Below are 144,179 nucleotides of genomic sequence, written 5' to 3'. Positions count from 1 at the left end.
TGTGAAGTGTAATAGGAATGCTCGAGCTTCTTGATGCGTTGAAGGAGATTCCTAGCGTGTGCACGTGCAACACGGCGTTGTTTGGCAACAAACCCAATAATAAAATCTCTTGCCGATGCTTTATAGGCATCCCATATAGTTGAACATGGTAAACAATCAGAATGGTTTAGGTCAAAATACTCATTAGAGAAGTTAGTGAAAGAGGCCACAAAATCTGGGTTTGTGAGAAGAGTGTTGTTAAAGCGCCAGCATTTGGGAGCAGAAGGCGCAGGTAAAATCTCGATAGCCAGCAAAACAGGAGCGTGATCGGAAATCAGTATAGGGCCAATTTCAGCGAAAGTAAGCGTTTGAGATATGTTGTGCGATACAAAAATATAATCAAGTCTAGACTGGGTGTGATGGGTAGGAGAATAGAAAGTGAATTCTTTAGTAGTGGGGTTACATAAGCGCCAGGCATCCAGAAGTTTGGGCTGAGAGAGTGTGGACAAAAGTTTTATGAGGTTTATTAGGGACAAAGGGAAATTGAGAGTTCCTATCGATAAATGGATCGAAAACCTGGTTACAATCACCAGCCAGTACAAAGTTATCATCCATGGAGTGCGTGATTTGTTTGGCTAGCATAGACCAAAAAGAGGGGTCACCACATGTGGGGGCATAAACGTTAAAAAGAGAAACTAGAACATCTTTTAAAAGCAATTTAACATTGAGCCATCTACCATCCTTATCAGATTCTTGCGACAAAAGTGAAATTGGAAGCGTTTTCCGACAAAGTATCATTACTCCATTTCGATTGCCATCCCCAGGAGAAAAAAATACCTCTCCAACCCAACCTTTTTTCAATTTTAAGGACTCGCTATCTATTAAATGAGTTTCTTGCAAAAATGCCAGATCAACATTTAATTTGGCTAAGTGAGTGAGTACCCTTTGTCTTTGTATAGGGGAGTGCAGACCCCTAACGTTCCATGAAACAGTTTTCAATGACATAAGCAATCAATAACAAAATGCAATAATATTCTAAGACTTAAGTCTGATTCGTTATAATAACACCACGGAATATTAAAACAGAATAAAGACAATGAGAAAAAAATATTCAGCTTGAAAAATAGAAAAACATGCATTGGAAACAACAATAACCATGAAACTGAAGCATGCAAAAAAGAAAATGGAAAAAGAAAGTTGATAACGAAAAATCAAGGAGACCAGGAGTAGGAGAAATAAAGGAAGGAAGTAGCTGAGAGCACATCGCATTCACGAGGAAGAAGCTGAAAAAATCTGTAAAAGACACCAAGAATAAAGAATAAAAGAAGATGTAAGGTAAAACAAAAAACCAAAAACGAAACAAGTGACTTCCCTACAATAAGGAAAAACAAGGATGGGGGAAGGTGGAGCCACACGGGGCAACAGACGATACATCCAACGAGGACCAGGCCGGATAGCATAGAGGGCACGTCGACCATAGATGTGACTGTAAAAATAGAAACAATACAATAACAGGATTATCTCTAATCTAAGTACCAAGGGCGAACAAGAATAAAAAAAAGAAAAAATTACTAAACCATTAATAACAACTCTTATGCATAAATGAAAAACGAGAAGTTAATGCATAAAGACAAATAATAACAGCAAATACAATCTAAATAGGAAAATGACGGATTGAATGAGATATTAGAAAGAGTCAAGATCCATGCAAAGAGGATGGCCCCGCAGAGTCCATAAGATCCGTCTTATGGGCGTTGATGAAGCTCTGCATGCGAATTGGATCTTCATATGAAGTAGTCTTATTATTATAAGTTACTTTAAACAAACAAGGGTGGAACAAGCCGAATCGAGCACCAATAGATCAAAGAGCAGGCCTCATATCTAAGAAAGCTTTACGGCGCGCCGCAGTAGCTCTGGAGTAATCCTGCGCAAAAAATAGTGTGGCGCCAGACCAGGATATCTTTTGAAGAGACTTGGCTGCAGACAAAACCCTAAGCAAGTCTGTGTATTCCAGGAAATACAGAATGACTCCTCTCGGTCTCTGTGGAGAAGACGAGGTAGCTGTGATCCGCCCCAGTCTATGAGCCCATTGTATATTCAGGACCGTGTCTTCTGGAAGATGGAGTATCTTAGGAAGAAAGGACTTAAAGAAGGCGATTGGATCAGAACCTCAAGTCCTTCCGCCAAATTGTAAATACGAAGATTGTTTCGTCTGTTTCGATTTTCTAAGTCCTCGGTCTGTTTTTGCAGGGCAGATACTTGAGATTGTAAAGAGGAGACATGCTTAGTAGTATCCTGGAAAGAAGAAACATTTTGTTCCATGGTTGTGAGTCTGACATCCAGCTGCGACCAGTTATCAAACAGGATTTGTAATTTAGTGTTAGTCTCCTCAAAAAATGGTCTAAGCGCTCTTATTTCCTGTAGGAGTAGTTCCATGGAGACTGGAGAAGATGGTTTAGGAGGGGTAGGCGGATCTTTTTTGAGACGCTTTACATTCGTCTTCCCAGGTGGCGCCTGCGTAGGCTCCATTTTTGTGTCGTCCTGCTCCGCTTCAGGAGTCTCCAGATTATGCAGCCTAGAAAATTCCGAAAAGACCCGAGAGTTTTTGATGAAGACTCGCTTAGGTTTCGAGCCAACAAAGGAAGCACTGTTTGTTCGCCTCATTAAATTGTAAATAAGTGTAACCCGAGGATAAGGGCCAGCTTCAAACGTGAATAACCAGGTCGTTCAGCATTCTGAAAAAAGCACCTGAAAAGCTCCAAGACAAGAACCGCTCCACACACAGGACCGAATCGAGGATTCAAAGACACAGCCACTTGAACAAAATGAGTTCTGTGAAACCACGCAGAATGGCAAAACAAAGTTGGTGCTCCATTTAGTATTGCCAGAAAGTAATTACCAGAACATGAAGTGGTAATTTCGCAGCAACTCTGCCATTGAAGGAAGGTGAGATGAAACTGGGGCTCAGCTTCTCTGGATATATAAAAAAAAAAAAACACTGAGAGTCTCAGTATATATTGAGCAGACAGCTGGTGCTTGGTAGCAGTCTCAGACTACGTCTGAGAAGATTGGCATATTCTCAAGATGGTGACCTTACATATGCTTCGTTAGCATTAAATCATTTTCCCGCTTGAAACGCATTTTTTAATAAAAAAAAAAGAAAAAATAACAGGAGGACATGAAGCGAAGCTTTAAATACACACGCGAGGGCGTGTTAGCAGTAGGAGCAAGCGTTAGAGTCCTCTCGTCAACCGCATGCTCATACGAGCTATACGCGGTAAAAGTCCAGGTTGTAAAATAGCGGCAGTGCAGTGACGCTTCGCGTCATTACCTGCGCTTAGCGGATGAAGGGCGCTGTACAGGGTCACGGAGATGCCTCCATTGCCTCCCGAAGCAGTTCGCACAATCACCCTCCGAAAATATGCAGTGCCGAAGGTCAGCAAGACGTGCGGCCTCCGCCTCAAGCCGGGAGCCTCACAGATGCGCCGCCATTGCCGTTGGGCGCAAAGCCACGCCCCCAAGGAGGGCCTTTCAGTTACAGAATAGCACTGAAGACCTACATGGTCCTTGGGCCCTTTGCCCCCAATGAAAGCCCAGAACCACTGCCACCTGCCTACAAATACTGCTCAAAGTGAGTACTGTCTTGCAGACAGAAGTGGATTTGCTCAGATGATATGCTGAGGAGAGAATCTCCAACACAACTACATGAAGTCCTGGGGTGCCCCAACATGCTTGTGGGGGCCTTCTGCTCGATACAGGAGATACGACTCAGGAACACAAGGGATACAGGTGCCTGGATGCCATGCTAACTGAGGAGTAGTGAACTGTCAACTGTAAACTGCAAAATGGGAGTAGGTGTCATGCCTACTATCAACCAGCAGGCTTACCTTCTCATCTGGGGGTCTGAATGAATGTACCCTCTACTGTGGCCCCCATCCTTACTTTGATCTTAACCAAATAATGCAAGTTCTTTTTGACTGTAGCTGCCACCTGTAACTTCCATTGATGCCGTAACTGCAGTTCTCAAACACTTGGCTATTCGTGCTGCTGGCATCTGGGGTGAGTGGCTCAGATTTCAGGCGCGTCAGCCTTGATTCACTGCACTCCAGACATGAGGGAAACCAAATTAGCAAAACCTCATCCCTTCCAACCAAGCATCGACCAAATTACAACAATGCCCAGGGTGGCAGGGGATGACACCTTGGAGAAAACTAACTTAATGGGGGAGATTTAGACTAGATTCTTCAAGAGAGCCACGTCTCACAAGGCTCAGTGGAGTCAAAGATAGGAGAGGTGAGAGTAGATATCGCCCTCCTTCACCAAGATTTATGAAATACTACCAGCCAGGCAGAGGGTCATCTCCCACTGGTCAAAGATAAGGTCACAAGTCTCAAAACCACTGCTGCCTGCCTTCTCTCTCGTACCAATGAACTTCACCACAGGGCTGAAGATGCAGCTAATCGGTCCAGACAAAATAACTTGCATTTGGTGGGCTTCCCGGATGATGCAGAACAAAACTGACCAGCCAAATTTCTGGAAGAATGTCTCAAAACATGGATGCCACCAGATAAGCTCTCACCCTTGTTCACAGTGGAACACGACCATAGAACTCTCACTCCTAAACCCCATCCTGGCGTAGTGCACAGGCCTATGATTGCACAATTCTTTACCTTCAAGGACAGGGATTCCATCCTGCAGAAGACTCGGTCACACCTAGATCTTCAATACCTGAATTCTCAAATCTTGATCTTCCTGGACTATAAAAAAGCTATGGGCTCTGCAGCTCTCCTATGCACTCTTATTCCCTGTGTGCCTCAAAGTGATATTTGAAAGCAAGACTCATTTTTTTTTACACCAATGAAGCCGCATGGTCATGCCTCAAGAAGATAACCTGATGCAGCATCTGACCGTGGCATCCCTTGCCTCCACTGGTCACGCCTCTGGAGCTGCCTCAGCCAGGAGTGCCCACCAGCGTCAGATCAGGACAAGAACCCACAGTAGGAGATGCAATATGAGGATTGTATCTCTCTGGCAGCTCGGGCTCCTCTGTGCAAGCTGTCCAGGGAGACTCTGCTCGCCCCGCCAGCGGTGGAGCACCAAGCTACAGGCCCAAGTAACGATGAGAGATTGAGCTGAACACCTTCTCTTATATGAATGTCTGGGGATGGGACTTGATGCTACAAATACCTGCCATATGAATACATGATGGCAAAGACCCAAACCAAAGTTTTAGCAGGTAGACAGATGGCAGATGTTGATTTCTATCAATCCGAGTATTTGGAGGGGTCCATCACTACTTGTCTACTGTCTTGTAGTTTGGGGTGGCAGATGCTCCTAGAGGGAATGTTTGGGGTGGGGGTTTGTTGAGGGGTAACGGGGAGGCATCCAAGTTTTAAGGCGGCCTTATGCTCGTTTGTGATTGCTTGTTTATTTTTTCCTTCTAGGTTGTCACGGAGTCTCAAAACCAATGCGACCTTTATGGCCACATTACACCACATCACACACATGCCACTTTCAGCACCTCACCCTATCTGTAGTCAGAATATGTCTCCGGTTTTGGCATTGCCCCATTTAATGTATTATCTTGGAATGTAAATGATCTTTTGGACTGGATCAAATGTGCAGCGCTACTGTGATATGCCCTGGCTTTTCTCCCTTCAATCTTGCTGCTTCAGGAGACACATCTGATTGTCTTTAATTGTCCGGTCCTGATGCGATATGGTTTTGACATGGTCTACCACGCAAGATATGCCTGAAGGTCTTGTGTTGTAGCAATTCTATTATGACGATCCTTACCTTTAGTGGAGACTCAAACTTCAGCAGGTTCACAGGTCTGTTATATGGCTATCACAGGAATAATAGGGGCTAGCCCTATAAATATCCTACGCAGTTACTTGCCCCCTATAGCGCGTGAAGCCTTCATCGCCATGCTTCTCCAACTTATATCACAAATCCCGCAGCGCTTTGCTAATATAGGAGGTAATTTCAATGTGGTCATGGATCCAATATGGGATTCTATGAGCCCCCTCTCCAATTCCAGGAAGCAAAGTGTCACCTATCTGCAAAGATGGGCTTCCACTTTCAGTTTTAGTGACGTAGGGAGAACCTGGAATCCTAGAGCGAAACAATACACACACTTCTACTGCACATCGTACCCACTCATGCATTGATTTGCTATTTCTACCATCCACAGACAGCCTCTCTGTCTCACAGGTGCAGATGCTAGCAAGGGGCATGTCTGACCATGCCCTCTACTCTTGCACATTGGCATACCAAATGCCACCTGGAGCCCAATGTGGAGACTCAATGCTTGGTATCTCCAAGTTGCACAATAAAATCTAGAGGTTAAGTAGAGAATTGTGTCTTACTTCCACACAAACATAGGATCCATAACATCCTCAAGCACTCTTTGGGCAGCATGCAAGGCCACCATATGAGGACATGCTAGGGCCCTCATCCGGGAAAAGAAAAATTTCAGCTCGACTGAATCACCCAACATGAGGCTCGGGATTTGTGACTGGTGCAGCTCTCTGGGTCTGACCCCAGAGTTGTCCCCAGAGAGTTAACCATGCTCCACAATGAGATCAGGGCCACTCCCTTGATAAGTCAAGGCAACTTTGGCAGGCCTCCACCACCAGAATATATGGATGGGGCAAGAAAAATAGGAAATAATGGATGCCCAAGGCATTATACACAGTTCCACCATAGCTATTAGTCAGACTTTTGATGACCATTAATATACTCCCTTTAAGGTGGTTCCCTGGATGAACAACTCTCACCCCTCCTTAATGAAATACCACTGCCCTGCCTCTCTAGCACCATTAGTCATGCCCTGATGTGCCACTCACTCTCGAAGAGATTGGAGACGCAATCTCGGAGCTGGCCTCTGGGAAGACACCAGTGCCTGATGAGTACCCACCGGAGTTCTACTCCAAATACAAAGATCTCATGGACCCCACCTTTTGGCGCTATATCAATAGGCTAGTCGAAGGGGCTTCCTGCTCCAAGAGCTTGACCAAGCTACAATTGTGGTCATACCACAGAATCACCTGCACCCCTCTCCTGTTTGTATTATAGTCCTATATCTCTTATCAATGGAGAGGTAAAGATATCGACGACCGTATTGGCCATTCGCAGGCGTTCAGTCGTTTGCTCCTTAATTCATCCTGACCAGTGTGTCTTTATGCCCACCAGACGCACAAGGCAGTGTTTGAGATGGCTCCACATGGCATTAGCCCACCAACATGAATTACCAACTCCTTTAGCATTGCCATTAATCGATTTCAAATAAGCTTTCAACACTGTAGATTGGTCCTACCTGAAAAGGTCTTGATTGTTATTCGGACCCTGATTTGGTAAACTGGTGCATTTCCTCTATTCCAACCCAATGGCCCGAGTGCAAATTAATGGGATGATATCAGATAAGCTTCGGATTGGTTGAGGAACCAGGCAGGGGTGTCCCTTTTCCCCCCTACTATCTGCATTAGCGATTGCACCCTTGGCCTGTCTTATACGATGGGACGCACAGGTTACTCATTGGTTTTGGGATTCAGGACATGAAGACTGTATTCCGCTATACGCTGATGATGTGCTGTTACATCTTTCAAATCCACTTGATAGCGGATCCCGCTATTAGTGGATTTGTTTTCAGAAGCGTTGGGCTTGACAATTAACCCAAATAAATCGATTCCAGTCCCTCTCTCACCCTCTAGGGACTGCATTGTCTGGCAGACAAACATTCCTATATGTATGTTAAGTTTCCACTACTTATGTATCCATGTGGCATTGAACCCAGCTCTGACTTGGTCCTTCAACATCACTCCCCTCACTAACAAGATAATTGCAGACATCAAAAAAATGGCAAACCTTACCTTTGAATGTTATGGGGCGGATAGCACCCTACAAGATATGACCCAGATCTTTATATCTTTTTCAAAACTTCCACCACTTCATATCTCTGCAGTGATTTCGGGAGATGGACGCACAGACAACTTCCTTTCTTTGGCTTGGTTCTCAGCTTTTCTTGCCCTCTTGAAGTGGCAACGTGCTTCCTATGATGGAGGGCTTGGTATGTCTAAACTGTATTTATACTATGTGGCGTTGCACCTCCTGATTGTTAACGACTGACTGAATGGAGGATGGCCTGATCCCACTTATAGACATGAGCTCGTAACAATGGGATTGCCCTGAATCCTAGCTTGGCTTTATAGATGCACGGTCCCCTGAGCACTTCCTCAAGTGACTCGACAGGTCTTCACAGGTTGGAGGGCAGCCCTGCGACATACAGGATGGTGGAACACGATTGCTCAACAGACCTCTTTGTGGCACTGTGGACAGCTGAAGGATGTGGTGGTCCTTGAGGGATTTGTGCATTGGGGCACCATTAGTATAATTCTAATGGGTGATGTCTAGTCAGGAACAAACATGGTCTCCTTTCAGGAGTTACAGCAGACATATATGTTATCCAAGACCTAATTCTACAAATTCTTACAGCTACATCATGCCCTCCAGATTCAGGTTCTCACTGGCACAACTGTCCCTGAGTTTAATCCCATTGAGAACAAACTGATGATGGGAGCCCTGGTGAGGGGGGCATCTCCAGGATATACCACTCTCTAATCAATAATACTCCTGAGACACTTCATCACTTCAAATCCATTGGGAGTCCTGGTTAGGGCCTCTGTATGACAAAGACTGGCGAGATGCCTTGATGGCCCAAAAGTCCTCGCAATCTCCTTCAAACTTCCATTGACCCAAATATATTAATTACACTGTACATATCTCACCCCCGAAAGAATGTCCCGAGCAGGGCTAAGACCCAGTTCTGAATGTAATCGCTGCTGGCACTCCCGAGCAGACTCCGATCACATCGGATGGACCTGACCTCCTATACTAATACCTATTATTAAAGAGGGCCCACTAAGCACAGAGTAAGATGGACCTTCACATGTACCCTTGCAGGGCTAGAAACTAATACTCACCACAAAGTGATTTAAGAGACACAGAGGGAGAGATAGCCCAAAATACAAAGTATTTTTAACATTAAACTTACATTTCCCGAGAATCTACAAAAGGATAGAGGCAGATGTAAGTGGATTTAAAAATGTGATTGTGGAGAAATCTGTAATAGTACATCCAAGGTTAGAGGTGGGAAATTGATATCACCACAGCAAAAAGTTATTTTCCTGCAGAGAAAATAAAAAGAAGAAACAAAATTGTGGGTTTGCCCAGGGGCTTCCATTGCTCATGCACTTAAATCTACCCTATGTATATTTCACACAGGTAGCATAAGCATTCATGGACGATATCACATGCAATTCCCAGTATTGCTCCTGGAAACTTGCAACTGGGAATATTTGTGACTTCCCAAAAGTAGCAAATCTGTACCCGTAACTAGGAGTATCGAATGGGTGCAATTTTTCTAGGTTTTTTTTGTAACTAGGCCCTCACGTGTTGAAGTTGTATTTAATTTTTCCATTGCTATTTAAACTAAAATACAAATCTTATTACCTCAGTCCCCTATTGTCATTCATATTCTATGTTGGCGAGAGTTGACAATTCGCTGGTACATTGCCACTGGAAAATTAAACCTTACTTCTATGTCTGCACCAATTTTTCCAGATTCGCCCACCACAAGTTGATTAATCAGTGTGCAATGTGCTAGTGACATCGTATAGTGGAAGTGAAGTGTTCTGGTTATGATGGTAGACTCTCCAGGTTTGGAGACTGATATTCGAATTTTCTCTAATTTGGTTATTAGATTTTCTACCCTGAGCATCCGGCATGATTCAGTTTGTACTCATAATCACTGCTCAAACTTTACTAATTCATAAATTAGGCCACTTACTTCTGCTCACTTGTTCGTACAATGACTCTTATATTCATTCTAATTGTACAAATATGTGTGCAGATAGGAGAGACAAAATCTATCTTACTCTTTGATTACTGTGACCGTTAACAGGAAAGAAACCACCAGGACATTCAAAGCAACTTTGCCAATCCACAAATACAGTAAATATTCAGGTATTCTTGTTGTGGTCCCAACCTATTTTGGGGCTAGTCTCAACATCATAAAATCTTTAATAAACATCTATTTTGGATAACTGGAAAAAACACATAAAATGTATGTACTATGAGAAGAAGAAGGAGGTGCTTTTTACATGAAATTGTTGAGCTATGTACAGGAAGAATGAGATTTACTGTTTCCATTGATTTCAGGAAAAAGTATTCAGCGTGGGGAGAACCTAGTTTTTAGGAGTAAAAGTAACAAGAAATCCAAAATCGAAATCTTGTAAGAATGTAGAATAAAATAAAACATGATTAGGTCTTCAAAGAATCGCGTTGTCCCTCGTGAGTATTTTATGTGTTGCCGTTTAGAGAACCATTGCGGCGTGTTGTGACCTCCTTTTGCTATTGAACACTACATTGCACACAGTAATTAAACCTTAGGGGGTTGTCGGTTTCAGACTCAAGAAAGTTAAAACTGAGGGCTCGCCTCCCCTCTAGAATCCCACCATTTGCCGTGGGAATTTTTTTTAGCTACACTCGGCTTCACACGTAAACAAGCCTGAAAACTCGCAGACGGGAATTGAATTAGCTCTTCGGTGTAATGAATCAGCTTGTCCAATTAGTCGACGATAAAATTGTAGTATACAAAAAACGCAATAGGGCTTAAAACATGTAGACTTACTTTGATAAATTGTAAGCCTGTCCGGCAGTTTAGATAGTTTCGTCATAAACTACAGGAAACGAGGGGTTTTCCTTTGAACATGCAGGTGATGGAATGTTAGTTCTACAAGCCAGGCACGGAAACCACATTAGGCAAAGCAGTATCACATTTCTTCACTGAACATAACTCTTGGACATGCCTGGAGCTACTGACTGAGTTCTTCCTCACACGTGGGAGACAGCGTAGAAGGAAGCAGGATGCTCGCTCCATTGAGCGAGTGAATGTAAGCTACCTCCTCAACTAAGAATCCTTCATAATAAAAAATAAAATAAGGCAAAAAGGGCACATACGTTAGTGGGCTATGATCGCTGTCTTTGCTCCCTTCCAAAAACGTTTTCAAATGTTTGGCAAGTTAGTTAAATATCTGAACAAACCAGTACTAATGATTCTTCCTTAAAGGTGCACTGTTCAAGAAGAGGTGCAAACTTTTTTGCTGGCGTTTAAAACATTTAACATGTTGACAAGGTAAGTGCTTGACTATTGTGTTTTATTGCAGCAACAGCTTCCTTTAAAATGTCAGTAAAGACAAGCGTTAAAACAACTGCGTTTTGTTGATTGTATACCGTCCTACCCCAGCCCGGGGTACAAGCAAATGATCACGCCACACATGGAGTTGTATTACACGTCTTTATTCCTCAGTGTGTAACCATTACCTGAACATTCTACATCACGAATTCCATCATCAACACTCACGCAATTACTTCACTGTTCTCCGGAGTTCGTCAGGAACCAAAAGTGTCCTGTCCATCTCTAACTCACAAGATACTACGGGGCATATTCTCAAGGAGCTATCGCCGAGTTAATGGCACATTAGCGCAGCCAAAGTCGCGTAAAATACATCGCCATATTCACAAGCTGGTGCTAACAGCCGATATCACCAGTTTTCCGGCGATTGCATCCTCAAAAAACATCGCCACAGATGACCCCGACAACTATCGCTAATGAGATGCAGAGTAGGCGTTCCCGAGCAAAAATCCGCGACAACACCACTCCACAACATCCTCAACGACCAGCCACATTGGTGATAAGATCGCAAAACATGCGATAAGGCGCGTTAGCACCAGGAAACTAGCACCTGCTCAGACCTGGAGCAAAGTCGGACCACAGCCTGCACCACAAAAGCGAGCCCAGCCCAGAGCCACACCTGAAGAACAACTGATTCCATGGAGCCACAGAACATGTGTGCTGCACACCCAAGAGGGCCACACCACCCACCACCCACCGCCACCACCCCCAGGAGGCCAACCCCCTAAAGTTCCCTCCCACGGACCACCACAGAGGCAGCGCAGACAAAGACAGCGGACCCCCAGGAAACGCACCAACCTCACAGACCCAACACCTGACAATGTCATTGCCCACTACAGGCCCAAAAGGACAACCATCCTATGCATCCTGACCATCATCGCCCAACAGGCTGACAGACCCCACACAGCGGACAACCAACATCCCACCCCACACAAAGCTGCTGGCTGTTCTGCACCTGTTGGTCTCTGGCAACCCCCAACCAACTCCCGTCAGAGTCGGAGGAGTCTCACAGCCAGCCACATCCAAGTCCCTCACACCTGTCCTGGATGCCATCATCAGCCTGGTTCCCCAGTCCCTATACGTCCAACACAATGCGCATGATCTGCTGGAGACCAAGCAAGGACCATACGCCATAGCTGGATGCACGCACATGTTGGGGGCAAGCCACAGCACAGATGTCCTACCTGTGCCCCCTGGTGACTCAGCACACAATCACCGCAACAGAAAGCATACGTTCCACATCAATGTGCAGGCAACATCCAAACACTGTGGAATCTCCACCAACGTCGTCGCCAACTACCCAGCCACTGTGCATGATTCCTTCATCCTCCGACGGGCCATCATCAACCAGTATTCCCAGGATGGTACCAAGGGAAATGCACTGCCCCTTGGCAAGTTCCAAATGAGCACCCCACACACCTCAACTCCGCAACCATGCAACTCACAACTCTGGCAAAGCACACGTCACAAAATCACAAACAACATGCAAAACAACATGTCCACCCTCCAGACACGACAGAACAACTTCCAATGGTAACCTGGGCAAGCCGTGAACATGAGCCATCAATGGCATGGCACCTCAGCCACACAATAGCTGAATGTGGGGAGAGGTGGGAACCAGGCATGTGTGAAGGAGGCAGGAGAACCATGTTTGGGAAAGCACACAATGCCGAAAGTGGCAGGGATGTGCTGGACAGACCGCAGTATGCAGAACACACCCACGTCCATGGCGACATATACCGCTGGTGTATGGAGTGCAGTGGTTGGAACCATGTCACCCCAGCCAGTGTGGGAGTCCGCAGGAATGTTGCCTGTTACGCCCCCCGTAAGTGTGAGCGGAGTGGGATGGCCCGGCGTACACCAGGCCAGCGTAGGGGTGTGAATAAAAAGTACGTAGCCCTGGGTGTGGTCCTCTTCTGGAATGCCCAACGTCTCTACCAGGGCGATTCCTCTCACCCCGCCATGAGGCCGACGCTATCCTCGTGAGTGGAGTTGCCTGCGGTCCTGTGCGCCTGCCGTACCCTGGCCTGCTGTGTCGCGAACCCTTCAGGCCCGCCCCAGCACAGCCAGGCCACTCTGATCAACTGCCGACACTGGCGTGTGTCAAGGAGGGTCCATCACGTGCCGGCGCAAGCTCCAACGACACAGGCACGCTTGACTCATTTTTCATTTACGTACTCTTCTGCTGCCTCTGGCCTTCACTACTGTCAAGTAGGTCATACATTTGGAACTGAGTCTTGATTACACGATGGCAGAGTACATATGTTAATTGCAGAGTTAACATCTGTGTACTCCATTCAAAGTGGTGCCACCAACTCTGTGCATGGCATCCCTACGACACCTGTCTTTTGTCCCCTGCTGACTTTCGGCCTACACTACGGACAAGTAGGTCAGACATTTGGAACTCAGTCTTGATCATGCAATCGCAGAGTACAAACTTTATGGCTGATTTTATCTCACTGCACTCCCTTCGATTAGGTGGCAGCAACCATGTGCATAGCATCCCAACAACACGTGGCTGTGGGCCCACGCGGACTACTGATCCCGGCCTACGCTGTGCTCCAGTAGGTCACAGAATTGGAACAGAATATCGATTATTCAAAGGCAGAGTATGAATCATTGCATGCAAGGAGTGGTGTAAGAGGAAGACGCGGTTCAGTCAGGAGGAAAAAAAGGATCAACGTGACGGAGGTGATCGAACACTACCGACAACTGCCCTGGTGTCACTAACTGTGCATCGCAAGACAACGACACGTGACTGTGGGCCCTTGATGACCGCTGTCTCCGGCCTACACTGCGGTCAAGTAAGTCACACACAATTTTGAATTCAGCCTTGATTTATTTATGGCAGACTTGATGTCATTGTACCGCCTCAATGCAGACTGCATCCCCTTTCAGTCCCAGTGCCACTAACTCTGTTCTCCGAGACCCATGGCCACTTTCTGGTTGGACTTTGGTGGCGACTGAGTCCTAGGACTTGGGGTTGTCGTCGCCATCATGTTGGTGATACTGACATTGTGGCGAAAACAATGCCGTAGCATTACACTCCTCCATTTGCTGCTACCGGACAGCTTCCACCATCTGCATCATGCCCTGGAATACACCTTCCACTGTCTCCTGCAACCCTACACCACATACTCCTTGGACATTGATGTGGACCCGCTCAGCTTGCATGGCCCATCTGACTGCACCGCAAGTCACTGTCCCATGGTGGTGTGTCTGTGCCGGCTGCTGTGCATCCGGGGCCACTAACTCTGTGCAGCTAAAGTCAGGGACCCTGTCTGAATGAATATTGGATAACCTCTGTGATGGTGGTCTAGGGGTCATAGACGCCATGTGCATGTGGCCCTGTGCTCTCCGCTGCCTCAGGCCTCAACTGCGGCCCACCAGGGCTCACACATCAAATTGAGTCCAGACCGGCCCTGATGTCGCATCACCGCAGGAGGCACATGCCACCACCGGCAAGACCAACTCCAACCGCCAACGTCGAAACAGTTGTACTGGGAGACAGAAGGAGTTGCTCCCACCTGTCGTGGATGCCATCTTCTGCCTGATCCCCTGCTCAGCACTCCAGGTGCCACAGACTAAGTGCACCATGAATCATCGTCCATTACTGTTTTGGTTCTGTGCTGTGGAGAGTTCATGCAGCAAAGTCACCTCAGGCATTGTGGAATACCTGGGACGATGATGAGGATGATGATGCAGGTGCGACACCCCCCCACTGCAGCTGCATCCGGAATGCTTCGAAGGGACACAATCCTAGACATTTTCTTCACATGAGCGTGCTCAGCTCTGGTGCCCCAAACTCAGCGCACTGCAACTCACGGACACTTCTGTTTGATCATTGTGTGACCTCTGGACTTGCTCCGGCTCCCTCCATGTTGCTCAGCAGTTGGCTCTGTTCTGCATGTGTTTTCTGTTTCGATTGCACTGGTGTCCACTGTTAAAGTTGTTACCAGCACCAAACACTCCGTGTGGGCTGGCTTATACTCACCCCACACACATCCAGCACAGGCATCACTGTACATGTGGCACTGCCAATAAAGGGGCCGGACGCACGTGCCTGTAGCCAGTTCAGCATATTATCCGCGTGTGTCCCTGTGGTCTTGTTTTATGCATGAGGGCCCTGGGCCCTGCGACATTACATTCTGCTGTGTACAGTGGACGCGGACATGTCACCGCAGGCAGCAGGTTGGAGCTTGGACATGTCGCTTTGTCGTCACCCACTCAATTCTTAAAGGAAGTGGACTGGGCCATCATATGCAGGGCCAATGTGGGTGTGTGACTGATATGTGCATGCCCTGGGCATGGTTCTTTACTGGGAATGTGCATCTGCCTCTATGGCAGCGTGAGTCTCTTTTGTGGGGTGTAGGTCCCTGAAGGGTAATGGACACCCACGTATGTGTTCTAGTTCTACTTCCATGGGTTCAGACTACACCCGCACCTGTTCGGCCACCTCCTTTTGGTGTTGTGACACCTGGCATTGGGGTGCCATGTGTGGGTAGATGAGGTGTTGTGAGCCAGCCGTGGTTGCGAGTGCTTCATGCTGTGTGGTATGTGCAGGGGCTTGGTTCTCCTCTATGTAGCTTTTCTGCCCTGGTCCTGGTTGTGGGTTGCGTGGGATGTCCATGGGCTGTTGTTGGGCATCAGTGTCGCAGTAGTGGTGGTCGTCTCTGGCATCACTGATGGGTTGTCTGGTCGGACCTGCTGGAGGTGTTGTTTGTCCCTCTGCAATGTGTAGGGGAGATGCATGTTGACATTGTGTTTACATTTCTGTTTGCGCATTGTCCTTGTAGACATGCAGACTGTGTGACAATGTACATTGTGACTGTTTGGGAGGTGCTGGCAATTTGAGTTGGGACAGTGGACATTTGGCCTACATGACTCATGTCAGGTTGTACCTGTACATATGCATCTCATGGTTCCCTGCTCTGTCCAATGTGATTGGCCTGTTTCTGCGCATCGGCGGACCCAGTTGTGTCCCCTGTTCTGCAGTGTCAGTGTTGCACTTTGTGTCACACTGTCATGGGATGTGCTGTGATTGCTATGTGTGTGTGCTGCAGTGTGCCACGGGGATGGGGGACATGATCCTGGGTAATTGTGTGTGTGCAGTGTGCTACACATCGTTGTGCATGTTTGCCATTGTGCCCATCTCCCCCATCCCCCAGTCCCTGTTGGATCCTCACCGTGTTGTTGTTGTGTCTGGTCCTATCGAGCTGTGTCCGTACTCCCACCTCCTTGCACCATAACCGGACTGATGACTGGCCTCCATTTCCTCCAGATCCTCCTGTGGTGCAGGTCTCCCACCTCCTGTCGCCGTTGCTGCCTTCCTGCTGGCAACGGCTTTGGGCCTGGTTTGGGTTTTCACGTAATGCCAGCACCTCTTGTCTTCCTCCATTGGCCTCCTCATCACTCCTGCTGCATTCAAGGTGGTCTGATTGTGGGTCAGTTGCTGGTAGTGTTCTGTGTCCTCCGTGACACTGGTCTTGTTTTGCGGACTGCACCCCGTCTTCCTCTCCCTCTTCTCCTTGGCCTTCCCCGACCCCGTTGTTCCTTGCTGGTGGTCTGTGGGGCTCGTGGGTTTAGCGTTGGCCTCTGAGCTCGTCAGGGTGCATCCATATTGCTTCGCACTTTGAATTGTTTCTGGTATGCTGTTTTTGTTCCGCTTTTATGATGCATTTTCCCGCCAGACACGTGGGATTTGCAGGTCTGCCGCTGGTTTTCGCTGCTTTTTGTATCGCGCTTGGCCTCATCGCAGCTTTTTTTGCATTCGTGTTTCGCATTTTTGTGGCGTGTCATTGTTTTTAACGCGGCCATTTGACACGTTATCTGGTGACTATCGCATGGTACCGCAGTGTTGTGAATACTTGGTTAACACGGCGTAAATTTCCTGAGATAGACTGTGATGTTGGAGGTTGCGTTACGTTACTTTTGCGTTGGTTATCACACATTCTTGAGAATATACCCCATCATCTCCCCCTTTGTTAAATAAAAAGTACCGATAAAACATATATACATTTTGCTGCTCGAATCAATTGCCCAGACCTGGACATGTGAGGCCATGGAAATATTGGAGAAGTACCCATATCTGGCATTTGTGACAGAGACATTAATACAATCATTAGGTTCTCTGGACTCTCAGGTAGACAAGTCTCACTCCTGACACCTGCAGTTGATAAAGATCGAGGCATGTGCTTGAAATTCGAATAATCTCACATAATGGACTTTCCAGGACAGTAAGCAGTCCCCATGTATCCTTTACTAGTTAAAACACTCAGTGGGTCAGCATCAGATTTGCATTTCTGTTTCTGCCTGATGATGACTTGGTCTCCTCTGTTGAACACAGTGCTTAGAGAACAGCAGCATCTGTCCGCATAGGTATTCAATTTGTGTTTGTGAGCAGAATCAGTGGTTTGAAGTTTATCAATGTCAATAGATCCCTCAGTGGTCCATTGTGGCAATTTGGTTCCTATGGCTCTCTCAAACATTAAGGTGGCAGGGCTCTCACCTATAGTAGAATGGGGAGATTACCTGTGTGCACAAGGCGTAATCTGAAGAACTGATTTAAGTGCATGCTTTTCCAGCATAGCACACTGAACGGTCTTCTTGAGAGTACTCATAAATCTCTCGACCACACCATTCACTTGTGGCCAGCGAGGTATTCTTTTCTGATGTTTGTCATTCAAATGAGTGAGAAAATCTTTAAATTCTCAACTATTGCAAAGCGAGCCATTGACAGATTTCAAAATCGAGGGAACACCCCATGCTGCAAAAATACTATTTTGTCTCTCACTGACTGTCATGAGTAGTTAACGACAAATCTTCTACCACAGGAAACCGGGAATATTCAACAATTACTAGTGGATGATGTCCATTGTCAAGGGGTCCAATGTAATCAACTGCAAATTTCTCCCATGCATGCTTTGGGAGATGAGACATGTTTCACAGATGTGGGGTTGTCTTAGATGACACACAGTTGCACAAATGACATGCCTTTAACTCTCTTTCAACTCTTTCATCAAGACAAGGGACCCACACTCAGTCCCGTAAAGCTTGTTTCGTAGCAACAACTCCATGGTGTCCCTCATGGGCCAGTTCAATGACTTGTTGTCTCAGACTCTCAGGCATGACAATTCTTAACCCTCATAAGATGATGCCTTCAGGAGTAACTAAAAGTTGGTCTTGCACATTTTTGAATTGCTGGCATTCAAGGCCATCATGAAGATGTTGAGAATGTTTTCACCATGACTTGTGTGTAATAATATGTTTGAGTATTAGTTAATCAATGAATCTGGGAATTGTGAAGCATGCTACTCTACCTTCGGGGCCTCAAGGCGCTGGGGATGCAGCTCTGGGTCAGCCAAAGAGCCAGGTATTGAGGCTCTTCCTGAAGGGGTGCAGAGCGGGGGAGCATCTGATGTTGATCAGCAGCTCGGTCTAGGTCTTTGCCATGGTGTAGGCGAAGGCTCTTCCTCCGGCTCTGGCTTTGCGGGTGTGTAGGGTTTCAGCGAGGGTGAGGTCTGCGGAGCGGAGGTTTCTCTTGGGTATGTGGAAGGAGACTCTTTTGTTGAGGTATTGGGGTCTGGTGTTCGGGAGGGTTTTGTAGACATGGATGAGTAGCTTGAAGGTTACTCTCTTCTCGACGGGGAGACATTGGAGGTTTTGCAGGTGTTGGGTGATGTGTTTATGTCGTGGGATGCCGAGGACGAGTCTGGCTGCGGTGTTCTGGATGGTTTGGAGTTTGGATTTGTTGATTCCGGCATATAGGGCATTCACTTAGTCCAGTCTGCTTGTTATGAGTGCATGGGTGATGGTCTTTCTGGATTCGGTGGGTTAGAAGGTCCTGCGAAGGATGCGGAGGGTGTTGAAGCAGGTTTCGGGGGTGGTCCGTGGGAGTGGGGGAAGGGTTTCTGAGGGCAGTGGGCTTGTCAGTACTTGTGGCAGCAATGATTTGGTCTACCGATATGGCAACTGCGGTATTGGGTTTTACAACAATGTTAATGTAGGCATCAGCCGCTTTAGAAGTAGTGCCATGACACTGTATTGGCACACATGAGAAGTAGTCATCAGGGTTTTGATCTTCTCCTAGATGATGCACCATCGTGTAACCATACTCCTGCAATCGCAACCCCTAACTCTCAATACGTGGGGGCATCTTTGCTTTCGGATTGATTACAAGGGTGAGCAATGCTTGGTGGTTAGTGACAACTGTGAAATGTTTTCCAACAGGAACATATAAAAATGCTCACAAGCCCACACTACAGCCAGGCTTTCTATTTTGGGTTGTTGATAAGCACATTCTGTTGTTGACAAACTTTGGCTAGCATAAACCATAATGTGCCATGGGGCATTGGGATGTCAGTGTGCTGGGCAAGGATTGCACCCAATCCCACGGGGCTTGCATCAATCTTAACCTCTGTCTGTAATTTTGGATCATAGTATGTCATTTCAGTTGTGTTCTCAATTGCATGCTTGGTTTTCTTAAAGCTTTGTTAACATTCACTTGACCATTTAAATGGTACATTTTATTTAGTTAAGTCTCTCAATGGGGCACTTACAGTGTCAATGTCCTGTGTTCACCTTGAACAGTAACTGGCCATAACAAGGAAGGAACTCAGCATAGTTACATCTTGAGGGGTAGAAGTGGATGAAAAGGACTGTACCTTATTTGGATCCCGAGTTATATCCACATCAGAGAAGATATGACCAAAGACCTTGAGTTTGGTTTGATGAAACCTACACTTTGCTGTATTTAAAGAGAGACCTGAATCCACAAGTATACAACACACTTTTGTGAGCGCTTTATCATGTTCCTTTCATGTGGCCCCAAAAACGAGTATGTCATCACAGTAATTGAATTACATCCTGAAAGTGTTTGGCAGTAGATGACACTACAACACTAAGCCTTTTTTTCTAGAAAAAAACCCAACATGAGTAAAAAAAGGTAGAAATGTACCAGCAATTCTTTTCTAGTTCAAGCTGGTGATACCCTTTGTTCCAAGCAAGGTGGGAAAAGACTTTAGCTCCATTCAGCTGTGTAATCATGTCTGCAATTTGCGGACCTAGATGTTGTTCTCTTTTGATCACCTTGTTTGCTTGGTGCATATCAAACGCAGATGCACACGGCTCCTCCACTGTCCTTTTTCAGCACTACCACTATGGGTGATACCCATTGTGTCAGACCATTGGATTTTTCAATGATGTCATGCTTTAATGGTGTATCCAGTTCTTTCTCAACGGGCTCTTGTAAATGGAATGCAATTTGATGATGTCATTGAGCTAAACAAAGATGGAAACTGATTCACTATCTCGTGATAGGCATTGACATTGTAATGTACAGAAATCAGCCTCATGTCAGCAGCAGGACTGACACTAAGTAAACATGCGCTCGATGAAGTGCCTGGCAAGACATGAATTGGCGCTTGTACTTTTGCATTTTTATGCTTCACAGTTGCTACGACTAAACCTTGACTTTGCAGTGGCGTCGAAGCAGCATGTGTATATACTTTGTTTTTTGACAGTTAAATGAGACACTGGAGACAGTTCATTGTACTTTTCCACTGGCATGATGTTTATCAACGCACCACTGACTATTATAAAAGGTATGGAGCACCCATTCACTTCCAGTGTGATCTTGGGACAGTGTCCAAATGAATTTCTCACTTTCGCTTTGTTGGCCTAGCTTTGACCGACATTCTTTCTTGTAAGAAGTTAATCCTATATGTGCATGTCATCAGGCAGTCAACATTCACATCACACATCCATCTTCCTCACTGTCACTTGATAATGATGGTGACAAACCTTTAGGTGAAGAATTTGACAACAATCGGCATAGTTCAGCTTCTACTTGCCTTGACTGATGTTGATGCCTGGCCTTCTGGGCCTGCTTAGAGCATCGCTTCTGAAATTTTCTGGCATCCATTTTGTTTTTTCGATATGACACACTTGATCTTGCCTCCATTTTGTCTTCGGGAGGTGATGCCCTTGATATTTCCTTCACTTTGCAGACTGTTATAAAATGGTTCCCATTCCCACAGCCTTTGCACACTTGTCCAATGGCGGGACATATTCCCTCATGTGGAAAGAAAAATCCACATTGGAAACACAGCTTCTTTTTCTTTGGTGACATTACTTTTTGGCCTTTATGATGTTTCAAAATACTTTCCATACTTAGCACTGATTCTTTTTGGGCCCTTGAGGCCTCCATCATAGCTGCTGGTCTGTCAGCTCTCTGCTCTTGCAGCCATGAGTACTCAATTGAAGCTGAGTGTCTCTTTCAGCATTTGTCATCTGAAGGAATTGGAGAGGCAATCATCTATTACTCTGAGATGCATGGCCTCTTCATCATTGAACTAATTGAACTTGCAGTGCTTTATAAGTGAATCAAGCCTTTCTACAAACTCATCCATTGTTTCACCAACTCTCTGCCTTTTCTGACTGAAGACGTACCCTTCATAGTCGCAATTTGGCATTGGAGTGAACTGGGTGTTTAGTGCCTCGTTGATTTGATGGTATGTCACTTAGGACCCGATGTACAACACATTTGCTGGTCTCAACAAGCCCATTGGGCCATTAGCGACCAGTAAAATTAATTTTTCTATGTACAAACCCTGTTTTGGGAGTCCGTAACGGGAAACAACCATTACAATGCAGTCATTACAACGCACTACCTTTACAACGCAGTCATTACAAAGCAACATCCTTTACATCGGATACCATTACAATGCAGCCATTACAACGCATGTCACTACAATGCATGCCAATACAACACATGCCACTACAACACATGCCATTACAATGCATTATAAGGTAAGCAATGGAAAACAGTAATTTTTAACCCTACACTATCCAACACTTACCCTACTGTTGCACTCACTGGAGTGGGAATAGTAATTTCAACCCCTGCACTATCCAACACTTACACTACTGTTGCCCTAAAAGTATTATGCGTTGTAATGGTATGCGTTGTAATGGTATGCTTAGTGACCGAAGCTTCCAAGTGTTTTCTTCTAAAGCTGCCTCCGCCATTTGTCCTTCCACCCGTGGCGTCCCCCAGGGCTCAATTCTTAGCCCTTTATTATTTAATATTTATGTTAAACCCTTGGCAACCATAGTCGAACAAGCTGGGCTAACCCTGTTTTCCTACGCAGATGACACCCAGATTGTCTTCTCCTTGTCAGGGAGAGACGTAAACAACATCTCCGCACTCAAGTCGGGCCTCACTCTTGTGGCCGACTGGATGCGGAGAAATTGTCTCAAGCTGAATGGGGAGAAGACCGAGGTGGTCATTCTGGGACAGAACAAACATCTTTGGGGTCCTCGCCATTGGCCCATCGAACTGGGAAATGCGCCTACACCATCTACGGCAGTTCGCAACCTGGGCGTCATTACTGACGACAGGCTAACTATGAGACAACAGGCTACTAAGGTCTCAGCCATCTGCTTTTCAACCTTGCGATGGCTTCACAAGATTTTGTGGATGCTCCCCCTCTCCTCTCGCAGAACTGTAGTCCAGGCACTTGTAACATCACGCCTGGACTATGGCAACATTCTCTATTTGGGCGCAGATAAAGCTACTATTCATGTGCTGCAGGTGGTGCAAAATGCGGCCGCGCGCCTGCTAAAGAATGTCCCCAGACGCACCTCAGCCACTGCCGCTTTGCGTGACCTCCATTGGTTGAGCATCCCAGAACGCGTTAAATTCAAGGCACTCTGCTATATGTTCAAGGCTAAGCAGGGTAGCGCCCCAGTATATGTTCAGGGGCTGGTAAAACCCTATAGACCCCTGCGCTCATTAAGGTCATCGGACATTGGCAATTTCACAGTACCAAGATGGAAGCTGGCAAAAATGGGAGGCCGCTCCTTTTCCACTCTTGGTCCTAAATACTGGAACTCCCTCCCATTGGCATTAAAATCTGAGACCAACTTACTCCGCTTCCGTAAGGCTTTGAAGACCCTGCTCTTTACTAAGCGTGACCAATAGTCGGCAGAGGCCTTAAGTCAAGGTGACATTCTCTTTTCTTCTACAGTCTATCCCTGGCGCCGGGAAACCCATTGTGGGTAGCTGTGCGCGGTACAAGCTTAAATAAATAAATAAAAATAAATAATGGAATGTGTTGTAAGTGTAGTTTCTAAAAATGCATTGTTTTGGCATGCGTTGTAAAATCATGTGTTGTAATGGATGTTGCGATGTAAAATCCTCGTTGTGAAGGCATGAGTTGTAAAAGTTTGCATTGTAACATGTCCTATTCGTCCGTAACCTATTACAAACTCGCAAAATAGTGTTTGCGAGTTGCCATTAGGAAGGCAAGTGCCAAGGGCACTGCTTCCTAATAGCGAGTCGCAGGGGGATGTACAATTGTTTTATGGCCGGAATGCATTTGCAAACCAATGGCAGTTTACCACCTACTTTAGGTAGGTGGTAAGTCAGTCGCAAATGGGAAGGGTTCCCCTCCCCTTTGTGAATTGTATCAAAAACATTTTTTAAGAGCAGACAGTGGTCTCAAACAGAAACACTTTGTTTTTGAAATGCATCACATTTTCCTTCATGGAAAACAGGCTACATTTAAAAAAAAGAAAAGTTTTTTTTAAAAAAAGCAAACACAGATATGGTGATCTGCTGTCCCCAGCAGGCCACCATCCCTGTGTTATTGCCCATTCCCAATGGGGCACAAATTGCGACCTGCTTCATGAATATTGATGAAACAGGTCACTTGTGACCCATTTGGGAATTGCTAATGTGTCTGAGACACATTAGTACATTTTATTTTGCCAGTCTCTAATTGCGAGTCGCAAAAAATTGTAAATTAGAGACTTGCAAAATTAAATATTTATAAATCTGTCCCCATGTCACATCATGGGATTTGCTTTATCACTTCTTTTACTCTGTCACTTGGTAAAACTACCCTGTGCTTCTGCTTGGTTGGCGACGCCTGGTGCTGAGGTCGGATGACTCTCTTTACTGAGGTCCAGCTGAGCGTGATCAAATTTTTCATGTCTGGATATCGTCACTTCTAATGTTTCTATTTTATTACCTGCTTCTGCTCACAGCATTCTCTAGCACCTGGCTGTCGTCACTCACTGCACTTTCCATACCTGGTTGTCACTTCCTTTAGCTTTTCTTAATATTAAAAATGTCTCTGCTTTTAGACCTTCCTTGTACTCAGCTAGCATGGCCATTAGCACTTTTCTGTACTTGGTTGTGGCTGCCTTTAGCTTTTTTGTACTGTATGAGTGACAGCTCTGTGTCACATTGTGAAACTGTACCTCATGTCTCGACTTTATCAACCAATTTTCTAGCTGACGACAAACAAACTTTCTGTAAGGCCTTCACTTTCTTCACAGGCCTTGCACTGGCTGGAGTGACGCTTTGAATCCACATACGCCAACCATCGATTATCACTTTGACGGAGGCACACATGGCACACACAAGCAGTATGTTGGACCACAGCAAACTGTCTGGAAGAGCACTTTCGGTTCATTTGCTGAGTTTACATAATCCGCTATCCCGTCACCGGTCGTAGTGTCCTACTGCAGCCCAGGTACATGCAGATGTTCACACTACACATGGAGCTCGGTATTATACGTCTTTATTTCTCAGCGTGTAACCATTAACTGAACATTCTACATCATGAATTCCATCACTCACACACACGCACTTATGTCACTGTTACTGAGTATGTCAGGAACTAAAAGTGTCTGATCATCTCTAACTTACAGTACCTACAGAATGCATAAATCCACTAATAAATTCAAATGTGTTTGACAAATGAGAGTTCCAAAAGTCGATTTCAAGTCTGCAGTTTCCATTCATGGTTTCATGTATGATTCTCAAATAATCTCTTTTTGCACCTACCTGAAAATCCTACTAAAGAGCTGTGACCCATGCATACTTTTTTGCATGGTGTAGATGAGCGCAAGTCATGAAACATCACAGGTGCTAAAAGTAGCCAGTCCATTCTTCATGCAACAAGAAAAGCTGCACAGCATGCTGTTAAGTATCACAAAGCATAGAAAGCCATGTCAAAGTCAGGCAATAGTTAGTGGAGGGCCACAAGGCTCCCTCTTAGTAAAGTCTAACAAAGTCCCGATAGATCCAGCATAAGCACATTATGGCATCAATAATACAGGAAGGAAAGAGTAAAACCAAAAGACTAGATATTGACCTGCAAAGAGACCATCTTTCTCTTTGCAGAAGTAAGAAGACAGGAGGCTTAGGACTTTAGGCTTTATTAGAGAGCAGGTGAGCTGAGAATGTTCTATGCATCCAATAGACGACGGTTTAGGGTGAAGGTGATTATACATGTTAAGGTTGAAGCTACTTAAGATGATGAGTGGTACAGAAGGGATAGTCATTACAATTTGACCTTCTGGTCATCAAAAAGGTGCCAATCATTCTTTATTGATGAGACATGGCATAATATTGACATTGACTGCTGCAATAATGCCGTTGAGTGGTACTGAGAGACTAAAGGAGATCGAGTTAACATTGGTCTGGGCACTCATACCATGTCAATTATCTGACCAAATGTTTTGAGTTTGGAGTTCAGCTGTTTGATTTACACTGCAGGTTGACATTGGCCATTCAGGAAAAGCAGCTGATCACGCTCGTGCCTTCGCCCTGCCTGTTTCACTGGAATGCATTGTGATTCTTTAGGATGCCTCTATGCTAGTTCCCCCCTAGTTTTGTGCTCTTTCTCCCTACTCTTCCATAGCTACACTGATTGATCTTTGGCAGAGAAAACAGTGACTCTATGAGAGTCGTCTGTTCTGCCATTCGAGAAGTTGTGCAGTGGGCTTGTGATGTCAGGGGCTGAGGAGTGGAATGGCCTGAGAGAGAGGTGTACGGGGATGGTGGTGCCCAGTGCGGCTTGCAGTTTGCTGCTTTCTGGTAGTCCCCTTCATCTTGCAATACTCTTTTTGGAAACTGTTTCGATTTATACAGAATGCTAAACAAGTGGGAAGGAGTTGTGCTTTCTCCATCTTTGAAAACTCATATGTCGTTTTAGAAGAACATTTCCTCCTGGGAAAGCCCATAGGGAGGGCTTCTTCCAACTTGGATGATCAATATACATTTTTTTTTACATGAATCAATGGTTACATGGAGTGTAATTAAAAAAAATGCAAAAATAAAGGATAACCTTCAGCGTATCTGACCTCAGGGTCCTAGTGTCCTGAGCACTTGGGTCAGGGCACAGTGCAGTGCAATGGACTGAAGTCTGCAGGATTGTAGTGTAACTCAGGGAAGAACCAAGTTACTTATTCAGCTCTCACTATGACCCTCCTGACTAGCCCATATTCAACAAAAAAATGCTAATTACACTGGTTGCAATATTTCATATGGTTCCACAAGATGTTTTACATAAGATCCAATTAGTAGCTATGAGCTAACCATGAACAACCTAGTAAAATACATAAAAGATAACAATAAACTAAGATCTCAAATTGAGAAGCCAGTGAAGGATCATGAGGAGGCCCTATTGTCAGTCAAAATAAACAACCTTATTCGAAAACAGTTCTCTTTGTTTTATCCAACTCATATGAATTTAATAAGAGCACTTGTGAAGAATGCAACAGAAATAGTTCAGCACATAGGAAAAGCCAGCAAGATTTGATTCGGTATTACCTTTATCGAGCTGCGCTTATAAAAATTCCAAGTCTTTCAAGCTCTCAATTATGGTTCGAAAAATAAAATTGCCACAAATGTGATATATGTGCAGATTTGGGTCTATAAGATGAATAAGGATGCATGGGTGTGTCAGCTTGGTAACCAATTAAACAATCACATCTCTCTTCCTACGGGTAATCAGATTGCTAGCTATATAAAACAAGCATTAGTAATGCTTCAGTTTTGCATATGTAATTAATAAAGAGCTGTTTTCATCAATCATCGTCCAGGAGAAGGAAAGAGCTCTCTGACAGATAACACAGGAGTGGAGAGAATGTGGCGCAGTGGCTAGAGCTGCTGGCTCGAGAGCTGAAGATCCCGGTTCAAGTCTTGGTCAGAGTTGCTGACTCGAGAGCTAGGGATGCCGGTTTGAGTCTCAGTGGCACCCCGCAACTTCCTGTGATTCTATGCAAATCACTTAATCTATAAGAGTGATGTGCCGCAGGAGTAAAAGGCAAAACTTTATGGAAATATAATTGCACCAAAGCGGATGTTAACAGTATTTCGGCGTCAGGAAACTAATAAGAGAAGCAGATGAGGAACAAACATTGGTAAATGCAGGAAAATATGCTACTGCAATAGAAACGGAGGAAAGGTAAGTGGCACACTCAGGAACCAATGAAAAGCCAGGAAAGAGAGCAGGTGGGATGTAAGTCCCTTTTAAGTTTATATTAAAAATAATAGATTTCTCAAGCACAGTGCAAGCGCTGTGCAGCTGGAACCTAAAGAGCAGGAGCCTCAACTGTGATGGGCCCAGATGAAATCCAGATCTCTGTGCTCATATGGAATGCAGTAATGCGGGCCAAATACATGAGGCATCTATTTGCCCTTTGTTTTGCATCTGGTTTTATACCAAATCACGGAAAGGGAGTATTATTTGGCCACTCCATAAAAAGGAATGTAAAACAATTCCTGTAAATATTGCCAAATTGCCTTACTAGATACTATATGGAGGATCTTTTCTAGAAGAGTCCTGGACCACTTGGAGACTTGGAGGTAGAAGCTAACATTATTCCCACTAGAGCAGTCTGGATTCAGATCGAATCACTAGGTCACGGACAAAATTGCAGTATTACAGACTATTTACAATATCTATGACTGTAAAACAAACAAATTGTAAACACCGTTTTTATAGACTTTTCTACTGCGTTTGACTGGGTGGATGGATCCACTCTTGTCGGAGAGGGGGCATAACTTGATGCCGATTGAAGATGGCTGCTGATTGAGGGAGCTCCGTGACGGCTCAGAGGAGGTACGGGCTTTTCCCGCAGACCCTCTACCCGTAGCTGCACTTTGAAGATACTTTCCAGGATGCAAAAGTCTCCGGAACATTTCTATGCCCTTGTGCAGTTTTGGTGAGCTTTTCTCCTCTTCAAATATGGCTGGCGCGTTTCTACTCACGGGACTCGCGCCCGCCATTTAGTTTTCTTAACGCTGACCGGTTTTATCGCATAGCAGCATGAAAACCCTTCAACCCAGTTTTCTTCTCAAACTTGCAACTTTTAACACACTCAGCCTAATACTGAACATTACTTATTTCATCTATTTTATGGCTGAATTTCATAATGCATCTGAAGAGATGGTGACTTGCAGTGCTGGGGTCCTTTGGAGAAAAGAATCTTAACTGAATATAGACGATTCCTTTTTCTCATTATTTTTACTTCAAATTTTTGTGGTCCTGACGGTCCCCTGAAGTGACGTTTCTCACTTCTGTTATGAAACGTGTGTTACAATGAATCTTCATCTTGTCTAAATAAGACCGGGTTTTCTCACTAGCTCTTTCGTATTTTGACCACTTGAAGTGATTGACAATGTGCTTTTTATTAGATATCTCATTATCTGGAGTTTTATGGCGAAAACGAAATCCACACGTCGTGTCGTTGGTTCCCCCTTACCTTTTTCATCTATGGCAGACCACAGCCCGTATTCAGTTCTCTCAACAAATATGGAGAATTCTGAGAGTACTCCCCCATATGGAGGCTCCAGCAATGTCCTCTGATAATCCACTTTCTTCAAACATTCCTGTTCCAAAGCTGACCACTTCATCTCCAATATCTTCTGGCAAACGAGTCAAAAAGGATCCGCCTTCACCTGTTACATCTCCTCCACCAAATGCTATGGATGTACTTCTTGAGGAAATACGCTCTCTTTGACCTTACATGGATGAAACGAATAGACGTCTTCAATCCTTGGATGACAAGTGGTCCACTATGGAAAATAGGGTCATGCTGATGGAACAACAAGTAGAATCAGTCCAGGCTGTGGTGAATCAGGTTCCTTCCATGAACTCTGACATTCTATCTCTCAAAAAAACAGGTGGAAAATCTTGAGAACTGCAATCGACGCAATAACTTGTGAATATTTAGTCTGGCAGAAGGCTTGGAGGGCTCAGACCCCATCTCTTTCTTTAAGTCATTCTTTCCGCAAATCCTCGATAATCCCAAGACTCCTATTTTGAACATCCAAAGAGCTCATCGGTTGGGTTGAAATCTGACTTTAGTGACGCCTTCATCCAAACCTAGGGGAGTCATTATTTATTTTTGGGAATACACAGATTTATTGAAGGCCTTACGTGCTGCTAAGTCCAGCGACCGTATCACTTGGCACGGCTCCAATCACTTCTTTGCTCAAGATTATGCCAAAGAAACAGCAGATCACCGGAAGAAATTCCTAGACATGAGACCAGCTCTTCGTGCTCTCAATGCTAGACTTGGCATTTTCCATCCTTGCCTTTTCAAAGTCACATATAAAAACAAAACTACGAACTAAGAGGACCCTGTTTTATTACAAAGATTCCTGGACCAATGCAGGGTAGAAGAGATGGATGTATCCAGATTTGTTCCTACTTAAAGTTTTTGAACTGCTAATAACTTAATATGTTTCTTCTCTCTGAACGACTGTTGTCTCTTACCTTGTTCTATAATGTTTCTAAAAAACCTTTATCTTTGCTTCTCACATGTCGTGTTTTTTCTCCTTTGTTTCTTAGGTGCAGTTACTTACGTATATAATTTCTTGTCGTCCCTGGTCTGTTTCTGGATGATGTCCTCCCTCCCCGATCCGCCCTGAGTTGCCCGGTCAGTTGTGCCATTTTCCTGATGTGGCCTCACCACCCTCATTCTTTTCATGTTATTTGTAGTTAGTCATTGTATTTTTGAATTTCATGGCTTATATTGCTTCCATGGTGTACTTATCTCTCTTCTTTTGTTATATCTTTTTTATCTTGTTTATCGCCTTTTTGAAATTCTTCGCTTTTCATTGCTGTATTCTCTCCTTTTCCTCTCTTTCTTCTTTCTTTCTTACTTTCTTCTCACTTTTTTCTTTTCTTTTTCCTCTCTCTTCTCTTCTTTTGTTATTCTAATCTCCTTCATTATTTCTTCAGTTTTCATAACTGCTATTCTTTGTTTCCTTATTATTAATGATTATTGGTACGGCTCTGTGTCTTCTATGTTAATTACCAATACTTCTATATTATTCTTAATCTTTAATTGTTCTAATTATTGTTATACAATGCTGATGTTATCTCGTTTGTTATAAATGACTCTAAAGGTTATTTCATGGAATGTTAACGGTTTAGGTTCTCCGATAAAAAGCCAAAGAGCATTATCTCATGTATCTAATTTAAAATGTTATATAGCGTTCTCACAAGAAACTCATGTTGTGGATAAGAAAATTCCTAAACTTAAAAGACAATGGTTTTGCCTCCCTAGGCACAGGAAATCATAATGGGGTTATTATTTTATGTCATAAATGTCTTGATTTACAGATTATCACACAAGAATCTGACAATTTGAGCAGATGGGACTCTATTTCACTATCACTTAACAATATCCTCATAACTCTTTTTAACCTCTATGCCGCTACTGCCCCGGATACCGCCTTTTGGCCTGCAATTTTATCAAAATTGATGTCCTTTCAAGATGAATTTTTATTACTTGGTGGTGATTGTAGTATGGTTATGGGCCCTATTCTTGATTGTAATTCTAAATCTAAATGTATCCCCTCTTCTATGTTCTCACAGTTCACATCCACTATTCAACAATAGTCGTAAGTAGATGCATGACGATTATGCAACCCCTCTCTTTTAGAATATTCTTTCTTTTCCCCAGTACATTCGTCACAATCTCGTATTAATTGCCTATTTACCTCAAAAGTGCTCACTCAACATATTACGCATTCTGACAATGGCTCTATACTAATTTCTGATCAAGCACCAGTTACTTTAAGCTTGGATCTTTCTTTTCCCACACAAGGCACCAGAAGGTGGAGATTTAATAACTCTCTTCTTTTGGATGCAAATTTTACCCAGAAATTTGAAGCGTTTGCCATCACCTTTTTTCTTGAGAATGAGAATCCATTCATATCTCCACAAATCATTTGGAACTCTTTTCAAGTGGCTTCCAGGGATTTTATCTCCTTTGTATCCCGCCAAAAGAAATCTTCCATTTCTAAGTTACATTCTCTTATGATATAAATTAAACAAATAGAACATTCCTTTTTTCATACTAATTCTAAATCTTGTCTAGATGAACTTGTTCGAGCTAAATTTGAATTCAACAAAATCTCTACAGACAACGCTAATTCATTTCTACTTAAATCTTCTGCCAAATATTACGGTGGTCAAAATAAGGCTGGGAAACTTTTGGCTAATTACATTAAAATTAAGAAAGAGCTTACTAAGATTAGATCTATCCTCAATTCCAATAATCGCATGATTAACAAAAATTAGGATATCTTATCAGAATGTACTCAATTTTTCCAATCTCTGTATTCCCCTGAATCCTCTGTATCTCCAGACAACATTTCTCAATACCTATCCTCTATTTTTCCGCCTTCTACCCCAGATCTGGACTTTTCAATATTAGATGAAAATATTCAAGAATCAGATATTACTAATGCTGTTCGTACTATTAGATGTGGCAAGGCGTCAGGACCTGATGGATTCACTATTGAATTTTACTTCCATTTATCTTGCCTTCTCATTTCTAAATTACATTAGTTATTTCATTCTTTATTTCTTCTGGAGCTTCCAGTGGATCTTTTCAGGAAGCTTTAATATGCTTAATACCTAAAGACGGCAAGGATCATACTCTATGTAACATTTTTAGACCCATTTCCCTAATTAACTTAGACTATAAGATTTTTGCTAAAATCCTAGCACTTCATTTAGAAAATTTTCTACCTTTGTTAATTGGCCGTGAGCAATGCGGTTTTATTAAAGGTAGACATCTTTCAGATAATACTAGACTCTTATTTAATGTTCTTACCAAAGCTAGATCATATAAAGGTTCGTTAGCTGCCATTTCTTTGGATGCTGAGAAAGCTTTTGATAGAGTTGGTTGGCCCTTTATTTTCACTACCTTGTCTTGGTTTGGTTTTGGTCATACCTTTATAAATTATTTCTTTGCTATACTCTTCTCCAGTCTCCTCTGTACTTTCCAATGGTCTTATTTCACCACATTTTTCTTTACATCCCTCTGTACTTTCCAATGGTCTTATTTCACCAAATTTTTATTTACATCGTGGGGTGCGAAAAGGTTGTCCTCTTTCACCACTTCTTTTTATACTTGCCCTTGAGCCTTTTTTGATAAACATTCACTCAAACTCTCAAATCACAGGTTTTAAATATGGTTCTAACCAACTGAAATTATCTGTTTACGCAGATGCTATTTTACTCTTCTTATTACACCCACAATCATCTCTCCCGGCATTTTTATTTGAAGTAGCGTTATTTGCATCTGTGTCCGGCTATAAGCTAAATGTTGATAAATGTGAAATCCATGCTTTGAACAAGTTGTGTTTTTCAGCAGACTATATCTCCTCTGGTTTTAAATGGAACGCTGATAAAATTAAATATCTAGGTTTGGGGTTTTAATCTTCCATTAAAGGTTCTGTCTTAACTAATTTAAAATAACTGCATCTTCTTTTAAGATCTACCACATACAAATAGAATCCTTTGTTTTTATCATGGTGGAGCTGACTTGACACGATTAAAATTATGTTAGTTCCTATAATCCTTTTTTACATTTCCAATATCCAATATCCCTATAAACATTGCTAACTCTCACTTTTAAAAAATGTACTCTATATTATCAAAATGTTTATGGAATAACAAAATAGCTCACATGTCCTTAAATAAACTTAAATGCCCTAAACATTTAGGAGGTATTAATTTCCCAGATTTTCAATACTTTCATTCCGCTTTCTCTCTTACACAAACTACTTTAATGCTCTTAGAAGATGAGGATACCTCATCTTTACCATTATGAGCTACAGTTGAAAAATCTTTCCTTCAGCCTTTTTTCTTTCAAGAAACTTTATCTTTTACCCATCTCCCTCTATCACTTTCTCTTCCTTTTTCTAATAACTCTTGCAAAATACTTCAACCTCTACTTACTAATCATCTTTCTCCTATGGATAAATTCCTACAATCCTCAATATGGTACAATAAAGACATTAAAATGAATAATAAAGCTATTTTTTGGAAAGATTGGTATCTTAAAGGACATTATTGGATCCATTAACTTCGTCATGATGATACCTGGATATCATTTACTTCTGCCCAAGCACGTTTTTCTTTTCCCTCAACATATACATCTAAATACACTTCCTTAATTTCTCGCTTCAATCAGCTTACAATAATGTTACTCTCATACCCACTCATTCCTCTCCACCCTCAAATGTTCTGTCAATCCTACCCCTCTCACCATCTGCATCACAGATATACAAATATTTATCACCTTTTCCACTTATTAGAGATAAAACAGAAGTGTAACTCATCTGGGAATCTGATCTTCAATCTTCCTTTTCTATTATTACGTGGAATAAGATTTGGACCAAAATCAGAAAATCTTCAAGAGCTGCTAATACCACTCAAACTTTGTTTTACATTTAGAACAGATTTTTACTTACTCCTGTTTCATTACACAAAATGATCTCTACTCTCTCCCCCTCCTGCTGGTCTTGTCACACAAATCCAGCAGAACATATGTTATTTATATGTTCTCACATGCATGATTTTTGGAAACAAGTCTGGAAACAGATCATTAATATATTTCGTACACAAATTCCCTTCTCTTTTGTAAATATACTTCTAGGTATTTTATCTGTGGATTGGGTCTTACACTCTCACGACTTCCATATCATTGTCCTACTCCTTGCCATTGCTTTCCAACAGATTACCCGGGCATGGAAAGATAGTTCTCTTATCTCCTATTGTGCTTGGTGGTATGGGGTTTGTTATAACCATCGATTAGATAGAGCATATGTACATCCCATTTCACTTGCAATCAAAAGAGACGTTCTATGGTCACCCATTACTCATTTCCTTGACGTATCTGCAAATTTGTTACAAACTCATAGCCCTCGAGTTGAAGAAGTTTCTAAACCTCCATGAGTTATAACTAATTTATTTATATTTATTCTCCTTATCAATTTATTTATATGCCGTTTTACTTTTTTTCTCTTGCTTTGTTGTTAATTCTTTTTAGTAATTATTTAGTAGTTATGATATAATAATAACATTGAACACTTTTCTCTCTCTTTTTCTCTTTCTTTTTATTTTTCTTATATTTCTTACCAGATTGCATAGTTACTACTCTATGTTAGATTCCTATATTTTATTGTAAATGGATTTTATATCACATCAATAAAATTTTCTTTAAACTAACAAAAAAAAAAAAAAAGATCACGCTTGTCTCAAATTATCCACTGGGCATTATGTACACTGATGACATCGATGTATTTCATTTGTCTCCGTTAGCTCTACATAGAAACTTGAGGAAAATGGGCAATTATGTGGAAAACCATTTTTAAAGTTAACCATGACTAAAAAGTAATCTTAGCCTTTGGGGAAAAAAGACAAGAGCTTGCATGTAAATGTTACCTGAGCCATACAAAAGTTTGAAATGCTGAAGAATTATGTCTATTAAGGCAAAACCTTCTAAAATAACTTTATTGATGGGCTACATTTTCAAACTTAGAGGTAAAAGCCCTCATGCATGTAGACTTTCTCCACTCTTTTTATAATTCTATGGGATTTTTTTTTAAGCAATTTATTACAAATATGCACAGTGAAAAATCAAGCCTACCCTAAGCTAAACACTCAGGTATATGTCTATCTGCAACTGGTCATTATTACCTTTATACAAAGGGAAGTTCTGCTATTCCAATTCTAATGCTTAGGCTAGAGCTCGGACTGCCTAACACAATTACTCAAGCTGAGGATATAAGCTTGTCCATGTGCCAGCTTTATCCCGAAGGACACTACTTGGTGAAGTCCTTGTTAGGGCATCTGCTGTTCAAACTGCATTCTCTAGAAATCAAAAGGATTCGCTGGAGACTTTTAACTGTAATATGAACCTTCTTAGGTTATGGTCCCCAGGGCACCTATGATTATTCAGCAAAACTCAGACTGCTTTATTAGGTTTCTCCCAAAATAGGAATCATTGCACTAAGTTGAAAATGTGCAAAAGTTTCAGCTCTGTTATATCTTTTGCCAGGCCCAACCCTATTTTTCTTACAAATCTCTCACAATGTCAGATGGTTAATTATGATCCTTTGTATGGGGAATCTTCCCTTCAACTCTTTGACTGAGAGATGGAGGAGTAATTCTTCTGAATCCTCCATCTGAGGTTCTGTCAAGGAGGAACCCAGAATCTGTTTCATTTGTTACATTTGTGCTCAGCACTAAGGGAATACAGAATACAATTTTTAAATCCACTAATTGTTAATTTTTATAATGATACACACCATGAATTGACTCACCTAATGATGTATCCTCCAAATCAACAAGTTTATATTAAGGTATTTACATTTTTTAATAGCTTTTTGGCAGTGTTTTAGAACATGCCATACTGCTTATATTAGTTTACGTCTTCTATATCATAGAGCATTAAACTATTATTTGAAATCTCACATGAGCTCCTGTTCTCTCAAGACCAGCAGTCATCATGGGTGCAGCTGAATACACTGATTGTTTTAAGTGAATATGAATGAAAGCAACTGATTTGCTCTTCTTTGGTTCCTGCAATGGACATTATGTTTTGACTCTTGGAAACAGCATCTCCTCCAGGATTTTTTATTCAACAGCAGCAATTCAAGTCTAGGTATTAGGGGTCCGTCGGGGAGATTAAATGAGCTATTGGATAGAGTCACATGATGTTGAGCTGAACTGCCGCTGGTGACAGGGATTGAACCATGACCCCGGGCTTCAGAGTCTGCTGCCCTGACCCCTGTGCCACACCTCATTGGCGGCACAGATTGCAGACCCATATCTATGAGGCCATGCAAAGTTCCTTTGCATTGCTTTTCTTGTCCTTGTAGATATGGTGTAAGGCAACGCAGTGCAAGTCACTGTGTTGCCTTGCAACTCGTCAGGGAGGCATTCCATGAGCTTTGTGGTGGGTGTTACCACGCAACACTCATGTGTTTTGAGAAGGATCTGTAAACCTGGGAATGTCTCAAAACTGTATGCGTACCCAGGGCAGACATAATGTGGAGAAATATGTTTATTTCTACTTAGTTTTTCCTCTTTCTATGTGTGCTGCATTGTGTAGCACATATAGAAAGAGGAAAACACCTCGTAGGAATGTTTTTGTGCAGAAAGGTGCCCATTCCTGCATATAAATAATCCTGCCAACAAGGCGGACACCCTTGCAACATGGTGCAAGGGAGCCTGCGTTGGTGCAAGGCAGCCAAAATGGCACCAGCACAGTGGGAAAGGACAAGAATGCACCAAATATAATAATTAAGAGCATTCCTGCCCTTTCCTTTTGACGCAGGGTAGTGCAGCAAAGTGACTTACTGCACCGCCCTGAATCAAAAACGTGTAAATGAGGCCCTGAAGGTGAAGCACATGCACCCAGGTGCAAACACAACTTTCTTACCCCATGTGAATGATGAAATCCACATGATTAATCATAACTTGTGGGCTAAATACATTCAACTCATGTTAAGAGGTTTCAGGAATCTAGAACTAATAAAATAAAAACTCCCATAACTGCTTCTAAATATAATTCTGGTGAATTAGTTATGCATTACCAGCTGTTCTAGGGAGATGGTGATGGTTTGGGGTGTGTGTAGTGTAAACACAGTGCAGAGGATAGCTTGGAATTCTTTGTATTTGCACAGGGTGTTCTTGCTATAACTTGCACGTATGAAATATGTTTTTGACCATTGGTAGGGACACTATATCACCAATATTAATGAAGCTGAAATTGTTTTTGATTGCATGGTTGTATTGTAGTAATCATATAGGTATAGCACAAAAGTAGTATAGACATGCAAAATGTGCACCATATTTACATAGAAGGTTTGTGGTAACAGGACCGTATTTACAGCATCAAATAAATCTATTGGTAAGCATTGACAATATATCTTTTTCCCACTTATGGATTTTATGAGATTGTTTTGTTTCATCAACAGCCATACATGACCACAAGTTAGAGATGTAGGTCTACAGCATCTGGTTGCATGCCCAGAAATGTGCGTTGCTAGCATTGCAATTGGGTTGCACCTCTCCATTTTGCACTTATCCTTGGGAGGCCAAGCACCAGTGAACTTGTGTTACAGAAGAACCTTGGGTGCCTTCCTAATAAAAAAGGCTTGATGCTGAGAGTAAAGACTATACATAATTTTTAGAAAGAGGTAAGGGAATCTCTGGATACTAACTGATGAATGTGAACAGCCACAAATGGTAAAGTTACTCAAAAGTGTAAGAGTAAACTTACATGTTTAGATTTACTGATGTGTGTGTTTATCTGTGTGAATAGGCATCTAAATCTATTAAAGGGCATGTAATTTACACACACTAACTCTCTTATAGGAATGAATGTGAAAAGAGATGTGGTGTTAAGAATGATATTTCTTTAGGATTTGCTATTTTCAACTTTATTAACCACTGATAAAGCCCAATGAAAATTAAAATGCTGTTTTAGTGAACATGCAAAGATAAACTCAGATTTCCTACATCCACACTAATTAAAATACCACCCAAAAATGAAGACAGAGAAGCAATTGTTCTTTTGAATCCTTAGAAATAGCAGCAAGATGAATGGCCAACGATTGGCAGTTGAATTGGTGAGGATGAAAATAATATTTGACATTTGGAACATTTTTTATTTTTTATATTTATTCAGTCACTGTCCATCAAAATTGCTGATTCACAAGATTATTGAGTTTCAAATCCATATTTCTAGCTAACACATGAGACACACCCTTGCTTTAGAAATTCAATGCATGACAGGTGCCTAGGGAAAGGGTCGGCATCATCTGTGTGGGGGAGTTATAAATGCATGGCACCACAGTTTCCACACACTAAAACAGTGTATTACCAATAGTTCTAGTACTTCAGTGGGCCAAATGTCTGATGCCAGACAGTTTTCTCTTCAGACCTTTAGGTAGCATTACTTTGTCTAAGGTTTTTGAGTGCATACTTTTAACAATGTTAAAAGTGAAACCAATCGTTAGAATACCATGACTCAGTGAAAGTACCACACTTTGGGGCTTATTTATTAGAGGCTTGCACCTCCTGAGTGTCACTTTTCTCGACATTCCAGCAGTTCAAGTCTCCTAATCATATCTATGAGGAAACGCAAAGACGCTCTGCGTGGCTTTGCATGGCCTCATATGCGTGGAGTAAAACAAAGCATTGCAAGTCACTGCGTTGTCTTACTCTGTGCCAAGTAGGCATTCCATGTGCATTGCCGTGGGTTTTCCCATGCAACACCCATGGGTTTTGACTCTGCCCCAGATTTATTTAATCACGTAAACCTGGGGCAGTACCAAAACCGTACTCTTACCCAAAGCAGGCATAACCAGGAAAAACTTTTGTATTTCTCCTAATTTGTTCCTCTTTCCATGTATGTCTGATGGACAGCCAAACCCACTGCTGCCACAATGGCAGTCTGACTGCCATTTTCCGATTTGGGCGGTCGGACTGCCAGAGGATCCCTGACAGTCATGCAGTGGTCCGAGGCCCACAATATGCTGGCTGTTACGCTTCCAAGCATATTATGAGTTTCCTCACCGCCACATTTTTCATGGCGGTGAGCCCGCCTCGAAAAGTGTGGCAGTGAGAAAACTAAGGAGGCCCTAAAAGGCCTCCTGTTTTCTCAGGGCCAGAGGATGCATGCAGGAGGGCACATGTTGTGCCCCCCTTGATGCGTGCATGCCAGTTTCCTGCTCAGCATGGACTTAACAGTCCATGCCATGCAGTACCATGCTTTGGCACTCCCATTGCGTTGCCTTTCTAAGGCACAGATATGAGCCTTTCAATGCCTCAGCTGTGGGACCGCTGCCACAGGACCACCCGACCTGTATTCCAACCAGAATACAGTATACAGTGGGCAGCCAGGCTATGGATGCGGCCCCCTCCAAGACTGCCAAACTCGTAATCAGGCCCTTTGCCCACAAACTGACACTTGCAGTCAGCTAGAATCCCCACTCAAGCATGCAATTGGTAAATATATTGATTTATTGCATCCTGATGTTCATTGCAATACACATTATGTGCATTACTGTGACAATTTCCTGCTCAAAAAGCCAGCTCAGTCAATACTTTTTCCTTATTCTTTGACATGCACTGCAGATTTTGTGCGATTGGAGCATGCTTATGCTGAAAAGTGTAGGCCTGATTCACTAAGTTAAACATAGACTGTTGTGTACGTTTTCTTTTTTTGGTATTCACAAGCTACGAGTAATAGTAAATTTACGTCTGCAGAGGCTCTGCAGTCAGGGTGGAGTACTCCGCACTTTAAAGATAGGACAGGTCTATAACCTGTGCACATTGTTATATCATTACATCTTTTCACCACCTCTATTTTCGTTTTTGACAACCACCTTGCGTTGTCTACGAGTTCTCCGAGGACTGTGTTTTCACCTTGCACATTGAGCACTGACCTTTCAGTATATATTGGTGCTACCTATGTTTATACCAAAAATAAAAAGGTGTATTCTTTAACCCCTTCGCCGCGGCACAAATTTTGCCGCGGCGCTGGGGGGGCTCGGGGTGCGCGCAGCGCCGCCATGATCGTGACGGAACCACTCCGTCATGAGCCACGGGCGCGCTGTGCTCATGACGGAGTGGTTCCGTCACGACTCCGCCCACTTGCATTATTCGCCCGCACAGGCGGGGAATCAGTGCCGCGTGGGCGGAGCGGCCGCAACGGTCGCAGCATGACGGAACCACTCCGTCATGAGCACACGGCGCCCGTGGCTCATGACGGAGTGGTTCCGTCATGAGCAGGCAAGGGGTTAAGTTCTCTGGTATAGCTCTGCTTATTTACATAGGCAGCTAATCAGTTTCTGCCCATCACCTATGATGTGGAGAGTTTGAAGCAGTTTATGGGTCTGTGGTAGCCTTCTAACTATTATTCCTTAGGCTGAAAAGTGTCCTAAGTGGAGACAATGACCTTTCACAAGTATTCAGAAGCTGAAAAGTGAACCCCCTGTAATGAATGTCCCCAGGTAGTAATACCCGCTTTCACCCTCGTCAGTAGGTCTCTTGCACTAACCCAGCACAATTATCCGATGAGACCCATGAGAGCAATTGCTGGTATGTGAGGCATAATCGCTTGAGTGAGGGTAAGGCGTCTCATTAAACAAAACAGAGCGGCGCATTCCACCCCGGCAATAACCTTGGGGGTTTCCGTGCTGGGGAAAAGGACATTATTCAGGACCCCATCTTGGAGTTGGGTGGACTTCAATCCAATTTCTGTAAACTAGTGCGAGGCCAAAGAGCGAGAAGCCTACTATGTCTGGGCTGCGAGATAAGAGAATTCAGCATTTTTGGTGTGAGCCCAATTCTCACCTTTAGCATAAACTACCACTAAAACTGTGCTTAACCACACTTCATATTTATTCATCAGTGTTTTGAGATAGCCACCAATGACCTCTTGTTTTAATCTCTCCATGGCGGGCTTCGTAATGAATAAATGACTTCATTCAACATCAAAGTCCACAAATTGTCTATTCATATCCAGAGTGATGAAAGATATAATTAAGTTCATATATGGGCCATTAGGTAACAGAACATCAACTTCGTTCTAATTCCTGAGTTGCTGTGATGGGCCTTTCATTTTATTTTATTCAGTGTCATGAAGTTCACATTGCAACACTAATGAAAGGGTTATATAAAGTTCCATGCTGTAAATTCACATTTTCTGATTGCACAAGATAAAGAGAGGAGGGAAGCGTTGGCACTTAGAATACCATAAAAAGATAAAGGTGTAGACATACAGTCAAATAATTATATGCTTTAGAATAAAGTCGTTAATGATGACCATGTCACTTTCACAATTGCATCATTTTTAAAACTTGACTAAAAAGTGTACATGAAAATGTCGGCCCTCCCATTCGACCAGGTAAAAATAAAAGCGCAGCATCTAATCACATAACGAATGCATGCAAAAAGTGACATTTACATTTCTGTATTTACAAACGTGCATGTAAGACTGATTCTCATATTGTTAAATGGGCTGAGATATTCTGTATGCTTGCACGTATTGATAGAATAGTTACATTTGTCTTTTGTCTTTATCATCAATCAGAGCAGTAGAATCCTTGCACCCTTCTCATACTATACCTGTGATCGAAGTAGTTTGCATTGTGCTTTTTATAATGCAGAGACCGGTTTTCACGAAGAAAGATTTAATGTATGCTGTTGGAAAAAGAGCGCAGACTCATAACTGTTCACAACAAGGAATATGTCACTTTTTTTCCAATAAGTCACCTTGAATGATTTATGATAATTAAGCATTGTTTCAATAGATCCCGTTGCTAATTTATCTATATAGCATCACTACTCTCTGCAGCAAAGCTGACATCACTATGCAGCAAAGTTAATAGTACCTAATGGCAGTGGTCAGCAAGGGATATGGCTTAAGCCTTTGATCGAATTTCAATACTTCATTCGCCGCTCCTCGTTTATTGAGATGTTTAGAAATTCAACCTATAGTTTTAGCTCTACATAATAGCAATACCTGTCATCATTTATTTGTGGACACTTATACGATCTATTTTTGAAACTATAAAGTATCCAAATTAATACGAGAGACTCCTAATAACGTAAGAGGTTTTTTTTTAAAAACTGGACGTAAGCTTTAAAAGTTTTCACTTACATCCTGTCGAGTATCGCTTTATATAACTTCGCACTGCCAAAACAGCATTCCACTACTCAACTGCTCTTTGCTCACACTAAACACAATTGCATGGTTCTCGTTGTCCTTCTCCGGGGAAAGCATAAGACATGAGTAAATTGGCTACTCCATGCAGACATTATGCAATAATTGAATATTTAACCCACATAAAAAAACTCGTCATTAATAAAAATTGACTCTCTGCCAATCAATTGCAAGTATGACATTTTGCCATGGGACCATGCCCACTGTCCAGCCGTACATTGCTTTCTATGATGCCTCCTTAAATAGAGTTGTCCTCCATCACTGATTTCTCTCCTTCTTGTTTCAACTACAACTTAGTGGTCAAGACTGACTATCCTGGTGCTGGAATCCTACAACAGTATCAAGAAACATGTAGTAATTTATGATAGTCTGGGTCTCAAAATGAGATTCCTACGTTTATTCACCAGCTTATGTTACCCACAATGGATGGAATCATGTGGCATATTGACATTTCTTGGCACTTAATGAACTTCTGTGAACTAGTGATATTTGTTCCAAACTAAACAGTGATGGTACATACATTCTTATTCTACTGATAAATGTTGTGTTTCAGGGGTGGCTACTGTTACTATGGAGTGGCGGGGTGGCAGATCAGAAGGAGCATCTGACAGGAAGAGGGGGGGTTTGAATTCTTTTTTTTAAGCGTACCTGTTCCTGTGGCCACCTCGCACTTTGGTGCTACTCCATTCTTCTGCTCCCGGCAGTCCCTGGGACAACATACTCCCCATCCAAGCCAGACGCTGGAAGCAGCATGGGGATTGGCCTGAGTGGGCTGGTTTTATGCTCCATTCAGGCACAAAGATTCTCTAACCCAGCTGTAGAATAGAGCCGGGTTAGAGAAACGTAAGTGCGCATGTCTGTTTGGCCGGCCTCGGACAGCTGGCCAAACAGACATGCGCACTTCTCCTCCCTCCTTCCATTGCCCGGAACGCCCCTCCCTACAAGCGCTGGCTCTGAGCCAGCAGTTGAAAAATAAAACAATAGTAAAATATTGTTTTATTTTTCAGCTGCTGGCTCTGAGCAGTGAGGTGACGCTCCTCCGCCAGTGCGGAGGAACCGCCACTGTTGTGTTTAATCTACTGCTTCATCGCTACTTTTGTATGTTATTAAACAACTTTTATCCTGCTCAAATGTTTTCTTGCCCAGATAGCAGACCTAGGTAGGGAAAATCTGTGACACTAACTGAACCAGAAGTGGGGTGGGGTGACTTCAACTGTGGCCAAATGGCCCAGTAATTGGTAGAACATCAGGTCATAGGTATCCTTCGGAAGAGCCAGCAGACACTCCATCATTGCAATCCAATGATTCTGCAAGCTCTAAATGAGGCAATAGAACTACAAGTTACTTGGGCTGGGAGCTCGACCAAATTATGTTTTGCTAAAGTATTAAAAGGGGGCTGGAGGGAGTCTGCTGTCATGATCTGTGATATTCAATTACCATCCCCTGCTCAGTGGACACATGAGCGCAGCACTCCAAACTCACAGGTGCTGCACGCTTTCCAAGGAAAAAAAGTCTGGCAGTGTACTATGAACATTGACACCACTTGGAAAAAGGCTTCCTGATGATGCAAATGCATGGTGTCTGAGTGCTGTTCAGGAAAAGACATTTTCAATGAAGAAACAGAACACTCACAATTTTTGCAAATGCCAGCAGGCATTTTGAAGCTATTCAGTACGTTTGCTCATGATCGAGAACATTCTTGCTCGGCACTCAAGTTAATTTGTTGCTGCAGCCACGACATTATGCTACTAGAGCTCGAGGAAACCTTGGTTTCTGCCATGTGACTACAATTGTGCTTTGTCTTTTTTCCTGGACACCTTCCTGCACATAAACAATCATTAAAGGTGATTTGCTCCTATGTGTGCTGCAGAATGCACCACACATAGAAAGAGCAAAAACCGAGGAGAAATAAAAGTTTTTTCTCCTCACTGCACCACTCTAATGCCTGCTTTTCAATTGCGTCCGTTTTTGGTCCTGCCTCTGATTTCCAGATCCTTGTAAATCTGAGGCAGTGTAAAAAATCAATGGGTGTCGCAGTGGAAGGCCCACAGCAACACCCATTACACGCTCCTTTGACACAGAAAACTGTGTGAAAGGGTGCGATATTTAAAATGCGGCATTAAGCCACGCAAAGTGGATTAGCACCGCATTGTATATATGAAGGAGATCATTGCGCCACCAGAGAATCGTAAAAAGGGACGCTCAGGTAGTGCAATGCCCTTGTAAATATTCCCTGCTATCTCCACCTATATCTGGGTGCACCTACCTATTGCAGCAGTCCTGAAAAGGGATTTATTCTTTGCCTTTAAAAGCTTAACCATCATTAACATCTAAGATGAGTCAGCGCCAAGGGCTAAATAGAGCCATCATATTGCCTTCACATCTCATGCTCATCAGGAGAGCAAACAATACTATTCTGATGTCCCTGTTTCTCCTCATGGCTCTGGAGTGCATCCTGGTTGGAATGACACATTGCATGGCACCCGGGCCAAAGGAAATCCGCAAGGGTTTCTTTTCCAAAGCCATGCTTCTATGTACAATCAGCAAAGAAAAAAGGGAATATCTGGGGTTTCCTCAGACCCCAGGGGTCATACTGAAACTAGTAATCTCAAGGACTATCTTTCCTGAGTATATGTGCACCCCATTACATGAGGTAAATCCCAGAAATATCCTTGTCAAAAGCTTACACTTGAGTAGTACAATTTAGAGCTACTTTTTGTATGATTGTCTGCATTGTTGGCAAACCAATTACTGGAGTTCCACTTTTGTGGGGGGATACCAGGGAATGTTGTCTTTGTGATTACCTATGCACTTTAATGGTCACATATGACTGGAGGCTTCTCTTTGGAACTAAGGGATTAGCCTGGGTTTTCAATCGGCCTACTGCTTATGGGGTCATGGTAGTGAGAAATGTCCAGGTCTTTCCTTCCCCTGTCAAGGCTAAAAGAATTCTGGGGTGGCAAACGACTACTGTCTGGTTCCTTTGTGCATTCTGGAGGCAAAGGCCATTGGAATGTAAGTGGGGCTCGGTACAGTTCAACCCCCCAACTACACAGGGAGAATAGCCCATCCTGTCCATACCTTATCCCCTTTGTGTTACTGTCTGGGAGGAATACACAGACCCCAACTGCAGAGCCATTCACAGACATGTGCCCCAGGACACTGGGAGAAGGCGCAAATGGCCAGGATAAGAAAATGCCAAGTTTCTAAAAGTAGCATTTTCAGAATTGTGATTTACATCTGACTTTGCCATTAAAGATCATTTTATATTGCAACTGATTTATGTGTATATCTCTGTCTGGTCTCAATCCAAAGTTATCACATATTAAATGTGATAAGGTAACCCAGTGTTTGGTCAAAGGGCGAGGTAGGCATTACAACAGTTAAAAATTACTTTGGGTTTTTTTTCATTGCCACGTCATGTAAAATTTAAGTACCCTTGTCCTACTTTTTAAATACAATGCACTTTGCTCTATGAGCCTAAAGGGCTACTTTAGGGGTGATTAAAAAATTAAAAAAGAAGGATTTGGCCAGTCAAAAATGTTTTCTTGCCAGGTCAAAATGACTGTTTAAATCTGCACCACATGCTGCAGTGACAGGCCTGAGACATGTTTCAAACGTCTACTTCTACTTTAGTGGGTGACCCAGTGAGTACCACAGGTCCACTAGTAGCATTTAATTTTCAGGCCCTTGGTACCTTTTGTACCATTTACTAGGCACTTACAAGTACATTAAATGTACCAATGAGGTATATGCCAATTGTACCAGGCTTTTAGGGGGAGAGCATATGTACTTTGCCATTGGCTAGCAAAGAAAAAAGGCACAGGGTCCTAATGGAAACAAAAACAGGATGAGCAACACAAGGCAAAAATCTACAAGGGGGGTGTCAACTTCCCAAAAAAGTACCAGGTCCCACAACATTCGATGTGCAATTAATATATTTGCAATAATTCCCACCTAGTGTCAACTGATACTCGTATGAAGTACCATAAAGGACGAAAGGCTATTTTATCCCTCAGACTGAACCTCCAACCTCAGTATCAAACACAGATCTGAGAACAGATCACTGAACTTGCTGAACTTTAAAAAAAATGTATGCATCATTACAGTGTTGAGATCTAATATGTAAGATACATGAAAAACTTATTTGGAAGCTACAAACAACTTCTTAGCTAGATGACTAGCTAGAATGCTCCTCAGGTGGAAGAAGAACACATAATATTAATCTGTGATAGTAAAATGATCCCATTCCAAAGAAAATAATTTGTAGGAAAAAATATAAATAGGACTGATACAGCTGTAATGTCACTACAGGTAATATTTTTTTCTATTGCATATGCTATCTCTCCCCCACATACTTATGTTATGTAGAAAATGTGTCAATTAGACTTGAGGTACCTTCAACATTGCTGTTCCTTCTTCTTTTGATCATATTTTGGATAGGGGAGAAACATTTGCTTCAATTTACATTCAGAACATTTGTGCATGTTTTATATTTGAAACTTGTCTGTGCAAAATGTTCCAATAGACTTTATAGCTCAATTTTTCTCCCATTCACAGTGCAGGCGAAATTAGATAACAGCACATTCAAGTCTCTGTGGAGGTATGATCTTGAGGCTGGACAATACTCCACTGCACCACATTCAGGTTTCCACCAAATGACAGCTGTCCAGGTACAATGGGGCAAACAAGGTGAACTAACTAGTAAGATCCCAATAAACCATAGGGTGTGCCTGTGGTGCGTACTTGTGACTTCTTTGTTTTGCCTGTATATCAACAAAGTGGGTAATATGCTCATGGAATGTATAAATAATTCCCCCCTTCTGAACGGCAGGAAAATACTGATCCTGCTCTTTGGAGATGACTCTTAACTTATTTCCACAGCACCAATGGGACTACAAAACCTAGTAGATAAATGTCTTGTTTTTTGTAAGCAAAGGGGAGTGGAACTTAATGTTACAAAACAAAATGTATGGCTTTTGGGAAGGGAAAGTGAAAATTGGGAGCAGTTATGATTGCAGCTGAATCACTTGAGATGGTAATAAGCTTTGACTATTTGGGGATAAGGTTGGTGGACTTGCTTGAATGGGAGCAGCAACTTGAAAAAAGCTATCTTACCTTATGCCATAGGTCAAAGTCAATATTGAGATTCCATAGACAGTCACGAATACGGCCAATGACCCCCTGCATTGGAGGTTTACTGTGCTAAAGTCCAAAGCGACGCACTTTACAGCGCTGAATTCTGGGGCTATATTAATATCCACAAACTGCTGCTGTGTGAAAAGGATTTTGTCAGATGCCTTGTCTCTGTACCAATCATCACCCCTCTAACTCCATTATTTTTTGACTTGGTGACAAAATGGGACAAAAAGAATTGGGGACATGGCTTTGGTCAAACCCTTAATGTATTGGCTTCGGTTGTGGACCACATCTGAGCTAAATGATTACAGTGAGTCACTAAGGAAGATCTTAATGATTAGTGGTGCGACAAAATGACCATTATTTAAACACATTGAAAATTGATATCGATTATTGGAAATATCGAGTTTGTGGGTTTGTCCAGAGAGGGTTTGTAAAGATGAATTGATTAGAGTAAAGACCACTAACTGGGCGTATGTGGCAGAACATTATGCAGGGAGAACGACTAATGGTCGCCTAACATCCCAGTTTTTATGTTTTAAGCCCTGTCCCAAGTTTGAACCCTTTTTAATCTGATCTCACCACACCTAGCAAAATGCTTGTTCCTAACCACCAGGCCATTGATTTAGCAACAGAAATATGCCCTGTTTGTGGCCTAGCACAAGAATCTGAGGAAAATATTTAGTTTTTTTGCATTACATATCATTCAATCTGTAGGAGGTGGATACGGCCAAATGCTTGAATTTAGGGATCAGACAATATCGGGTTGCCCATAGAATACTGAAGAATAAAACGTCTGGCCCAATAGTCCTTGCAGTAAGCTGCTTTCTATTTAACTTCTGTATCAGGTGCCAGAAGTTTGTAACTCAGGCTGACTAGGATGGTTATGTGCCTTGGTGCATCAGCAAATTTTGTTACTACGATCATGGAGTCAAAGTATACGTTGGAAAGTTTGTGTTCAGGAAAAATGGTGATTTGTCTTCAGCATCTTAAATTGTAGTCTTTTTAATTTTTACTGGGCTGTGGATCTACTTAATGAAATCTTTATATATTTAATGTTGTATCCTTCATTTGATATATTATGATCCTATTTATATGGACCTCATTTGTTTTTAACAAACATTTTAACAAGATCGTTCAATTGTATGGTTTTGTATTCTTTGATGGTTTGAAAAACAAATTGGGGGGATGATGATGATGACAGCTGCAGTACTATATGGTATTCATTGTCCTCTGGATTAGAGTTCTCGAGTCTTTCCCTCCTTTCTCTTCTGTGCAGAAGAACATAAGGGAAAAAACAATTACATTCAGCAAGTAAATGAAATAATAAATATAACAAAATATAATCTTTCCCATTCTTGAAATGTGCCTTTTGGCTTCCAGGAACTTCAAGGTCTTTCAGGTTACTTTGATATTTTCCTTTCTTTCTTTCCACTGACCCTCTGTCTATTTGTCTTGCTCCTAGGCATTCTCTTCATGTGTGTTGTCTCTTTCATAACCTTGTCTGGATATGGCATTCCCATCCAAGTGTCCTGGGCCATCCAGTGCATGCGGAGTATCCACTTTCCTCACTGTTCTTCCTATATCCTCCTGAGGAGACTGAGTCATCAGTCCTTGTCAACTTACCTGTCTGTCTTTCTTTGTTCTCCTCAACCTTTCTAGTCTGTTTTCATTTTCTATCTTTTCTGGACCCCGTTTTTCCTTGTTCCTTTCTTTGACTCTCCAGGCCTGTAGGACGATCTGTCGCATTGCACAAGCTGGCTTTTGGTAAGTGGACCCTGCTACCATTAGGAGGTGGAAATTTATAATGTCCAATCTTCATATACTCAACAAGAAACTACATTCACTGACAAGGAAGAACCTGAGAAAAAGATTTGCAATACCACAATACTGATGAAATAATGACATCCCTAGTTTAGGAGAACACCAACTTTTGATACAGAGATTTTCTTGGGATGAAACCTCAATTAATGAAATGAAAGTGTTGCGGGGATTCTGCTCATGCACAGAACTATGCGCAGGAAACAAGGACCTCAGTGAATTGTGGTGTACCAGAAACTCACCTCAGTACCAGAATGCCTATCCGACTAGCATCAGTGTATCATTCGTACTCCGTACTACAGCAAAGCTACCAATGATTCAACAACCCAGAACAAGCAACTTAGGGTACTCTCAGGAATGGTGGGAATCAAGAACACTCTTTCGTCTTAATTCTCATAAAAGTCCACAATGTGAATAATCAGAGACACAGAAAAGTTTAAAATGTTTATTTTTAACTACGTGCTCTAAGATGCAGTATTTTAGCTAACATAAGCAGGCAAATGATTAGAAATAAAAAAATCAGCATTGTTACAATTCCATAAAACAGAAAGTGAGAAATCATATTATAGTGATAGTGGAAACAGGTCTTCTAGCGCCTTGTGTACCACCCTCCCCTGGCTAGAAGCTAGTTTTATAATAATAGAAGGTATCTAGGTTTGAATGGGGAACCCCATACCTCCAAGATCAGCTGAGTTGAATCACATCACAGGATCAGTAACGCTCTCTGTAGATGGAAAGGTTTTCTCCAAGTGCCAGCATCATGCATGCAATACAATATTAAAGGCACGCAAGTTGCAGATGTTTGCAGCTGTGTGTGTGTTGTGTCTAGAGCGTGGGCTGATCAACCTGAAGCAACAATATACATTGTTATTTGACCTTGAAGACTTCTGCACACAGTGTACAGACTAAGGTCGCGGTGTAAGTCTAGGGATGTGAAAAACAGACCGTTCTCATGTGAAGAAAAGCAAGCAGTTTAACTTACAATAACAGATATACGTAGTGTCATGTGCAAAAGAGGCCAAGGGGCAAAATGGCGTTTAAACTTCTAATACGCTTATGCTAACATAGCAATGTGTTCAAGCAGAACCCTGTCTTCACTACACCCTCCCCTGATCGGACCACAAACAAAAGGGAAGCAATTTAGGAACGCAGAGTTCAGGTTTGAGTGAGACAGAACCAAGTTCATATTTTGCCAAACCGGATAATTGGTAAGTTCGATGTTGTGCGTTTAAATAAAAAGACCAAGAAGTGGCGGTATACTGTCCATTCTGGAGAAAAAAAATAGTAAAATATTTTGAGTATGTACTTGTTGAAGATGGACAATTGACAATTTAATCCATCAGCGTATAGGCACAGTATGTTGCAACAGCCTCCAAGAGGAAGTCTTGTTATCGTCAGTAAAGGATTCAGCCATCCATTCAAATGAACAATCTAGGCAATGGAAAACAGGTTGCACACAAGTAAAGTATGAGAACCGGAAGGACAATCCTTAGGCTACACTCAAAGTGGCCAGAGGTAGTGTTCCATAGTATTCAAGCATCCAGAGTCTGCAGCCATTGCGGAGCAAACAGATCAACAGCAGCACACTGGCAGCCAAGGCGAGAATTAATGGTAGCATGATGAAGATGCTGGAAAAAATAGAATAAAAAAATGCCAGTATCACACCAAATATAGGTTGGAACGAGGTCACAAGTTCGGAGCCCACAACTTTGAAAAAATGTGCCAAGCCAGTTGTTGACGAGGCATTGAATATAGTGTGAATCAGAGTGCCGAAATGAAGATGGAGAACAGTATTCAAAAGTGTATGCACCTCGGTGCGGGTGTTAGCTGCGTGAAGGACAAATGTTTCACGAGAGGAAGTTAGGGCAACTTCTTTTTAGGACAATAGAGCCCTTATTCTGCTTATCTTGTTGAACTCTGCTTTCAAGGTTAGTATGGAAAGCCAGATGGATATGTCGAGTCTCCCATGCGGGGTTGGGAAAAAGAACATTTTTACAACAAACTACACGTTGGTAGACAGTTACAATGTACAGAATCCCTGCTAGCATCCCACAACACGCTTCCTTATTTAAAAGCAAATAACTACCGTTAGCTAGTAATGTGAAAGTGGGTGTATTAGCTGGCACAGGATTTTCCTTTAAAATACAAGCTAAATTTGGGGCGTGAATGTTGCACGTGCCGTGCAATTGTATATTCTTGCACACTAGTGAGTGATCAGGTGTGGAAGTGCACTCCTCTCCTTTTAAATAAACTTCTTTACCCTCTCTCAGGCACCTGTATGTGAATGGGAGTGACCAAACTTCATGGAGAAAAGCGCAACCCAATGATTCATATCTGCCTAAGGCATAGTGTTTCATACATGAACGGAACTTAAACAAAGGAAAAGGTAGTGTGATTACCCCGTGCCATGCAGCCGAGTTCGATTCGGCTACAGAAAATGGTAAAGGTTCCAACTTTTCAATATGCAATAGCGAATATGTAGCATCCTTCATGGACATGTCATACTGTAAAATATCCACAACAGATGAAACAATATTATCCAATGTGTAAATTCTGAAAGAAAGAGTATTAATGCTATTATCAATGACAGCAAGCACTTTCTCCAAATTAGCTTGATCAATAGCCCTCAATCTAGAAGCACCATCAATTTGAGATAATTTCCAAACTTTGTTGTAAATAGCATATACCCATCTCTTGGACCTGCCTCCTATAGGGCCTTTAACAAAATCATTCAAAAGACATCGTCAGTCAATAGGGACAAATGAAGTTTAACTGAAGCCATGGTAGAATGTTTAAGCCAGTTTTGATATAATTTGCCTACTGAATAGGTAGTAACAGAATGGGAGGTTCCAAACCAGGGGTCCACCCTAACCCTTGAACAGCCTGATCTCAGACCCAGAAAACGATTTTGGCATGAATCTGAATTTTTTTGCCATTATAACCATCCTTGGGGATCCAAGTTGGAAATATTGAAGGATGTATTATTAATTAATGGCTGCAATTCATCAAGCGACATATCCGTGTGATTGTCCCAGGTAAGATAAGCACCCAGATCAGGAATGGTAGGGGCATTCATTTTTTTAGAAGTAGCCAATCCAAAGCAAGTGGTTTGACAAATAGCAGAATTCAAAAACAAAATGTGGTTCGGGATAAGGCATGCACGATGCAAAGCTTCAGTGCCCTGCACTTGCCAGCCTTTAGAAGCCCAAACTGATTTAAGATCAATGGTATCCTTCCACAGCTCATAGCCCCCTATAGCTAATTTATCCATAAAGGACTTTGAATACAGTAATTTAGTGTGTGTAAGTCTAACATTGGAAGTTGATTTAGCAGATATTTTGAAATAAAAGGCTTCAAGATTGGATTCACTAAAATATGTAAAATATGTAAATGTTTTCAATAGAGTTTTCGAACTACCTTCAATGGGAGCTGGGCAATGTTCCCATTGTGTATAATTAACGACATTTCTAAATGTATTTGCTTTATGCTGGAAATGATTGCCATAGTGCTGGTAACAAAATAGCTCTCAATAATTCGCTGAGTCCAACTACAAATCTTCAGCATCAACAGCAGCATAATATTTCAAATCAGAAAAAAGAGCCTCAACGGCTTGGATATCCCAATCATCAGAGCGAATGTTTTGTTTCACAACATCCCCCATAGAAACACGAAGTATATTGGGGACATTAATCACCTCCGTAGGGCCATGAATTTGAAATGTTACAGCATGCCATACAATCCCATCTAACACAGGCCAGGCAGTAATATTAAAAAACGTCTGGTCCCTCTTCATGATGTGTGATGAGGAGTGGGGTGCAAAAGTTCCATCAATTAATCTAATTGCAGATCTTTCGGTAAGATAATGTCCATTCACTAGACAAAAAAAGACAACCACAAATTCAATCGACATGAACAAAAAAATAGATATGAGCACCAGCCAAATGTAAGTCCAAGGGGCAATTAAAAAATGTCTTTTAAACCAAACAGCAAAAATAGAAATTTTCGATGGGGCCCTCGATGTTGTAACGTTAGCGTCAAATGAAAAACGTGACTGGTTAACTGCACTGGTTTGCACACCAGGCAACGACACATCTGTGGCATAGGTATACTCAGTAGCTTCATGGGGATCACCAGACGGTGGAGTCAATAAAGGATTTATGACTGTATGCATCTCGATGTCAGGCCTGTTCGTATTTTCAAGAGCCAAAACAGAATTTCTCAGCATTGCTGGACAAGAGATCGCTGGAGTCATACTAAGAAGAATCGGCCACTCGTTGTAGTTTGACATTGTCAATGGAGATGTACCTGTTATCCTTGCGACCAGGAAGTGGAGGTAAAATGACTGTTATTGTACCCTGCACACCAAGCACTGGAACAGGTGCACAATAAGAGGGGCCGAACTCCTTCTTGTTCTCCACCTTCTCACGTACCAGGTCACCGACTCGAGGTAGCCAGCCAACTACCGGAATCTGAAGTGCAGCATCAACTGTGGAGGGCAAGTGTTCCTTTGCAAGACTGTCTCGAGCCTCTTGTAGGTTCTGTAACACAGCAGAATGATCATCTACGTCAAAGGGTGTGGCCCACGCCGCCATGTCTAGACCATCAAGGTCCGGGACAAACATTTTTATGCCAAAGAGCATTTCGTATAGGGTCCCCCTACCCAGAGACATTCTAGGGAGATTATTAAGTGCACATTGTACGCTATACAAATGGGCCAACCAGTTTCTGCCAGTACCTAAAACCCTAGCTGTCAAGGAGTGCTTTAAGTCACGGTTCAGTCGTTCCACAACAGAATTGCCCTCAGGCCGGAATAGAGACGAAAATTTGACTTGGACCCCCAAAGACCTCATGGCTTTTTTGTATGCCTTAGAGGTGAACGCCGGACCCTGGTCCAGACACGCAAATCCCTGATGACAGTACGAGCATCAGCACTCCTTTGTGGCCAAACCCATAGAAAGCATGTGCACAAATCCACTGCAACTAAGATGAACTTATACGCAGTATCAGAGGAGAAAGGACCGCAGTGATCTAAATAAATACACCCAAGTGGTTTATTAGATATGTACAACTGTGTTGGAGGTGGACGTGCAGCAGTCGAAGGCCAATTGTCACAAGTAAGGACATAATCACAAGTCTGTTTGTAAAATCTGCGCCACCAGTAAAGTAGTTGCAAGATAGTGACAGTTGCTGAGATGCCTGCATGAGCCGAGGCCATACCTTCGTGAGCGGCTGTTATCAAAGAAAGCCTGCGGTCCGCGTTGGGAATCAATCTGTCACCAACGTCAATAATTCTCAAATAGGGAACTTTATCAGGACTTAAATGATAAGAGTATTTAGAAGGGAAACCTCTAGGGTAATTAGCTCCCTTCTCGGTCACAGCAATAGCTGCCAAGATGTTATCATCAATCTTACTTTTGGATCTTGTAACTGCTGCTACCAGATATGTCGCCACTGCTGTTTCTGCTACTTCGTCAGCTAAACTGTTACCAACAGCGTGTACTCCTACGTGCTGGTGACCAAGGGTATGAATTACATTCACGAGAGGCAGATGTTCTTTAAGATCTGCAACTCGAACCCAAAGCACTTTATGTTTGATTGTGCTGCCTTGGGGATCTCAATATTCATTTTGAGTCCAAAAGAATAAATTGTCGCTGAAAGACAGAACACAGTAATAACAGTCTCTTACAATAAGAGTAGTCACACAGGGATCAGCAAACTCTAGTGCAAGCACCAGAGCACGTAGCTCTGCCAACTGGGCGGTACAGTCCCCTAATGTCTGCGTGTGCATGACATCTGACTTGAATTCTCCATTCACAATGGTACCAGCCACTATTGCTCAGGCCGCTGAATAAGCATGCTTAAATTCCGTCGCCGTTTGCGCCAAACCGTCAGTGTCAACGATTCAATGGTAATCCTCAAGTGGGCGCATGGATAGAGGAGCTCGATGAACAAATTCATACTGCAAGTACTCCTGAGTTTGCAATGTGGAATCAAAGATAAAAGTGACATCCGGAGCATCAAGGAAGTGGCCCATTGTATCCAACGTGGATGCAAAGCTTTAGAATTCGGTACACTGGCTCTCGTTACTGCCTCAAGGGCAGGATACGGTGTGACAACCAACATGCGTTTCCCCTGCGATAGCGCTCTCTCTTTCAGAATTGCCATCTGGACAGCAGTCAATACTTTCTCGACGGTGGAAAAGCGCATTTCAGCCGAAGTGTACAAGTGTGACTTGTAAGCAATAGGGACTGTGTCCCCCCCCATTAAATGTTAAGTATGTGAAACCCATTGCGCCAGGCACAATTCTTATTATGAGGTGTGTGTGGTTATCACGTGTCAATAAGTATTTAGATGCAAGAATATCAGCCTGAGTGCAGTATAGCTGAATGTTTTGGCAGCCAGCAAGATTTGGTAAAAATAGGTTGTACCAAGGCATATAGCGGTTTTATATGCTGGGCATAATCAGGGATGGAAGTACGCCCGAAATTCAAAAAACCCAGAAAGGATTGTAGTTTTTCAGTTGTCAGAGTGTGCAAACATGCACATTTCTCCAGGAAGTGAGGTGCTAAACCTCGTCCTTCGTTGTTGAGCTGATAGCCCAGAAAAAACACTGTGTACTCTGCAATGTGTGATTTTGCAAAGTTAAATTTGTAACCGAATTCCGCAAACATAACAATGATGCGGTCAACGCGACACAGATGCAGCCATAATTCGTCTTCTGTGAGATAAGTATCATCCACATACGAGTACACATCAGGGTCAGTGCTCTCCAACAGAGAGACACCACGTGTGACAAAGACGCCTCGGCTGTTTTTATAGCCCATGGCTAATCTTTTAAACTGTTTTTGTTTGCCGCCAGAAGTAAAGGCTGTCCATTGACTACTAATAGAGGACAGGTTATGACTATAAAAGCCATTTGAATTGTCAAATGTGGTCTTAAACCTTTTTCTCATGAGACTATCAACTAAGGCAGAACTGTGGGTATTCTGTACCACGCACGTCCAGCAGTGAGAGTTCAAATGCCGATAATCTAAAACTAGGCAGTACGACCCATCAGATTTGGTTACAGTGAAAAGAGGATTATTCATGGGTGACGCACATGTTTCAATTACACCTTCATGTTCCAATTGCTCAAGTATTTCTGCGACGGGAGCTTTCGCTTCACGGTGCATGGGATATTGGGGTTGTGGCTGTGGCATTGACCGCAATGGAAACTCATGGCAGGGTGACAGTTTATCCCATCCGACCTGAGTACAGTACAATGCCAGTGCAAGCACCTGAGCACACTCCTCAGCAAAATTCTGTGCCTGCTCCTTAGGCACAGTGTGTGCGAAAGAGAGGAGGATTACCTCCTCCCCTCTCGGAGCAGCCAAAACGAAAGGTGGGAGCCAGTCCGCCTCCGCTAACAAAATGTCATATGTGGAGGTCAGATTTTCCCCAAAAATCCCTTTTGTTGTACATTGTATGTCACCTTCAATTAAAAGGACTATATCATATAGTCTGTCATGGGGAGCCACTCTAGTGTCAGCAGTTTCTACGGTAATGAACGTGTCAGTTGCTGTCACCTTCAGATATGGAAGCAGTGCTTGCCGCACTATTGTAATCTCCGCTGCTCTGTCTAGCAGCGTTAGCGTCCATGTCAGGTTCCAAAGCTATGTTCTCACTGTCTGTGGCATACCTTGCGGTTAATGTAGCAACTTTATTTTTCTGAAACTGAGGCCATTGATGTGGAAAGTCGTCCTGCTTGCCTTTACCATCCGCTGGCCGGGGTTGCTCATATCCTTGAGGGGCACCCCGACCCCTGCCGCGTTCTCCTCCACCGGCTTGTGAGACCGATGTTTCCTGTGAAGAATTAGGAAAACGTTGATCAGGAACCTGAAATCTATCAGGAGACCTAATTCTTGCGCGATCGCGCAACTCATATGTGCGTTCAGTAGACACTGGTATTGATGATGCAGGACATGACCCTTGTTTCTGTTGCTACTTCCCCTGTTTTTTATTTTTCCAAGTTTGTTTAGGAAAAACAGGACGGTCGTCTTTAGCATACTTAACCATCTGAGTTTGTGGCTGTGCTGCTATTTTGGCAAAAGGCTTAACACCTAAACTATTGCGGCCAATGGTCTTATAAGTCTCCGCAATAATCTTCGGTAACTGCCGGGGTTTATCGGCATCGGCGACGAGGCGTAGCTCATTCGACACTTCAAAGTTAACCGCATCTCCCTTGATGTTAGCAAGGATGAGATCAGCAACTACGTCAAACACACCGACAAGCCTCATTCCCAACTCAACCGCCGCCTCCAGACCGTGCTCATCCTGAACACGCTTAATCATGGAGGGCAGTACAGTCATAGACGGTGTGCCGAAGCACTTCGCGTAGACTGCTGCAAATACTTTACCCCAGTTCTCACAATCGGTCACTTTAGGTACTAAGTCTTTCTGCAAACTAATCGTGAGAATCCTGTGTTTCTCCACAGGAGTCGTATTTGGAAATACTGCTTCCAGCTGGTCAAATTTCTCAGGAAACCAATAAGGCATATCGTTCTTATTCTGCGAGCGCTTGCCCATTACCGAAATAACTATGACAGGACTAATAGAAATCCCGGCTGGTCCAACTGGTTGCGTAGCAACCCCGGGAGTCCCCACCTGGAGGTTGCGTGAGACGTATTGCACTAAAGCCCTGTGTACCGCTATCAAGGCGGTATGTAGCTGATGGACGTCGTCCACTGGGGCTTGCAAATAACATGTATGTGGTGTGAACCCAGCCAAGACTGGCCAAGTGGCCCCAGGGATAGACAAGGGGCCTAACTGAACCAGAGTTACGGTGCGGGGGAGGGCGCCATTAAGCCAAATACGATGCTGCCATGCCGCAATCGGAATTTCATGTGTCCTATATGGCCTGTAATTCGCAGGTACTGCAGTGGGAGTGTAAGAATGGAACGTTTCATCATCCACATCCACTGCAGGAAACGTAACCCAAGTGTAGAAAATCTCATAGAGGAATGCTGCATCGGCACTCACCCCAAACAATACTGACATACCATCGTCGGGCACCCCGAACTGCATCAGATGATTCCGGAGTGCTGCACGACTATGCGGAGCTATATGAATATCACCCATAAGGACACAGAAAAGAAAAACAATCTATATGAAAATGCAGCACTAAAAGGACTGTAATTCTAGATGAAACCTTTTTAATTGTCAAGCTTGAATGAATCTATAATTTATCCATATAGGTAGGTTAATCCATCACGTCTGTAAACCGGAAACATAAGTGAGGGTGTTGTGGACAAATATAAGCACTACTACTAAAGCATCTTGAATCCAAGACCAAATGTTAGGTGCACCATGTTGCGGGGATTCTGCACATGCACAGAACTATGCGCAGGAAACCAGGACCTCAGTGAAATGTGGTGTACCAGAAACTCACCTCAGTACCCAGAACCCCTATCTGACTAGCATGTGTCTCATTCGTTCTCCATACTACAGCAAAGCTACCAATGATTAGAGCAAGCGACTTAGGGTACTCTCAGGAATGGTGGGAATCAAGAACACTCTTTCGTCTTTATTCTCATACAAGTCCACAACGTGAGTAATCAGAGACACGCAAAAGTTTAAATGTTTATTTTTAACTACGTGCTCTATTTTGGCTAACATAAGCAGGCAAATGATTTGAAATAAAAAAAATCAGCATTGTTACAGTTCCATAAAACACAAAGGGAGAAATCATATTATAATGATAGTGGAAACGGTTCTTATAGCACCTAGTGTACCACCCTCCCCTGGCTAGAAGCTAGTTTTATAATAATAGAAGGTCTCTAGGTTTGAATGGGGAACCCCATACCTCCAAGATCAGCTGAGGTGAATCACATCACAGGCTCAGCAATGCTCTCTGTAGATGGAAAGGTTTTCTCCAAGTGCCAGCATCATGCATGCAATGCAATATTAAAGGCAACCGAGTTTTAGATATTTGCAGCTGTGTGTGTGTTAGTGTCTAGAGCATGGGCAGATCAACTTGAAGCAACAGCATACGTTGTTATTTGACCTTGAAGACTTCTGCACACAGTGTACAGACTAAGGTCAGGGTGTCAGTCTAGGGATGTGAAAAACAGACCAATCTCATGTGAAGAAAAGCAAGCAGTGTCGTGTGCAAAAGCGGCCAAGGGGCAAAATGGCGTTTAAACTTCTAATACGCTTATGCTATGATAGCAATGTGTTCAAGCAGAACCCTGTACCCTAAGTACAGTACAACGCCGGTGCAAGCACCTGAGCCCTCTCGTCAGCAAAGTTCTGCGCCTGCTCCTTAGGCACAGTGTGTGCAAAAGAGGGGAGGATTACCTCCTCCCCTCTCGGAGCAGCCAAAATGAAAGGTGGGGGCCAGTCCGCCTTCGCTAACAAACTGTCATATGTAGAGGTCAGATTTTCCCAAAATATTGTACGTTGTATGTCACCTTCAATTAAAAGGACTATATCATATAGTCTGTCAGGGGGAGCCACTCTACTGTCCCGCAACATGCTTCATTGTTTAAAAACAAATAAAGGTGTGCCGAATCCTATAAAAGACTTGGATGCAAGAACAAAACGGAAGCTGGAGGTAAAAATAAATAAATAAATATAAACAGAAATCAAATGTATCCCACAAAATATGTCTAGGGAATATGCAGAGGAAAGAACATTTGCAAAGACTTGTCATTATAATTATCTTTTCAACTGTGCCTAATAGATTGAGCCATTACCACTTATTAACAACAAATCAAGCTTCCTAATTGTAGGATGGTAGAATATTATGTGGTATGGGTGAGTACCCTTACTCAGCAATATTTGCACAATGCCTCAAAGATAATTCTTCGATTCACAACAATAATCCTTAACTTAGTTTTGGTTGTGTAGCAAAGAGCAGTCAGGTATTACTGGAAGAACATGTGTTAAGTAATTTCCAGTACCATAAGTGTTTATAAGTAATTGACAAGACTCGAGAAAAACCTAGCACGAATTTATAAAAATAGTGTATTTTTATGTAAATTTAGACACCAAAACAAACTAAATACCATACATATAACCGTAGTTATAGATTTCAAACCTTTAGAAAATAAATGCATTTAAAAATGCAGACATTTAACATTGCGGTCAATGGGAAAATTTGCTACTGACAATCGGTCACTTAGGGGTTGAGTTACATTGTACCCTCGCAGGGTAGAGGTAATTGGATCCCAGGACCAGAGCCCAACAGTCAGTTCAATTCTACCTGGCCCGTGGAGGCTGGTTGCAGTGTTTGTCCTAGCTGTCAGTCGTCTTTAAACGGTAGTCATGCCAAAACTACTTTTACCATAGCGACGACACCACCAAAATGGGGATGCAAATAAACAAGAGCAGGGTTGTTGCTGACATCGGTCACAGGTTTTATGAAGTGCCCTCTTGATGTAGCATTGAGTTAAGGGGTCAATAACCTGACTGGTAACCAACGAGCCTTTGTAAGGGTAAACGTAAGGAAAAGTAACTTCAAGGTCTAATGGTCTAGGGGAGTGCAGTAGCGGCTTGGAACTTTGGTGAAAGCCTGACTACAACTTCATGAATGCACGTCTCCATTTACTTGTGCGTGCTCCCTTGGATGGCTCAATGGCCAGCAATTCTTTGGATGCAGAGCGTCGTTTTTCATGCGCTTTGCAGGGGACTTGTTACACCAATCCAGTGGAGTCTGACGGTGCTTCTGGCTTCCAGCAGGGTCCCTCACTTTGGGAGGGTTGAGTTTTAGCCAAGGTCAAGGGTCATTCACTCAGTTCCAAGTCTGTTGCTCAGGGACACACTAGCTCTATTTTGCTTTGTGCTGGTGGGAAAGTCATGTTGTTGGTGACATGGGTCTCCTCTTGGTTCTTCTTCAAAGTAGATGTTTCAGATCTGAGGGTCTGGTGTCCGGGGGTCCTTTAAATCCTAGATTTAGTCGAGTGTTGTGTAGTTCCTATCAATCCATAGGATCTGCACATTGGATGGACAATTAAACTAGGGGCTTTTTGTCAAGACTGATTCTGGACACCCCAGCAGGATATGTTGGCCTATAGATCAGTTAGCTTGCAGTGCCACCGTAAGCCCCCCTAACCTACAAGGGAGCAAATGGTTTTCTGGCAACCACTAAACATGACAACTCTGACCTTCAGGGGTTGTGGAAACACTACAGAACCTTTCACTCAGTCACCCATGCTCACTTATTCTCAGAGAAATATACATAGAATACACAGTGGGAGATTTTTAATAATATTTATTGAACTAAAGTTATTCTTGCATAAAATACATGTTGCAATGATTAGTAGACAGAAGCAGAAAAATGTGACATTAAGCACCAAAAGCGTAAATAGTAGATATAGTTCTACCATGGTGCTAAACAATATATATATGCAGGCATATAAACAAGGCAGTAATCTAGTGTACTCATACTATGCGAACAAGACTCTAAGTGTACCTAGAGTGTGTATAGGTGTAGAGCCAAGAATCTCCCCAAGGGATGACCCAACCCCATTACCTGATGGGATAAAGTGAAGGACCCCTTCTTGGTCATGAACTGGACACACCTCATGCGATGTCAGACCTCTGCGGGGTGATTTATCAGCATGTAAGGACCCTCAGTGTCAGTGGAAGGGTCTCCTCTACTAATCTGTCAGGATGCTCATCTTTTATAATAAAAAACAGCCTTGCGATGTGCGCCATTAGTGATTTTATGGATATTTGGATAGCCCTGCTGCCCTGTGGATGAAGATAGTGATGACATTTGTGCGTAGTGCAAAACAAGACCTTGTATATGATGTTCAAGGTGTTGTGATAATGTTGTGTGAAACTAGATGTGAAAACAATTTTAGTTTCAGAAAACTAATCCAACATTGTCGTGCATTCAAATATAGCAAACACAAAGAGATGATGGACGGAGCGCTGAAACTTTTCGGGCACTCACCCACGATCACAGATCTGAGTTTAATCCATCATCATTCTTTAGCTCACTTCGCCACCTCAGCTCAGACCCTGCTATATGCAAATCAGTCTTGACCCTGTGCCACATGGGAACAGTCCAGCCCGAACTGCCAAGCCGTGTCTTCACTGAACTGGAAACAAGCATGCTTGGACCTGGGATTGTTCTTTTGCATTTGTCATGCTCTCCATGCCACCGGACTCAAGCTATCCTGGCTGATGAGGGCTGAAAGCTTGAAACCAGTCCTAGGATGCTTGTTTCCTATTCAGGGAGGACCTGGCCTGGCAGTTCGGGCTGGACTGTTCCCATTGGGCATAGGGTCAAGACTGATTTGAATATGGCTGGGTCAAAAGTGGAATGGCATGGTGAGCCAAAAAATGATGGGTTTAGGCCCTAATCTCTGTACTGGGGTGAATGTATGACATCGCTTTGCATTCTGTCCATCAATTGTTCTTTTTGCATTTGTCATTCCGAGTGGGACGGGTATGGCCAGACGTGGGTCCCGTGCCGTCCATGCCACTAGAGTCAAGCTATCCTGGCTGATGAGGGCTGAAAGGCCAAAACCGGTCCTAGGATGCTTGTTTCCTGTTCAGGGTGGACCTGGCCTTGCAGTTCGGGCTGGACTGTTCCCATTGGGCACAGGGTCAAGACTGATTTGCAAGTGGCTGGGTCCAAACTGGAATGGCATGGTGAGCAAAAAAACAATGGATTTAGGCCCAGATCTCTGTACTGGGGTGAATGTATGAGATTGTACTGCATTCCGTTCATCAATTGTTCTTTTTGTATTTGTGCATTCAAATATGTGCAAAAGGTCACTGCTGGAAATGTTATTGTGAGGACAATGTAAGAAATAAGCTGCTTCATTACATGGGCCTAACTCTGGAATATAACAGGAGTTAGGGGTGTGGGAGCTAATAGCCAATGGACAGCTAGTTCCTGCAGCTAACCTGCCCCCGAGGTGACAACATTCAGAGGTTTAGGTCACATTTTCTACCCAAAGCCCACTATTTCTGACCTCCTGAAGTTGGCAGAAATTAACTTTAGGTGTACAGATCAGGCTGTTCACCCTGGAGGTGTGGCCTGCCTTCCTGGAGGTGTACCCCTCATGTATACCTAATCTCCCACCTTGCCAGGGTCCCAGCGTGCTCAAGGCAAGGGGGAGGACATTTCAGATGCATATCAGAGGTGGTGAATCCTTTGAGGCTCGCCACTCTGATGTGTCTCTTGACTAGCCCACTTGGGAGGCGGGATGTGTGACCTACCTAACACTTTGTTCTGACTCCTGGGAGTGCTAACAGTACCTGGCAGGAGATCAGAAGCCTATCTTGGTGGCAGCTGGAGAGGGAAAAGTTGGGCTTGCCAGCCAAAGCACATGTCAACTAGGGTAATTAGGTGGGCAACCACTAGGTAGCCACCTGGGTTCATGTTAGCCTTCCCTTGGCACCAGATTTGTTAGAGAAGAGAAAACATGTTTAGTTGGCACCGTAATGGAGCTAGCAACCCGAGTGTGCCTGGGTGCAAGTCCCATGTTTTCCTATGGACCGCCTATCACTTATAGTGTGCTTTAATGGTAAATCCACTATAGAGATGTATAAGCTTGCATTTACATGTCTACATTGTTAAAATACTGCACACTGCCTCGTGGGCATAAGATACCTTCTCTACGGGTGACTGACATATACTTAAGAGCAATGCTGTGACACTGTCACACATGGTGAGGACAAAGTCAAAATTGAGCAGTGAACACTTCCTGCAGTCTGCAATGGCAGACCTGCTGTCGTCTGTTTGCCTGGCTCACTCAGAGTGGCACAATCAGTGCTGCAGGCCCTTAGTACCCCTTCACCACTCATGTCCTGTGTATCACAGTACTACTTACCAGGGACTTACAAGAGGGATACATTTTTTATCAATTAGGGATGCGAATTACACATGTCGCTTTTAGGCAGACAGCACTGGCACTGGAGACTGGTTGTAAGGCTCCAGTGCACTGTCAGAATCGAAAACCAGCATCTGGCAGTTCAAATGGCGGTAAGAAGTGGGGGCACATCTGTAAAAAGCCCTGTTTTCTTACATCAATATTACAGGTTAGTTGAAAACAATGTAAAATTCCGGCTATGGTAAAGAAATGAAAAACAAGTGGGAAGAGGTGCTAGCAATACATGTAACAGAAGGGTCAAAAAAGCATATCGTACTTTAATAAAGAGACCTGAGCTGCAATTATGTTACATGATCAATATTTTGCTATCCTTTAACTCCTAAATGAATGTTTAGATTTATAATTAAGTCAATATTTAATATATATATGACATTTAACTTCTCTGAAATTCTCCAATATTGAGTCAAGGAAAATTGATGTATTGATCAGATACTGGAACACTTCACCCGAGTGACGATTCACCTAGGATTTACAAGTGAGCAAAATAATTTATGCATTTTAGAAGAAAATTTGGTCTGTACTCTGACACTAATTGGGAAATATGGAGAAACCGGATAACAATAGATATTCTTACCTTTCATAAGACTGTGGTCAATGATGAGTTAGACAGCAATTTATTACAGTGAAATTATACAGTCTCAGAAAAAGAATAGCTATGCTAAAGTAGTACAACATGGAAATTCCTGTGAATTAAACCATGTGTAATAGGAGCCTGACAAAAGGTATTATTTTTCTTTCCATATAGGTTATACTGGAAATGTTCTAATGAAAATGGGAATATGTTCTAGAACACGTCTTGAAGAACATACTATTACTCATAGTTTACTGGAAAACCAGTAAGGGAGTAAAAAAGCATATCATTTATATTCCCGTTTATTTAGAAATTATTGTTTTCACTTGTGGGACACATAGAAAGGGGCTCCCTATGTGCCTGTAATTGAAAACGCCGTAGTGCAAATGTTAGCTAAAATGGGTGACCACCAGATCTGGCCTCCAATCTAAATAGATATTGAGGAAAGGAGATAGTGGATTCAGCTTCTTGGTTTTGCTCATTTACCCCTTTCACAAATGTACTGATATTTTGCAACTGTCTATCTTAAAAGAGTTATATGGGCGTCATGATGCTAAGGATCATCAACTTTGTCTCAATTTCATTTATGTTTATCATTTATTTTTTTGTGTGAAATCAACTAATAACCCACTGTAGCATTAGATGCATTGGTAGTTCTGTCAGGACTATACTCATAGAGTTGTCCATGAATGAAAGTACTTGTGCATAAGATCCATCTATCCTTGGAAGTTATGCTATATCTCTTAGATAAATACCAAACATATGGTCAGGCACATCCAGGACGAGTTCAAAATCCTTAAATTACTGCACCATCCTGTACGATGTCAGACAAATTAATTCCTATTAGCATTCACCTTTTCAACAACCTAAATTAGAGCTTATCCATTCCTTCTAACCTTAATGTTTTCCATAAATTATATATTTCAACTAAAACAAATGCAACACAAGATCAATGAAAAAGAATATAACAAAATAATTTTAGGAGCACTTTTTTACTTGGGTCAAATTCCAACTGCTCTATTCTCGGTAATACAATAACACAACTCGATTGAGGTGGAATTATCAATTAATGAATACCTTTCTAAAAAAGATCTCAACTCAGAATGGCCTTTGTGAGAGAATGTCCTTTTTGCATGTTTTGAGGGGACTGCTTATTACCCTGGATGCATTGACTATGCACAATGGAAAAAGGATTTTCCCATTTTGGATTTTGAGAGTGACAGGTAATATAGGATTGTTTGCAGCAGGACAAAGAGGGACTGCTGAAAACATGGTTAGGGTTGTCCCCCAGGAACATTTACCCCATTGTTTGGGGAGTACCCAGGAGTTCCTCCCACCCACTAGCCGATGCCACTCATAAATGTGGAGCCCCAAGGCACCATACCCAGAACATTTTCTGGACCTGTGGAAGATGAGAAAACGACTGTTCCTGCTGTCACTGACCTGAGAGGAGTACCGAAATACTGGACTTGGTCCCTTTTGTATCTAGGAAAATGAAATGGACTCCAAGGATCAGTAGAGTGAACTCCTGCATGAGGCATTTTCTTGAAGTACCCATCGAACCAGCGACAACTGGACATGAATTGGACTGCCCTCTGCTGAACACCCTCAGAGTCTATAAATGTTTTCCCCTGAGGTCATGGGGTCTTAGATGTGTACCCCTCTGGTTGTTTGAACACCAGAGGAAACTTTGGAAATGTTTTCATAATTCTGACTTCCAGACTTTTCACCAGGACCAATCCCCTTGTGTTCATCCTCAAAGTATGCCCAGGTCCCGATCTACCACGTCCTTAGACTATCATGGGTGCTTAGTTTTTTTTGGTGCTATTTCTACTTAAAATCTTAGAAAACCATATCTCCAGTTCTCCTCAAATGGTATTTGTAATTTTGTGGTCATATTGCATATTAAATTGTTCCTTTCTTTTATAAATTGGTGGGGGATTTTTATTGTGTTCTTTGGGCTTTTTCCCTGTTTTGGTACTCCCAAGGGGCATATTATCAAGCCAGGCAATACAATTATCGCCGCTTTAGCGGCAGAAAACTGCCGCTAAAACGGTGATAATGGGCTTGATAATATGCTCTATGGAATTCCAATTGAAGCACATGTTAGATGTCCTTCACATTTAACATGGGCTTCAATTGGAATTCCATAGAGCATATTATCAAGCCCATTATCGCCATTTTAGCGGCAGTTTTCTGCCGCTAAAGCGGCGATAATTTTATCGCCTGGCTTGATAATATGCCCCTAAATGTTTTACATATTTTCTCCAAATTATGCTTGCCTCCTCTGAGCCATAGCTACCCTACCAGAAATTGAGCTCAGGTTCAAGGTATTCTAACCTTTGACTGGACCTAGCAAGTTAGGGACTGTTGCTTTTGGTGGACTTCCATCCACCACAATTAATAATTCACTTTCTTAAATGTCTCAAGCAGGGCTTTTTATTAACCAGTTTACAATTTGAGTTGTTTACTAACTCGCCCGACTCTATCAGACTGGTCATTCCAATTCTATAAAGTATGGAAACTGTTATGTGGGCTGCCTACTCTTCACCAATGGTCTAGCTTTACTAGATATTAAACCGATCGGACTCCAAAGAAAATAGATTTTCTCTAAAGGTGTAGCCTAGCTAGCAATTTGGTGGGTAACGTCAAAAATGCAAAAGCAATGGTGTGAGGGAGGAGGGATTGGCAAATATAGTAGTGATTAGGAAATAGAAAACTGAAGACAGATATCCATACTTGGGTATTGACTCATTCACTCATGAACACTTTCATTGATAACATTGTCCTTTTGGTTAAAGGTTTGCAAACTCGCCTCTTTTGATTGAAGGGTTGATTATGCAACTATTGTAAAATTGTAAAACAGACTTTGTCTCCCCCCGAACAAAATGCTGCAAATAACAAGATTACTTCAAGGTATTTATACTTGGCAGCACCGTCCTGAATGGTTTAGCACATACTGTTTTTACAATCTGAAGAATGCAAATATGCTTAAATTACCAACAATTCCCCTTGAGGTCAAGGGAAATTAAATAGATGTATTTCTGTTAAGGCCAACCGGACTGATCAGGAATAAGGTTTAAAGATGAAGGGGTGGGGTTCACATGGGTAAGTCTATTTCTTGGCTTGATGCCATGATAATGTTCCATAATGAAGACTTTTACTGATGGGGTGTGGCCAAGCGGCAAAGATGGCGGGCGTACATTAACACCGCTCCATTGTATGCTCTGATTATCCTGCCAAATCCACCCATGTAGAGGCAGCAGCCACCAGAAGCAGGCAAGAGAATCCACTCCCACTAACCAGTGGCTTAACCTGTACTGTCGGTGGGAAGCAGGATGGCCGTAGTGGGACAGCACAGACCAGAGAGGCCCTAAGCCACGTGGAAAAAGCAGCCTCCTCCTGTCGCCACCACCCTAGGCCAAGTGTAAACAGCAGCCTCCTCCTGCCGCTGCCGCTCGCCCAGCACAGCATTCACCGGATCCCCCGTACTCCGGTGCCAGGATGCTGGTGTCGCAGGACGAAACAGCTGAGGTGGGGAATGACACAAGTGCAGCACCCATTGCAGGACAATGTTGTGAAGGCCCAGGACGCTGCGGCGGATTGACCTGGAGATGAGTGAGGCGGTGCCCTGAGTGAGCGGTGAACCCGGGCGGTGGACTGGTGGTGGGAGAGGAGTGACCCTCAGGAGTGTTGGGGGAGACCCAAAGTACAAGGACCATATGGAGGGGAGGAGCAACAGGGTGGAGTGAAACATCAGGGGGACCAGGGGTCATGTCAGGCCCAGGCCCATGGGAGCACAGACACCAGCGTGGAATCCACCCTGCCACCTCCTGCTGTAAGTCCACGAAGGGGCTGTAGAAACTTACAGGCCTGCACGGCAGTGCCTGCATAGTCTGGCCCCCACAACTACAGCCTGCATCGCACAAGCCGCACGTGCCCTGCCCTTGCTAGGGACTGAGGTGGCATGAAGAAATTGCGGACCTCTTGCATACGCTGGACTGGGTGACTTTTGGGGATGCCCCACAAGGTCTCAAGACATGGACAACTCCTCGCAGTGGCCTGAAATATGGCAAGCACCTGAGGGTGGGGGACAAGGGGTGCAGAGAAACACAGGACAGGACCCAGGGGTCATACCGAGGCCAGGTTCAGCAAACCGCGGGAGCCGATCGAAAACTCACTCTGCTGTCCTCCCCCTCCCTTATTGGTTCGGCCCTTACAGAGATCTATGAGCCTACACACTAGCTCCTGCGTGGTCAGACCCAGGGGCCAGGCCCCTTACCTATACAGTGCCCCATCATGCTAGTCATAACCGGGAGGATGACGACCAGCAGAGGGGGAAAATGCGAGGCACCAGAGAGAACCAGCTAAATCACTCCATGGGAAGCACCAAAAGCTGCTGCTGGGACAAAACCTTATACTGGGCCCGCCTTCCCTTCCTTCTTCACAGGGGAAGTTGTAGAATCATAGCAGCCCTGAGTTGTGTCCCATCTGCGGTGCCCCCTGATGCTCCTGTGCAGAAATTGACACTGGGAGTCTTGGGTCCCTCCCCCCTTCGTACTTGGGCCCACACAAGCAACCACCTGATATTCCTGAAACTGGTGAGGTGAAGGCACAAGTCAGAGCTCTACATAGACTGTATGCCAGTGGTGCCCCCTCAAGGGCTTGGATTTTACAGGCGCATGTTGTCAGCCGAGCAGCTAGCCATGAGCCGATTGCGATCCACCTCCTCCCAGGCGCCCATGCGCTCAAACTCAGAGGGACCACAGAAGCTACGAGCAGCGCAGACCACAGAGACCCAACATCAATTACTGTTGATGAAAATGGATACGGTCCTGAACGCAGTGGAGAAGTTAGGCACAATGCTGGAAAAAACCCACTCCTCCTTAGAGGCAAAGATAGATAAAGTGGTCATAGACTTCACACTGCTACACACAGACCATAAGAGACCAGCCAACAAGGTGCAGGCCCAGGAGACAGCCATCATGGATCTTCGTCCCGCCACCATCTCGAACACGTCTAATGTGCTCAACCTCACGGCTAAAGTCCATGCACTGGAGGAGAGGCTGGACGACGCGGAGGGCCAGTCACTGCGCAACAAAGTATGGGTGGTGTAGCTGCCGTAGGGCTCGGAGGGCCAGGACCCTGTGTCCTATGCAGAGCAATGGATAAGGGACCACCTACCGGAAGGTTCACTGTCTACCCTGTTCGTTGTGGAGCGTGCGCTCCAAGTGCCAACCCGGAGATCCCCCCTGGAGCGTGGCCCAGCCCCTTCCTGATCCATCTACTCAACTTCAGGGACAGGGACGATATACTGCAGGAGACTCAGCAGATTGTAAAGGAGGGGTCAGTAGTAAGGAGTAGATACTGACGTATCAGAAAGGCCGCACTAATATTGGTCAGATCACGAGTGCGAGCCTGAATCTGATTAGTTGATAGATAGAAGCCGCACTAGGATTGGTGGGAAAAGAATTGTTTGTTGAGTCCTGATTTGACTGCCGGTGTGAGTCGTGCTGACATAGGAAGAGACGTAGGTAATAGAGCTAGAAGATATACGGCAGACTCTTTCTTATATTGTCCAAATGAAATGTTCGGAAGACGAAAGAAAATGACATTAATGAAGAAAATTAAAAATTTCTTTAAGAAAGACAAGCCTGTGTTGACTAGAGAGGGAATTCTTGTTCTGCCACCTAAGATGCCTGCTTCATTTATGATGATGGAGAAAGGATATCACACATGTGTATGGTTGGAGAATTGGGTGGAATATACAAAAGGTGACGATACTTTTAATTTAAAGATACTTCAGAATTTGAGAGATAGAATGAATATGTTAGAACCAAATCCGAGAATGACACATGATGAAGCTTTAGAAGAATGGGAGATTGAGGCATTTGATAGTGAAAATTTCAGAAGTGGTCGAAGATTTAGAGGATTTTTGCCTAGACATCAGTATGAGTCAAGTGGAGATCAACTGAAGCGTTGGAGAAGAGCTGTAGTGACAGAGGGTTTATATCCAGTGTTAATGACTGAAGAACAGTCGGGAAGCAAGTGTATGGAAATAATAAAACACATGAATGTGGCAGGATATGGTGAATCAGATGAATAATTTTTGGAGGAAATTTTAACTAAAAATCCTCCACCGTACCAAGAAGGATCCAATAGAGTCACCCCAAGTGCACCGGTAATGGGAACACCCTTAATTCCTTCAAATTTTACATGACACATCAGTTAATAGGGTGCATCAAGATAAGGAAAGAGAACCATTGAATAGAACTAGGGAGGAAGTAGTACAGAAAATAAGTCAATTGAATTTAAATACTGAAGGTTTGATAACATCGTAATTATAGGTCCTGTTATCTGGAAATGTGGGAATAGAAAGGTTGAACCTTTACAATGATGAAGAGTTGTTGTTTATATGTAGGGGTATAACCAGAAATGCAAATTTGTTTCATGAGAGATTGACAGAGGTTGCTTCAGAGATTGGAGTAGATATAGGGAGATCAAAATTATTTCAGAAACCATATCAAGTGGAGTTTACTGACAAGGATTTAGAGAATATGAATGTGTCTGGTAAAAGACTAGTGATGAAAGAGTTAATGAACATTTTGCAGAAGTGGGGAGACATTGACAAGTGGAGGACTAGGTGTACAAGAAAGAAGGAGGAAGCACAAGCAAAAGACGCATCATCTGCATTCTTACTAAAAGAATCGGAAAAAGCAAAGAGGCTGTGTACAATGAGAGAGGTTCCTGGTGGTGGTTATGTTCATGCTCCATGGAGCGGACAGGATATTTTGTCATTTACAAATGATTTCCCTAGGTTGAGAGAGAAACCCGTTGAACGGTACAAACAGGTTGAAAGATTTGTGAAAGTTTTGAAGGTTCTGTTGAAGGATCTGGATGGTTCGTTTGATATTGTGGTACCTGCTGACTTATGGACAGAGTGTAAGATCACAGTTGATAGGACAAGTGAGGAATATGCTAGAGACTCGAAAACAGGGGCACCCTCAGAGGAGGTGATGAAGAAATATCACCAAGTGATTACTTTCCTGAAAGGGAAAATCCCACCTACAGAAACAGATTGGGTAATGATAGATAGAACAACTCAAGAGCCAAATGAGTCTGTACATGTATATTATGAGTGGTTACTGCAAATATTTAAGCAGTATAGTGGTTTTGAGAACATTGGTGATAAGAATATGGGAGATTTTGTGTATCGGTTTGTGTATCGTCTGAAACCAGAGATTAGTCAGATGATTCAGCAGCACATTTTGTGTTGGCAGAGCAAAATGATCGATGAAGTTTTGAAGTATGCCAAGTATTGTGGAGATGACATTGAGGCAAGGTGTAGAAAGCTAAAAGAGAAAATGATGTGGGCACAAGTGAAATTGGCAGAACAGCAGGAAAATGAATTAAATACTCAGACTGATAATCAGGTGAAAGAGAAGAATCAGAATGATCAAGCGGTGAATGGTGGTAAAGTAAGAGGGCGAATGAAGAGAGAGGAAGTGAAGAAGAAGTTTCCTTGTCATGCGTGCGGAAAGCTTGGACATTGGAAGAATGAGTGTAAGAATGTTCAGAATAATAATCGGCCAAACGAAAATTTAAATCCACAGATGCAGAATGAAGTGATTATGAATCAGCCTTAGCAGGTAGTTACCCCACAGTATCAGGTGCCACCAGCTCCTATGCCAAACTTTGTGAACACTCAAAAATACAGTGTGAACGCCGGATTTCACAGAGAAAGTGGTAAGAAAAATTCTGTGGTTACACAATATTTTTTACAGAACGATGATGACGAAATGGACTTTGCGCAATGACGGTGCCTGAGAGGGGAGGAAGATGAGTGCGTGCTTGGCGTATCCTTGCCGGTAGATCAGTCAGGTCCATTTGTTGATTGGAAAGTGGAAGGTAGTGATATCACTTTTCTATTGGACACTGGTGCTACCCGGTCTAATGTAAGAACAGCAGACATTCCAAACCTACCTTTCTCTGGAGAATCTATCCAAGTTGTAGGAGTGTCGAATCAACAGATTAGAACCCTAATCACAAAACCAATGGAGGTACATATTGGACATTTTAAAGACATGCATCGGTTTGTAGTTTGCAATTCCAGTCCAGTAAATCTATTGGGAAGAGATCTATTGTGCAAAATAAACTGCACGATCTACTGTACACCAGATGGTGTTGCATTCTAAACCCCTGATGAAGATGTTGTATACAAGATGATGTTAGTTAAGCAAGGTACTGAAGTAGATGAAATGTTTTTATTGATAACTGAAAGTGATTTACAGGATGAGCTGAGAACCACAGTGAATCCAGAAGTGTGGGATTTTACAGGAAAAGATATTGGGTTGATGTCAAATGTAGATCCAGTGAAAGTGACAGCGAAAGAAGGTGCAGTTTATCCAAACACACGACAGTACAAAATGAGTCCAGAAGTGAAAGCAGGAGTTGCTCCAGAAATTGACCGAATGATTAAACAAGGCATTTTAAAATAAATAATGGGCAGTCCTTGTAATTCCCAATAATGGGACTCAAAAAGCCTAGCGGAAAATACAGGCAAGTGCAGGATTTGAGAAAGATCAACACAATTGTACTGCCTTGAGCCCAGTAGTGCCAAATCCACCAGTGATCCTTTATCAGATACCTTGGAATGCCGGCTGGTTTACAGTAATTGATTTATGCCACGACTTCTTCTCTATTCCTTTGCACCCAGACAGCCAATAATTGTTCGCCTTTAGGTTCGAAGACCATGTCTTGGCATGGTGCTGAGTTCCTCAAGGGTATACAGAGAGTCCCTCAATTTTTAATCACATCCTGAAAAAGTGTCTAGAAACATCGGTCATGCCCAGAAATTCAGTTCTAGTTCAGTACATTGATGACCTACTGGTGGCATCAAAAACACATGAAGATTGTGTCGCTGACACAATTGCATTACTGAACCATTTGGCTGAAGGAGGACACAAGGTTTCTCCAGAGAAATTACAGTTTTGTCAGCAAGAAGTTAAATATTAGGCCACAAAATAGAAAGAGGAGTTATAATAGTGACCCCAGAGACAATAGAATGAATCAAGCAAATGCAGCTACCTCAGACACAGAAGGAGATGAGAATGTTTCTCGGAGTAGTTGGGTACTGTAGGCAGTGGATAATTGGATTTTCCCTGATAGCAAAACCATTGATTCAGTTGACTCAGAAAAAAGCAAAGGATCCAATTGTCTGGAATGATGAGTGCGTGGAAGCGTTTGTGAAATTGCGGAATTATCTGTGTGAGGCCCATGCTTTAGGCATGCCTGATTACACGAAAGAATTTGCACTGTTCTGTTGTGAGAGAGAAAGTTGTGCACTTTCAGTTTTGACTCAAAGGCATGGATGAAGCCGACATCCAGTAGCATATTTCTCTGCTACTCTGGATCCTGTGGCTTCAGCTTTACCTGGCTGCTTAAAAGCAGTAGCTGCTACTTGTATGAGTCTGGAGCAACGTGAATCGATTGTGATGGGACATCCAGTTAAAGTTTACGTCCCCTATTCTGTTGAGATTTTTTTAACGAGAACTGGAACGCAGCAACTTACCCCTAGTTGGATGACTAAGTATGAAAGAGTACGATAATGAATCCTGCCACATTATTGCCAGACCCATGTTGTGAAGAAGTGAAGGATGAAGTAGATCATGATTGTCTGGATGTGACTGAGTGACTGAAATGTGCACCAAGCCCTGTCCTGATATAAAGGAAGTGCCCTGGAAAGAGACAGATTATGAACTATTTGTAGATGGCTCATGCATGAGAGCAGATGGAGCAGGACTCAGTGCAGCTTACGCTGTATGTAAAATATCAGAAGTTGTTGAAGCATCCTATTTACTGGGAGTCAAATCTGCACAAGTAGCTGAATTGGTGCCCTTAACAAAGGCATGCAAAATTGGGAAAAATTGGAGAATAATAATATTCACAGACAGTCAATATGGTTTTGGGGTCATGCATGATTTTGGCCAGCTCTGGATGCAGAGGGGAATTCTGACTTCTTCAGGATATCCTATAAGAAATGGCCGAAATGTAAAAGAGTTGTTGGAAGCAATATAATTGCCAAAAGAGATGGCAGCGGTCAAGTGTGCTGGTCACCAGTCAGGAAATGACTATGTGGCGGCAGGTAACAGATATGCAGACCAAATTGCTCAATATTGTGCAAGAAATAACATGGCACTTAAAACAAAGATTGAAACAAGTGAAATCAGCTGCCAACTTATGTTTTCTCAGCTCTAGAAACATGGGACAAGGTTAGACAGTTGCAGGATGAACTTGAGGTGAATGAAAAGGAAATCTGGATAAAGTCAGGTTGTGAAAGAAGGGCAGAAGATGATGTATGGGTCTACACTGATGGCCATGATGCAAGATTGTTTACTTGCTCAAATGGCAAGGGTGTATCATGGGGAAACACATGTTGGTAGGGATGCCATGATTGACCTGTCAGCAGTTAAATCCAGGCAGAAAGACACTGGTCAGTTGGGGAAAAATTGGAAAGGCAGAAGGACCATTCACAAGATTGCAGCTTGACTTTATAGAGTTGCCTCCGTGCAACGGAATGAAATACGTCATTGTCATAGTGTGTTTGTTTTCACGATCGGTGGAGGCATATCCCGCTAGGAGAAATGACAGTCTAACAGTCTAAGAGAGTTGATTCCCTGGTTTGGTTTCCCAGTCACTTTGGAATCAGACAGAGGACCTCATTTTAATATGAAATAATTTAATTAATCTGTGAAGAATTCAAAATTGAACAAAAACTGCACTGTGCATACCGTCCAGAGACTTCTGGAGTGGTTGAGCAACTAAATGTTAGGAAAAGTGTGTGCATCCACATCACTGAAATGGCCAGATGCATTGCCTCTTGTATTGATGGCACTCCGAAGTATTCCTGACAGAAAAACAGGTTTGACATGCGATCCCATGGGAAGAGCAACGAGACAAGCATTTATTCCTGGACATAAATTGATGAGTATAACTGATGATTGGCTGACCTAGTGCGTTCTATTTCTCACCAGGTTAGAGAAGAGGCAGTTGTCAGGCAGCCAACAGAGGCACATGATTTGAATCCTGGAGACTGGAGTGAAGAAACACACCAGAAAGTCGTGCCTAGCACCCAGGTGGGATAAACCACGTCAAGTCATACTGGTCACTACCACAGCAGTGAAGTGTGCAGGTTTACCCAATTGGATTCATGCCAGTCATACCAGAAGGGTTCCAGACCCTACAGAAGAAGAATAGCAACTGATTGAACCAGTTGATACACCAGAAGGTTGTGAAGTCGGAAAATCTAGAGCAGAGGTCTTCAAACTTTTTTACTCTGAGCCCCCCCTAAGCAAAATGTTTTGAGATCGGGCCCCCCTTCAAAACTTTATGGCAAGGAAGGGACATGCCTGCGTGCAGGGAGCGGGGCTTATGAGTTGATTTCAGTAATACTTTTTCTATCGCTTATGAACCACACCAAATATGAGACTTATAGAACAGCAAATGCATCAAACAAAAACAGATATCCCAAACAAACTGCTCCCCATAATTGGGGTGTTGTGAACCCCACACACCCTTTGACCCCAATGCAACTATACCTGCTGCACTAATGATAACTGCAGTCCTGAGTAGCAGGCTATCTCCTTTGCCTCTTTTACCTCTTCCCCACCATGATGGATGATCACCTCTGTCCTAATGCTTGAAAGGACAATAAGCTCTGATGCCCCTTTTTTAAAGGTAGACAGTCATAATTGTGATGCAGTGGGCCTCCAAAATCCCTGGGCCCCTGTCCTACTGCATCTGCTCCTTTATGATAAGCAGCATTGGCAAATTACACACTTGGTAGCAGTACCAGCTTCACTAATGAATGCCCCTTTAAAAAAAAAAAACACTTATATTGTCCCCTTCTTTGGGGGATGTCTCTGAAGAAGTGGTCTCTGGCCATTTGTAAACATAAAAATTAGTCTGCATACGGTGCTCACTATTCTGGGCCTTCTCTTTGACAATATCTATGAATCTCGCTCCTTTCCTCTGTCTCCTAGACCATTACTGTGAGGTCCCAAGGATCAAGAGGATTAGGGATCTGCATCTGAATACAACCCTGCTGGGCTTCTACCTGCCACCCCATGGACTCAGCTTTCACACAAAAACTGCCCCTGAATGGTTAATACTGACTTTGAGATGCCTCTGCCTGAAATCGAAGTGTGTGGTGGTAGTGCAGAAAGTTAAAAAAGAAGCCAGCCTTCTTACCAGCCATTAATTGATTGAGTCACTTAAAGCCAGGGACACTGGAATTATGAGTTTCTGCAGCAGCAATGTTTTCCACATAATTATCAGTTTACTGCATGTGCTACATAATCTGCAGATTTCAACAACAAAAAACTTGATTCTAGCATACAGAACAAAAGTTACTTAAAGCGAGACACAGTGTTCCGGAGCAGTGGAAGGCCCTTTGCAAAGATTGACTGGTAATCTTGTAGTTGCTTACTGCTGTATTTGGGTGTTAAACTGGTACTAATGAGGTGAAATATTTCCCCTGACAGTGCTACCGTGAGTTAAAATGACAAAAAATGAAGTAATGCCAATCACAAAATATGGCGCATTGTGCCACATAATTTCCTTTTCTTGCTGCATAATTTAGTCAAACATGCCGCATAATGTTGTCCTCTTCTGCTGAATAATTCCAGTGGATCTGCTTAAGCTTCATGGTGGCAAAGACCTATTCTTTTTAAGATGTAATGTAATGTAAAGGAGTTATCAGCTGGAATCTGGAATAGTGGAGACACTTACAAAAATGTCTGCATTAGACACAGTTTGATTACTTATTACTAAAAAGTATATTTTGTAAGAACTTGTTTTATCTCAATCACTGCATCATTTTGCAGCAGACTAGCTTAGAATATGTGAATACTGATTTAAAATAATGACTTACATATTCACAGAGCTTTCTGCCACAGGCTGGGACCTCACAGCACTATTAACAGGGCCATTGGAATTATTCGGCAGGAGAAGGCCAAATTATGCAGCATGGTTGACTAAATTCTGCAGCAAACAAAGGCGAATTATGCTGCATTTTTTGTGATAGCATTACTGCGCTATTTTGCTAATTTTACACTTGTTAACATTGTCCTGGCCTTTATTGCCCCTCATAAGTACCACATTAACACCCACTTATAGCAATAAGCAACAGAAAGGTGACCAGTCAACCTTTAGAAAGGGCCTTTCACAGTGAGGTAACATGTGTTGCTGCATTTTTTAATCTGCAAATTATGCAGCAGACGATGGATTATGTGGCAAATGTGGGAAAACCATAACTAAGCACTGTGAGTGAGGGGTGAGCGCGAAAGGGAAGGGTGAGAATGAGGAGTGAGTTGTCTAAATGCAGGGTGAATTCCCAGACACTGGAATTAATCAGGGACACGAGGGTGAAGGAAATAAATAATGTGCTGATCCTGCAACAAACTTCCAGTCTTATGCTTAGGGTTGCCAGCTCAATATTTTAATGTCCCAGACGATACAAAAATAAACAGTACCTAAAGCCCTATTTTCAGCACTTATCTGTGCATACTTCGAGAAGCAAATATAAAGCACTTTTAAATGTGTTCTAGGGCTGCCTGAATGATTCATGACTGAAAATAAAAGGACCAGACAGAAAATCACATTACAAATGAATACATACTTACTTATTTAAGACCCTATTTAGGGGCCCATTAGGATGGCGGTCGGAAAACCACCCGACCGCCATTGAAGTGGAAAACAACCGCCCGCCTGCACCGTGGAAAAAACACCGTCCAAATTAGAAACATTCGCCCAAAAACACAGACCGTGGCGGAACGGGGCCAAGAAAAACCACCCGTAGCGGGCGGTGATGGTCAAAATCCGTCCTCGGCGGTCGGATACGCAGCGGAAAAACACCAAACCCCCGCAAGCATAGTGGAGACACCGCACGGGTAAATAGGATATCCCTGATGGTCCCGTGGTATGTACTGTTGTTTCTGACCACCGCGGTCACACACTGGGATGAATGGGTGCGCCAGCGGAAGAGCTGCAGCATAGCCACCGCTGCGGACGATCCGTGAAAAATATGGCAGAAGAAACAAAAAAAACACTATAATGCCAAAAAGTGCTCACAGCAAACTAGCCATGCCCCCCAAATACACAAAAAACACCCCAATGACACAACCACATGGCAAAAAGTAAAATTCCCAGGACAACACACCTGACAGCAGTACCCCATTTGGACACACCTACATAGCTGAGTATAAAACCAGCCCCTTCCCTGACCACAATCCTTTGCAATACTCCAGGAGAGAAGGGACACACACCCCAGCTTAAAGGAGAGGCAAAGAAAACAACATCACTAGCCACACCACACACAGCACCACCACCACTTCCACACCTGCACTACTAACCCCCTGCACATCACACACCATACACATCACAACCACACCCACCACTCACACTCCTGCACCCACAACCACTTTGCACGTCACACACCATGGCAACACATAAAATTCCCAAATTCACAGAGAGTGAGTTGACAGTCATGGTAGATGAGTGGAACCACAACTGTTTGGTAGCCTGGTCCAACAGACACATTAGCCACAAGGACACAAATGTGGGCAAGGATAGTCCAAAGGGTCAATGCAGTAAGGATCACCCCAAGATCCAACAAGGAGATCATGAAGCTGTGGCATGATCTGAAGAAGGTTGTCAAGGAGAGGAGAAGCAAGAACCGTGACCTGGCTCAGAGGACTGGCGGTGGCCCTCCCATTCCACCAAAACCATACACACCATGGGAGGAGAAGGTGCTTGCCATACTGCATCCAGAGAGTCTCACAGGAGTAGCCGGGGGAGTGGAGGCTGGTAAGTACAAACAAATGACTACCACCACACTGCTATGTACTGGCTTGCACAACTACAAAGCTACACCACCTAGGACAAATTCCATCCATCTGCACCACACACTCACAAAAACATGTCCCACAGATCCAACATTGACCCACTCCCATTCAACCCAAACGTAGCTACCAACATTACCATGGGGGCATGTGTACAGGTAGCCAGCACTACGACTCCCACCATGCCCCCTGTCCTTCAGCCTAGCAAGATGGAACCCTCACCCCGCCCCACCCCACCCCGAAGCAGTTGTAAGCCATTGCAGTACACCAAACAAACTTATAAATAGGTAGCCATCTTCCCTGGAAGGGTGTTTGTGGGTGGGAGGCCTATACCACTACTCCCACCATGCCCCCTGCCCCAAACCTCAACAGGATGGAGTACTCCTCTCACCCCACCCAGAAGCATGTGTCAAACATTACATTACCCTTATCAAACTAACAGGTAGGTAGCTATCTTCCCTGGGAGGGTGTTTGTGGGTGGGAGGTCTGTACCTCTAGTCCAGCCATTCCCTCTGTCCCACACCTGAGCAGGATGGAGCACTCCCCCAACCAGAAGCAGTTGGAAGCCATTGCAGTACAACAAACAAACTTACAGGTAGGTAGCCGTCTTCCCTGGGAGGGTTTTTGTGGGTGGGAGGCCTGTACCACTACTCCCACCATGCCCCCTGTCCCACAACCTAATAAGATTGACCCCCCCAGTCCACCCAGAAGCATGTGTCAGCCATTACATTACCCCCATCAAACTAACAGGTAGATGGCCATCTTCCCTGGGAGGGTGTTTGTGGGTGGGATACCTGCACTACTACTCCCACCATTCCCTCTGTCCTACACCTGAGCAGGATGGAGCACTCCTCCACCCAGAAGCAGTTTGAAGCCATTGCAGTACACCAAACAAACTAACAGGTAGGTAGCCATCTTCCCTGGGAGGGTGTTTGTGGGTGGGAGGCCTGCACTACTACTCCCACCATTCCCTCTGCCCTACACCTGAACAGGATGGAGCACTCCCCCACCCAGAAGCAGTTGGAAGCCATTGCAGTGCAGCAAACAAACTCACAGGTACGTAGCCATCTTCCCTGGGAGGGTGTTTGTGGGTGGGAGTCCTGCACTACTACTCCCACCATTCCCTCTGTCCCACACCTGAGCAGGGTGGAGCACTCCCCCACCCTGAAGCAGTTGGAAGCCATTGCAGTAAACCAAACAAACTAACAGGTAGGTAGCCATCTTCCCTGGGAGGATGTTTGTGGGTGGGAGGCCTGCACTACTATTCCCACTGTTCCCTCTGTCCCACACCTGAGCAGGATGGAGTACTCCCCATTCCAAAAGCATTTGGAAGCCATTGCAGTACACAAAACAAACCTACAGGTAGGTAGACATATCATTTTGTCTTATGACACCACTGAGCAGGATGTAAGCCTCCACCACACACACAGATGTGCCACATCACAAACCCAAAGGCGAGCACGTTTGTCACAAAAGAAATGGTGCCATATGACAACACCAGCTCTCTCATAGCACAAATGCACATCGACCCTATTGCCATGCACAGTGTGCACACAGGTAAGCTAAGGAAACTGTCACAGCTACCAAAGTGTGACACACCAATGCACATGTAGTAGAAAGTCTGGGCACATCATGCACAGCACCTATTGACATGTGCATCGCCATGGGGCCAGTGCAACAAGGACCATTTGAGAAATAATAAAGCATGTGTGGTGGTATAAATCAAGATATGCACATGACAGGACAAAGGCATGCAGGAGATGACAATGGCCAGTCCATGGCCAGATGTGACGTCTGCCAGGTCAGACAAATCAACAAAGAGTCCACAATGAGAAACATGTTGTGCCAGTCCCTAGATGGCAACAGGTGCATGTAAACATAAAATATGCACGGCTCACATGGTATGCATTGACACCTCACACCATGGACAAGTAATGCATGTACCACTGCATCATATCAGGATGCACAGTAGTGCACAAAGGAAACAATTTGATGATCAGTCAATTGTGCAGTGTACAAACAGTGAATGACACACAGCTAACACAAAGCTTGCGGGGTGCACCACAATGACCATTTTCCATCTCATCCACAGGTGACCAAGAACTCACTGCAGAGGACAACACCAGCAACCTGCAGAGCCAGTCTCCCCCCCGGTACATGGACTCTCAGATGTTGACTACCAGGATTACACGGATGATGAGCTCGAAGTCGGCCCATCTGGTGTGCCAGGGAGCAACAGGTCCCAGAACCCCATCATCCCCCCACCACATCTGCGGCAATAACAACTTCACTGCAGACCCCTGCTGTTATGGGCTGTGCGGCCACCGCCACCACCACCAGCACCACCACCACCAGTACTGCCTGCAACACCCTCCCTGCCCCAGAGGATGACCGCCCCACAACACCGACTGAGGAGGGCAGGGAGAGGATGCGGTGCCCACAGTGGTGAAGGAACAGGTATGTGACAGCAGGGTAGGTGGGAGGGGCACGGTCACCCACAGACACCAGGAGGCTGGGACCCAATCCCTGGAACACATCACCAGGGTCCTTGGCGCATATGAACAGGCCCAGGGACAAACGGGCCGGTTGGACGAACTGTTACGCGAGCTCATCCTGCTGATGAGGTCCATCGACACCCGCATGGGACAAATCATGGATCTCTTGGGCCAGCAAGTGGTGGTACTGAGGGACAGGCCTGCGCCACAACCAACACTTCCACCTCCCTCTGGTGGGCCGCAGGATGACAGTTCACGAGCCTCACCTGCTCCCAAGAGAGGAGTGAGTCCTCAGACCCCACTGGCCCTGCAGCAGGGCCCCCCCTGCCAAGCGACGAAGGGGCCATCCTAAGAAGACCCTGGGAGTATCTGGAGGCAAAGCACCTGCCAAATGCCAGTCACGGAGCCAGCCCTGATGGCAACCCTCTTCACCACTGCATTGACTTTATGGACTGTCCTTCCCCACACTACCTTGTGAATGGCATCTGTCTGTTGGACTGGGTCACCACATCAATGTGGTAACTACTCGACTATCTCATTGACCACAACTGTCAACTCACTGCTCCACCACCACCTCAATGGAAATGTACACTCCCCCTCACATGTCACCATTGTTAATAAAAAATCCTTACACACATGTTGTCGTATCTGCTCCTTCTTTATTGCAGGATGTACAGTCTTCAACATGATCACAATGTACCAGGAGTATGGACTGTATGTAGGCAGGGAGAAGTTGAAGGCACCTAGGGAAACACAACAGAACAACATTCACTGGTCTGGGTGTGGCATCACAGACATCACACAACACCTACCATCAAGATAAACCAACATGCACACATCACAATGGGCAACAAGTGTTAACATACACGTCCTGTAGATGTTCCAAGATGACCTGTCCCAGAAGCGTTGCCAGCCACTGCTGAGTCTACAACTGGCAAATGTCACAATTCTCACATACCCCTTCATGACAACAGCAATATCAGCAGACAATGGGTATGCTGTACATTGCGACCCACCTTCAAGTGAAGTAGCGGGTGATGAGCTGTTCATGCAGGTCAACACCTTCCTCCTCTCCACTGTCCTCATCACTGGCCACAGGTTGGTTTACAGGCTGGGGTCTTGGGTCCTCCTCATCATTTAGGAGCAGGGGAATCTCCTTGCGAGTCGCTAGGTTGTGGAGCATGTAGCATGCCTCCACAATCTGACACACCTTCCCGTGCGAGTATGCCAGTGCACCTCCGGTCTTGTCCGGGCAGCGGAAACGTGACTTAAGCAGACCAAAAGTGTGCTCCACCACACAAAGTGTCCTCCCATGGGCCTCATTGTAGTGGACTTCTGCCGGGGTCCTGGGATTCTGCAGTGGGCTCAGCAACCAGGGACGGTTGGCATACACAGTCTCCTAGGTATGACAAACACAAATAGACATTGCAACGTCGCTGAGGCATAGGGCACCAGGTCACACACACAGCACGCCATGCGACTAGGCATACTCACCCACAATCCATGCACGCATGGGGAGCAGATTAGCCATCAGCTGGGGCACAATGCTTTTCCGCAGGATGCAGGAGTCATGGGCCAAGCCTGGAAAGTTGGCACACATGTGGGAGACGATCATATCTGCCAAGCACACCACTTGCAAATTTATGGAGTGGCAATATTTGTGATTCCTGTAAATGTGCTCACTTGCCTGTGGTGGGACAAGCCCGACATGGTGAAATCAATGGCTCCAACAACATGGGGGATGTGTCCAAGGGGATAGAAATCTTCCTTCACAGCTGGCAATTCAGCACCCCTGGGGAAATGTATATATCTGTCCTTGTATATCATCATGGCGGACAGAACATCACGCAGCACCATGCTGAACATCGGTTGTGACATCCCACCAGTGCTGGCCACTGTCCCTTGGAACGATCCAGTGGCAAAAAAATTCAGGGCCGCCATCACCTTATAATTTGGGGTGAAAGCTGTTGGACATGTCAGCGAGGCTGCAGGTGGGGCTCCAACATATCACAAAGGGTCTTTAGGGTATCTCTATCCAGACGACATTTCCGGATGATCGCCACATCCTCCATGTCCTCCAGCACTGTCAAGTGGCGAATCAGATTTGGCCTCCTCCTAGTTGAGATGAAAGTGGACACATGTCAATTCAAAACATCATGAGATGGGCACAGCATCTCACGTTCTGGAGGACACAATGACAACAATGACTGCCATCAAAATTTAGTTATAGACCAGCTTACATGTAGGGACACCTTCAGCTACACAAAGGGCACACCTGTCAACTTACACAGAACAAGTACCCCAAACACCACCTTGGTCAATGTGAATGCACATAGGGATATGGCCAGATTTCACATGGGCATACCTGGGAGTATAGCATCCAGCCTATGTGTAACAAATTAACCCCACTGTCTCCTACCTAGCTGCTGTACCTGTCACACCTTCATGCGTCATTTCAACCTGGCACACATCCACCACACAATGACCACAGTCGGCACAGGAATTACGAATGCGTGCATGAGCAGACATGAGAGGCCATGCAAAATAGATCATCATTCATTGAGACGAGCATTGTTGTGATTGTCACTTCACCTCAACACATTGACATGTGTACACATTGTAGAGTCCAGAACAACACTGTCCTGCATACACGACCATCAAATTCATAAGTGACATGTGAGTGAGTACAGGCCAATCTACGAAATCACACACACAAACATGGCATGTGTAGTCACCAGTGGAGTAAATGTAACATTGGCATCGTGTGCACAATGATGTGCCTTTGACCATGTGGGTACTGTGCACTGTTGATGTTTGCCAGATGGCCATTACCATTGTATGGCACCCATATCGCGGTAGCTACTGCCTGGCCCCAGCGGTGTGTCACCAGCACCCCCATTCACACAAGTGCAGTAGTGATTGGCCTGGAGACATGCCCAAATAGCAGTGGGCATGCTCCGCCGCCTGAATCGCGGTGCCTCGTATCAATGCATGGCACCCATATCATGGTAGCTACCGCCTGGCCCCAGCGGTGTGTCACCAGCACCCCCATTCACACAAGTGCGGTAGTGATTGGCATGGAGACATGGGGAAATGGCGGTGGACATTCTCCGCCACCTGAATCGCGGTGCCTCATGTCAATGTATGGCACCCATATCGCGGTAGCTACCGCCTGGCCCCAGCGGTATGTCACCAGCACCCCCATTCACACAAGTGTGGTCGTGATTGTTCATGGAGACATGCCCAACTGGCGGTGGGCATGCTACGCCTCCTGAATCGCGGTGCCCCGTGTCAATGTATGGCACCCATATCGCGGAAGCTAACGCCTGGCCCCAGTGGTGTGTCACCAGCACCCCCATTCACACAAGTGCAGTAGTGATTGGCATGGAGACATGGGGAAATGGCGGTGGGCATGCTCCGCTGCCTGAATTGCGGTGCCTCATGTTAATGTATGGCACCCATATCGCGGTAGCTACCGGCTGGTCCCAGCGGTGTGTCACCAGCACCCCCATTCACACAAGTGCGATAGTGATTGGCATGGAGACATGCCCAAATGGTGGTGGGCATGCTCTGCCACCAAAATCTCGGCAGCACACACAGGGCCCCAGCGGTGTGTCACCACCATGGAGCATGCCCTTACAGCCAATGGGAACCTTGATTTCGGTGGCATGATGCAATTTTGAAGATGGCGGTAGGCGTGCTCTGCCACCGCGGAGGCGGTCATTGGATGCATTTGAAAGAGGCAGACCTGGACCACAAATTGCTGCAGCTAGGCACCTTTGAAACGACCCCAGGGGGCTATATATGTGTGGGAGTGAGCCTCACATTTCCACTGCTCCCAGAGCCTGCTGCCTGAGACCCCTCAGCTGCTGCTGCCTCCAGGGACTGCTGCCTGAGGCCCCTCACCTGCTGCTGCCTCCAGGGACTGCTGCCTGAGACCCCTCACCTGCTGCTGCCTCCAGGGACTGCTGCCAGAGACCCCTCACCTGCTGCGGCCTCCAGGGACTGCTGCCAGAGACCCCTCACCCCCCAATTCCACCACTGTTGTCTCATGTCTACAGTGATGGCAAGGACAGAGAAGATCCGTGCCAGTCCCTTCATGAGCGAGGAGCTGGATGTCCTGGTGGACGAGGTGCTCACACAGTACCCAAGGCTATATGGTGCAACAGTCCCAACAGTGGGGGGGGAGGGCAGGGGGGCACACATGTGGTTGGACTGATGCAGTATGTGCCTGGGATTGTGGGGTTGTGTCATGCACTGCCTAACATGCTGTCTCCAGGGGGAAGGCGTGTGTACCCAATGCCACAGTTTTCCCTGCCTACACATGTATGTATGAGTGACCTGTGTTGTGTTGTCAGCCATACAGTGACGCAGAAGGTTGTTCATGCAGGAGTCAGGACACTGATTGCTTGGCGGAATGGCTTTTTGTGCCCCAGTAGTCCATCTCAGTGTGAACCCACATGGCCAGCACAGTCCCCGCCCACAGAGACAAGGACACATCACTCCACTTACAGAGTATTACATGAGTCTTTTCTCATTGCACTCCAGCTATTGGTCATCTCAGCACTGTAGGTTGCACACGACCGGCCTTGTGATGAGTATTTTGGATGTGTGAGATCATATCCCTCAATGCTACAATAATGACACCGTTATCTATTCACAGGTACATTGGGGGCTGCGCAGTCTTGGACACAGTGAGTCCACCCCCAGACACAGGTCGATATGTGATGTATGTGTTGCTCAACTCAACAATGGACTGGAGATGTGAGCAGGCTACATAGGTGTTTCGGTGCTGGCGTCCTGCATGTGTGTGAGATGTGCAGGGACTGTGTTCCCCCTCACACCTGCATGCATTTACATCAGATTTCCCATGCAGATGTACCATGTGAGATGTACTCTAATTTCTGATTGACATATCGCTGGATTTGTGATGAGTTTGTATCTTGCTGCTATACTGATAGATGCCGGTACATAACACTGTGTCACTGATCATTCCCCCTCTTGTCTCCCATGCCTGCAGCTCAAGGTACAACAGTGTAAGGCCATGTGGAGGGCCATTGCAGCCAAGGTGCAAGCTCTGGGGGTCTCAAATCGACAACGCACCCACTGCCACAAGAGGTGGGACGACATCAGCTGGCTGGCAAAGAACATGGCGGAGATTACCTTGGGCTGCTTCCTCGCACTGGACGTTTGGCACGGCGCAGCATGACACCACTAATGGGGCACATCTTCGCGGTGACACAGCCTGAGCTAAATGCACGTTTGAAGGAGCATCAGCAGCAAGCCAGGGGTGAGCATTTGGGGAGGGTGACTTTGGCTGAGAGTGGCTGCATGTGTACAGAGCCTGTGCCAGTGCTGGCCTATGTGATGTTGGTAGTGTGATGAAGTGGCATGTAAGTGGCTGCTGGGCTGGGTGCCGGTGGCATGCATTTGCCATTCCTGTACTTACGAAGTTGATTTGAATGCTGTGCATTCCCATTGCAGAGTTGTGCTCTTCAGGTTTCTTCTGCATTGGGGTAGTCTTGGGAATCCCATGGGAGGGAACAGCAGTGTTCCCAATCAGAGTGTGCCTTCATCAATGTGTCAATTGCATGCACCCCAATTGTGGAGACCTAGACATCTGACAACAATGTGCACCAGTCTTTGGGCCCCAAAGTATAACATGGTGGGTGGCATGGGCTAATGGCCATTGTGGACTGTCATGTTGTAGTCTGTGTCTGTGTTGTCCCCTCCTGTTCCATCCAGATCTGTCAGTGGCAACAAGTAGTGTACCCCCATCATGTCCCTAGGTGTGCTCAGAGCTAGTTGTGTGTCTGGTTGAACAGAGCCACAAGCAGGGTGTTGTGCTGTGTGGTCATCACATGGCTCACTCATGCCTCAATTTCCAGTTTCCACACACTGCTTGAGTCTATATAGTGAGTTGGCACAATGTGATTGCACAGGTGTCACCCAGGAGTTGTATGCCTGTTGTTTTGATTTTTCTGCCCTGTGGATGTGGTTGTATGCACATGTGTGAGTTGTATGTTGTGCACTGTGCAGTGTGTTGGTGTGTCCTTGCAGTTCTGTCTGACTCCTACTTGTTGTTTTTGTCACTTGTGAGTATGCAGAGTGTGTGACTGGCAAGTCAGTGTTGTGTTTTGTTGCACATCCATGTGTCTTGTTACTGTTTGTGGAGACTGTGCAGACCTGCTGTTCCACACTGCCATTGTGGTTGTGTTTTCTCATGCATTAATGACACATGGTGCCTTCTTGCCTCCAGTATGGCATGTTGTGTGTGTTGTCATACCATCCCCTATCTGTGCTTCAGATGCCTACCCATTGTGGGTCTGCACTCCCTCTCTTTGTGTATGGTACACTCCTGCCATGTCCCCTACTGAAATGCAGCACACTTCACGTTTGTGCCAGTTGTCCCCTTGGTTTACATGTGTGTGTGCCTCCCCAGCACTTCATTTGTGACACTGTGCTTTGTGGTGCAGTTCTTTGGCCAGGATCAATGTGTCACTCAGGGCATTTCCCCAATGGGTTGTATGTGATGTTCTTGTGCTGTTTGGCAGTCATGGTTGCTCCTATGCAGTTCAACTGTGTGTGCTGCCCAATCCTCTGGTCAAGTTGTTTCCAACTTTGTGACCCACACTTGTGCATCTGTTGGTGTTGTGTTGGATGTATGTGTGTTGGCTGTGTTATTGCTTCACTTCCTGGGTGTGCTGTTGTCTTTGTGCTGTGCTGATTGGTGTTTTGTGGGTTGATATTCTGTCACTCATGTCGGTGTGTGGCTGATATATGCTTGCTGTGCATGCAGTGCTGTGTGTGTATATTGCCTTGTCATTGCCTGGTGTCCATCCCCTGATGTCCAGCTGTGTTTGCTATGTGATTTTTCTGCATGTGCATGTGTTGTTTGTTTGATGTGGCTGTGTTGTTCTGTGATGGTGCACTTCTTGTGTGTGTTGTTGTATGTTGTCTGTGCATTGTTCCTGAGTGATGAGGTTGTGCACTCCTGTTGTGTCTGTGCTCCCATTGCCTTTCCACAGTTTAGCTGCACAGGGCATGTCTGTTCTTGTTGTGGTTGTGGGTTTGTTTCTGTTAGGTTATGTGTTTGTCAGTTCTTTTTGTGCAGACATTTGTTGTGGCATACCTGTGTGTGTGTGATGTTTGTGGCTACCCCCAGGGTGTGTGATTGTTTGTGTGTGTATTGAGTGGCAAGTATTGCCAGCCTTCAATGTGTTTGACACTGGTGTTGTGTGCTGCTGGTGTGAGGGGGGGGGGGGTATGTGTGTAGATTCCTACTGGTATTTGTCAGCCATGGAGTGTGTCAATGGGCTCTGTGTGTAGTGCTGCTGGTGTACTCCTGTGTGTTAGTTGTATAGATGTTTGGCTGTTCACAGTTTGACTTCAGGGCATTCCTTTCGTCCTTGTGCCTATGCATGGTTTGCCTTGCTGTCTCCCTGTGTTGTTGCACTGTGATGACTGTGGTTTGACCTCACTAACTGTACCAGCCATGTGTGCTTTGATGGTCTGAGGGTGTTGTTCTCTGTTCCTTGTCTTGCATGTGATGTACACATGCTTGTTGTGTGTCTCCATGGCCTTTCATTTGTGTGCAGCCCACTTTGGCTTTCCTATTTGTTGTGCTCCATTGCTGTTGGCATGTGGGGTGTGTATGTGTCTGTGTGTCAGTCTGTGGTATGTATGTGTGACTATGCAGGCTGTGTGTCCATTTGGATGTTTGTTCCTTGTATGTGTTCATTTGGTGCTTGTACTTATTTTTGTTTCCCTGAGTGTGGTGTTTTGGTGGTGTGTGTGTTTCCCTGGCCCTGTGCTACTATGCTGTGTGTTGTGTGTTCCTGTGCAGCCAATCCTGCAGGGACTGTCTCCCTGGTTGTTTGTTGTGTGGTGCAGGGTGTGTATTCACCTGGCTTGTTGTGCATGGGGGTCCACAGGAGAGGCACATGGCATGTGCCTTTCAATGGGTGTGCTGGTGTGTGGTGGGAGGGGGTGTGGCCCTGTGGTCTTTGTGCCTTGCCCATGCCTGGCACTGGCCCTGCCTTCTGCATTGTGCACATTGTATTTCCTTGTGTTCACCGCTGCGGTGACGTGACCGGGACATTGCTGCGTGGTCGCGGAAGATGTGTGTCCAGGTGGGTGATGTGTAGGTGCCCTTGTGGATGTGTTCCTGTCCCCACCAGGGTGTCTGATGTGGATTTGGACCCTGTGTCAGCCCATGTGTTGTGTGTTGTGGTATTGCATACCTTTGGCGGCGTCCGCTGCGGTCCATGAGTTGCTGGTGGTGTAGCAGGTACAGCACCGGAAAAATGTGTAGAGCTGGATCCATGGCAGTCGTGACTGGGTGGTGTGGGCTGGGACTCTGGTTTCGCGCTCAGCTGTCGAGCTTCCGCCATTTCTGGTTGGGCCGTTTCTCCGCTGTGGTGCATCTGCTTGTTTGGGGCATCCTTATTTGTGGAGCAGGGTGGACGTCATTCCGCACGGTGGTGAGTCTCCATTGGCTCCCACCGCCACAGTGGCGGGCGCACTTTGATGGCGGTGCGCGTCACACCGTGGTGGACGGGAAATGGGCTATGTTTGGCCATACTAATATGGCGGCCGTGAGGAACGCTGCTCGCGGGTGGAAAAATGCATTTTTCCGCACCGCCGGCACCGCGGTGGTGCCACCGCCTGACATCCTAATGGACCCCTTAGTGCCAAAGCAAGGTCTTTGCAGTCTCTTTAAACATACATGGCTGGCATTTTTTCTATTGAAAATGCATTCTTACACTACAGCAGTAAATGTAAAATACAATGTAAAAATAGGCAGAGTGGGGGCCCAGGGGGTACTGGGGGTACTGGAAACAGAATAAAAAAACAGCCTCAGTAACCAATTTCCAAAGGTATGTAAATGTGCCAATGGTCTTTAAAGACCTGTGAAAATCTCAGGCATGCTGGAGTCTTAATAAGACCCCAGACACTGTCCAGCAAGCCCCCAGCAGCACACCCACTGACCTCTGGCCCCACCGCACTCTTGAGGGCTTCAGAGTAAATGAAGACAGCCTGGAAATGCAGCAAATAAACATCGCTGCACTTCCAGGCGTCTTCATTTACATGTGCTTGCAGAGGCCTTTGTGCCCCCTTGGAAACACATCCACGCCCCCCCCAGGGGGGCGCGCCCCACAGTTTGAAGACCTGCGATCTAGAGTGATAGATTCTGAAGTAAAAGACGAGGAACATCCGAGCACAAGTCAGAAGAGATGAATGGATACCAGTGATTAACATACCTGAAGTTGTTATTCAAACAAGAAGAAGAACCAGGTTACAGAGACAGGAAAGTACTGAGGCTCAGATAGATATAGAAGAACATGCTCAGGTGGAAGTGAACAAAGCTACTCGAAAACCTGAGCAGGACCAGACAGGGAAAGAAGAATATACTCAGACAAAGGTAAACAAAACTATTCACAGACCTGAGCAGGGACAGATAGGAAAAGAAGAACAAGTTCAGGCAGCAGAAGACCAAATTGTAGTAAGACCTGATAAGGACCATGTAGGAGAAGAAGAACAAGTTTGAGCAGAAGAAGAAGATCAATTTGTAATAAGACCTTAAAAGGACCAGATAGAGGAAGAAAAATAGGTTCAGGCGGATGAAATAACAATAATAAGACCTGAACAGGAACAGATTTTGCCTAGACTTACTGAAATAAAAGAACTTACGAAAAGACAGAGAGGGTGAAAGTGCAGTTCAGGTTAAAAGGGTCAGAAAGGGTGATAACTGGCCAAGTGGAGTGAAAATATTGAGTTACTATCTGAGAAAAACAAGAGAAAGACCAGAGCAAGTGAATGAGGTTACTAGTCAAACTCAGTCTAAACAGTCAATTGTGAGAAACACACGAAGAAGCCCAAGACTGAGAATTTTGAACAATAAATACAAGGCCCCTGAGTGGACCTATGTAATATTAGAAGAATTTGAGAATTTAGATTTAAGTAAGGAATCAGAAGAAGTAGATGCTGCACAGATGGATGAAAGAAAATTTAGGCCACCTTAGAAAGAAGAGCTTGAATTTCCAAGTGAAGAAAGAAAGAGAAGAAAATATTTTAACAGATTAAAAATGGTGAAAAATGAAGTTACTGAGCAACCGAAACGAAGTTTAAAATGAAGATGTTGTAGAGCTTGCATATGTAGTATTTTAATAGTGATCTTAGTATGGTTATTTCCAACAGTGGCGGTGCCTTTATTTATGATAACAAACAAGAAGAATGATACAGTTACTAATGAGAAAGCATCTACAATAAAGGGAGATAGAGTAGAATTAGAAGCAGCAGATGAGACAGATTTTCATCACACAGTATCAGACAATGTTACCGCTTTAAATGTTTTTACAAAGTTGTTATTTCAATATGTAGATACAATGGAGATTAGTGATTGTTATGTCTGTATGAAATTACCAGCATCAGTGTCAGAGGGAGTTACATACCACCATTTACCTTTAACATATGGTATATCATGTAGTGTTCTAGCAAGTTTGTTTTATGAAACCGGAAAACTTCAGTATTACTATTCAAACTTAGATGTAGTATTTTCAGAACTTCATATTCAAAAGAATATGAATCCAGCACTTAGTAGCCAAGATGCACAGTTCATGGGTGATTTTTTCTTAACAATGAAATCAATAGATATAGTAAAGGCACACAAGAATAATTTAACATGTAGATTATGTGATGAAGAGAAAGTGTTTTTGAATTTAGTGGAGGAAAAGAGACAGGATTTAAAAAAAATGCTGCTGAACAGAAAATCCATGTACCACCATGGGCTGGGAAAGAGGGAATTTATACAACTCGCAAGGCTCATGCTGCGATGTACCTGGACTTTGTGACGAAAGGGAAAACCTGCCTCCATAGGTTAACCCCTTTGATGCTCATGACGGAATGGTTCCGTCATGAGCATCGGTGCCCCTGTGCTCATGACGGAACCATTCCGTCATGAGGCCATGGGCACGAAATACCTCTGCTGCAAACAGCAGAGGGATTTCTGTTTAATCCCTTTGACCTTGGGAGCTGGGGAAGAGCTTCCCCAGCTCCGGAGGCCCCCTCCCTGGTTTCTGTGCAATGAAAATCAGCGCACACGTCGCGCTGTCTTCATGGCACAGAAACCGAAACTGAAATGAGCCTTTAGGCTCATTTCAGTTTCACTTTGTATGTGCTCAGGGGGCTATCTCAGCCCCCCGGGCACGTAGAAAGACGGGAGAGGTATCATTGGAAAGAGGAGAATCACCCCTTTCCAATGGTACCCCTCCCCAGTGGATCCACCCACTAGACACCAGGGAGGGGGGAGCGGCCCCTTAGGCAAGGGCTTTTGCTCCCCCCAAATATTTTTTGCGTCATTTAGTCTTTTTGCCCCCTCTGGGGGGCAGATGGGGGCAGTAGCCCCCAATATGCCCCCCCGGGGGGGCAAAAAGCTCACTAGACACCGGGGATATTTACTTTGCGCACATCATTTTTTAGGGTGAAGGGCATATCCATGCCCCCACCCCACATAATGTACAGCCTTTCTGCCCCCCCTGGGGGGCAGTTGGGGGCAGTAGCCCCTAATCTGCCTCCCCGGGGGGCAGAAAGCCCACTATATGCCAGGGATTAATTTTTTCTTATAATTTGTGGTGGGGGCTGCCCAATATGGGCATGCCCCTGCCCCCACCCACCCTCCGCAAAAATGACAGCCCCGGGGGGGGGCAAAAAGCCCACTAGAGGCCATGGATTTTTTGGGAAAAGTTTACTTAGGGTGGGGGCATTGGCATAATTGTTTTGGGTAGCCCCCAACCTAATTAAAATTTGCCCAAAAACTCCTTGGCATCTAGTGGACTTTCTGCCCCCCCTGGGGGCAGATGGAGGCATTAGCCCCCAATCTGCCATGCCAGGGGGGCAAAAAGCCCAATAGACGCCAGGGAGTTTTTTGGGGGCAAATTTGAATTAGGGTGAGGGTTCCCAAAACGGGCATGCCCATGCCCCCACCCCCCTCCCCCACAAAAATAACAGCCTTCCTGCTCCCCTGTGGGGCAGATGGGGCAGTAGCCCCCAATCTGCCCCCCCCCAGGGGGGCAAAAAGCCCACTCAACGCCAGGGATTTTTTAGGCAAATTTTAATTAGGGTGGGGACATCGGCATGCCCGATTTGGGCAGCCCCCAACCTAATAAAAATTTACCCAAAAACCTCCCTGGCATCTAATGGACTTTCTGCCCCCCCTGGGGGCAGATGGGGGCTTTAGCCGCCAATCTGCCCAACCGGGGGTCCAAAAAGCCAACTAGATGCCAGGGATTTTTTTTGGGCAAATTTGTATTGGGGTGGGGGGGTCCCAAAAAGGGCATGTCCATGCCCCCACCCCCACAAAAATTACAGCCTTTCTGCCCCCCTGGGGGGCAGATGGGACAGTAGCCCCCAGTCTGCCACCCCGGGGGGCAAAATGCCCACTAGACATCAGGGTTTTTTGGGGCAAATTTTAATTAGGGTGGGGGCATTGGCATACCCGTTTTGGGCAGCCCCCACCCTAATTAAAATTTGCCCCAAAAACTCCCTGGCGTCTAGTGGACTTTCTGCCTCCTCTGGGGGGCAGATGGGGGCATCAGCCCCCAATCTGCCCTGTTGGAGGGGTAAAAAGCCCACTAGACGCCAGGGAGTTTTTTGGGGAAAATTTTAATTAGGGTGGGGGTTGCCCAAAACGGCCATGCCCATGCCCCCACCCCCTCCCCGCAAAAATTACAGCCTTCCTGCCCCCCCGGGGGACAGATGGGGCAGTAGTCCCCAATCTGCCCCTCCGGGGGGCAAAAAGCCCACTAGACGCCAGGGATTTTTTTAGGCAAATTTTAATTAGGGTGGGGGCTTCGGCATACCCGTTTTGGGCAGCCCCCACCCTAATTAAAATTTGCCCAAAAAATCCCTGGCATCTAGTGGACTTTCTGCCCCCCGGGGGGTAGATAGGGGCAGTAGCCCTCAATCTGCCCCCCTTGGGGGGCAAAAAGCCCACTGGACGCCAACGATTACGCTGGCTTTTTATATGTGTGGGGTGGGGGCTGCCCAGAATGGGCATACCAATGCCCCCACCCCCCAAAAAATAGCCACAGTGTTTCTGCCTCCAAGGCCCCGCGGGTACTTGGGCCTCCCACACAAGTGAGGCACCATTTTTACCGGGAGACCTGGGGGAATGCTGGGTGGTGGTAAATTTTGATGCCACAACTTTCCCACACCAAAATGTGTGAAAAAAGTGATTTTTTTCAGCTAAAATTGAGGTTTGCAGGGGATTCTGGGTAAGGAAACGTTGGGGGATCCACGCAAGCCATACCTCCCTGGAAGCCCCCGGGTGTCTAGTTTTCAGAAATGTATGGGTTTGGTAGGTTTCCCTAGATGGCCGCCGAGCACCGGGCCAAAAACCCAAGTGACCCCCTTGCTAAACCAGGTGGTTTGGCGATAGGCCATTTTGATGTCGCCTCACTACGTTTTGGGCCCTTGCCTGTCGCGGGTACTTGGGCCCTCCCACACAAGTGAGGCACCATTTTTACCAGGAGACCTGGAGGAACGCTGGGTGGTGGTAAATTTGTGTGAGCCCGGTGATGCCACAACTTTCCCACACCAAAATGTGTGAAAAAAGTGTTTTTTTTCAGCTAACATTGAGGTTTGCAGGGGATTCTAGGTAAGGGAACGTTGGGGGATCCACACAAGCCATACCTCCGTGGAAGCCCCCGGGTGTCTAGATTTCAGAAATGTATGGGTTTGGTAGGTTTCCCTATATGGCCGCCGAGCACCGGGCCAAAAATCCAAGTGACCCCCTTGCAAAACCAGGTGGTTTTGCGATAGGCCATTTTGATGTCGCCTCACTACGTTTTGGGCTCTTGCCTGTCGCGGGTACTTGGGCCTCCCACACAAGTGAGGCACCATTTTTACCGGGAGACCTGGGGGAACGCTGGGTGGTGGTAAATTTGTGTGTGCCCAGTGATGCCACAACTTTCCCACACCAAAATATGTGAAAAAAGTGATTTTTTTCAGCTAAAATTGAGGTTTGCAGGGGATTCTGGGTAAGGAAACGGTGGAGGAGCCACGCAAGCCATACCTCCCTGGAAGCCGCCGGGTGTCTAGTTTTCAGAAATGTGTGGATTTTGGTAGGTTTCCCTACGTGCCGGCAGAACTAGGGTTAAAAAACTACAGCTAGGCACTTTGCAAAAAAAGGTCATTTTTCACTGCAAAATTGAGGTGTGAACAAGTTGCGTTTGCGCTGTTTCCTGTCGCGGTCACTAGGCCGACGCGCACAAGTGAGGTACAATTTTTCTCGTAGGACTTTGGGAAATGCGGGGTGGGTGGAAATTTGTGGATCCACGCAGATTCCAGAACTTTCCATCATAGAAATGTGGGGAAAATGTGGTTTTTTTTAACCATTTTTTAGGTTTGCAAGGGATTCTGGGTAACAGACCCTGGTGGGAGGCACTCAAGTCACCCCATCCTGGATTCCCCGGGGTGCCTAGTTTTGAAAAATATATAGGTTTGCTAGGTTTCCCTAGGTGCCGGCAGAGCTAGGGTTCAAAAACTACAGCTAGTCACTTTGCCAAAAAAGGGTCATTTTTCACTGCAAAATTGAGGTGTGACCACGTTGCGTTTTGCGCTGTTTCCTGTCGCGGGTACTAGGCCGACCCGCACAAGTGAGGTACCTTTTTTCTCGTAGGACTTTGGGGAACGCGGGGTGGGTGGAAATTTGTGGATCCACGCAGATTCCAGAACTTTCCATCATAGAAATGTGGGGAAAATGTGTTTTTTTGGACAATTTTTTAGGTTTGCAAGGGATTCTGGGTAACAGACCCTGGTGGGAGGCATTAAAGTCACCCCATCCTGGATTCCCCTGGGTGTCTAGTTTTCGAAAATATATAGGTTTGCTAGGTTTCCCTAGGTGCCGGCAGAGCTAGGGTTCAAAAACTACAGCTAGTCACTTTGCCAAAAAAGGGTCATTTTTCACTGCAAAATTGAGGTGTGACCACGTTGCGTTTTGCGCCGTTTCCTGTCACGGGCACTAGGTCGACCAGCACAAGTGAGGTACCATTTTTCTCGTAGGACTTTGGGGAACGCGGGGTGGGTGAAAATTTGTGGATCCACGCAAATTCCAGAACTTTCCATCATAGAAATGTGGGGAAAATGTGTTTTTTTAACACTTTTTTAGGTTTGCAAGGGATTCTGGGTAACAGACCCTGGTGGGAGGCACTCACGTCACCCCATCCTGGATTCCCCTGGGTGTCTAGCTTTAAAAAATATATAGGTTTGCTAGGTTTCCCTAGGTGCCGGCAGAACTATGGTTCAAAAACTACAGCTGGGCACTTTGCCAAAAAAGGGTCATCTTTCACTGAGAAATGGAGGTGTGACCACATTGCATTTTGTGCCATTTCCTGTCGCGGGCAGTAGGCCAACCTGCACAAGTGAGGTACCATTTTTCTCGTAAGACTTTGGGGAACACGGGGTAGGTGGAAATTTATGGATCCATGCAGATTCCAGAACTTTCCACCACAGAAATGTGGGGAAAATGTGATTTTTTTGTCAATTGTTTAGGTTTGCAAGGGATTCTGGGTAACAGATCTTGGTGGGAGGCAGTCAAGTCACCCCATTCTGGATTCCCCTGGGTGTCTAGTTTTAAAAAATGTATAGGTTTGCTAGGTTTCCCTAGGTGCCGGCAGAGCTAGGGTTAAAAAACTACAGCTAGACTCTTCGCAAACAATTTGTAAGTTTTCATTGTGAAAATGTGGTGTGTTCACGTTAGGTTTTGAGCCACTTCCTGTCGTGGGCACTATGCCTACCCACACAAGTGAGGTACCATTTTTATAGGGAGACTTAGGGTAGTTCAGTTTTGTAAAGCAACTGTTATTACCTATTGATTTTTGATGCATTTCTCCCTTCCAAATGAAAGACATTGTGTAAAAAAAAAGTAATTTTGAAAAATGACCAATAATTCTCATGCTAGTATGAGTATTCCCAATTTCGAAAATGTGCAAATATGCACTGTTTCTAAACTTTGTAATTTGTTCCCATCTCAGAAATACATAGGTATCTTTCATACCGATTTTTCCATGTATACATTTTCCCACAATAATTGCTAAATACGCGGAACATAATAAAAAACCATTACAAAATGCTGCTCAGTTTTTTACTCTGGGTTCGTTGGGCTCTTGGTGAACCTACAAGTCCTATATATCCCCACAACCAGGAAGGTCGAGCGGATGTAACGATACATTGCTTTCAAAGAGATGTCATAATTAGAAGAAGTTACAGGTGAAAACGTTGACTCAAAAGGCTGCTTTTTTCAACTAATTTAAAATTTTTCCTATATTTAACTGGTAGTTTCTATAAAGAAACCTTGATGGATCTACACAAATGACCCCTTGCTGAATTCATAATTTTGTCTACTTTTCAGAAATGTATAGCTCTCCAGGATCCATTATTGATTTTGGACCCATTTCTACCATTAACTGGAAGGAGGTTGAAAGAACAAAAAATAGCAAAAACAGGGTATGTCCCAGAAAAATGCCAAAACTGTGTAAAAAATGTTGGTTTTCCGACAAAATTCTGTCATTCCCTAAAAGCTGGAGAAATGGTGATTTCAGCCCCACAAACCCTTTTTTGATACTATTTGCAGAGAAAAACCCAGACGCTTTCATTTGCAGCCCGTTTTTCCCATTTTTCACAAAAAAACCAAACATTTGCTGTATCTTGACTAATTTCTGGGAACCCTCTTGGAGATTCCACATTCCCTGGGTACCTTTAGATTCCCCATGATGTTGGAAGAAAAGGACGCAAATTTGGCGTGGATACCTAATGTGGTCAAAAAGTTACAGGGGCCTAAGCGCGCACTACCCCAAATAGCCCAAAAAAGGCTTAGCACAGGAGGGGAAAAGGCCTAGCAGCGAAGGGGTTAAAGACAGATTATAATAACGTATTTATTGGTTCCAGTAAATGTGAACATAACTCACTAATTTTGGGAGGTTGGGGACTTAAAGGGGGAACTGATCCAGTATTTCCTGGGGTTTTACTACGTGTGTGGGAATAATGCTTATTATAAGTTGCCAGCATGATGGTACGGAAGCTCCTAATTTAGGATAGTATTTCCGAAAATGTATCATGTAAAAAGAATCACTGGAAATAATGAAAACACTAATGGACTAACACGGAGAAAGAGAGCTAGTGTTTCAGAAATAGTAGGTGATATATTTTGTGCATTAATACCTCCAGTGGAGTCATTCTGAATTCACATAGAATTTGTAAATTGTTGACAGTAGTTGATCGTCTCTCCATGGATACTGCTGGGGGTTTCTTGATGATAAATACAGAAATGGTTGCAATTAGGTTTATGGTTTTACAAAATTGACTTGCGCTTGATATCTCATTAGCAAAAGAGGGCGGAGTCTGTAGAATGCTGAAAGTTCAACATTGTTGTACTTGCATTCCTGAATATAGTAAGGAAATCGGAGGGTATATTAAGAATATTACAAAACTTCTTGAAGATTTGAAACCACTGGAGGTTGACCGTGTATGGGAGACACTAACAAAAAGTATTTCTTCAATAGGGACATAGGGGCATATTATCAAGTAACAGCGTTAAAATTATCGCCGCGTCAGCGGCAGAAAACTGCCGCTAAAGCGGCGATAATGGGCTTGATAATATGCCCTTGAGAATTACAAAAGAAGCCCAGGTTTTATGATTTAGGGAAAAGTATTTTAGGTCAAATATTTCTTCCAGTAGTTGGTATAACGATAATAGTTTTAGCAATAATGATTTGGTGTAAATGTTGCAGAAACAAAGGAAAAAGAAGAAAATATGAAGTGAATGGAAAGGAAAGAAAAGAAAGAGGGAATACGAGGAGATACAAATGGAGGAAATGAAAGGAAGGATATACAAAAAGATGAAAGATTTACAAAAAAAAGATGAAAATAAGAAAGAAAAAGAGGAGAATGAGAATGAGAATGAGAAAAGCTAAGAGTTGGCATCTGAGAAGGGATGGGTAATTTTGTGATGGCTCAAAATGCCATCAGAGAGGAGATTGATGGAGCAAGGACTCATAGAAAAGAGACTTGTTCGGAAGTAATCCACTCCTTTAACCCACTAACAAGTTATTAAAATGTTTCGTGTAAAACTAATGTGCACCGCATGAATACGGGGGTTAGTAAAGCTTGCTTATGTGTTTAATAACATGGATAACATGAACGAAGGACTAAAACCGCTTTAAACGGGAAATCTTTACTGCGCACGCGTCAACTACATCTAGGATGACGAGCTATCGCTTGGAGGGAAATTCTTGCGCATGAGCAGGAGACACTAAAATGGAGTCTTGAGACTCGCGTGCATGGCATCTGCTTAGCTGAAACAAAAACAAGCTATTCTACTGACGCTAATGCGGGAAACATATTAATAAGTAAAGGGGAATAAAGTAGAAGTGGGTGGTATACAGTGCAACCACTTTATTTGTGAAATTAATATTTGTCTTTCTGACTTTATCACTAGTGCACATTTGGGCCTTTCATGTATAACTGAATGAAGATGAGTAATGAGAAGACTGCGCATGTCCACTGAAAGTTAACCCGGAATGATGACTTAGATGTTGAACAGAAGCCAAGGACACAAGTGTTACACCATGTGAACGGACGGTGATGAGTTCAACGATGGGGACTCGCATTTAGATGTTATTCAAATGTTTCAAAGTAATGTGAAAGGCGTGTGAGAACTAAAATTATGAATAAAAATTAAGGGCATGGGTTTGCGAACAATAGTTGAACTGATTCTAATGACATGTAAGCATGGTGTGATGGAGCTTCCCCCTTGCCTGACCAATCATATTTAATATTTTTCCTTATATTGAAACTTTAATGGGTGGGACATGAAGAAAAACCTTATAAGTAGATAGCTTTAGTTAGTTGGTGAGCAAGAGATTTGCAGAGAATGCAATGCTGAACAAATGGGGAGTGAAGACTGTCGTGATTGCTGCGGTGCTGATGCAGAACTGAAGAACTGCAGAGTTGGGAAAGGGAAGCTGAGAAAGCGGAAGATTGCGGAAGAATCTCGAGGAGGAAGAGAGTGTCAGAGAGGGGTGCAGCATGACTACAGAGGTCCACTATCCTGTCCTGATTCCTGTCCTGAAGCCCCTGTCTCCTGACCTATCCCAGGGGACCCACACCAGCCCTGTGGCCAGGGAGTTGGTCTTCACACCATTCTTGGTAAATATAATTCTCTCATAATTTAGTTAGATGCCCTTTTCTCTCTATCCTCTCCTTACCTTAGACATTGTTCATTGAGTAAGTCCGTGTTATGTTTGGTTGATGATTTAATTGATTTTTCTCTACTGAATGATGGTGATTGCACTGTGTATTTGAGATGGTTCATATGCGCTTGAAATTTAGATAAAGATTTAAACCTACCTGAGTCTGTGATTATTTACTTCATAAATAAATGAATGGTTAAACTTATGTTAATTATCACCATCAACTAGTTCAACTTACGGTCCATAGACCAGAGGAAAGAACTTCTTGATCAGTGAAGGGTTAGTTAGAGATGAACAGAGGTACCCAATAACTAATCCTGAATATTGTGAAATCTGTAAACTTGACACCAGCGGTTTACTCAAAAGTGAGTTTATGGGCACAGGTGAGTATATAGTAGTAGAGTATCTGTTGTTAGTACACCGCTGGATCGAGGCTAGACACCTCAAAAAGGTTCATAGCCTCCCTTAGGTCTCACACTTTGATGCCGTTACTATGCCTATGCACACACTGGGAGGAGGATCTGCAACGACCTTTCCCAGATGTTGAGTGGAGTAGGGTGCTGGAAGGTCCGACTGGCATCCACCTTAACATGCTGTACCATCTCATACAGTACTTTATCACACAGAGGGTATACCTCACGCCGGTAACAATTAATAAATACTATGCAGGGGCGGCCACCGCCTGTCCACACTGTCGGTAATGTTCACACTAAGCCACTGCACGGACCGAGCAATACCCCTAAACTGGGAGACCTGCATCCTGCACCTATATGGAAGCAACAAACGTCTGCGAGTCAACTCCCAGTTTATAGCGCTAGGGCTGATTATTGCAAAGAGGCTGATCACAAAAAGATGCCACTCGACCGAGCCCCCTGTGGTGCGTGCCTGGGAATGCTCACTGCAGGTGTGGGCTGCATTGGAGAGCATAGTACTATGCTGGGAGGACGTATTAGGCCCAGGACATAATATTGCATGAGCTTCTGAATAATGGTGAGACCCCGGAGTCCAAGGTAGGACCAATAGCACATGAGCAGCAGCGGAGCCTCCATGCACAACCTGAAATGACCTATCGCATGTGAGACACCCAGACACTGCACCTGTGTGGATAAGCACCAAACAAGTTGACGTACAGTACCCTCATGTCCTGCGTAGAATGCAAGCCAGCCCCTGAAAACCACTGTAACATAATGATGTACACTTCGGCTGTTTGGAGGTGCCCTGCTAGCCCATAACCCCACCCAGTTGTTCACAGTTACCCCCGCTTTCCTCACCACTCAAACCCCCCCCCCAACAGCGCTGCAGCAGGATAATAGTATACACGCACTCCATTAGCAGGCAACTCCTTCTTCGGCATCCAGCAGCACGACATAGGTCATCCCCCGCTGGTCGTTGATCCGCGACCCAGCTTACAGCACGTAATAACTGAGAAGAAAGGTCCGCCAACCAATCCTCTCTGCTATGCAGTAACAGCTATTGTCACCGGAGCTGTTCTGTATTGTACTATTTATGCTGCATCTGCTTGTGCTGTAACCGTAATGATGATAAACACAATAAAACAGATCAAAACACATGGGGGAGGGATATGATCTAGTGGCAAGAATTTTTATTATTATCATTGTTGCTAGTACCGTTATTTACAGTAATAGACTGTTTACTTCTGACATTGTGTGCTGTTCACTCTTGTGACTTATGGTACACAACCAAATTGTGTTCCAGAGATGCACCATCGTAATTTTCCTGACGACTGGACATGCATACCCAAACTCCTGTTTCCACACAATCCTATTGAGTTATATGCCCTAACTCCAACGACAAAGCATTGTATCCTCCTTCACATAACTATAATACAGATACTGTTACTGTGGCATTGAGAATCATTGTTGATTGTGCCAATAGACTGTATAATGGAAATATGCAAGAAAAAGATTTAAACAAAAAAATGAAGGCTTTTACTCATGTGTCTTAGGAAGAAAATGTTCAGGGATTCATTTTTTTGAGGAATTGTTATTTGCTGCATCTTCTATTTACTGCTATGCTATGTTATTGCTATGCATGTCCTTTGGTTTAAACCCCTTCTGTGCGTCGGACGAGCGGGAGCGTTCTGATACATAAGTGGTCCTGTGCGTCGAACGGCTCCATAGCGTGTCAGACGCCACGACCCAGGGAATCCCTCTGGCCTGGGCACCAGAGGGATTCCCTTTACCCCCTGAAGAGCCTCAGGAGCTGGGGAAGAGCTTTCCCAGCACCCGAGGTTCCCCCCGGTTTCCCTGAAATGACGATCAGTGCGGACGTCATTTCAGTGAACCCGAAACCCCAAGAGGCTCATTTCAGTTTCCCTTTCTACGTGCTCAAGGGGCTTTCTCAGCCCCCTGAGCACGTAGAAAGTTAGGATAGGTATCGTTGGAAAAGAGAGAATCTCCCCTTTCCAATGGTACCCCTCCCTAGTGGATCCCTGCTTGGGGATTGCCCCAGTAGGGCGATCCCCAAGCAGGGATCCACCCACTAGGCACGAGGGAGGGTGGAGCAGCTTCTTGGGCAAGGGCCTTTGCTCCCCCCAAATTAATTTGGGCATATTTAGGCTTTCTGTCCCCCCCCTGGGGGCAGATGGGGCTGTAGCCCTCAATCTGCCTCCCCGGGGGGGCAGAAAGCACACTAGATACCAGGGATTTTTTTCCAGTATAATTAAGGGTGGGGGCTGCCCAATATGGGCATCCCAATGCCCCCACCCCCCTGCCACAAAGGTACAGTCTTTCTGCCCCCCTGGGGGGCAGATCGGGACAGTAGCCCCCAATCTGCCCCAGGGGGGCAGAAAGCCCACTAGACACCATTTTTTCCCCCCAATGAATTTAGGGGTGGGGGTTACCCAAGATGAGCATGCCAATGCCCCCACCCCTCCCCCCACAAACTTCCAGTCTTTCTGCCCCCTTTGGGGGCTAGATGGAGGCATTAGCCCCCAATCTGCCCCCCCGGGGGGGACAGAAAGCACCCTAGATGCCAGGGATTATTTTTTATAGGCGCGGGGTAGGGGCTGCCCAGAATGGGCATGCAAATGCCCCCACCCTACCCCTCAAAGCAAACAAAAGACTTTCTGCCCCCAGGAGGCATTCTGGGTAGGAAAATGTTGGGGGATCCATGCAAGCCATACCTTGCTGGACTCCCCGTGTGTCTAGTTTTCATAAATGTGTGGGTTTGGTAGTAATTTTGATGTCTCCTCAATAAGTTTTGGGCCCTTGCCTGTCGCGGGTACTTGACCCACCCACACAAGTGAGGTACCATTTTTATCGGGAGACCTGAGGAAATGCTGTGTAGAAGGAAATTTGTGGATCCACATAGATTCCAGAACTTTCCCACACAAAAATTTGAGAAAAAAGTGATTTTTTCAGCTAAACTTGAGGCTTGCATCGCATTCTGGGTAGGAATAAGTTGGGGGATCCATGCAAGCCATACCTCGCTGGACTCCCCCGGGTATATAGTTTTCAGTAATGTGTGGGTTTGGTAGGTTTCGCTAGATGGCCGCCGAGCCCGGGGTCAAGAACTCATGGGACCCTATCTTGTAAAACCGGGATGTTTTGTGATAGGTCATTTTGATGTATCCTCAATAGGTTTTCGTCCCTTGCCAGTCGTGGGCACTTGGCCTACACACACAAGTGGGGTACCTTTTTTCTAGGAAGACTTTGGGGAATGTGGGGTGAGTGGAAATTTGTGGATCCGTGCAGATTCCAGAACTTTCCACCACAGAAATGTGAGGAAAATGTGGTTTTTTGTGTGCAAATTTTGAGGTTTGCAAGGGATTCTGGGTAACAGAACCTGGTGACAGTCAGTCAAGTCACCCCATCCTGGATTCCCCTTGGTGTCTAGTTTTAAAAAAAGGATATGTTTGCTAGTTTTCCCTAGGTGCAGGCAGAGCTAGGGTTCAAAATCTACAGCTAGGCACTTTGCAAAAAAAGGGTCTGTTTTCACTGTGAAAATGTGGTGTGTCCACGTTGCGCTTTGGGCCGTTTCGTGTCGCGGCCCTTGGCCTACCCACTCAAATGAGGAACCATTTTTCTTGGAAGGCTTTGGGGAATGCGGGGTGCATGGAATTTTGTTGATCCACGCAGGCTCCAAAACTTTCCACCACAGAAATATGATGAAATGTGTTTTTTTAAATAAATTTTTAAGTTTGTAAGGGATTCTGGGTAATAGAACCTTGTGGGAGCCAGTCAAGTCACCCCATCCTGGATTCCCCTGGGTGTTTAGTTTTCAAAAATGTATAGGTTTGCTAGGTTTCCCTAGGTGCCGGTAGAGCTAGGGTTCTAAATCTGCAGCTAGGCACTTTGCAAAAAAACGTTAAAATAAAGTGTGTCCACGTTGTGTTTTGAGCTGTTTCCTGTCGCGGGCACTTGGCCTATCCACACAAGTGAGGTACCGTTTTTATTGGGATACTTAGGGCAACACAGAATTGTAGAGCAACTGTTAATACCTATTGACTTTTGATGCATTTCTGCCTTCCAAATGAAAGACAATGTGTAAAAAAGAAGTCATTTTGAAAAATGACCTAGAATTCTCATGCTAGTATGGGTACTCACAATTTCGGACATGTGCAAATATCTACTGTTTCTAAACTCTGTATTTTGTTCCAATTTCAGAAATGAATAGGTGTCTCTCATACCGATTTTTCCATCTATATATTTTCAAAAATTAATTGCTATATACCAGGTACATAATAAAAAACCATTGCAAGACGCTGCTCAGTTATTGGCTCTGGGTTCCGCGGGTTCTTGGTGAACCTACAAGTCCCATATATCCACGCAACCAGAAAGATCCACCAAATGTAACGGTGTATTGCTTTCAAACAGCTGTCATAATTAGAAGAAGTTACAGGTGAAAACGTTGACACAAATGGCTGTTTTTTCCAACTAATTTTCAATTTTTCCAATATTCAAAGGTTAGTTTCTATAAAGAAACCTTGAAGGATCTACAAATATGACCCTTTGCTGAATTCAGAACTTTGTCAACTTTTTTAAAATGTACAGCTTTTCAGGATCCATTATTGCATGTTGGTTTTCTGACAAAAGTCTGCTTGTCTCCCCTTTTTTGATACCATTTGCAGGGAGAAAATCAGACACTTTCATTTGTAGCGCTTTGTTCCCATCTTTCAACAAAAACATTTATTAGCTCTATTTTGGCCAATTTCCGAGTCCCCTCCAAGGGAATCCACAAACCCTGGGTACCTTTAGAATCCCCATGATGTTGGTAGAAAGGGACGCAAATTTGGCGTGGTCAAAATGTTACAGGGGCCTAAGCGGGAACTACCCCAAATAGCCAAAAAAATGCTTGGCACAGGGGGTGGAAAGGCCTACCAGCGAAGGGGTTATAATATGTTATAAATCAAAACGATGGTACTACACTTTTATGTAAGTTGGCTTTTCTCGATTTCCCCGGTAAACTAAAAGTTCTAAGGCTATATGAAATTTTGCAATAAATAAAGATTTATTTTCAGAATCGGACTAAAAATAACATGGACGCGCTTAGTTACCGTCTGTGGCATTCATTCAAATCAGAGAAGTACAATGAAGCAGTAATACTGCATGGGGTATTACTTGGTTTTCCGAGGTACAATATTACCTCACCATAGTGAGTCCTACAAACCAAAATGTGGCAAGACTGCAGTGCAGATCTACAAGGTAGTGCCGCATCGTGCCAACGCAAGTCCTTTGGCTGCGCCACGCTGCGGCACTTCCGAAGCACAGGGATGCAACATTTTAACAAGAATATGTCGCATCTCTGTGCTTCCCCCTGCGCTGGTGCACAAACTGCAGCCATGCGCTGGTGCTGGCACCCTTGCACCATGGTGCTTTGATGCCTGCGTCATGGGTAGATTGGTTTTGTGCAGGAAGGGGCTCCTTCCTGCACAAAAACAATCACTATAGGCATTTTCCTCTTTCAATGCGTGCTGTAGAATGCAGCACACATTGAAAGAGGAAAAAACAAGGAGAAATGAAAACATTTCTCCTAGTGGCGCCTCGTTACGCCACCTCTAGGGTGGCCCAGCATTCAGACGCATCTCCAGATTTACGATTTCTCGTAAATCTGGAGATGTGTCTTGTTCCATGGGTGTTGCGTGGGAACACCCACAGCAACACCCATGAAACGCCCCTTCAACGCAAAGTGCTGCGTGTGAAGGGGCCGTATTTACAAGGAGAGGAAATTTCACACAGGGTGGCTTTTCCTTTCCGTGTAAATATGGAGGAGCCCACTGCACCACCAGTACGTCACGAAAAGTGACGTATTGGTGGCGCAGGGGTCTTGTAAATCTGCCCCTGCATGTTTTCTCTGTATGGGCTCCCTTCAGTCATGTACAATTCAGGCTCAAATTCCTGATTGCACTGATTTGGAATTTCTCATTGGAAAACCAACAGTGCTTAAGTCACAAGACCATAAGATCTTTCAGTTTGTTCTTGTTTCCTTGCAATCTCCTACGGCACAATGTCAATAGCAGCCGCTGTCGGTAGTAGGAGTAACTGCAGGGCGGTGACGTGGGGAGGGGGAGGGGCAGGGTGGGGGGTAGTAAACTATGGATTACGGAGGTTTACAGGTAAGTTAACATATAAATTAATAAATCGAATTTCGTTGCCTGCACCGCATCCCCAAATGCGATGCAGTGCACGCAACTAAATTCGTTTTATTAATGTATATGTTAATTTACCTGTAAACCTCCGTAATCCATAGTTTACTACCCCCCACCCTGCCTGTTCTGTTGACAATGTATCCTACTATGCATGCCAAAGGACGATGATACGCCAGTTGTTACAGTCCGGATACCACAGGCTCCATCCTCCATCACTGCTTCCTTGTATGATGATGTGCGACATAATATTGTGTTCTTTTGTTTTGATTTGTATGCCTCCTTTACGTCCCATTTGTCGTAAAATAAAAACTGCCGAGAATGAGGAACTCAGATGCTTATCTTCTAACACTCTGATCTGAGTACTATCTAGCACTGTCATTTGATTTTGGCCTCCTTGTAAAATAAATCTTAAGTATTTCTTATGCACCGTAAACAGGGCCTAGCTATCAATGGTGCAGCAGTTGCATGGCATCAGGACCCATGGGAGTCAAGGACCTTTGCACCCCAATTCAGCCTGTCTTTACATAGGAGGGGGGTATTTTTCCTTAGTTGTATTAAGGCGCATGGTATCATTTTTACTCTACTTACTATCACATCCTGGACTCTGCTCACACATACCACCATTAATCCATCGGTAGGTGGACAGCACCTTTTGTTTGTGGTGCTGCTTGTTTAGTGAGAATCTGCCACCTTCAGCTCGGCTTGCTATAACAAATAACTAACCGAAAATATATGTGTTTGACTTAAGAATTCACACATGTTGTGGCGAACGTTTTGATCAATGCTTTTTTTCGGCTTTTCCTTCTTTCATTCACCATATAACCAGAGGTACCTGGTGGAGTTATCGGGTAAGTAATTGATTTTCAGTACCATAAGACATTGCGATAGGCTACTACAAATAGTTGCACTATGACAAACCTGGTATGACCTACTCAAGCTGTGCAAGGGTTTAGCCTTGCAATTAACCAACTGACCATAATTAACTCAGGAAATTAAAGGATCAAAATCATTAAGTAAATATTGATTTTTTTGTCACAACGTATTTGAATAACCGAGAGCAAATCTCAGCATGTAGAAGGTTTACAAATATAACCTGTTTAAGATCGATTGGAGCCCAAAGACCCATATTTACTGGTATTTGAGAAAATACGTTTCACCAAAGGTCAGAAATGCAGGTTTCTACCTCATAAGATAAATTGTAAACAAGCGTTTCCTAGCCACTACAGAATTCTCGATTTCACAATGTCAGCTATCATGTGTATAATACATTTCAACATTTTCAAGGAAAGATAACGCTGTGCAGTTGTTTGAGAAATTACTGTCATTTAATTATAATTATAACTAACCAGAATTTCGTTGACAAAATTATATGGTAAATGTCTAATGTCACCATGGCAGCATAATTTAAGTAGAACTGAAATTGGTAATATTATAAACGTGTTAGCTATGACCTCTCTCAGGTCATCGTGGTGTTAATTTTCTTTCGAGCTAAATAAATTGGTTTATAATTCCGGATTGGGTCCTCCTTATGGTAAAGCATAACATTTCCCTCTACTGTGCCATAGGGAGATCTGCACCCCGACTGTGGGGTCTCCCTATGGTAAAGTATAGGGAACATTTAGTAAAAGAGTATAAACCTTTGAAAAAATGAGTCCAAAATATTATGTTAAATATTAATGTAAATGAACTTTATATATTTACTTTAAATGTAGAAAAAAAAAGATATACTAGAGTGTTAATAGCTTATTTTACAATAGTATAAGTATTTCCCGGATTTCAGCCACTAGCCCGTAGCTCCCAAATTTACTACTAAAATGTTTACCTATGTTTGCAGGGACTCCACAGACAGGGCAGAGATATCCGCACAGGAAAAGAGAGGGCTTGAGGAGGAGAAGCCATCTGCACATATTTTGTGTGTAGCATTTTGTAGTACTACAAAACATACTACAAAAGTGCATTTGTGAATAGACTCCATTGTTTTTCAAACAAATCGAAGCATAATTTTGTATGCCTACCGCTGTCCTATCTCTGATCTATCTTCTTCGAGAGTGAATGGAGCATTGTACGACACCTTAGGTGTAAAAGTGGAAGTGACAAATGTTAGAGGCAGGAGAATGGAAATATCCCCTCAACTAGGAGGAGAACTTTAAGGAGCGGCACAGGTAGAGAAATGCAAATACTAAACAAACCTAGAAAAGAGAAGTAGGTTGCAATTCACTAACGTAATTACCACAACCACTTCAGAGGCACTACAGCGCAAACAGGCTCAACTCTACTCCATCCAAGTCTTGGAGTAAATAATGCACCCTACATGGCTACTCACAAGTACTACAAGGGAAACACATACAAATCAGTGGAGGCAGGGAAAACACCCCTAGCACCTTAGAAAAATAAAAAATACATTAAAGAAAAAATATTTAAATAACTTTGCACATTGCAGCCTGACACACATGCAAAGTAAATTGCAAAGATTTTACAAATATTTGAAATTTGAATGGAATAATGCAAATAACTGTCAAATAGCTGTACACATATCAAACATCATTTTACATCTTTATTTTTATTTATTTATTTAAAGAGTTTTTTTAAAGTGCAAACATGACCCAATGGTACTGGAGCGCTGTACAATGCAACAAGTTCAACAGTGTAAAAACAAAGTTCCTGATTATAAAACACAAAACAGTGAAATACAGTAGAATTAGAAATAATGCACATTGCTACATTGAACAGAAAACAGAACTTCCCAATACTCCAACTGTGTCATAGCTTGGATAGACCATCAAGAGATCGACACCTCTACCAGTGATCCTTAGCTTGGCAAGAATACCAAGTGAACTCACGTCATGCTGTCTGTTGAAAGGGAGAAGTTTAACTAGAGAGTATTGCTTCATTGTTGACCCTGGTGGATTTGGTGATATCATGGTCTTTGGCCCACTGGGATGTCCTGGTAGTTCAGGAGGAATCAGTTAATCAAAAAGTTTTTACCTCCTTTTTAAATATATTGGCAAATGGGTCACTATGAATCAGGTGGAAGGGAGTTCCAGATTCTGTCGCCTGAGCAGGAGAAAGTGCAGGTGTAAGTCCTTTTTACTTCAGTCTCAGTGGTTCCAATAGAGGGTAGCTGGTATTGTATAGGTATCGGCTGCCTCCAGAAATGGCGAGACTAAGCACTAGGTAATTAGGGGTACCAAAGTGTAGTGCTTCTATGGGAAGCCACTGGGGCGGTACGAGAGAGGTTGTAATGTGATCAACGTGTTTAGTCCCCATTATCAGTCATGCTGCCGCATTGAGGACTGCCTTGAGAGCAGCAAATTGTGTTTTCAGTATACCCTATAGAGTAATAATTTCATAGTCTAGTGTGGATAGGACCAGGACTTGCACCGCATTTTTGAAGTCTGGTGTTATGATGAACAGATGACCTTCTTGTGGAGCCTGAGCTTGAAAGAGCATTGTGTGTGAAAGTGCTGATGTGGGCTTGCATGTTGACATTTTTTTATGGATGTATATCATTACATCGCTTACTAATACCACGCGTGCCATTACAACGTGGGTATTACTACGCGATGTCAATGACATCGCATTCCATTACATCGCAAACTATTACCACGAATATGCCTTTACCATGCATGCCATTACAACGCAAAGACATGCGTGGTAAAGCTATACTTGTGGTGTGACTACCCTACACTTACACAACCCTCCCCCGCCCCTCACTCCTCTCCCTACAATTACACTACACTACCATACATGACCCCCTACACTACCCTAAAACACTACACTACACACGCGTACTACAACACTACCCTAAACCCTAATGCACTACACTACTCAAACACTACCCTAAACCACTACACTACACAAACTCTACAACATGACCCTAAACCCTAAAACACTACTACACTACCCTAAACCCTAAAACACTACACTACACAAACACTACTACACTACCCTAAATCCTAAAACACTACACTACCCTAAACCCTAAAACACTACACTACACAAATACTATTACACTACCCTAAACCCTAAAACACTACACTACACAAACTACTACTCTACCCTAAACCCTAAAAAACTACACAAATACTACAACATTACCCCTAACCCTAAAATACTACAACACTACCCTACCCTAAACCACTACCCACACTACTCCCACCCCTACACTACCCTAAATCCTAATACACTACAACACTAACCAAACTACTCTCACCCCTACACTACACTACACTACCCTAAAACCTATGCTACATCACTACCCACACTACTCCCACCCCTACACTAACCTAAAACCTAAGACACTACAACACTACCCACACTACTCCCACACCTCCAGTACCCTTAACCCTAAAACACTACGACAATACCCTACCCTAAACCACTACCCACAGTACTCCCACCCCTACACTAACCTAAAACCTAAGACACTACAACACTACCCAAACTACTCCCACCCCTCCAGTACCCCTAACCCTAAAACACTATGACAATACCCTACCCTAAACCACTACCCACACTACTCCCACCCCTACACTACCCTAAATCCTAATACACTACAACACTAACCACACTACTCCCACCCCTACACTACACTACACTACCCTAAAACCTACACTACATCACTACCCACACTACTCCCACCCCTACACTACACTACCCTAAAACATAAGACACTACAACACTACCCACACTACTCCCACATCTACACTACCCTAAAACCTAAGACACTACAACACTACCCACACCACTCCCACCCCTACACTACCCCTAACCCTAAAACACTATGACACTACCCCAAGCACAATCAGCCTTACCTCTTTCTTCGTGGTTCCAGCGTCATCGTCTCTGCTCCCGGTTACTGCTTCCTGCTTCCTGGGGCGGTACACGTCGTTGTGAGGGAACAACCTCAGTTTCCTCATAACGACGTGGATAGCCATTACATCGCATGCGTTGTAATAGTGCATGCAATGCAATGGTACGTTTAGTAATGGATACACGTAATTACATCGCATGCGTTGTAACGCATGCGATGTAATGGTACGTGGAGTAAAATCCACGTTGTGATGGTTGTTCCCCCCTTTTTATGGTTATCCCAAGGTATTTGATTGATTCACTGATGACAGGTTTGCATTTGAGGGCGTCCAAGTGGTTGACCCTTACCTGTACAGGTGGAGAACTGTGGAGAAGGGAACGGAGGAGGAATTCTGTCTTCAGCGAGTATTGTTTGAAGTGCTTCCAGGCTAGCCATATTTGGATTTGTCAGAGTGTTGATGTGAATTATTTTGTCCGGTGAGGATATATTTAGGTAGCTGAGTATTATCAACATTCATGTGATGTGCAAAATTTGATTGATGATAGATCGCAGTCCGCAGTTCCATAGAGAGGTTAAGAGCGTGGGAGCTATGGTGGATCCTTGTGGGCCACAAAGCATAACCGGTGGTGGGTTGATTAATTGCGAATAGGTATTTAGATAGGAGGAGAACCAGTTGAGCACATTTCCTGTAAGCCTAATTCTGTGCTCAAGCATCTTTACCAGTGGGATATGGTTGACAATATCAAAAGCAGAGAAAAGGTAAACTGTTTTGGTACAGGATTTTAAGAGCATTGTACATGGTGTGCAAAACTACTGTTTTTGTACTGCAGCCTGGTCTGAAATCAAATTATAAGTTGTTGAGCGGGTCAAATTCTTCAATATTTTGACAAGGTTGGTTGTGGGAACGTTTTTCTAGTACTCTTGCCAGAAAAGGGATGTTATTCAGTGGATGAAAGTTGTTTAGATTTCTTGGGTCAGCACATTTTTTTCAGGAGAGGAGTCACTTACTCAAGTTCTAGGACTGCACCTTGGAAGAGAGATGCATTCATGATCTTCATTCAAAGGGGGGAGTAGAGGTGACTAAGATTTTTTGTGAGTGATGATGCATTTGGGTCAGATACATGTAAGGTGGTTTTCAGTGATGCTATGGACATCAGGATATTAGTTACAGTGATCATTTTGAATTAGCTCTATGTAGCATTATTTTTGTGCTTTTGGGGGATGGATGGGAACTAGATCCTTCTCAGTAACCTTGTGTTCCTATTGGAAGCAGGCCAGGTCATTCTGCAGCATCTGGTTAGCATCAAGCTTATTCGAGATAGAGCTTTCACTTTTTATTATTTTCTCCTCAAAAACGTTGGAAAGCATCTCATCGTTTTTGGAGGAATTGTCCATGATCATGGATCATGTTGATAGTTCTGGGGCCTGCTTGATCTGTGATGATTTCAAAGAGTTTACCCAACAGTTTTTGGCATTGTCGATTTGAGATCTGAAGAATGGTGGGTTGGCATTTCATATTAGCATCTTTTATGTGTTTCTTATAGTCCAGAGTTGGATTTGATGTAGGGAGAAGGGTTCTTGCCTCATCATGTTTATGCTAGTCTGAGTTTGCTCCTTTCCTCATTTCAGATTTGGTTTTACCAGATGTGGAATAATTTACCTTCCTGTCTTTTAAGGCATATTGGAGCTGTTTTATCCACAATAGTGCATGATTAGCTCCTGTACCTTCCATTCTGCATCTCATGTGAACGTGTGAGGTTCTTCTGGCAAAGAGAGGACAGTTCGTTTAAGTTTATCTTTCTTTAAATGTTTCTTTTTCAGGATTTGGGTTTGATATTTTGGTCATTGGTTTTCTGGCTGTGCAGGGTGAGGTGGAACTGGATTGCGTGGTAGTCTGACTAGTCAATTGGAAGGATGGATTTTATGTCAAGCGATTCTTCTTTGGATGCAGTGAGAGCCAGTATTGTCCCTGTGACATGGATTGGGCCTGCACAGGATTGCACAAGGTTGTGCTTTGCAAGCAAGTCTTTTAGAATGGAAACGTGTGCAGCAGCGACTTCACTCCAGTGGAGGCTGTAATACCCCAGAAAAATGGTGTTAGGTTATATAAGGCGAATGCACTGTGTTAATTTGCATTAGCTGTTTGAGGGAAAACTGTTTTTCTCCTGGCGGTAGGTAGAATACTTGAAATTTAGTCAACAACCTCATGAGAAGAGTTTGACTCACAGGTATTCACAGGTGGGGAGGTTATCCACATGAAAGCAGGAGATATTTAGGGAGCTTTGATGAATTAAAGCAATCCCACCTCCTCAATGATCGACTGCTCAAGACCTGGGTTTTTTTCTTGTCCTCTGCCTCGGTTGGCCTTCCTTGGGCTCCATAACAGATGCAAGAAGTATCTGGGCATTTGTGCACTCTATTTATTTTTCAGATTTATAGCGCGCATAGCTGCCCCAGCAATGGGGCGTCCCAGCGCGATCAGAGAAACGAGAGAGTGGCGGGACAAGAAGGAGATTATACAACGGCAGGGAAGAGCCAGGTCTTGATCACCTTGCGGAAGGAGATATGAGTCTGTATCTGTCTGATGGAAAGAGGGAGTCGATTGCACAGTAACGCTGCAAGACAGCGGAAAGACCGCCCCCCAGCTTTTGCTCTCACCGTCCGGGGTACGATAGCCAGCAGCTGGTTGGATGATCTACGAGATCGTTGAGGTGTATACGGTTGAAGTAGCTTAGATAGACCCAATGGAGCCTGTTGATAGAAAATTCTATGAGCAACACATAAGGTTTTAAATTGAATTCTTTTCTCCACAGGCAACCAATGCAGCTTGGGAAGGATGTGTGCAACCGATGCAGATCTCGGGAGTGCCACTAGCATACGTGCTGTGGCATTCTGAGCTCTCTGTAAACGCATGATACAGGATTTATTCGCCCCAAGATACAATCCATTCCCATAGTCCAGTCTCGATAGTATAGTCGCCTGGATGATGGTCTGACGATCTCTAGGGGGAAAAAAACCCAGTACTGGCTTCAAACCACGCAGTAGGCCAAAACACGACCCAGCCACGGCCTTGGCTTGTAACTCAAAAGTCAGACCGCTATCGATCCAGAAACCCAAGTTTTTGACCGCTTCTTTGGGCACCGGGGCTGGCTTAAGGTTGTCAGGCCAGCAATGATCAGACCATAGGTCCCGATCTTTTCCAAATACTAACACCTCAGATTTACTGGCGTTAAGTTGGAGATAATTGCTGGCCATCCAGTCTGCCACCTCAGCAAGATCTTCCCTGAATCTACTTAGATTTGCCGTGTTCTTTTTGGAGTAGGCAATCACTAGTTGGGTGTCGTCAGCGTATGACACTATTGACAGACCCCTCTTCCGAGCCACCAGGGCCAGCGGTTGCATGTAGATATTAAACAAGAGGGGGCTCAGGATAGACCCCTGAGGCACTCCTCGTTGTAAGGCATACCTCCAGGATTGAAATGGTGGCATCCATATCTGAAAAGATCTTCCAGTTAGAAAGGCTCGGCACCAGTCGAGAGCCAGATCCCTCACTCCAATATCAGATAGCCGCCTTAGTAGGATTTCATGGGAGACCGTGTCAGAAGCGGCACTTAGGTCGAGAAGAACTAAGGCCGCCGAGTCCCCTACATCCTGTATCCCTCGGATTTCCTCCGTCACTGTCAACAAGGCAGACTCAGTGCCATGCCGGGCTCTAAAACCGTTCTGCGACGGGTCAAGGATAGCATTTAGTTCAATGAACTCCGTCAGAATAGTCTGGACATGTAGTTCTACCATTTTCGCTAAAAAAGGAAGTTGCAAAATTGGACGATAGTTACCCGGATCGACTGGGTCCAGCAACGGTTTTTTCAGCAGAGGGATAACTTTTGCGTGTTTCCATGTTGCAGGTACTATAGCTGACTCTAGAGAGAGATTCATCAATTCAAGATACACTGGTAGAATGGATGGCATGACTTGGGAAAGATTTTTTGGGGCCAGGGGATTAATAGGTGAACCTGATTTAATTTTTTTGAACAGGGCCTCCACACTTGTTAGAGATAGCGCTGGAAACGATAGCAAGGCATTTAGGCCCGGGGAGGTCGGGACAATGGGCCCAATCTTCGTAACCGGATCAGTGGCTACCGGTAGGTTTTGATACATTTTATCCACTTTATTAATAGTTGGCCAACTCATCACATTGGTTATTCAAAGAAATAGGAGAACTTTTAGCCATATCACCGGTCTTCATAATCTTAAGCAGGGAGAAAATTGTTTTAGATGGATTCGAGCTAGTTCGGATAGTATTTTTCTATATACTCAGCCCTGGCTCTCCGAATTTGCTTATGATAAATATTGATGGCTTTCCGATAGTTGGATTTCCCCACTGCATCGTAAGAACGTCTCCATGTACGTTCCAGCTGTTTACAATGCTTCTATGCCTTAACTAGCGACTCGTTGAACCAAGGTTTAGTTTGGTCCCGTTTTACCCTCGTCAGCTTAGCTGGGATGCAATTGTCCAGACCAGCTGTTACCCAGTCATGGACTAACAAATCCGCTACCTCCAGATCTTGTGGTAGTTGAGGCCTATGGCTCGACCAGTACGCCGACAGCTTACTGCTGTCTAGCTTATGCCATGGTCGTTTAAAGGTGGAGGTTGGGCAATGTTCTCTCAGCTGGCCCTGCCATCTTAGTGTAAAGGTCACCAAAAAATGATCTGTCCAGCACTGTGGGGCAGGAGGATCCGTCAATAGCCAGGTAAGATTCGAGAATAGAGGATCCAGTAGGTGTCCAGCATCATGTGTGTGCTCTTGAACCCACTGAACCAATTGGAGTGCTTCTAGATCGGCCAAAAAGCTCGAAATTTCGGTCTTTTCAACAGCATCACAGTGGAGATTCAAGTCTCCAATAATGCTGAAATTTGCCGCTTGACAGGCATACAGTGCGGTCTTATTTATCAAATCCTCCCGGAAAGCCCCCGAAGGTCCGGGCGGGCGGTAAATAAGAAAGCCGAAAATGGTGAGGTTGGGATTCATCCTGATTTTAAACAGAGCGCTTTCGCAATCCACCACATTCTCTCTATTGAGAGCACAGGAATAGATATTCTTGGTGATGATTGCAATACCGCCTCCTCGTTTCCCCAATCTGTTTAGGTTCTGCATGTTAAAACCTGGGGGGAGAGCCAACCAGGATTCCGTAGTGGAGTCTTGGGTGAGCCAGGTTTCGGTTAGGAAGAGGACGTCGGGGGATTCATCTTCCAGGAGATGAAAAACTTCAGCATGATGTTTTGATAATGACCTACAGTTTATACTCATGGACTTAAAATCCGTGTAACCAAGGGGGTCAGGGTCTTGAGGCACCCCCGGCAGTAGGTAAGCACACCCACTACATTTGAGAGGACCAGCAAGGGGATTATATGTGTAGGAAGAACATTTAAGCTGTAAACTCAACAGCTCATCGCGTGAGTAACTACAGGGTATAACAGGGGACAGGACAAGGGGCCTGGCATCTGGCGGCGGTCTGGTGCGGACGGGCGCAGACGGGCTTGCCTTTGGCGCGCCGCCGGCGTGCCCGCTGCGCGTGTCCGCTGCGCGGTTGCGTCAGTGCCCCCTGAAATAGCATTCCCTCCCGGGCCACTAGAGCGTTGCCTGCTGTTTCCCCCAAGATGGCGGATGCAATTCCACCTCCCGGTTCCTCCAGGCAGCTTCTATCCTGCCAGCACCCCAGCACCAGCGGAAGCAGCTCCTCGGCACCTCAGGACAGATCACGGGGAGATTTACTGGTAAAAAGAATGCAACATTTAAAATGCTTTTGGAATTATTCCTTAGATGTGACACGAGTAATAAAACTTTCAGCAGTAGTTTACGGCGCAATTTTAAAATACAGCTCGAAATACACAAGTCTTTCAGTGTAACACGTTCCAGGCAGACACACTACCTGACTCCCGGCTCACACCTCAGGAGTCTCTAACTGTGAGGTCGCGTCAGTGCCCCCTGAAATAGAATTCCCTCCCGGGCCACTTGAGCGTTGCCTGCTGTTTCCCCCAAGATGGCGGATGCAATTCCACCTCCCGGTTCCTCCAGGCAGCTTCTATCCTGCCAGCACCCCAGCGCCAGCGGAAGCAGCCCCTCGGCACCTCAGGAAAGATCACGGGGAGATTTACCGGTTAAAAGAATGCAACATTTAAAATGCTTTTGGAATGATTCCTTAGATGTGACACGAGTAATAAAACTTTCAGCAGTACTTTACGGCGCAATTTTAAAATACAGTTCGAAATACACAAGTCTTTCAGTGTAACACGTTCCAGGCAGACACACTACCTGACTCCCGGCTCACACCTCAGGAGTCTCTAACTGCGCGGTGGCGTCAGTGCCCCCTGAAATAGCATTCCCTCCCAGGCCACTAGAGCGTTGCCTGCTGTTTCCCCCAAGATGGGGGATGCAATTCCACATCCCGGTTCCTCCAGGCAGCTTCTATCCTGCCAGCACCCCAGCGCCAGCGGAAGCAGCCCCTCGGCACCTCAGGACAGATCACGGGGAGATTAACCAGTAAAAAGAATGCAACATTTAAAATGCTTTTGGAATTATTCCTTAGATGTGACACGAGTAATAAAACTTTCAGCAGTAGTTTACGGCGCAATTTTAAAATACAGCTCGAAATACACAAGTCTTTCAGTGTAATACGTTCCAGGCAGACACACTACCTGACTCCCGGCTCACACCTCAGGAGTCTCTAACTGAGCGGTCGCGTCAGTGCCCCCTGAAATAGAATTCCCTCCCGGACCACTTGAGCGTTGCCTGCTGTTTCCCCCAAGATGGCGGATGCAATTCCACCTCCCGGTTCCTCCAGGCAGCTTCTATCCTGCCAGCACCCCAGCGCCAGCGGAAGCAGCCCCTCGGCACCTCAGGACAGATCACGGGGAGATTTACCGGTAAAAAGAATGCAACATTTAAAATGCTTTTGGAATTATTCCTTAGATGTGACACGAGTAATAAAACTTTCAGCAGTACTTTACGGCGCAATTTTAAAATACAGCTCGAAATACACAAGTCTTTCAGTGTAACACGTTCCAGGCAGACACACTACCTGACTCCCGGCTCACACCTCAGGAGTCTCTGACTGCGCGGTGGCGTCAGTGCCCCCTGAAATAGCATTCCCTCCCAGGCCACTAGAGCGTTGCCTGCTGTTTCCCCCAAGATGGCGGATGCAATTCCACATCCCGGTTCCTCCAGGCAGCTTCTATCCTGCCAGCACCCCAGCGCCAGCGGAAGCAGCCCCTCGGCACCTCAGGACAGATCACGGGGAGATTAACCGGTAAAAAGAATGCAACATTTAAAATGCTTTTGGAATTATTCCTTAGATGTGACACGAGTAATAAAACTTTCAGCAGTACTTTACGGCGCAATTTTAAAATACAGCTCGAAATACACAAGTCTTTCAGTGTAACACGTTCCAGGCAGACACACTACCTGACTCCCGGCTCACACCTCAGGAGTCTCTAACTGCGCGGTCGCGTCAGTGCCCCCTGAAATAGCATTCCCTCCCAGGCCACTAGAGCGTTGCCTGCTGTTTCCCCCAAGATGGCGGATGCAATTCCACATCCCGGTTCCTCCAGGCAGCTTCTATCCTGCCAGCACCCCAGCGCCAGCGGAAACAGCCCCTCGGCACCTCAGGACAGATCACGGGGAGATTAACCGGTAAAAAGAATGCAACAATTAAAATGCTTTTGGAATTATTCCTTAGATGTGACACGAGTAATAAAACTTTCAGCAGTAGTTTACGGCGCAATTTTAAAATACAGCTCGAAATACACAAGTCTTTCAGTGTAATACGTTCCAGGCAGACACACTACCTGACTCCCGGCTCACACCTCAGGAGTCTCTAACTGCGCGGTCGCGTCCGTGCCCCCTGAAATAGCATTCCCTCCCGGGCCACTAGAGCGTTGCCTGCTGTTTCCCCCAAGATGGCGGATGCAATTCCACCTCCCGGTTCCTCCAGGGAGCTTCTATCCTGCCAGCACCCCAGCGCCAACGGAAGCAGCCCCTCGGCACCTCAGGACAGATCACGGGGAGATTTACCGGTAAAAAGAATGCAACATTTAAAATGCTTTTGGAATTATTCCTTAGATGTGACACGAGTAATAAAACTTTCAGCAGTAGTTTACGGCGCAATTTTAAAATACAGCTCGAAATACACAAGTCTTTCAGTGTAACACGTTCCAGGCAGACACACTACCTGACTCCCGGCTCACACCTCACACCATATCATATGGTATTGTATGATATTATATCACATCATAGAGATCCCAGTTAGATTATTTGAGGGAGTAGTTGGTGAATACTAAGATACCCATCAGTGGGTCAGTGGAGTGACTGAACCAAGTTTTAGTCAGAAATACAATGTCTACTCCATGTGACATCATCACCATAGCAACGTCTGTGGTATGTTTAGCTACTGATCTGCAAATGTTAAGCATGAATTTAAGGGAATCCCCTGGTGTCGGAGAAGTAGTCACATGATCTGGGATCAAAGAGACCGAGATAAGTTTTGCAGCCTTCTGCCCACGAGTATTCATATGTGGTGCATGTGTATTAGTGCTAGCAACGACATAGATGTCATCTGATGTTAGCATAGGGGTCATGAAGTCCTCACTGTAGGATTGTAGAAGTTATTCAGTTTCCTCCTCTGACAGCCAGCTGTGTGATCGTTTGTTGGGTGCTTGTATAGAGAGCAAGGGCTGAGTGGTTTCCTTGAATAAGTGACACAGAGTGGAGCAGGCACATCTGTATGTTTGGTCACATTGGAGTTTATAGAGATATTCTTTAACTCCTCTCTAAGTTTGTCCAATTTTTGCCAGTAGTGGAAGGAGACAGATGGTTTGAGACACTCACCGGAATTTCACGAGCAGTTTGCGTTATCTGATGAGAAGCTAGATTTAGCAGAATGCTGGTCAATAGTGGGCCCCACTGTAGTGTGGCAGCCATGGCTGGCATGGTCGATGGGGGTCGAGTGAGGAGGGGAAGACCTTTGCTAAATGCTGGGTAAGGACCATCCAGGTGAAAATTGGTTTCTCAGTAGTGGTGATGGCCTGGGCCACAAGCAAAGATATTCCCAAAGAGGGGCTGGGATGCAGTACTATGGGTGAAGATTTTTTCAAGGAGGGGCTGGGATATAGGGAACCTGTGATACATACTCCCTAGTGGTGTGAGACCCATTGGGTTGTAGAAGCCACTTTTTGGATTTGTGTGAGGAGCTTCCCTATGGTGAGAAGAGTCTGATTGGAAGGGTGAAGAGGAGGCATGGGTGAGGATATTTCAGGGAAGGGAATGGGGGTATGGGAGTCTTGAATACGGTCGGTCCAGGGGTGGGATGTTTTTTAATATGGAGGGGTAGTCATTGGTTTGATTGTTGGTCTTTGGTTTATATGAGTGAACTGATATTCATTGCTATGGGAAAGGTGGGAAGTAGCGGTATCAAGACTCGAGGCGGGCTGGATCTTGCCAAAGGAGTTGTGACTGCGGCTAGAAGGGGAAGGTGAGAATGAGATGGGAGTTCTGGAAACAGGTGTGGCATGGGAGAGTGTGAAGGGCTACTGGGAGTGGCATACTGGTGCAAGTGGTAGGGTGTAGATGTGCCAGAGCTAGCTCCAGGAAGCTTGTGGCGTTAAGAATGAATTACATTTAAAAAATGTTAAATACATGTTAAACGTAAAAGAAGACAATATGAAATAGAAAATGGTCATACAACGTTAAACATTGCAGAATCCCATACAAATGTAAACATAACAGATGTACTGACCTAGAAAATTACAAATATTAAAATTGTCAATGAACATACACATTTCATGAATCCTGATAGATCCAGGTTTAACAATATCTATAATTGAATGCCAAATTCCCAAGCAGGGGCGGCACCTCCACTAGGGCAGAGGAGCGTCGCCCCACTGCTTCTCGCAGTGAGAGAAGCAGAAACATAAAATGGTAATAACTTTTGTTATTACCATTTTATTTTTGGTTGCAGGCAGGTGGGCGGGGCTGCTCTGAAAATTAAATTAACCCCTACTTCCCGCGCACCCTGCCCACCCACGAGTCGTCCGGCCGCAACTGTGCCCAAGTAGTCCAGGCAAGGAGTCTGTGGTCTGATTGATTCCAGAATCTAAGGCAAGCAATAGACTCCTCTTTCCAGAGCTTTGGCAATAATTATCCAGCTTAAGTAAATCCAATTATAAATACCTTGAAAATTATCTGAGTGTTTTACTGAGGCACCTGTAATGTATTATTCCATATATACAACCGATGTAACTATGATGTCCCTATCACACTGAACATTAAGGGGTCAATTAGCCACACTATGCAATGGAGTGCTGAGGATAATCTCAATTATTCATTATGATAGAAATGTTGATGATCATTCCACTTCTCGTTTAAATGAAACACTACAATACGATTCATAACTAATGTGATTCACTATATGGACTACCTTTTCAACAAGAGTAAAACATTATACACATGTCTGAAGAGACTGTTGAAAATCAGAGGTTAAAGATACTCAGAAGTGTAGTTTTACAAATCTCCACTACATCAAACAGGGGATTGAGTCTAATTTACAAGTGTAATTTACTACTACCAAGAAGAAACAGTAGTGCGTCAAGCACCACACATGGGAAACCAGTGATACTGTGTCACTGTTCCATAGAAAATATTAGAAACTTAAAATAAAATACCATAGGAAATCATTTTAAATTAAAAACATATATTAATAAAGCACAGTTGGTATTTATTTATGTAATATTTTAACACAATTGCTTGATTGTATAAAGTATTGTGCCATTAATTAAAAAAATATATATAATTAAACTACTTTTAATTAATTCTATACATTACTTTGACAAATGCTTAATGTAGGAAAGTACCCCTTTTGCATGGTTACCCCTGACATTTTGCCTGATTCTGATGCTCTTTGACTGAGTGTGCACTGGGTTTCTGATACCAGGTTCCCAGTGCCTTTATTCTTTCCGAAAACTGTACCTTTGTTTCCACAATTGGCGCATCTCTGACCCACATTTAAGTCCCTTGTAAAAGGTACAAGCGGTACTAAGGTCATTGTTACCAGAGAGGGTATCTAAGGGCTGAAACATGTATTATGCCACCCTATGAGACCCGTCACCAAACACATGCACACTACCACTGTAGCCAGCGTGTGCTGGTGCAGATAAAAGTGAAGAGTAGACCTGGCACACATCCCTGTGAAGGCATGCCTGTCTGCACTGCAAGAGGCATAGGTAAGTCACCCCTACAGCATGCCTTACAGCCCTAAGGCAGGATGCACTATACCGCTTGTGAGGCCATACCTGCATAAGCAGATATGCCCCTTTAGTGTCTAAGTCAATTTTTAGACATTATAAGTGCGTAGTGAAGCCATACCAAGTACACGGGCTGGGAGCTTGTCAATATGAGTTTCACAACTCCATGATGGCTTCACCAAATCCCAAGATGTTTGGTACCAAACATCTCAGATTAATGAGCCTACACAGATGCCAGGTTTGTATTCATTAATAACTGCACTCAGAGGGCACCTCAGAGGTGCCCACTGAAAACCTACCAGCCTACTAGTGTGTGCCTGACTGGTCTGCACCAGCCGGCCACTTCTAGATGTGTTTCTGACCCCTTGACATGGGAGCCTTTTGCTCTCATGGGTCAGAAACAAACCCTGCTCTAGGTGCTGGTGCCCTACACATAAACCCAAGAAGGAATAGCATTGAAAGGCAGTGAGCCTCGAAGACCTCCTGCCCTTTGTTATGCTGATCAGGGCCTCTCCAGCTACTGGAGATGCCTGCCCCCCTGACCAAGCCCCACTTTTGGCGGCAAGGTTGGCAGGGAAATTAGTGAGCAGGAGTGGTTTGTCCCCTTTCAGCCAGGACCACCCCTAAGGTGCCCTGAGCTGAAATGACCCTTTCCTTTGAAAATCCACCATATTGCTGAGGTTGACTATGGTCAATAGGTTTAGGGGTATGCCCCCTCCTCAGAGGGAGTGGACATACCAAGGGTGTTGTCACCCGAAAGGTAAGTAGTCCATTGGCTACTACCTTCCAGCCCCTGTAACACCCCTAGATTGAATATTTAGGGGCACTCCTGAACTGAACCTGAATTCTTAGTTCCTGATGACCTACAAAGGAAGAGGACAAAGAAGAGTTGCACAGCAGAGGAAAACTGAAGACACCCACTGACTTGGCCCCAACCCTACTTGCCTGTGTTCAGCCCTTGACGAGCAGGATAAAAACAATGACTTGTCCCACAGCCCAGCAGCCTCCAAAAACCTCTGGAAGGACTGCTGCCAGAAGACCAGAACTCCCAAGAACAGAGTCCCTGTTCAACAAGAAACTTCAAGAAAGGCATCTGTGACCTGTGGAACCACAATACCCTGCTTTTGGATCTACCACTGCACCCAATGCCTTTGGCCCAAGTCCAGCTGGCCCACTGCTCCCAGCGAGGTTTTCACAACAATCCATAACCCGAGTCCATTGTGGACTGACCCTTCTGGACAACACCTGCAGCCTCAGTACAAAGGCCTCCCTAACTGCTATCAGCTCCAGTAAGGCTTTTTTGAAGTCCTAGGACACTCCTACCCCGGCCGTGGGGAGCCCAACCAACAGTGCCCAGGTGACCCTCAACATGCAAACTTACCTGCCCAGTCACCTGTTTCCTTCGTCCAGCTTTCTGGTCTGAGCCTGCACCCTTAGTTCAAAACCGTTGTCCTTCTTTGATTTGTATTGGGCACCCGACACTGTGTTGACACTCTGCTCCAGGCTGCCTCCTTGATGCTGAGGGTGTATCTTTGGTGCTGCCTTGTGTGCGAACCAGTGCTTGCATTATCCCCTGGAGGTTGACCTCCAACTCCGTTTTACTTACCTGTAATTGCACGGCTTCCAGTGCCCCCCTTCTCCATTGGTTAACATTGGGCACCTCAATTCGAATTTGAACTCTGCACACAGCCGCCCCAGTGCCACTGGTGGTGCAGTCTTGGTGCTCATTTGAACTTTGCCCTGTGTTGACCTAATACCCTGAAGACCGGGTCTGTGAGTAACGTACATATCTGTAAAATTGCATTCTTGTTTTCCTCCCATAGGATAAGATTGCTCCTTTGAAATATAGCAAAAGTGTATACTTTTGTTGATCTGCAAAGTATTGCTTTTTCTAAAAGTATTCATTTACTGCATTGAAAAGTGTGGCCAGGTTGAAAACGGGTTGGTTCTAGTAATAAAAGTAAAACAGTAATATTTTTATAAACCATTTAGCCATTGAGTGTGTGTAATTATTTCTTGCCTGAGTTTATACAATGAATGCTTAACACAGTCCTCTGATAAGCCTAACTGCTTGTCCATAATACCACAAAAGAGAGCATTAGTATTACCTACTTTAGCCTCTGTAAAGCCTCTGGAGATCCACTGGACTCTGTGCACACTATGCCTTACTTTGGTATAGTATATATAGAGCCAGTTTCCTACACTTAAGGTATATTCCCAAAAATTGTTTTTTCCGTCAGGAGAGAATTTACTTTTTATTTTGAAATTCAGGAACATATTTGTATTTAACATATTTAAATTCCATCCATCCGTGAAATCTTTATTAGGCCACATGTGGCCATAAAAGAGAAAGCATACATTAAAAGAAAAAAATAAATACTACAATATTGAGATAAATCAAGTTGTACAGCAATTTATTATAGCAGCTCTCCAAATCATAAAAACACATACAATAGCAGATAGCCTACTGACTTCACCATAAATTTCACGATGACCGTGGATCAAAACATTATAATAGCAACCTTAAAATTCATGCAATCGGATCATAGAAGATAAAATCAGTGTTGGGAAATAGGTAAAAGAAACAGCAAAGATAACAAAACAGCATAAAGGCAAAAAACAATTAAAGAATTTGGCAACAGAGGATGGTTCCTAACTTTAAACAGCAGACAAGGGGAGCCTCCCTGAAGGTTAGCCTTCCATTGATTTTCTACATATCGCAGCAGCTTTAAGGAAGGAACCTACTCTAAAACAAATGTTGTGGCTGTTCAGCAGTTCCAGTCGGAATAATGCTTCTCTGCATTTACGAAGACCCAGGATATTTAATAATGGTTTAAGATGGTGTTTGTGCCGAAAATTTAAGAAATTGCAAAAAAAAATAAAGTGCAACAATGCTTGATCTGCAGTGCCATCGCAGGAATAGGATGGAGCTGTTCCCCCCATAGGGCTAAAATCATTCCTAAAGCACAGAAACACCAAACTGTGCCTGCTTTAAAACGGAAGAGGAGAGACCTCTCCCAATGCAGAAGGTCTACGGACAGACATAGAGCTGCTTCAACAGAGATGGAGGACCTATAGAGGGTTTGTACAGACTGTTTTGTCCGTTCAATGTTCATCCTTCTAGTCATACAATAATCTAGAAAGTGGTGCATGACCCCTTGTTTTTAGATCTCGCCTGGCGAACGCAGCGCGAAGCGCTGTCGCTAGCGAGATCTATTGTTGCTGACTTGCTTCTGAAGTGGGACAGGAGATGGGCACACGCAGGCTTTTGGCGGATTGGAGCCTGTGTACGCACTTAAAGCCACGCGGCGTGCACATCTCCTGTCCCCCTTCTGTCCTCGCAAGCCAGCATGCACTTTCACTTTCACTTTTTTTAACCCCGCCCCATCGTTGAAGCAGCCCGCAACGGCGGGTCCGCTCAGGAAATAAATATTGACACTGCGCCTTCATCGGCACAACCACTGGACAAATGGAGAATCCTCCACTCCCCCGGTCTGTGGGGGGAATCCTCCTGAACGGTTGCTGGCTGCGGCACGCTTCCGGAGCACTCCAGCTCCTCTGTACTTCTGGCAGCATGACGCGGGGCTCTGTCCTTAGGCATGGGAGCCCCGCACTTCTGCTTTTTTAGTGCTTAGTGCGCATGCGTGTCATTGTGCGCACGCGCACTGCGTAGTTTGTCTTTCCATTCGAAACTCCGGTGGCAGCGTTACCTCACCACTACCAGTGATTGTGGAGAGTTATCATGCTACATGGACCAGGCTCGGGCGTTTAACACTTGAGAAGCCCAGCCCGAGGACTCGAGTGGCTGTTACAGGTACTGCGCACTATAATATTTGTTTATTTTGAACCTCCCCGTGGCAGGGTTACCAGTGGTAATGAAGAGCCTTAGTGCCAGTTGTCCTAAGTGGCCGGATCGGCAGTGCACGTCGTGCCCCTATTTTCTTTTCCATTAAATTGAATGCGCAACACTACAGCTATCCTGTTACTTCATTCATGTCACTGCACTTACCACCTGCTTGTGGGCAGGCCTCCGGGGTTGGGCAGGTAGTCCAGTAGCTCGCAAGCCCCTTCGAGTGTGAGGAAGCACTCACATCAGCCGAGGGAGCAGACCTGTGTGCTGAGGGCATGGGAGCGCCATGTTCAGGTAGCTTCTTCACAGCGGTGTGACAATCATGGCCACCTCAATAGAAGGCATCTCTTAGTGCCTTGGTGGGGTGTGCAGATCGTGGGCACATCCGGGGGAAGGCGTCTCTTACTCCCTCGGTGGGCCTCCTCAGTGCACAGCGTGGTTGCTGCTGTGGGAAGCAGGAGGCGGTAAGGTAAGGGGAAGGCAGGTGAGGTAGACTGCTAACAGCGCAGGGGAGAGGGGCTCATCGGGCCCTGCATGTCACCATTGTACTGTCTGCAAGGATGTTGGTGCGTGGGTCACCCTAGTGATCACAGTACCCAGGTGTGCTGTTTAATCCCAGCTACGCTCGGCTGCAGGGTCTTTTTATTCACAGACCTTACGTAGCTCTGGCCAAAACACTGCACCGTTCCAACTGGTGATATTGGTGTCCTCCCCCAGTGTCCCCCCCGGTCAAGTCTGCCACCCCCCCTCGACACTACAGGGCTAATCCTTAAACTCCCCATTCAAATGGACCTATCACTCTTTTGTTCCCTCCTTTTTTTTTTTATTGCTACCCAGAAAGACAGAAATTGGTAAGGCCTATTGATAAGACTCTGCTGTCGCTGGCCGTTCGAGGACGGGCGGGGAGGGCTGAGAAGAAAGAGGACTGTCTCTTCCTTTTTTCCCAGATCAGACAAGGACAGTCTCCACTTCTGCCGCTGGCCATCCCTCCCCATAATTCTGTCTCGCTCCTTACTTAGTGAAAACCATTGACGCTTACCCTAAATATTCTCTCCATTCATTCCCCTGTGAAATAGACCCAAAAAAGAAAAACACTTGTTGGAAATGTTGTCTTTTTATGACATTTTTAAATTCCAAAGTGCAGCCTGGAGACGGATAGAAACAAGCATTTGCAATGCAATAGGTCTCGCATTTACGAGACTTTGAGCTATTGGCATTGTAAATGACAATGCCTTTTATCTATGTGTTGATTTTTAAAACATAAATAAAAGGCATTTAACAATGCCAATAGCTTAAAACTCTCGCAAATGCAAGACCTATTGCATTGCAAATGCTTGTTTATATTCTGAGAGGCCAAGAATAAGGCGGATAGACCTAGAGCATGAAAATATTTTGAGATGTAATATAGCCAAGTGATTGTACACCCCTTATCCAAACTGATGCATTCCAAGATGATGTCTCTACATGAAGATGCCACTGGGTTGGTCCACACACTATCCCACAGCAACAAAGGGGCCTGATTGACCTTGTCCGTTATATATTGCAATTGTAGCTCAGAGTGTATAATATACTTAGATCTGAACAGGGGTAAAAACATCATACTTGGGCAGATAAGATTTTCATCTACTTGAAGAGGGGAGGGAAGGGGAGGGGAATGTGATAGTCCAAAACCCTGTCCCCATAGGTGGATGACAGCAGGAATGCACTGGGCGTGTAGGCATTTAGGAGAGGGAAGCTAGTCCCTTTCCCCACAACTATAGGGAGGGTACGCACTATGTCTGCTCTGTGAAGCTTCAGGCACAAATGAATTAGTTGTGGCTGAAAGTGCCTGTGGAATTAGAAATGACACCCAGATAACTAAAGTCTTTCACACTGCTGAGCGACTGGCCCTTGATCGAAATTCTAGAGATATTGATTTTTCCAGGTCCACATGTCATAAAGTAACCAGGTCAAGACTGCTCATAAACAAAACAAAATGATCCACTACCGTTCATAAGGCGTTAGGAGTGCATGCCGGTACAACCGCATCTTCTGCATATAGCAGTGCGGGCAATTCTAGTGGTGTCTACGGGGCTCATGGTGAGATGGGAACATAGGCCATTGATATAGATAATAAAGAGTACTGGAGCCAAGATGCTGTCTTGGTGCATGCCACGCTTACGGGAGAATTCGGGGGGGCATTTCCTCATAGGTGCCCAAGCGCACCCTTGCAGCTAGGAAAAGTAGGAAATTAACTAAAGATAGATCCACACACAAGTCTAATAGCATTAGCCACAACTTAGACCTATTCACACAGTCAAAGGGTGTGGATAGGACCATGAAGGCCAGGTACAGTGGATAATACCTAACAAAGATATGTTTACTAATGATCAGGCTCAGGTTTAGGCATTACTCTACAGTACCCAGCCCTGGGCGAAAACCAAACTGAAAGGTATAAAGAATGTTATTTTCATGTGCCCATGTGGCAAGTCTGTTCAAATCAAAACCATGCTACCAGTGAAATTGACTGCGCAGTCGATAAGAGAAATTGGCCTGCAGCATTTAGGGGAAATGCAGTCTCCCTTTTGGAAAATTGGCATGATGGTGGACCACGCCCAAGAGCGGGTAATATTTGTATTCAGGGATCGATTAAAAATGGTGGTGATCAGCAGGACCCAGTGATCTACTTTGTATATTATAAGGTCAATAGGGACCCCATATGGCCCTGGAACGCCCCCTAAGTTCTGGCAAAATGCCCCCTCTACTTCAAATAAAAACACATGGATGGGCAATGAATGCTGTAGTCTGCTTTGCAGGGAATTGACCAAGTCTACATTTGCCTGAATGTGATATATGGCACTAAAATGTGTGACCCAGTCAGACCCCTGGGTGTTACAGTGTAGAAGAGGACTTTATTATTATTATTATAATGTGTTCTTCTATAGCGCTCAACTCACCCTTGGGCATCTTGGCGCTTGCATTGGGAACCCGTCCTGGTTTTTCCCTGTGAGATAACCCGTACTGGGCATCCCCAGGCATCCCGCCGCGGGGGGGCCATTGTGGAGATTAAGCAAGCTTGTTGCCCAGAGCTGCATAGTGTGAACTCGTGCTTAGAGTGGGCACCGAAGAGAGAATTATCGAGTCCGTGGACAATTGGGCTCCGGACCCTGCCGCATCGGGAATTGAACCCTGGTCCCGGGTCTGACCTCTGCTTCAGGGTATGCCTCCTCTAACCAGTGAGCTACACTTCTCCACTCCACTCAGGGGCATTTCTGAGCTTGATTGTCTTGACTCCTGACTGTGTCCCAGAACGTCTTGCTATTATTACCTGCTGTGGCCTGCTCAAGAATCCCCCAGTCTTGCTTGTGCAGAACTTCCTTCCTGTATTTTATGGTGGCTTTTGATGACAGGTGAGCTGCCCAAACTTCGGGCCAATCTCTAGGGGTGATGGATAGGACATTCCGCCGTCTATGATTGGCTGCCGCGCACTGTTTGTCAAATCAACAGGACCAAACCATATCAGTTGTAGAGGGCTTAAGTAGTGAGTCTCTAATACCATGATTTAAGCTGTCATAGTGGGCCAACAAATCCACCTACTTGCATCTGCCAAACAGTTAAGGAATTTACCTTGAAGTGACTTAAATAAGGAGGCCAAATTATCACCTGTATCTTTGAAGTGCCAAATAAGCCTGAGGCTGTCGGAGGAGTGCTGTGTAATAGAGATAGTTTTAGTTGGGCAACTATGTTATGTTATGTTATGTTATGTTATATGGCTCTTATAGAGCGCTTATCACCACTGGTCTCTAAGCGCTAAACAGGCGCCCCACAAACATCATGCCCCTCCCAACCATCCGCCAATACCCAATTAGGCCGAAGATGTTACCGTGCTTAACGGTAGTTGGCCTGAGGCAACAAGGGCATATGGTCTCCCCAAATATATTTATTTTAAATTTAGAACAAAATAAAAAGGATGTTCCAGTACCATCTGTTGACTATGTCTGGTGCTACACTTAACCTACTACTGTTTTGGTTCCTTTTTTTGCTATAGAAGATTTAGAAGTGCAGTTTGTGAATAGCAGTGGGCTTACTCTACTGTGGTGGGGTGCATGTCCCTCCTTGAACCCCTCTTTAGTCCTTCCTAAGCCCCTGTGTAGTCTTCCCTAAAATCTTCAGATTCAGCAGTAAGTATGCCTCTTTCTTCAGCCAATCTACTAGTCCCTCTGACATTTACTACTAAGGGCCTGATTATGATGTCAAGCAGACGTCATCGCTGTGGTTTCAAGACTGACTGACCTCCGGTCGGCGGTCCCGACACTGCCATTACAATGCGATTGCACATGGTGTGGTTGCATACTCCCATTTCTCGATGGGAGCTTATGCTGCGGCCATAAACAGCACAAGCTCCCAGGGAGAAATGGGAGATTCTGTTCGCCCCTGCACTGCGTGTCAGGCACCTCAAGGTGCCTGCCACATGGTGCATGTATTAACGGGGGGGACCATAGGTGCCCCTCGGTCCACAACCGGAGGCCATGGAGGCATGCTTTCCATGTCAGAAAGCCCATCATGGAAAGCCTGTTGGAAACAGACATCCTAATACCGATGGCGGAAACGCCGTCCTCAGGGATTACGATGGGGAATCCGACTGGCCGACGAGCTCCATGAGCCCATCGGAATCCAGCCAGAAGGATTGGCTGGTTTTACTTTCGACCACCAGCATTGTAATGAGGCGGTCGAAAGTGAAAGTGAAACCAAGATGTCAGTCTGAAACCCTCCAACCACAGGTCGGAGTCTTTCTGACCAACATCAAAATAGGGCTCTAAGTAGTAAACTTTCATGTTTGAGGATCACTCCTAGAAAAGATGGGAGATGTTGAGATGAAGATTCTCACATGTAGGTGATGGAGCAAGGACTCGTAGAAAAGAGACTTGCTCAGAAGCGATCCACTCCTTTAACTTACTAAGAAGTTACTAAAAGTATTACGTATAAAACGAATGCCCACCACACAAACACGCGGGTGAAGCATGCTTATGTGTTTAATAACATGAATAAACATGAACGAAGGATGAAAACTGCTTTAAACGGGGAATCTTTACTGCGCCTGCGTCAACTGAATCTACGCATTATGGCGCGTTAACGCTTGGAGGGAAATTCTTGCGCATGAGCAGAAGGCGCTAAAATGGAGTCTTGAAGACTCGCGTGCATGGCACCTGCTCAGCCGAAACAAAAACAAGCTATTTTACTAATGCTAATGCAGGGAAAGTATTAATAAGTAAAAGGGAATAGAGTAGAGGTGGGTGGTAAACAGTGCGACCATTTTATTTGTGAAAGTAACATTTGTCTTTTTGACTTTATTACTAGTGCGCATTTGGGCCTCTCATGTATAACTGAAGTAAGCTGAGACAGAGAAAGACTGCGCATGTCTATTTGAAAGAAGCCATGAAGGTCAATGAAGGAACACTTCAACGGAAGCCAATCTGAGTGCCAAATTTAATATTTATGTCAGGCAGCTTGCCAACATAATACAGGAATTTGACATCCTAGGCATTTCGTATGCAGACGACACCCAGTTGATCGTCGCTCTGCCCCAGGATCACCATCAGGGTAAATCTTTATTAGGCCCCTGCTTGGAAAACTGGCCAACTGGATGTCAGATAGTTTTTTAAAATTGAACGGTAATAAGACCGAATTTATGATCCTGGGCAAAACAGGGCCATCCCAAGACGCCTAAATAATTGGCCTCCTTGTATAGGTGAGCCTCAATTCCCAAACTGGTCATAAAAAAATTTAGGTATGTGGCTCAACAGCACACTTTCAATGTGCGAACAGGCAAACAAATTGTTGGGCATCTGCTTTGGACTCCTGAGGATGCCGAGAAAGATGTTAGAACTGATCCCGGAGCAACTCAGGAAAACCATTGTGCAGTCTTTGATAGTCTCCCGTCTGGACTTTGGGAGCTCCCTATATCTGGGCTCTCCCAAGTATGTGATCAAGAGGCTCCAGACGGTGCAGAATGCGGCGGACAGGCTCCTGCTTAAACTCCATGGACAAGCGCCAGTTAGAGAATCCTTGAAACTACTCCACTGGCTTCCTATAGCGTCAGTAATAAAATTCAAAGTCCTCTGTATTGCTCACAGAGCAATAAATAACAGAGGCCCACCGAAACTTAAAGCCTTGATCTCGTGTTATAGCCCCTCAAGATCTTTAAGATCTTCCTATGCTCACAACCTCACCACCACAAGAATTAAAAAATCCAGATGGGGAGGGAGCTCTTTCTCCCACTTGGTCCCAAAACTGTGGAATGCTCTTCCGTTGGACCTCTGAGGGCAGAAAAATTAACTAATATTCAGGAAAAAGCTGAAGACCTGGCTATTTCCATCTAGCCACTAATGGGCCTTATCTTTCACTACAGTTCTTATCGTCAGCGCGGGGAAGCCTCCGGGTAGCCAGGCACTATATAAATCACATAAATAAATAAATAAATAATAGCCTGTGAACGGATGGTGCAGAGTTCAGCAAAGAGATGTTCCATTCATCGTTGTGTCATTAATGTTTCAAGATGGATACATGTAGTGGATGGGGGTTATGAATTTGAATTATAATTAAGGGGATGGGTTTGCAAACAATGGTTTAACTGAATCAAATGGCATGTAAGCATGGTGTGATGATCTTCCCCCCTTGCCTGACCAATTAGATTTCAAATTTTTACTAGAATGAAACTTTAGTGGGTGGAACATAAAGAACAAAAGGTATAATTGACATAGCTTTAGTTAGTTAGTCAGATGAAGATTTGCGGAATGTTGCAGAGCTCGGGATGCTGTCGGTGTAGCGGGTGATGCTGATGCTGGGAGAGATGCAGTGAGATGCTGATGAAGAAGCCGAATGCAGAACTTTCTATCCTAATTTCATTGGGTTAGATCAGAAGATCGCGGAAGAATCTCGAGGAGGAAGAGAGTGTCAGAGAGGGGTGTGGCACAATCGTCGATTCTAGAGAGGTCAACTATCCTGTCCTGAATCCTATCCTGAAGTCGTTGTCGCCTGAACTATCCCGGGGGATCCTTACCAGCCCTTTGGCAACTATAATTTTGTGTATCTGCAGATGCTCTTTTCTCTCTGTCCTCTCCCTTTCTGAGCATAAATCATTGCATGAGTCCGAAGTATGCGTTTTGATGATTGATTAATTGAATTTTCTCTCCTACGAATAATGGTGGCTGTACTGTGTTTTTGAAGTGGTTTACATGCATTTAATTTAGATAAAGACTTAAAACTTTCCCGAGTCTGTGGTTATTTACTTCGAAGTATAGAAAAGTTACAATTATGTTCATTATCACCATCAATTATTTCAACTAATGGTCCATCGACCAGAGGAAAGAACTTTTTGATCCGTGAAGGGTTAGTAAAGATATTTTAGACTAATCCTAAACATTGTGAAGAAACTTATAAAAATACCAGTCCAGCAGTTTACTTGACATTGTGTGTGTTTATGGGCCCAGGTGAGTATATGGTAGTAGAGTATCTGTTGTTGGTACGCCGCTGGATCATAGGTTTGTGAATGTCATTTAGCAGTACATTTGTAGTACTGCTCTAGTATTTAAAGGAAATTGCAGTTTCTGAAAAGGCCCAATGTGTCCAAGAAATATGTTTGTAAATATTTAACAATAAAGTAACCTTGAAACTACATGCGGTCTTCATTAAGAATATACCTTTACGAAAGAAATGGCTTATTGAGTGTGTTAAATCTTTCATTTGTAGTACGGTTTTAGCAACTTACAATTGTGATATTTGAATGCACACATAACAATAGTCAAATTTTGGGTGTGGGAGTTTGAACTTTTTTTCAGCTAAAATGGAAAACAGAAAAAAAAATTCTGTTAAAAAAGATGGTCACACAGCTCATATTCAGTGACTAGAACTTTAAGATTTTGTGGGCACGTTCAGATAATATTGAGCTCCTGGCAAAGGGTACATATACTCTTCAAGTACTGGTCACACCCAACAATTGAAACTGCTGGAGCAATAATTCCATTTCACACACATTGCACATGCAGCGATTTTTCAAACAATTTTGTGGGTTACTATTGTCCTGTAATATAAGACTCCATCAGCAATATCGAGTGAAAAAGATGCTGCAAATGTACACCCAAAAACTTTGATTAGAGATAGTTTAGCTTTATATAAAAATCAGGTCTCAAGTGACATTTTAATAAGGTTGAGAATTTTGTGAAATAAGTGAATTTTATATGATGTAAAATTCATGCAAGTTCATAAAATGTGAGCATATTTTACTTCTAGGAGACTGGTTCAAGCAGAAAGTATCTATCCATGAGACATTTTCTGCTTGACTAAATCTCTATGTGAATATTTTCCTATATGCGGAATTCTAAACAAAAAAAACATTTTATGTCATACAGGTAAATTTATATAGTTTTAAAGAAAATATATGAAATTTCTCAAAATAAATATGTAATTTAATACTCGTCTAGTATGTTCCTATACAGCAGTCAACATGCATCTAAACTTACTGTCAAACACTTGCCCACATATAGTATAGGACTGGACATTTACTCAATCATAAGCCATGTGGTAAGTGAATTAGGCTGCGTTTAGGAATTAAATAAAAGTTGAAATATTAGTATTGAGATGTATATGCAAGCTAGAGTTTTAGAGTCAATGGGCCTGATGTACAAAGAAATATTGCAGTCGAATACCCTGTGATTCACAAAAACACAGAGTTTGCCTCTAGAAAGGGACTTTGTGAAACATATTTTTTACGAGTCCGAAACACTTCTCACTTGTAAAATAACTTTTGTTCCCTCTTTTGATCTAAAACTGGAGGGGTGGGAAAGGGGAATCTAATTCCTATGTGTGATTCAACCAATTAATGGATTGAGTCTTCAATTGTAGTCTCAACCCCTTGTTTACTTAGTGCCACTCCATTTGGAGTGATAACTGGTTCACAATAGGCTAGCTATCCATGTGGGACAGATAGCTCTTTGGAAATTTCGGTGGCAGCTTCAGAGGGAGCAAGTAGTGTTTGGGGGACCACTGCCGGGTTAAAGATCATCTGCTCTTTCTGCAAGTCATGACATAGCAAAATAGATAATTTTGTCTTTCTAATGTGAAAACCAATAAGACATTAAAAAAATTAGTTAATGTATGGTCAACAACTGAGAAGAGAGTGTCTGAAGTGCAACAGAGAATCACAAGTCTTTATAGATGAATTCCCTAACGTATCAATAATAGAAAGATATGGCACATAACAAAAATTCTGATAGCCTAATATAATCGAAATGTAATTAATATAATGCAGCTAAAGTAAAAGTTACACTATCAAGATCTCTCTACATGCATTTATGCTCACAGGCCTTAATCAGAAGAGCCATATTTCCTAGGTTTGGATAATACATACTTCCTGCTTGTAGGGTTTATGCATCACATAGTCGATGCAGCAGGAATAAAAAGAGTGACTGTCTTTCCTCATCTCAAAACCGTGTAAAGAGATTGGGACGTTGTCTCATTACAGTACAGGGGCACATAGAGAGACTGAGTGTAGTCCCTCACCAAGTGGAATCCCCCACGCCTGTCTGTGAATCCAGAGGGCAGGAGCCAATGGATCAATGACAAGGAAGAAAAGTAAAGGAGGCAGAGGGCAGCCCTGTTGGGTACCCCTATGAATTAATATGGGTTCTCAAAGTAAAGCATCTGTTTTGACGCTGGCTAGCGGTTGGTAGAATAGAAATTGTGTATGCTTACACAGAGCTCCATGTAAGTTATCATTCGCTGCACCATTTTCTTTTTGGGCGCCATTTTAGGCTGGTCGAAACTGATCTACTTCAATTCCGAGAAAAGCTCCTCTTTGAGTTTTGTTTCTTCACTTGGTTTTTTCTTTCAGTAATGAGCACACTGTTCATGTGAGCACATAGCTTTCTCACTAGATAGAGGCCATCTCCCCCTTGTCTAATGGCGGGTTCCGGATGGAACGACCTTGGAGTATGTTACGTTGTGTAAGATATGAGCACTGAAACTGTTTTTTCTGTATTTTGCTGTTTAACTGCACCTGCTTGGAAAATTCCAATGTGGGCGTGTTTTCGCCCAGTTACAAAATGTATATAATGTATCTTTATGCTTCTAGATTTCAGTTCCCTCTGCAGCACTCCTAGCGACTGGGCAAATGGGGCTCTGCTCTGAGTATGAATAAAACAGTTATTGGTTTGTATACTCTACTGTCTGACCGACTCTTGATTTAGTACGGAAGGCTGAGAGGTGGTCATTAGTGACCCGGGTGGCCCTAAATGGGTTGCTGCCTTCAGTTGGCGCCCGAACAGGGACTCCTTATGGTGATTGATCCATCCCCTTTCCTCAGATGGGGGGGGAGGCCCAGGACATCGTTGGGTCAACTGACAGCTCAGGGATCCCTGCAAGAAGAGTTTATGTTACTCTCAGCTGCTCTTTCTGTTCCGTTGGACGGTGCCTTGCCCAGTGGTCATCTCGACTGGAATCCTGAAAGGCAAAACCCTTGCATTTGACGATTTGGTCTGAAGAGTCGGCAGTGAAGAACTGGTTTGCATGTACCACTGATATCAGGTAAGTTTGTTTCGGTGCTTTGTGGATATGGTACTGTTTGGGTTTGAGTTTAGTACGGTCTAAGGACTGTCTTGATATAAAGTATTTCCAAAATCTTTGCCAAGTAAAACTTATGATTTTGTTTTTTCTTCAAAATACCTGGCCTAAGCAAACTTTGGAATTTGTGTCGTTGTTGTTGTTGTTCTGCAGATGCTCGATTAAAAGAAGCTCAACCTGTGCCTCCTGAGGGCAGCCATAATTTTGATATGTATGTGAAGCATGGTCTTGGCCCAATTATGTTTAGTACAGTATGGCACAAATATACAAGGAATATACAAAAGATACTGTGGGTTTAATGTTCAAAGTGAGTGCAAACACTGATGTAACAGAGAAAGTAAAGGGAAACCAAAGTAATCGTGTGAAACCTCGAACGAGGTTTAAGTTCCCATCACCCACCGGAGGTGGCTTATCATCGTCTGGGAACTATGGACAATACCAAGAATACCAACCACTATGATGATTGTGGTGGTACCGCGGTTGTCCCAGGCATGAGTGCAAAAACGTTGCAAACGGTAGGGTGACGGTTGCAGTGCAAAATATGTGATGAAAAAGTGATATTAAAAATGGCTACCAAGACACTATAAATTTTATTCTAGCGCTGTCTTGGTGCCACTTAAAAACAGTGCATAGACAGCATACACAAATAACTGTCAGATTTTTGGTCTACATGTTTCGGCTTCTGGACAGAAGAGTCCAAGCTCTCATCAGGACCATGTGAACGCTACTGCAATAGGTGTGTAAAAAAATGAACGTATAAATTGATTACAAGGTTGGTACCCAATACAACCTGATAAATCCTGTATGCCACGTTGAAGCTGTTACAGGCAATGTCTTGTAATAGAGATCTGAACAGAATCAAACAAAAACAATGATAAGGACACTCAACTTAGTCATGTTTAACATCAGTGTGAATCACAGAACCAAGTTATATGCATTGTTCATTATAATACAAAGAGATTTTTTGTAGCAATACTCATAGGTGTATAATGTGACAAAAGTTGACACAGAAAACGGCACGTGCACTTACCCGAATAGTTGTGGGTAAGCACCTCGCCTCACCTGGTATCCGCTCAGGAATTGAGGCACCGCTCTAAAAGATGGGAATTCCAAAGAAAAGTATTGTATTACCCCAATAGCTAGGGCCAACCTCAAACCAAAGGGGACAATTGAAATTACCAAAATTGGTGCTCGTTAGGACAGTTTAAAAACTGAGGTATTCAAGATATTACGATATGATTAGCGCAGTATACCTAATGATAGTTTACCGCGTTATGGTGAGTTAAACGGCTCGAGATCCCCGATTATGTTTAGTACGACAAAAAGGGCCGAGAAACCGAACTGTCTCCATCTTGGATTACGGCTCTCTCTCTCACTTAAGAGTCACGTGGTCTTTTCCGCACACCCTCTGCTTCCCCCTTTCCTTGCATTTAATTAGGAGACAGGCTGAGTTGCTGAGAAGCAAGGTCACATCTGCTAAAAGGGAGTATCAGGCAAATTCCTCTAGGCCTGGGACGAAAAGGGAGTTACCCTTTCGACCTTCTCTGTAAAGATAGTAACCCTTTGTATGTGTAACCAAAACTAGAAATGGGCATGAGCTCATTAGGGGCGCCAGGACTAACTGGTACTTTTCCACATATATGGTTTTGTATGCTGTACTGATAATGTATAAAAGTGTGTTACTGTCAAGGAGCCAGCAGTCTTCCTCGGCGCACCTGATGTGTGAGGATCGACGAGGCTCCTCTATATAGAGTTCTGTGATTGCAAATAAACGTTTGAACCTTCCACGTTGCCCACTGCTCCTTCTTACCTAGCATTTCGGGCCAATGGTAAGTGTGGCCCTTGGAATAATTAATTTGGACACTTCAGTTGGCGACCACGAAGGGACCCCGTGAAAGGGTCTTTTTCCCCCCCCCGTATTCGGGTGGTGGGGTTGGGGGCGTCCTGACCGGTTGGCGGGAGAGGAGCCTGAGGATTTCTCCCACCCTGCATGACTTTTCGGTACGTCCCCTGCTGCTAGTTACCCTTCACCGGGGTCCTACGGGCTTAACCCAGGAACTGGATCGATTTTGGTCTAGAGGAGTTGGCAGCGGAGAACGAACATTCGTATCTGGGTGCACCCGGTGAGTATTGATTTGATTTTGACGCACGCGTTGTAAACGGTGCATTATTGGTTAAGGCACGCGTTGAAGACGGTGTGCAATTTGATTGATTTGAGAGCATTCGTTGAGAACGATGCGTTTTTGATTTTGAACACGGATTGCATTTGTTTGAAGCTCGCGCTGGACAGCGGTGCATTGATTTGAGGACACGCACCGGAGGGTGGTGTTTTGTTTGATAAAGGTTAGCATTACCGTGGTTTGACTTGAAGTACGTACAGGTTGCATTCGATTTGAGTAAAAACGGCGCGTCGAAGGATTACAAACGGATTGCACGTGGACAGACCCGCGACCTAGACTGGGTAGCCACAGGGCATACTCCTGACGGGGCAAGTCCTCGTTGGGGGCTGGTCTTAGTGGTGAGCCAGGAGGGTGGCCGGAATCCCGCGTGTAGTTTGGTGTTTTGGACTGTGAACCAGAGTCGACGGGCTTGGTTCTCTGATACTGATTGTACGTTGTGTGTGATTCGTGTTGATTGTTGTTCGTGTATACATGTCTGAAAACTAACCAAAATGTCCTGTTTTAGTAAATTGAATTGTTTTGGCTGCTGCTGTTGAACAAGTGACTCTAGACTAGCGGAGAGCCAACCCGCCCCGCCGGAGGGCAGTCCTAGCCATTTTATGTATGTCAAACATGGGATCTCTCCGTTGTTGTTTTGCACTCTGTGGCATAAGTATACCAAGGGCAATGAGGAATTACGCTGGCCCAAAACAGGCTCAATTGATGAAAAGAAAATTGCGTTCCTACAGGAACAGCTGTTCTAGGCGAAGTAGGCAGGCCATGTTTGACGCCCTCGTTGCATGGCAGAAGGAGGCCAAACAACGGCAAATAAGGGAAGAGAAAGTAGCCAGAGGTAAGGCAGGACAGAATGTTACTCAGAAAGCTATGGCCTATGACCGAGACAGAGTAGAAAAGGGATTGGATTGCATGAATCGTGAGTTCCGACTGAAGGTGGATAAGAGCTATGTGACCCGCCCGAATGCAGAAGATGAGATAGAGGATTTACTGGACACCAGACCACCACCCCCTTATGTGCCACAGAGGATATATCCGGAGGTATCAGGGGCCTCGGCCCCGGCTCTGGATATGTCCCAGGGGGCCTCAGCTTCGGCCCCCCCGGCCACCACTACCCCTCCCTCCCAGCCGAACCTCTCTCGGTTGCCGACATCTGTGTCTGAAGTTATGGCCATACTGCCTAATTTATTGACGGCAGCTGCAGCCGGGACCCCTCAGCTGTCGCTGGGGTCAATGCCTTCCCCTTCTGTTCTGCCCTCCTCCTCCGCCAGCACCACGCCGGTAACAGCTGCAACTACTCCGCTACGTCCGGCCAGTCTCACTGAGGGTAGGAAGTTGTTCACCCGTTCGGCCTTGGGAACGGAAGAAAGGGAAACTATAGCTACACAAGCATCCCAGTGGATGCGACATCCCATTTATACGCTTGCCGATATTTGGAGTACTATGAGAGACTATGAACCGGTGATGCAACAGCATGCTCTGGAGCATATGGCCAACCGTCTTATTTCTGTGTGGGAACAGGTACATCAGGAAGGGAAGGCTCCGGCCATACTATATGATATTCTTGATCAGGTCCATAAATCTCAGTTGGCACCGGAAGAGGTGTATGGGAAGGTACAGACCTTGGTCTCTTATAGGACTCGTTTGCAGTCTACCACTCCCGCCGGATTCTCCCAGTTCCCCATGCGGGAAGTGCACCCTATCTTTCATCCAGAAGTTGCCGCAGTAGTAGATGCCCACGGCGTCATTACCCGTCCCGGGGTAGACGCCCGGTTCCAGGAACAATGGGTCTATACCCCCTGGAAGCGGAGTGAGGTACTATCCCTAAAAAGCCAGTTGCCAGATCCTAGAAAGAACCCCACCGCATATTACAAGGAACTGACCGAGGCCGCCTCGTCAGCGGTAATGACGTTGGCAGATATTTAATTATTCTTTGCTTTATTAGTACCGTTGGACATTTGGCGCCAGGTACATGACCAGGACCATGTTACGGAATTTGGTGGGACATGGGATCAATTGAGAAACTGGGACAGAGATCGTAAACCAGGGAACAAGCCCCGACCTGAGATACTGGCCTTGCCTGAGAGAATAATAACTTATATGCACTCATTGATCCCACCCAGGAAGGTAGATTGGGACAAGCTGACGGCCTGTAAGCAAAAGAAGGACGAGAGTGTCTCTGACTTTTTCACGAGGTTTGAGGGAGTGTTCATTGACTTCAGCGGACAGGACTTGGCAACGGAAGGGGGTGTACGTTTATTTGTTAATAGATTTGTAACAAATTTGCTACCCGAGGTATCGGCTCGGTTACAGGCAGCCGAGAGTACCTGGACGACCACCACGCCCTCCACGATACTGAGCATGGCTCAGTATTATGAGCATCGGGAAAATGAGAGCAAGGATAAGACAGAAAGAAAGTCAAAAGAATTGAAAACGCGAGTGTTACTACAGCAAGTGGAGAGAGGTAGAGGAAGAGGACGAGGGTTGCAGAATTTCGCTCCAAGAGGGGCGGGACAGACGCAAACGGCTGGGCGAACAGATTTGGGCATAAATCAATGTGCTTTCTGTAAAGAGGAGGGGCATTGGAGAGCGCAGTGTCCGTTACTATATGAACAGAATACGGCTTCAAGGGGTCGCGGACGGGGAAGGATGAGTGGGCACCGTGGTGGATACACGAGACAAGAACAGGCAGCCCGAGGTGAGAACAGTCAGAATTATTTCGACCAAAACCAGGGTAAACAGTACTACAATAATGGACGTGTAACGGACGAAGACGCCGGGTATACTCCAGCATAGGACAGCCAAGGGCAGAGTAAGGGGCATGTGTCAATCCCGATAGATCAAGCTGGACCTTATGTCCATGCACGATTGTTGGATGCATCAGGTAAATTTTTGGTTGACACAGGGGCTATGAACAGTTCTGTTTCACGTGCCCTGGTCCCGGGGGCCGCTCTGTCTGGCCAGACTAATGTGTCCGTAGGGTTCTCTGGAACTCCGGTGGTGAGCCCCATTTCGAAACCGCTTTCCCTTACTGTGGGACCGGTTACGATAGAATCACCTTTCCTCCTCACCTCCCAGTGTGGGGAAAATCTCCTGGGTATGGATATATTGAAACGATTGCATGCCCACATCTATTGCTCCCCTGATGGAGTTTATCTGACCATTCGGAATACCTCTATCCCCTCCGTTCAATGTTTTTCGAAAACGGACTCACTACCTCCTGAGCTTGCACAACTCCCGAAGGATCTTTGGGCCCTGGGGGACACTGACGTAGGATTCCTACAAATTCCCCCGGTGTCCATCACCCTGAAACAGAATGCCAAATTGCCAAGGGTCCCACAGTATAAAATAGCCCCCGCAGGGGAACGCGCTTTACTGGCCATTATTTCTGACTTGATTAGAACAGGGGTGGTGGAGGAAACGGCCTCTAATGTTTGTAACAGTCCCATTCTTCCGATTCTTAAATGAGCCCCAGTACCCCAATCTCCTGATTATGCTGATACTTACCGATTTGTGATTGATTTACGAGAAATTAACAAGATTGTGGTACCCCAATATCCGGTGGTACCTGACATTAATTCCATTTTGACTATGATTCCTCCCACTGCCGCATTTTTCTCGGTGATTGATTTGAAGAATGCCTTCTTTAGCATTCCCATACATCCAGATAGCAGACATTTGTTCGGTTTCTCATTGG

Source organism: Triturus cristatus, chromosome 6, assembly GCF_964204655.1.
Source record: "Triturus cristatus chromosome 6, aTriCri1.1, whole genome shotgun sequence".
NCBI classification, from domain to species: Eukaryota; Metazoa; Chordata; class Amphibia; order Caudata; family Salamandridae; genus Triturus; species Triturus cristatus.
Note: the sequence above shows the minus strand (reverse complement) of the source record.